Source organism: Molothrus ater, chromosome Z, assembly GCF_012460135.2.
Source record: "Molothrus ater isolate BHLD 08-10-18 breed brown headed cowbird chromosome Z, BPBGC_Mater_1.1, whole genome shotgun sequence".
NCBI lineage: Eukaryota > Metazoa > Chordata > Aves > Passeriformes > Icteridae > Molothrus > Molothrus ater.
In genome coordinates this window covers 59803107-59947285 of record NC_050511.2, presented here as the reverse complement: position 1 = coordinate 59947285, position 144179 = coordinate 59803107, and the positions used below count along the sequence as shown (strand labels likewise).

The window sequence follows — 144179 nt, the reverse complement described above, 5'->3', positions numbered from 1 at the left end:
GTTTTGGTTGTTATTTCAAGGAAAAAAAGCTATTTTGTCATTGTGTTTTATTGACTGACAAGATAAAAATCATTGTGGCATTATTCTGATTATTCTGTAAACTTTAGCATAATGAAAGAAGAAAAAAAATCTGAAATACAACTTGAATCTCCATATACAAAACTTTTAAACTATGACTATATAAAATTAAAATAATTCAGTTTTCTTAGATCTGCTTAGATTTTCTCCAAAACATTCCAGTTAATTTAAAATCTGAGCTAGAACAAAACTCAGGTGATGCCTCAGGTTTTAGCTTTTATATTTTTCAAATTCTGCTTTAGTTTGTAGTTCTGAGCGTCATATTAGGGGATAGTAAGCTCTCTTCACAGAGTTGCTAGACAAAACAATTCCTTTCCCAGCTTGGGACCAAGAACAAATATCCAAATTTCAGGCCCAAGAGCATAAACCAGGTGTACTGAAGAAAGAAAAACAAGAAGGATGGGACTTCATAACCTAAAGCTGCAACTGGACAATTAATTCCAATATGCTAATGGACCAGAACTTTTAAAAGTGAGAGACATCATTACCAGTCATCCATTTTGGGACCATTTTGGGTTCATCTGGGGTGCCCTAGGTGTATCTCTTGTACTGCCCAAGGTGTATCCATTGAGGCCTTCCAATAAATACCTACTTGATTCTTTAACTCCATCTAGTCTCTGTTCTAGGTCAGCCTTCACAAGGCATCACAGGAAGGCATCTAATTACCTCTCTGTTTTTCATGGTTTGAAGCATGCATGCTATGTGCTTATTTAAATAGTAATAATTGCCTAATCAGCCAACTATGTTTTACCAAATGAGGCAGATTGTCAAACATCCAGCCAATATTCCTTTACATTTCAGCCAAATATAATACCATAGCAACCAGAATGATAGTGTATCCTGTGAGCATCATGTCCACTGAAATTTATATAAGCAGTGGTCTTTTTAAAACATTACAAAACTGAATTTCAGGGAACTACTACACTAAAACCATAATTCTTAGGTTTTTACAGTTTCATACTCTATTGTTCCTATTTTCTGGTACTCCTTTGGGAATTCTTGCTTTATAAAATGCTATCGTGAAGGGTTGAAGGATTTTTTTTCCTTCCACTTGTATACTGTCAAGGGATGCTTTTTGAAGACCTCACTTTCACCATCAAGAGCTAGGGAGGCAGACCTGATGGCCTTTTGGGATTTAATTAGAGTTCACCAAGTTAGAATCTCCAAGCTCTCAAAGTCCTAATTTAAATATAAGTTCACTCTGTGTTCAACTGTTCCTTAGGTCCTTATTAAAATTTCAAGTTATTAAAGAGAATATTCGAAGGGGCTTTTTTTTGCTTTTTTTTTTTTTTACAACAGATATAAACTAAACTAGAAATGTGCCACACTCAAAACCTTCCTATTTTAAAACCCCTGCCAATTGCTTGTGATAAAACAACCAAAAAAGAACCAAAAAGAATCAATGTGAACACATTTAGACTATTAGGTGTCCAACCAGAAGAAGGAGACATACCTTTGTTACAAAAGTGAAGGTGGTGCTGAATCACAGACGCATTTCAAAGGCACCATTTTTAGGTAGCTGACCCCATGCAGTCTTGTGATAATAAGTAGTATTGATACTTTTTTGGTGTGATAGTATTTCCTTTGTTAAGAAGTCATTCAAAATCTTTGTTTTACACTGATAACACATCAGATTATTTTACAGTAAACTTTCTTGTCAATCAAAGCTTTACAATATGAGGCTGTAGGGAAAAAACCCTCCATATATATTACATATAATACTGTATATATACAGATAAATGTATGTATGCATGTATGTATGTATGTATGTATAATAGGTTTTATGAGTGACACTATAGCTACACAGCAATTTAAAAAAAATACAAAACATGCTTCACTTTTTTTACACTGAAATGCTGGCAGCAGCATTCACACCCCTACATTATGCAGGGAAGTTATGTTAAAAAATATCAGGAAACAAAGGGAGGAGAGAGCTGCAGACATGCTCATAGTATGGAAATTGAACAGAAACGAGAAGACACAGTACAAATAAACAAATACACATTCAATGGGTGCAGAAATCATTCAGAGGGAGACTGCTGAAACAGGAATTGTCAGCATTATCTCAATTTTATTTGCTTACTCCTGCCTGTAATTGAAATAGATGTAACGATTTTTAGAATGATACTTAAGGTCACACACTTTCCTACTCTGTTTTATGGTTTCCACGCACTTCATTTTAGGTTTGTATGTCTTACAGTAACGTCAGAGAGATATAATAGGTGGAGAAGCTTCTTCTTGATCAGGCCCAATGTCCATTTCCTTTGAGTTTATACTTATATGAAGTAGGAAATATTTTTCCACTCTTGAGAAAACTTGTGACTTTTCAAAAACATGCCCTGATAGATTGATAGCTTTTCTTTCCCCTGCTAGTTTTTTCTCCTTACTGTTTAGGAGTTCTTTTATAACAAACATGAATCTGAAGAGGACAGTAAATGGAATATTTAAAAGAAACTCCTAGAAATTAATTTCCAAATAACTTTGAGAAGTTCAGTGATATTCAAATTTTTTCCTATTAAATGTTTTATTTTTATAGATCCTGATGTAAACCTACCTTGCTGGAATTTTTCCAAGTGGCTGTCATTGAGGAAGGATATTGCAGATAATGTCTACAATGGAGTGATAATTGTAAAAAATGTGAAAAGAGCAACCCTACCAGAGCAGCATACATACAAGAAGATTAGGAACGGTGGGAGTGAGCACTGGCAGTTTACCATATAGTGGTCCTGCTTTGTTTTCCATGTCAGAGACAATGCTGTATCTTATGAGGACCAGGGCTCCAGTTCCATGAGAACAGTCATTCTGGATCAGATCAAGAATTGAGCAAAGAAAACATTTTCTGTCTGGCAGTTCCCAAATAACTTCCCTAAAGAGTAGACTAAAAATACAGCAAACATCCTCAAACACTGCCCTGGTCTTCAATGGTTTCTGAATCAGAAACATCAGAAGTCAGTGCCAGTACTTTTTCAGAATTTTTTTCCTTTTATATAAATTTAAAAATATAAGATATTTGTCTGACATAGCTTTGCAAATACTGCAATTGTGTCATGGGGTTTCTACCATTGCACTGCTGTTCCATCCACCATAGTTTTCAACACTTACACAAAAAAAAAAAAAAACAAAAGTGAAAAAAGATGAGTTATCTACTTGTACTTAGAAGGATTTGTACTTCCCAATAGTCCGGGAAGTGTTTGGTAAAGCCTCCCTGACTGGATGGTCATTGACACTCTCATGGTAACAGTAGTCTAGTTATTTTACAAAATCAATCCTATTTCATTCTGTGATAATGCATTATTTCCAGAAGAATTTTCAAAAATATATTTGTATGTAGCAACTGGCAAAATATTATTATGTATTTACAGATTGATCGTAGGTATATGTAAGTGGGAGACCATCCACATTTTTAAAGGAAATTCCACCATTTCTCTGCTTGCCAAGAGCAGAAGGACGTTTTTTAATGATTTGTCATGTAACATTTGTATTGCTTTTAGTAGTATTTTTTCTTTACACATACGAGTTATCTTCTTTCTGACAGACCAATGGTTGGCATTAGTGAAAGGGATATTGCTAAGGTATACAGTGAAGCATAAAAAAATTGAAACATTTTTCTGGTCCCAGAAGTTGTCACTGTCCAGAGCTTTTCTCCTGATTATCTATGCTAAACCCTTATGAATAACATTAAATTTCTCCTTCTCAATCCCTTCTGTATAGTCTATTAAATAGTCTCTATTTTTAGAGAATATTCCCTTCAAATATTCACAGTTTTTATGAACCCTGCTTTTGTCTTTAGCTATGCTCTAAATATATATTCAGAACTTTATTCTTTTTAATATTTTAATTACTCCAATTTCTTAATCAGAGTTAGAGTTCTTCTCTGAACTACTAATTTCCCATTCTCTTTGGTGATGAAGTATTTATAAACTTAGAATAATATCTATGTGAGTTATTATCACAGTTATATTGAGGGGAAATATAACTACTCTGCCCTATTTTGTTACTCCTCCAAATATACCACTAAGGATCAGATTAGTTATTCAGTCTTGCTGCTGTAAACACCTATCAAATCTGCTGCTTGTGGAGTGCAGGTGTTGACAGAAACAGTCTTTTTCTGTTATGATCTACTTATTATTCTTTATATGATTGATTTTCCAAATTAATCCCGACCTATGGTGTAGTCTTTCAAGTGGGTGAGCCTAAAGCTTCACCCTTCATGTCCGCTTGTAGTCATTACTCTTGTGCCATGTGAGCATCACATAGGACCATGCACTTCTGGACATTTCAAGGTATCTCCATTTTCATTTCTGATAAATAGTGACTGTTCAAAATATAGTCCCTCAATGTCTGAGCATTTGTTTCAATTCCTTATTACATTGCAGTAGGTGTTAATATGGTTTGGATAGTAACTAAGTAATAATGCATTAAAAATTGAAAACAGCATTCCAAATTCAGCTAGTTAAAAGGAAAGTGGTGTTTGGATTAACATTTCCCTGCTTATTATTTTTAAAAGATCTGTTGCTCTCTAGTTTTGCTTTTTGTTTTATTTTCTTTTGTTAGGTAACATTATTTCATGATGAAATTATGTCTTTCCCTACTGAAAAAGGAAAGAAGACCCAATGAGTTAATTTAATAAAGTGTCTATAGGGAAAAATATTTACCTCTCTAATTCAAACTCTGCTAAAACATTTATGGGAGGATATGAACTCAAAATAAAAATATATCTGAGAACATGGCACATGCTTGCACTGCAGTAACACAAGTGATATAACGGTATAGCTAGCAACCTGGATTCTCCTTAAAAGAGAAAGCTGGTATAGTTAGGTACCCAAACCAGCATACTTGTTCTGTCTTAGTGGACCCTAATTTCAATCTGCTGAGGAGGGTGCATTCCCTCTGAGTACACCACGGATATTACTCTAACAGGGGTAAAATCCTTTGAAAATTATTTGTTGCATGATTTTCAACCATCAGTGTTGAACGAGAAAATTTTTAGTATGTACTATTTGTGTCAAAGTGGAACAACACTTGGAGTTGACCAACTTTTTGATCTTCCAGGGATTTTTTTTCCTAAATGTTGTCTATGGTGGTTAAGATACAATTGTCAGGTCTCTGCCCATCACTGTCTCAGAAGAGAGAATAATTCCAAAGTTGCACGTCCCTCTTTCAATGCAGCCAAGCAAAGGATATTTCAGGTCAGTAAAGTTCATAGTTTTTCTTCTGTCTGTTTTTTTGTATTTCTTTCTCTCCAAGTCTAGAAATCTAAATTTAATTACCATGAAATAAAAAAAGGCATATTTTGCCGGTAGCAATATTTTCATACACGCTAATGGATTTTTTTTTCTCTGCTTCGTAGGGTACTTTTTTCTTCATATGCAGCAATACAGTACATGGAAAGTTATAGTCGATGAATTGAGACTAGATGCCTATTTTACACTTCTGCAGTTCACCCTTTGAAATCCACAATCTTTGTTCTTTACATAATATTCCTGTGCTGCTGACCTTCCAAATGTTTCTTTCTTTCTGTTCCTTGCTGCACTGCAAGAGTTTTATGAGAGTGAACATAGAATTAGTAGTCTATTTCCATCAGTAATAAATCTGCTTTTGCCCTTGCAGGGGAACCTTTGCTTCAGTGTCTGTACTTTTGCAAAAATAATGAATTCATGCAAGAGGTTACCCAGATAAGAGCAAACCAGGGTTTAAAGTCTAACCTGGCACATTACTGCCTCAGGGCTAAATTCTGAGCCCATTTAAGCAGGAGATATGGGCCAAAAAAATGAAAACACTTCCAGCACCTCCCAAGGCTGCTCCAATCACCAAATCACATGCAGAGGCTCATGATTCTTTAATTTAACCATGCTGTGAGTGTTCTGTTTTTTTGAAAGAACAAAACGACCCTTTAATAGAGATCTGTATTATCTTTAAAGATCTGTATTTTCTCTCTTTTCTAATTTCATACATTTAACTAAGTTATGTCTAAGCTTCATCAGTTCTGAGAAATTAGTGCATTCATGATCATCTTCAGAAACAGATTACATTGTTATATTTATTTGTTTATGATTTTGATTTGTTCTTTTAAATTATTAATATATTTTATTTATTATATTTATATATAATTAATATGTTTTTCCTATCAATTAGCTGTTGATTTCTGCCCTAATTTCAACTGAGTCTGAGAAAATTCTACAGCTATTGTAAAGTTCATATTCAGATTACAGTGTCAATATTAAATTAATTTCTCCTTTTTTTAATGAAAACAAAATGAAACTATTTTCTTGAGATTCCAAAATTACATGTGAAACTTTCTTTAAATTTTGTGAAACATTCTTCAGAGGAGACAGAAAATACCAGACAAAGCTTGAATATAGATTTAGCACACCTAGAAGTATAATATCGCTGTATGTAACGTATACATATATTTGATAATATCTTTGAAATTTGGACACATTTTTAACTGATGTGACAAGCTCCAAAAATGATCCTTGAATTGAAAAAAAGAAAACCAGAAAAATGCTTTTGTGTAAGAATGTCTATATTTTATAAGAAGTTATAGGAAAAATATATCCTACAACTAAAGTGGAACATTTTGTTCTATATTTAAATATATGTCTAAAAACTAATTGGTTACCCCTTCATTAAAAAGAAAGCTGCTTTAATGTGTTGTTCTAATCTTAAATGCCAGTCTGCAGAGTAAATGTAGAAAAGGAAGGATAGCGGATAATTTGCTTCACTGAGCAGCTCACAAGAGTGATGGAATAGCATTAGAACCACTTTCCTAAGCAAAAGTCATTGTCACTTATTAGTCACTTCCCACTTCAGTATAGCAATAAATGGTGTGATCTGTTTTGAGGAGCAACTGCTTTGAATAGATTAACTTTTCATCTGAATTTGGCTGCTTAACAGTTAATATGAAGAAGCTTTCAATGCTGATCTGCTTATGAGTGAAACAATGAGGATTACAGGGTGTTAGGGAGGTTGGACATAGCCTAAGGATATAATCTCTGGTAAGGTCAAGGCTGGATGGCTTGGGAAAAAGAGAGATGTAAGCACTGTAAAGATCTATTTTTCCAGCTCAATAAAACAGGCCAGAATGTGGGTTTTTTTGGTTCACTCTTTAAGGTGAAGTGGATGGGGAAAAAAAGGGTTATACTTTCTCCCCCTAAAATGCAAAATAAATAGAAAGACAACTCTTGTTCTTTTTGTATTTAGTCAGACCTGTAAACTGTTAAGCATGAGCAATGTAAATGACATAATGAAATTTTTATCAATGTATCTCCATGTATGTTCTTGTCCAACTCTCCAAGCTGCTGTCATCTGGATATTTCAGAGAAGAATTTAGGGAAACACAGGGAAAAGAAGATTTTGAATGTATAACTGTAGTAAAAATTACCATATCACTTTTCCACATATAAAAAAATATTACCCTGCCACTCTGGTTTGCTAAATAAGCCTTCCAGACTTTCCTCTCTTCTGGTAGGACAGGAAGGAGACAGCATCACAGAACCAGCGTTTCAGCACTGTCCAACAGTAAGAGATGTCTCCCTTACAGAATGGTCATGGATGGTTTGAGTGGTTATTTCTATGCCCACTGAAATCTGAATTTCTTAAGATTCAATAGCAGATATATATACTGTAGTTTAGCAGTTTTGTATGAATGGGAATATTACAGTTACACAACCTAGATATCTAAAACTCATAATATTGGGGTTTTTTCCCTTCATAAAAGGCAGCTTTCTGAATAACAAGGAACAACCGAGGGTTGAAGAATACCTTTTGCAGCAAAAGGAGACAATAGTTTTCAACTTATGAACATGTCCCGTTTTCCACATCTCATGTCAGAGTGGTACTCACTTGAATGTGACTCCTCTAAGTCACAAAAGGATAATAAGATGAGAAACATTTGAACTAGATTCAATTTGATGTTTAATATTTTGATATTTTTATATTTAATATGATGTTTAGCATTTTGAACTTTTGAGACTCTTGACATAAAAAAACCACTTGCACTTTAATATTGGACTCCTTTTAAAAGAAATGTCCTTCTTGTAATAACTAATCCAATAATTGCCCTGGTAATATTATTCTCCTAATATCTGGAACCAGCAGCAGGCAGAGGAGGTGTACCTTTGGTGCAAGCTCCAGTTGTAATTCTTTCTTTTGTAAATGTTTTTATCATATAATCTGTGTGATTTTGCAAATTGAGATCCACACTAAGTGGGAAGTTGATGTCATTTGCTGTTCATACTAATGACTTGCAATATCTGTTTATTGAGCGGTAAGATATATTCTGAATATCTAGATATGTATCAGTGTAGAGCCTCTTTGTGGGATAAATTGAAAATGCCATACTCCACACTTTTAAGAAAGCCTATAAGTAGTACATAAATCCTTTCGAAATAGCCCAACTATATTTGTCCACTAATAATGAGATTAAGTTTTCTAGAAATTTTTCCCTACACAGAACTGTAATAGAAACTGTAAATACAGCTGCATTTCCTAAGATGAAATCTCCATGCGTTATAAATCAATGTCTTTTTTGAGAAAGAAAATGCCAGAGTAATGGGGAGCCAGGTGAACTTTTTCACTTCACTGCAGCTTTCTGACCTCAATCAGCAAGGCCAGTTGATAATAATCCATTGTGTTGCTCATGTGCTTAAATTAAATGTGTATTTAGATATTTTACTGAAGGAGTCTTATGCCAATATATGATGTAAATAAGGGAGTGGAAGCAAATCTTTAGGGCCTCCATCAAAATTAATAAGTCTTGCCATTATTTCTGTAGTCTTTGATCAGGATCTTAGGTTTTAGCAAGTGGATCCTTGGGACCTGAAGGGAGAAAATGTATGTAACACAACTCACTGGAGAGGTTTCTCTTCTTCTCTTTCTCTTCTTCTCCTATCCAAGATAAGGATATGTGTCAGTTAGCGCTTTCGCAATCAACTCTGTCAAATTCAAGTCATATGCATTTGAGTGTTCTCTTCTAACATTTCTCCTGCTTGGCCCCTATGGGTTAAAGTGACGACTATCCTATAAATAAAGTCAGTGATGATAGTTAAGCCTAGTCATTAATTGAGCATCTTCAAATGCACTGTAGTATAACATGCCTTAGTAAAATCATAACATTTTCCTTCTCAGTAGTGCAGCTCTTGATTAAGAAGATTGATATTTGCATTATTTTTAAAAAACAAGCATGGTGTCAGACAGTTTAATTTTTCTGTCACCTCTGGAAAGAGAGTGCTCTGTCACACTTGAGGGTGACTCTTCAGTAAGAAAGTGCATTAGCCTAATGACCACTTATTGAAGTTAAATCATCCCAAACAACCAAACAAATATTTCTATTTAGTCTACTGAAAATGCTGGAGTAGACTGAATATTTTCTGAAGCAAGCCTTTTAACACTGCCACAGATAAGGATGGACAAAATAAATAATTGTAACTTTTCCAAGTTATATTTCCCTATAAGCACTATTATCTCATTTCCAGAAATGGCACACTTTTATTCAAAAATAAGAATAAAAATTATGATCTTGTATTAAAGGATAATGTAATTTATTGTTAGTGGTTTCAATCATTCCAGGGGTCAAAGGCATCTTTTACATCAATTTGTAAAAGCAATTTAATGTTTTGAAGGAGATGTAAAAGTCAAGTTGCTTGGGAGTACATTAAATTATATGCTAGTTAATGGTGTTAGAGAGATAGCTTAAAAATAAATGGACCATAATACATTTTAATAAAGGAGCTACAAGCATTTTTGTTCTCTGCTAAAAGCAGATGCCGGTTTGGCACTGTTTTGAATCCCATTTGCCACATATATTATGAGTAATACTATGCTGAGTAATATGTACTATATGGTTCAGTAAAATAATGAGTCTTCAAGAATAAAAAATACATTAGCTATGAAGTTGTATATTTGAGGTGCTCTGAACATATTCAAATTAAACAAAACAAAAAAAAAATGAAGCATTCACCCAGTAAATTTGCTCAGAAGGGAAACTTGAGTATCTTGATTTGTAGTTCCATTTCCACCTCAGTGCTGAAAACCAGACACGGCATCAGTTCTTGCAGATGTTTTCTATAAATACCTTTTATTTGAATCTGCCACCACAAGACCTTGTAAAAGTCCCACTCTTGAGGGTATTTATGACAACTGGGATACAGCAAATAGTATGATTTAACTCACTAAGTAGTGTCTTCAGTAAAAGGTCCAGCACTCATATTTTATGAAATATGTAACATGATTTACCCAAGGTTGTCAAAAGAGATGAATATCAGCCAAATGTAAGGTAATAAATAGTAATATGTGCTGCATGTAGTTGACTTATAACCCTTGGCATTTTGAAAGAAAATTCTTTTGGAGAATTCATTTTATACGTCATAAACTTTCGTATTGTTTTTCCATTTTTGACTGTCTTTGTCACCAGATTTCTTGTGGAAACTTATGTCTGGAAACTGTAAATAAGGCAATATTTTGAAGAATACTTATATAAGTCCCTATTTCCATGACGGTCTAAGAATAAGAAAGTTAGTCGTGTAGAAAAATGGTCTGTTTAATTAAATCAGAACCTATGGAGGAAAAGAGGCAATAAGGTAATGTATATGTGAGCTTTTTTATTATTATTTATTCAGCTTTAAAAAGACCTTTTCCAAGACTGAAAGTTATTTGTGTTCATGACATATGTTGTTTTGAGGAACAGTTTAGGTGTTATGTTTTATTACTACTACTACTACTACCACTACTACAACTATTTGTAAGTCATTATTATATGTCATTATTATGGGTTTTTCAATTGTTATTATTATTACCATTATTAATAATCAATTTTGTGGTACAATGTAATGCACATATACTCAATCATTTATCCTTAGTTTAAGGTAAGTATCATTGAAAACATGTTTCATGTGATCATGTATCCACTTTACATATGCCAGCTTAAAACATAGTATGCAGCTATGAATCATCAAACTGGAGTGAAATCTATGTCCTTTACTGCCACCCTGTACATGCTAGTTTAGCCTTCTATGGCACTCCCTATCATCTGTTACACTGACAACCAGGAAGGCTGACAGGTTCTTTGCTGATTGTGGTGAATGTGCTAAATTTTGGTGAATCTTAAAATGGATTTGTGGACATCCAGACAGCATGATCGTGTTTTAGCACATATTCCAATTTTTCAAAAGTTCTCCAGAACCTTTCTCAATGTAGTTGGCTGAAACACCACACTGACAACAGTGGTAGCCAGCAGTGGATCTTACAAAGATTCTCAGGCGTCGTTTGCCCAAAACACTGCTCCAGCCTTTACAGACTGTCTTAATGAGTCCATTCAGTACGACTGCTATCTGAGATTAATGCTACATGTCTATGCCCTCACACATATGTAAACATAAAACCAAGACCTCTAATGTCACTGAGCCCAACCATTACCACTAAACCGTGACCCCAAGACCTGTACACATCTTTTAAGTACCTCCAGGGATGGTGACTCTGCTACTTGCCCAGGCAGCAAGTTCCAATGATTGACAATCTTTTTGGTGGAAGAAATATTTCCTAATATCTGCCTAAACTTGCCCTGGCAAATTGTGGGGCAATCTCCTCTTGTCTGTTGCTTCTTACTTGGATCAAGAGATTGACCTTCATGTTGCTACAGCCACCTTTCAGATATTTGTAGAAAGCAATATGGGCCCCCTTCAGCCTCCTTTTCTCCAGCTCTGAAAACTCCCAACTGCCTCAGCTGCTCCTCATCAGCCTTGTGCTCCAGACCCTTCCCCACCCCCATTGCCCATCTCTGAACATGCTCCAGCACCATAAAGTCTTTCTTTAGTGAGGGGACCAAAACTGAACACAGGATTTGTGGACTCATCAAGGGGGATTATCACTGCCCTTGTTCTGCTGGCCCCACAATTGCTGATACAAAATATATTCAGTATAACGTATATAAGGTATATATGGTATGTAGGTGTATATATGTACATCTTCAGATGAATATACATCAATGTCCTTGGATATAGAAAGGATGTATGGATATACAAGAGCAGGATCTATAAAGAAAAATTTCAGTGAACAATTTTGGGTTTTATCTGTTCAGTTAATGTGCAGTCAGAAAGCTGGTGACAATGCAATGATCCACTGTTCTAGGCAGATACATCCCCAGGTCTTTCTGTGAAGGTCTCACAAGGTTGTCTTCTCTCCTAATGTCCAGGCAGGAACTTAAAATCAGAAGCATTCAGGAAGGTAATCCATTCTCTTAAATTTTAGCATTCAGTTAAAGTGGGTTCAAATATTGTTGAATATAATCCATAATGATGAGTATTTAGATAGAGTGGCATCTCAGTAAAGTTTGCAAACATTACTCAAATAATACCTCGACAGATTCATCCTGGTCTTGTCATACTAAGCTCCAATTGCAGTCAAGAAATCAGTAAGCACTTTCAGGGAGGAAGTCTTGTGAATTATTTCAATATCTATCTTGGCATTACAATAATAAAACCTTGACAATGCTTCCATGAACATAAACTAAGTATAGAAGACTGAAGTTCAGATGCACAAGTTTCCATTTCTGCCCTAATGACAACACAAGAAAAAAAATATTGATCTACCTAAAACCCTTTTTTTTCTTTGTTCTAACATAACAAACTATAATAAGCTATCGTAAAGAAGTCAAATGATGTAAGCACAGACTTAAAAAGCAGAGAAAACACTGGTATTGAAAAAATGGGTGATGAAAGGATTTGGAAAGATCTACAGGTATTCCTGTAGTTAAGCAAAGAGATGCAGCTGAATCAGTCTACAGTCATGCTGGTAATCCTAAACTTTGAAGCTCTCAGTGGCTCCCATTTTTTCACTTACATGCACACCATAGTATAAAAAGCAAAAACAACATGCTAGAGAGCTATTCTGTTCCTACTTTTAGGAAATTATGCATTGTCATAAAGGTAAATTGGAGGAAATTGAACATTAGAAAAACAGGACAAGATGCAGACACAGGATACACAACAATTTTCTTAAAATATTAGAGGCATTAAACAGCCAAAGTCCAACTCACAATATTTGTATGTAAGGAAACAGACATTACATGCAAATGTGGACATTCTTATTTAACCTGTTACTCTGGCACTGTAGAGGATTTAACTTCATCTGAGAGCTACCAGAAAAGGGCTGTAACTTTTTAGTCAGATTGGATGAGGTGGTGAGAACAACAGAAAATATAAGAGACTTATAAAAAAACATTGTTAGCTGGTTAAATCATTCATGAGAAATTCAATTTCTCTGAAGTATTTTCCAGAAGACTTCAGAGAAAGGATGTAAATGCTCCTCAGGTGTGGAGAGTATCCCACATTTTGATAGAGGTACTGAAAACAAGGAACTGGGATTTGTGGTGGGATAGACACTGAGATTTAAATAATTAAATTTAAATTAATTTTTACCTAATTAAAAAAAAAAATCTGTTTTATTTAATTGCAAATAATTAATATGAGGGAATGATTCCTTTAAATATAGCAAGAAGAATTTAGAGATAAAAGTCCTGGGATTATTTTAGCTGCTGCACAACCTGTAAAAGGACAATGAATTCCTTGATTGATGCTTGGTTTCTAAATTGGGATGCATTTGACATCTCTCTCTCTCGTGTCCTGAGGGCCCCCACAGCTCTCAACTGACCCTCTGAGGTACCAAAGTCAGAGCTGGGAAGATGTCTGAAGCACAGAGGACTGTGCACAACTGTTTCTTCTATAGAAAGGGAAAATGTGGCCAGAATGTGGTGGGCCCCAGAAACCACCTGAGCTTACCAAGTTTAGTTGCTACTGCAAAGCCCCTGCATGGAGATATTTCAGAGCTGATTCACACCATAAGTATAGCCATATTATTTTGTCCTCAAGTGATAGGATGTGACTTTAAAAAAACTGTTACTGATTTTATAAATTCTTGTTTTCTATAACAGGGAATTTGAAAAGATTTGCACCTAATTTTATTTCCATATGATTTATTTTTCCTCATTGAAAGTATCTAAATATGCAACACTGTTCCTTCTAGGAATTCTAATATTTAAATTATGTTAGCAAATTTAGCAGTATATAAGATAATGTTGAAATGGAAAATTTCACAGCATAATTAGGAAAGTTCTTAAAAAATCATTAAAGGTAATATAAAACGCATTTTCTTTTTAATGTGTCAACCACAAACTCTTTTGTGGCCCCACTGATCTATAGGAAAACTGTAGAAAAATTAACTTCAGAACTCCGGATTATGTCAGATGTGTAACCTCCAGTAGAAGAATACACACAATACTTATTTAGTGGCATAAAAATGCATATATTAGATATATAATGAATACGTAAAAACACAATAGGGATTTGAAACTCTAGATATCTTCCATGTATATTATGAACATGTGTTATATACATCCACAAAGGTATTTAAATTTATAAATGTGTGTCCATACCAACAAACATGCAAATTTAGGCAGCTTGAATCCTGTATAAAGAATATTAACCATTAATATGTGTAACCATTAACCTGAACTTAGAGAGGTGATATTAGGGAGATATTTTAACATTTAAGTTTTATTAAAAGGTCTTCTGTATGCACATAGTCTGATATAAAAAAGAAGACTTTAAATTACGAGAAACAAATTTACAGATGAAAAAGAACCTGTACTCAAAAACCAAATATGTGTGAAAAATCAAGTTATGTAGCTTTTTATTAAAAAATTGAAGCATTCTAGGGATACTTTTTTTTAAAACAAAAACTTCACTGGTGACTCCACTTACCTAAATTTAGTACCACTTTCATTTTGTGAAACTCTTAGAACAGGAGATTTACAAGGACAAGATGAGAGGACTGGCAGATGTTCTTTGACTCATTCATCTGAAGGGAAGGGCAGTCAGAAATGGCATTGGCACAGAATGACATTTGAAATGATGGCCTGTGATTCTGTTGGCACTTTTAGTGTTAAGCAAGTGATCTGCAAGGTAAAGTGGATTCACAGTTAGAGTCAGCACCAGTGCACAGGTCGCCTGTAAAAATAGAAGATTCCATTATTCTTCAGGCTCCCCAGAGGGAGCAAGGTCTCCAGCATCATTACCAGGACTAAATCTGACTTTTCTACCTCCCCTAATTTCCTCCTAGTAATTATAGGTCAAGCACTCCTTTGTAGAATATAAAACCTTTGTTCTTATCAAAAATGAATAGCTGAGAAAAAAAAAAAATAGAGAGTCCTAGGAAAAAAATTTCAATTAGAAAACCAAGCTAATTTGGTATGACCAAAGACTGTCAGGCATACTGACAGTGTTCTATTATGCAGTCATTTGGGCTCTTTCAAATTAGTTATGTTAATGTCCTGTGAGTGAATGTAACACTTGGATGGGACAAGATTTCTGCAATTAATTTCTGCAGTCAGTGGAGAGACAAGCAAATTTATTTTCCCCCTCTCTGGGAATTCATAGTGGAGGGTGTAAGGTAGAGAAAGTGCATTTAGGAACAGAGTACAAGCTAAACACAAGCCCTAAATAAAGCAGAAACAATGGGAGCCAATGCCTCCTCATTCATTCAATTGACAATGTTTTGCAGCTTAAACCTGTTTTATTAATTATGTTTGACATTTCCTTAATTAGTTTCATTTACACCAAATCAATCCCTACTGCTGTATGGCATCGTTTATCATTTTGAAAAATTTGCATACTGAGTGCTGACTTTTTCTACTTAATTATACATTAAAAGTGTCAAATGTGCTTGCTGCCTGGCATTATCTGTGCCAGAAAGGTTTGTGGCTGGGCTGCAATGGTATTAATCATTAAGAGCTCCCAAGTGCTCCTGGGTAATATCTGGGGAATAGAGTGGCTCTCATTTTAACGCTAGGGAGCAAGAAGTGTTTCTGTAAAATGACCCAAAGCAAAAACAAAATAAATGACCTAAAACATCCAGTCTACTGTAATGCTTTGCTCTTTCAGTGGAAATACACTCTGGGAGAAAAAATACAAAAAATAAATTACTGTTAACTATTAGCCCCCTGCACGTTGAAAATGAGGAGACAGGTCCTCATGATGGTGATGTTTTGTCTGAACACAAAATAAGATATTTCAATTAAATGTATATTGATGTCATAGCAGCAGACCAACCAAAGCATGTGTGTATCACCTTCTATTGATTTATACTATTTGAGTTTTCTATTTTCTTTTTCCCTTTGGAAAGCACTTAAGTTAAACCACAACGAAGAATTAACATCTCTCTCCATAAAATCAATAATTTACATGAAAAAGCTTAAGAAATAATCAACTATTTCTTAAAAAAGAGGTCTCTGACATAGTTAGGAAATGATGTGGCTCTCGGCATGAGTCATTTCCCAACAGAAAAAAAAAAGTTGGAGTGCATGTAGCATCACACTGCTAGTCTCTTGATAAGGATCTATAACCCAGTGCATGTATTTCAGCAGCAAATTAGCTGAGTCTGACAGTTCCTAGGTGCACTTCCACATTCAGATAAACAGCTGCTTTCAAGCAGCATCAACTACTTGTCAGCAGTAGCTTTCAGAAATACTCTTTCTCTCTTAATGGTTGTGGTCATCAATTGAATCTTTCTGAGACCTTGTGAAGATCCTTAGCCAGCTAACCACTGATTTCAGAAAAAATTGAATCCATAATGTTTGTCACTTATTCTCTCTTATTCCATATGTGTACTTAGGACCTGGGCCAAAACTGACATTTCTGACCAGCCTAAGTTTTTCAACTGTCACTTTAGTTCCCGCATTTGACAACCATTGCAAGAATGGTTTGTTGGTGACCCATCAAAGCAAATGCAAAGACTCGAGAGCTGTAGTAAATGTTAGTCAGTGTTTCGCGAGCCATGTTAGATATCTTGTTTTACAAAATTCGTAGTTGTGTTAGAAATTTTAGTGGCAGTACATAAACCAGCATGATTTACAATATGAACTAAGCACCCCCTCCTGGGGACAAAAATAGAATTTTCAATGAGAAACCTTAGAAATATATAAGCATATCTTCTATCAGCTAGTAAACACAAGTTCAAACTCACCTTATTGCTGTCTGTTGAGGATTAATTTCCCCTTTCTGCTCTACTTTCTTATCATGCCTTAAGAGAATCAACCTAAACTGGAAAGTCAGGTCATAGCTTGGAGGGAGTGAGAGGAGAAAAGGGCATGAGACATCTCAGCCAGTGTGATACATCAACCCTGAGTGAGCCTGCTGTGGCCATTTGATCATTCTCGGTTTTCCATTCCTGTAGTTAAACAAGATCTTTTCAGAGGCTGTAATACTGATGAAGAGTATTAGAGAGAAACTGTCATTACTCTGTCCAGCTGCAAACCATGCACAGTTCATGTCAATTACTCACCCAAATAAGCAGACTTTTATTCCTGTCTTATCTCTGACTTTTGTTTTTTCTCTCTAGCACATACATATGCACACATGTCAGTAGCAGCGTTTTTAGACATTCACAGACACATCTGCTTTCCCCATGGCTGCCATTCCTGGATGCCAAGGGTATGAAAGATCATGAAAAAGACATCTAATTTTAAAAAGAATACATCTGTTTCATGGGAGAAAAAATAGCGATAAGGGAAAGGCTCATTCATGACCTGACATTATAAGGAAAATCAGCAACTTTCTGCAAAGAGCCACAAAAGTTACCAGTCTCTCATAGCTCAGTTCCTGCTCAGTGAATCAGGGGAAGGAGCAGAGACAGAGCACTTTAGAGGTCCAGAAGAGTAAGTACTCAGCTATATTGGACTGACACAGGCTCAAGATTAATTCCTGTGTTTGCCTCACATGCAATCCAGTTCCATTTCTTGTAGGGCTGGAGAAGCTTTGTGACTTTCTGTATGTTCTCTGTGACCACATCAAAAGCATCATGTTAGAATAATACAGCCCCTGCCACTTCTGTGTTCTGTACACTATGGTGTCTAAAGAAAAAAAGAATGGACATACCCGGTGGTGTTCACAGCCATTAATGATACAGTAATTTCATTTGCAAGGAGTCTCTGTAGGCCATCTGGTCTAATCCCCTGTTCAAACCAGGCCCAATTCTGAAGATTCATGAGGTTTCTCAGGACCCCACCCAGTGCAGTTGGGGTCTGCCTTGAAGGATGTGCAGTTATAGTGCCCTCTCTGTGCAATGTGCAGGGTGACTTGTCAGGCCTTAATGATTTTTTCATGCAATTCTCATTCTTTTTGGCAGAAGCTAAGTAAAATAACTAAACATGTATCCACCACTATTACACAGTTCAGAAGCTGCATAAAAACTGGCTAAAGGCTGATATATCTGACATGCTGATGATGAGAGTATGTAATGTGCTTGTTAGTCTTTCACCCCTCAGTCATGATTATATCTGTGTCTTCACCACAAACCTAGCAATCACCAGTGAGTGCTGTGTGACTCATGTGGCCACTTTACAGGGAATGGTGCTCACCATCCTTGCATGCTTCCCAGAGGATGCCCATGGCTGCTTCAAAGGCAGAAGGAACTCATCTCCCAGGATTATTAACGGTAAAATCTGCTGCTCTTGGGCTTATTTTAGGTAACAGAGCACAACACAATTGAATTAGTGGAGGAACACTAAGGTTTTGAATTTGATTTGACAGGGATTAGGCCTTAATAGCCATAAAAAAATTGCTATTGGTATATCACTTATAATTATGGGTGTTTTGATAAACAATACACAATTATTACTCCGTCGGAGTATGGGTTAAAAAAGTATCTACTTTGCATACTATACACCAATCATGCCTGCATTCATGTCAGAACCCAAACTTACTGTGTTTAATATTCAAGTTCATTTTCAAATTTTTGCCCATTAACATAACATATGCCATTTGCAAGCCTGGTCAGAGAAATCTGTAACTAAATAATTTTCAAGTTTCCTTCATATCCAATGCAGTGTGAAATTATTTCCCCACTCTGTTCTTCATAGAAGAGCAATGCACAATTTACATTATTTTGTTGTAAAATGTATTTCTGACTTCAAAAGTTCCTATGTATGTATGCACAACCATAATAAACAATCCTAAATGACCATTTAATTGTCTAATATAAATTATACTTGATAGGCTATTACTAGTTAAGCATTCAAACTTGCAGGACAAGAAATGTATGAATGCTAAAATGAGTTTTTGTAAAACCTTCTCTTTCTTCTGCTCCTGCAGTATAATGCTTCTCTTCCTAAATCCTCTTTTGAGTGTACCCATTGTATGTCAAAATTGTGAGAAGCATAATTGTAAAGAAGCTAAGAACTTAGACCATGCCTAATTCATAAGTATTTTTTGTTTACACAACAATTTCTAATGAAAATTCAATGTGAAAATCAACAATGGAGAGCCTGAGAAATTCATGCAGCAAAGCTGGGAGTCACCCAATCTCATACATAGTGGAATAGAAACCCTAAACTCAGATGGATTAACCTAACTGTTCACTGGGTTCGCAGAACCTTTTCCAGCATGCACAGCCACTGCTACAAGCAAACCTGCCTATGTATGGAAACTGAGCAGAAAATCTTCTATTTTTACTGAATTAATTTTCAGATCTCAGGAATTTCTAAATTAAAGAGGTAGACTACTGATGATGCTATGTATGCAAGTGTATAAAATAAACTAATATCATACTCTAAATAGAAGTCTCTAAACTATAAAGTTATACCTATTTATACCAATGCTGATTTTGAAATTCTGTTTAACTTCTGAGATAGGAAAAATAATCTCACACTTAAAAAAATCCAAATTCCACTACAAAAAATACCATCTTAAAGTATTAACTACTAAAGCCACTAAAAATTTGCAATCAAGTGAACAGAGATTAAGATTTTAAATTTCTGAGCATTCTATTTTCAAAAATGATTAAGTATTTTTAAAATATATATTTATATCAGTTCATATTTCTTTTATTTTAAACAACAAGATTCAAATCAATTCCAGTTATGATTGCAAGCTTAAAATAAATATGAAGGCAGGTATTTTTTGATCACACTGGTGTAAGGATAACCACATCAGATGTTAACATTCAATATATGCTATTTCAGGTATGCACTTTACTGAGCTCAGATACAGTGTACAGCAAAATATAAAATATAATGAAATTCTATCATATTAATATGTGCACACAGTGATTTTCAAATTAAAATATATTCCCAGGTTCAGATCCTGCTCCATGGTTAAGAGCTAGATTAATTAAAGAACTTCAGTAATTCAACCATACTGTTACATAGGCCTTTAAACCAATAAGCATGTTGTATGAGTTACTCCAGTAGAACTACTCACAATAGTAAGTTTTCACAAGATCAGTCTCTAAAATTCTTTAAATACACTAAACCATTTGTCCCCACTGAGCATTAAATCTCTTGTCAGTTGAGTACTTTGAGTTTTGTCTTAATTTGAATGACTCAATTAACAGAAAGTCACCTCCCCCACTTTTATATACCAGTATGCATCAAAGATACCCAGAGAAATAATCTTAACAGTTGTTTCTAAAAAGTCCTCCAGAATAAGCCCTGGAATAAGCACAAGAGTTTTGAGAGAAATTTATTTTCTTCTGAAATATGTGAGTGCACTTTCTTATTTTCCACAAACAGCCATCTCAAAAAAAATTTAGTCCTTATCGTCAATTAGTCACACAGTATCGTCTTTTCTTTTCGAAAACCATTTGTCTCTAAAAATCAAAAAACCATCTGAAATAAAAATCAGTTCATGAATATTTTGAAACATGTTTAGCAAACATGTCTCTCCATTGTCCTCTCCATGTTCCTATACTATTAAAGTAACCAAATTGTTTCCAGTTTCTCCTAAAGATTAAATAACAAGAAATACAATCTGATACTTTTTGACATCTATTTGAAATGTTCAGTGCTCAAATTTTATCCTTTTAGTAGTTTTCTTACAATTTTATACAGAAGTAAATTGCTTCATAAATTCCTTCTGTTTTATTTTTTATTGTCTTTTTCCTTTTTGAAGCCCTACTTTCTCAAATGTAAGTGCTAATAGATATTTCTCACCTTGTGCAATCAAACAATACGTGGAACCAACTTCCGAGTCCTTATAGCACCTCTTAAGTCATACCATGGTAAATATCACTCTGCATTTTATTAGCAGAACTTCGTGTATTTCCACTTGTCTTAAATTATGTCCATCAACAAAAGTGAAAAACTCATAAATACCCTATATAAAAGTATTATGTTAAAATGTTGAAAGGATAGTTGTGACAAAGACAGGAATTCTTCTGAAAAACAGGTTCAGGCACATATGTTTCGTTCCAAGGTTAAAAATTTCCTGCAAGATCCCTCTATAGTCCTTGGCAAAGCACCTTTGAAGGAGTCAAATGTCCTTCGTGACTTGTGAATATTCACATTGGTGGGATATCACAAGGGGTGGGAGATGGTGGCAATGGCAATAACCATTTCAGGACATATCTTTGCAGATGTAAGCATGTAAGCAAGATAAGCCCAAGACTGCCAAGGGTGTCTGTTAAGCACCAGGACTAAGTATCATACCTTTTAGACACAGCAAGGTAAAATACAGTTCCAGTCAAAAAAAAAACAAACCAAAAACCAAATATGAAGGATGAAGCTACCTCAATACTGTAGTTGCTTGCAGAGTTAAAGGACAACGTTGAATTCCCAGGTCTGTGAGACATCTACAGTGGTGTTTTCTAAAACTATATATGTCCAAAGACAAGACTGACCTGAGGATGGCTGCTGTATTTTATACTGCTTTAGGAGGATGGTCTTTCATCTGGCTTTCATGCAACAGTACTGCCAAAAAAAATAGCAATATGAAATGGAGAAAAAAAAACAATTTTACCAAAGTTATTTTTTTGCCTAACTTGTTGGTTTAAAACAATAGATAAATAAAGACAATACAATCAATATAAATAGTACACTGAATAAGGTTTTTCGCCATTGCAGATAGGGGAGATAGGAAGGATTTTTAAATACTCTCTAAGAAAAAAAACTTCACAAAAAGAACCAAACCCTGTTTCCTTTGCTAAAATGAGTTATACCCCTGACCATGGATTAATTTATGAATAAAAATTTTACAGTGAAAAGAAATGGGATAAATTTTAACCATCAAATATGTTCCTCTTTAATCCTCAAAACAATGGCAAATGGACCTCCATGCAAGGGTAGAATCTAGCAAAATCCCTCATAACTTCTGTGGATTAAAATCCATGAAGAAAGGGGTCAAAACTGGAGTATGCAAGGAAAAAGGGAACAGAGAAACCCACAAAAAAATCCAGAAAATCACTTTGAATTAGGAATTTTTAATAAAGCATAATTATATTTTAATAGGCCACAAGATCACTGTCTCATCTTTGAACTGCATAGTTAAAAGAAGGCTAATAAAACTCTGTCTTTTTAGGCAACCAGGCTAGTTTTGTAAGGTGTTTCCACTATTTTTCATTCAGCAGTAGGCTCAACTCAGCCTGAGTAATTACATGGTCCAAAGACCCAGGAGATATTTTGCTTTTGTTTAAAATGTTTTGTGTTTTTCTGACTGTACATCAGGGGAAATAATATTCTTTTAAACTCTCAATGTGTACAAAGATCTCACCCTTAACAAAGTTTCAGTTCTACTAGCAAAAGAAAATTCAACAAAAAATCCCACAAAACCCAAAACAGCAAATAAAAATCCAAATCAACCAATCAATAAACAAAACAAAAGAAAAAAGACAAAAAAATCAAAACCCAAATCAACAAAATTGTCACACATTGTTTTTTAATTCAAATAATTTCAAAATCATAATCTATAATCTTCAAAAATTTCATAATTTTTGGAGAATTCATGCCATAACAATGAGACACTTCAAGCTTTCTTCCATGGTGATCTTTCATGTCAATTTTCACTGGAACACTGTTTAGGGACACTTCTTTTGAACACCTTTGTTTATAATCCTGTATTTCAAGATTCAAGTCTTCAAAACTGAATGTTAAAAACAGAAAGAGCTCTCCCCCATGAAACTGGCCCTCTACAGCCTCAGCTATCCTTTGACATACTCAAAAACATTGTTTGCTTTTGACTAGTGATTTCTGCTTGAGGCCACCTGGCTCTGAAGTTTTATTCCCAATGAATGTCACATCAGATCAGTCTTCACCTAGCTGTTAAAGGACATTTTGATACTACAATCCATTAATATGATTCTTGTACCTGAGGTTTTTTTCCAGAGTTGTCTTTTCCTTACCAACATTACAATCTTTTTAATCTCCTGGGGAAGAGCAAGGTTACTACGGCACAGTTCATTACAAGTAGCATCTACTTCAAATGTTTTTACGTACAAGGTAAATTCATTGGTTCTCTGTCAGTACTGAACTGAAGTAATAATAATATTGAGAATGTTCATTTTTAGCAATGTTCACTTATGGAAGAATATATGAGGGAAGTCCTAAGGAATTAAAAGGAACTAAACCAAAAGCATTCCAGTAGTAAAGTAGGTGTAAAATCTCCCCTCCGCTTTCTTTTTCTTCTTTTTCATTTAATTCAATTTAATTTGATTTATCGAGCTCTGCATCAGTCTTAGACGTTTTTACATTTAAATTTTTCTGCTATTTCCACAAGCATATATACATTAATGTATGAATATGGTACATAAAGAACATATATATACTGTAATTGAATATAATACGGAGAGAACTGAACTTGTACTTTACCAATGCAACAAAAGAAGGCTCAGTACAGCAGACACATTTATACCAGCTGAATATAGGTAGTAAACAGCAGTGATGTTGAGGATTTCAGAATGGATCAGCAATGCTAGAATACATCTGAAGTGTACAGAAGTCTCATACAGACCATGGTAAAATATGTGCAGCCACATTTTCCCATGGTATTAATTAAAATTAACAGACAAATTATGTGTCTACTTGCAATGAATCCTGCTTTTATTTGATTTTATGGGTACACAGGTGGAGACAACAGAAGCAGTAGGAGCAGCTGGTGTTATCATGGAAGACTAATGGAGTTTACTATATTTTCCATCTTCTATTAAAAATAACAAAAACTCTGGAATAGGAAGAAATACATTTTGCAATCTTTTAAATAAAATATTGAACTTAATTTAATTTCTTTGATCATGGACTTCCAAAATGTTACTCACTTTCTCCAAAGGTATTTTAAGCCCTACTGTCAGCCAAAACCCAGCTTAGTCAAACAGACAGTTTCATTTTATTTATTTGTGGCATATTTTCATGCAATATCAACATTTAATATGCCTCAGCATTTTCTTTTCTGAGATACTTGACATGCTCAGATTCCAAAGTGAAGTTAGGGTCTGCAAGCACATTTTAGCTGAGGTCAAAAAATTTTTCTCAGGAATCCCTGTTAACTAAAACAGCTATGTTTCAGAGACATCTGAAATTAGCACAATTCATGTTCAGACAGCCTTTCCAAATGTCTTCTCCAGATAATTCAGCTGAACTGTCATATTTTTAAAAAGTATTTCAGAGTTGGTACAGAATGAGATCATTGTTAGAAACCTCTCTAATATACATGTGCATTCATATGCATTTTTCCCCAAGGTGGTTCACACAGCTAGCTGTGGAATACATTTAGTAGACTATTATACATAGGGCTGTCTTTCTGTCATAATTTTTCCTTACATAGGACAATTTGTGGGACTCCATGATATGCAGCTAGCAGTGCCTCTTCTCAAATGAAGTAATACTGAATTTCTATTATGCATGTGCCTTGGAAACCTAGCAGCTCGCCATAAAGATTTTATTCACACAGCAGATTTGTTGTTACTTAGATAGTTTCAGACAATTTTAGATTTGAATGGACATGGCAGGATCTGACAGCATAAAAAGAAACACCAAGAGAAAGAAGCATGTAGAACCAAATGATCTGTGATACAATGTAGAGAGCAATAAAGAAAGCTGGATGTTAAGGTACTCTTGTAAACAACTATCTTTCAAGGAATTCAGGTTTCCTTTCCATAACACTTTTAAAATATTCAGTATGCATTACATAGGGAATAGATAGATGCATAGATAGATACATACACATACACACTCTTGTACACAGATGCTGCGCTTGTCAAAATCCTTTCTTGTCTCGTAATCTTTCTAGGATCACTTTTAAAAAATTCTGTCTAAGCTGCAAACACAGGATATGCAAATCCACGTATCAACCAAAAGCACACACACATTTTGCACTTGTCCCAAAGTTTCCTTTCCTGCAACTAGATGTACAGCTTTGTACATGCATTGAAGAGGAAGTAGTATACTATTTTTTTAAGACTATTTCTCACCATATTTAATATTTCATTCTCCAGTATCAAGGGAGTAAATATATATATATATATATGATGAAGCTGAAATCCTGTCATTGAAAATGGTAAGAAAGGGAGGAGAGTCTGTCAGAGAAGCCTTTTCCTTATCAGTAAAATGGCAGAACAGTGGTGGCTGACAATTTGCTGCATATGAGAAGGGAAAAAAAAAGAAAAAAGATAGTCTTTTTTTAGGGGAAGTTGTACTTTGTGGATGGAAGCATCAGTGTCAGAATTACCCCATACAACCAGTCTTTCATCCTGGATAAAAGAAGAAAAAGGACAGGATGTAATATATGTAGCTTGAGCAAACTACATTTTTATTAATTGAAATAGTCTGGAAATGAACCATCAGCTACACAACTCTTTTGTAGTTATACCTATGTAAATATTCTGCCTCAGATTCCTCACCTCCTCATAGCTCACCCCTTCTATAGTGATTAAGCACTTGTGTCCTTGCATCAGGTAGTGGGACCTCCAGCTCCTTCTCTTATTCTCCTTTGATAACATAACTTCTTGACTCTTTTTTAAACTCTGCTTTAGCAAGAAACTGAAAAAATTATACAATAAGTATACTAATGATCTTTGGCAATCAGTACTTCAATTATTTTATATCCTCCCTAACTCCCCATTTTCACCAGCTAGAAAAGCCAGCAAGAGGCAACACAGCAACACAGCAAAAGGCAACAAACAATTTTTTCTCTCAGAAGCACTTTCTTTTTTGTGTAGGGAGAGAAGAACAGGAATCTCAGACACTACAGAAAAGTAAACCATTGTGTGCAACATGATTTAGATGTTACTTAGATCAAACATTAGTGTATTTTATGAGAAAAAATAACTATTATAAGGAACCAAATCCTTCTGCAAAAATAGAAGACCAGGAGAAAATAAAAGAAAATGCCACAGAAGAAAAATAAACAGATTTTTTAATTTTTTCCCCCAGATTTTTTCTGGAAAGTCTTAACTGGTCTCCACAAGCTCATAGCTCTTTGTAAGGGAACATATCATCACTAGCAACTGGAAAATTTCCTACATCTTCTTGTAAATCTGAACAAGTGCATCATTTCCTGCAGATCTTTCTCCCAAATATTTTAGAAGAGTAGGGGTGTCATGGTTTGATATTGGCCAAATGCCAGGTACCCATGAAAATCATTCACTTACCTTCTTTTGCTACTGCTGAGCAGAGGAGGGAGGAAAAAAAATTAACAAGGGACTCATGAGTTCAGGTGAGGACTGGGAAAAAAGAATTATTAGGGCAAAACTAAGGTTCAAATTTAAAGGTAAAAAGTAAATTAATTAATAACAGAGTCAGAGGGATATAATGAGAAGTAAAATAAGCCTTTAAAACACCTTTTCCCCCCACAGCCCCTCACTCTTTCCCACAAAGAGTGCAGGGAGACAGGGTGTGGGGGTTTTGGTGTCATCACTTGAGATCTTCAGCTCACTCACTTCAGCAGAGGAGTCTTTCCTCTGCTATGCCATGGGGTCCCACCCATGGTCAAACAGTCTTCCCAAAACATGGCTCACTCATCCACGGAGTGCAGACTTTTAAGGATAGACTGCTTTAGATTGGAAGTAAGGGCCTTTTCTCTCTATTTCTAGAAGCAGGTGCTCTCTCTCTCTTGATTTGGGTCTCCCACTGGATTGCAGATTTCTTCGGTATCTACCCACTCCAGCCTGAGCAGTTTTCCTGTGTGCTGTGGCTGGAGTTCTGCATCCCTTGTGGACTTTATGCATCAGAGTGGGACAGTTTGTTTCACTATAACCCTCACCACAGCTGGCAGAGGAATCTTGGCTCCAACACTTGGAGTGACCATAGTGCCGCCATGTTGTTCTCCCTCACACATCCTCACTTCCTCCTCTTCTCTGACTAGAAGAAAAACTGCGGCATGTAGGTACCATTGACAACAAGTTTCAGTAATTCAAATTTTCCTGCAGGATCCTGCAGCGCTGAGAGGTTGATTTAATCCAGGTTCTGTACTGGGGAGTTGTCTACCACGGTTTCATGATGGGCCAGGAGGCCCCACCAACCACCACACAGGCAGCGGCAGCCGCTGTGGTGCTGGCGCTATTTAATGTCTCTCTTAATGTGGGGTGCTGGGAAGGAGAAGCTGCTGCTGCCCCTGCCCTTCTGTCCGTGGTTAGGGGCGGCCAGGCAGGCAAGGCTGTGCCAGCATGGTGGCAGCTGCAGCAGTATATGGCCACAGTTCCTCTCCATCCCTGGAGAAATAAATGTGCCTGCACTGTTTTGATTTCCTTCTTAAATATGTCATCACAGAAGCGTTACCCACCTCTCTAATTGGGCAAGCAGCATGCCCATCTTCAGAGCCATCAGAGACTGGCTCTGTAAGACATGGTGGGACCTTAGCATCTTCTCACAGAAGCTACCCATGTGTCCCCAGACACTCCCCCTCACAGCTACCAAAAAACGTCAGGGTGTGCCAAATCAACACAGAAGGTCACATTATAGTACACAAAATTGTATTGAGACATATAAGAGTTTGATTAAATGGCTAGTCTCATGGTGTGGTAACCTGCAATACAAGGGTAATGGAAATGATGACCTAAAATGACCTTTCAGTGCCTTCTTCATTGTTTGGGTGAAGTTTGATGATTAAACACAGTGGAGACATGTTTTCATATATCTGTTTGCTTGCTTACATGCAGAAATATGTTATAAAATTTGTGGACATCTATGAACAAAAGGACATGGATGCATCTTGAAACATTGCCTTAAAATAAAGGTACTTAGCCTTCATTTGTTTTAGTCATGGACATTACTATGAGTTAATTTTTGAGTAAGTAATCTCAGGTATCTTTTTCAGGTTATGCTGAAGAATGCTTAACTATATCTATAAAAGCCTTGTATAATCTTTCTGATTTACACACAGGACCTACAAGGGTGCAGAGCAGGGCTTTTGGTAGTACTTGCTAAGATATCTATACTTACAAAATCTGCATTCTTCCTCTTCTGCCTTCACTCTCCAGGTTTGTAATATATCTCTGAAATGAGAAAAAATATTCTATGATACTTTATTGTCTGGAAAAATGTATGGACTTGATAACAGGAGTACTCCTTCACTGAAAAAATCTGGGGAATACTTTGACAGCAGGTAATCTAAATCATTCTCCAGTTGTGTCATCCTGATTATTAAAGGGAATCCAACCTCCGAAGTCAGACCTCCAAGCCCTTGCCCCTCTAGTTTATCTGAGAAGAAATTATGGTAATCTTAAAATCCTATTGATGCTGAAAGGCATTTCATCAACTACAAAATTAAGAGTGAGATGCAGAGGATGTTTTTCTATTTAGAGGAACTGCTGCTTATATGAATAGACTTCATGTGGTGACTCTTTTGAAGCTGAGGACTTCAAAGCAGATCACTGACTTCCAGTGGGATAATCACTTAATGCAAGAGTGGGTAGATGGAATTATTACCATGCAGTCAAGGTAGATTTATCCCTTCTCCCCTCCTTAAAAAAAAAAAAAAAAAAAAAAAAGATGGAAAAAAGAAACAAGCGAAGCTTTTGGATTCTTTGTCCCCATAGTTTAAAGTTGATGATATTGGGTACTAATACCACATGAGCCATCAACTGAAAAGTAAAATAGGTAAAAAACCCCAAAAAATCTAAGACACGTAAGAAAAGTCACTAGCTTCCATTGGTTTACTAGAATAACAGTTTTTGATTTTCACCACAGAAAGCTTTTTATTGGAAATACTGCTAGCCATCTTTGTAAAAAAAAAGTCAGATCAGAGTGCTAATATACTTTCCTAATCAACAAATAAAATGTATTTTGTAAAGTTTTTTTAATGGATATTTATGCATGTAGGCAGCATCATGGCCAAAAAAAAGAAAGTTGCTGTATAGGAAACAATCTTCCATAGCTCTCAGAAGGTTTAAGTAACTCATTAGCAAATCTAATTTTCATGCAATATTTGGGCATAATTTCTAGCAATTTTAGCCCTGCTGGCTTGAGTTGGAACCAGAAGTGTCTTTGTCTCTTGGCTCTTAGGAGAAAAGTACACAAATTAATTGGGAGGATTTTAAATCCTCAGTTAATGTGTCAGGTTATTCCTTTTAGAGGGGACCAGGTTGTTGCCAAGCTTGTTAACATGCAGTACCTCTATTTGTGAAAAAATATTTATAATGATGAGGGAAAAAAGGCAAATTTTCTTTTTTTCCCCCTATTCTTCCTTTTTAAAAGGTGTGAGGAAGCATAAAAGCCCAGTAATCTGATCTCACCTCATTATGAGATTTCATTCTCTGAAATGAGATTAACCAAGAATCTGATGTCACATATACCATTGCTAAAACTGTAGCATGTGCTTGGCAATTCTTGGTTGAGATGCATCAAGAGTACAAAAAACGTGAGTACATGTGTATACGTGTGCGTGGCTGGAATGAAAACAGGATTCCAAAACTCACACATATAAATTTATATACACACTTCTCTAAAACTAAGCACGTCAAAGGGAAGATTTTCAGGAACAAACATTGTTTATAGGCTAAATGTATGTATTATGAGTCTAGATAAAATTCTATGGCCATCCCACTCAAGCAATGGCTCACAAAGCTTTTATTTTAACACAGAGAGTCAAATTTTTTGAAATTGCTGAGAATAAAGGAGGAAAATCAGCGACTTCACTGTTTTCAGATAGTTATATGCCACTATTATTCATCTTACATGCATATACTATGCTAATAAAACACCCCAACCTGGGAGTTAATGCAGGCCCAGTGTTTCAGAATCTTAGCCACATGCTAGTTGCCAGTACCTTCTAAAGACTTAAGAAACACAACTCTTTTGAAAATCTGAGATCAAGAGCCCAGAACCTGCAGACATTTCTTTCTTAATGTTCTCCATACTGTCAAATAGGAATAAAAATATAATTAATGTATTAATAAATAATTATTTAACTCCTTCTTCTCAAGTTTTTCAACCAACTGTACAACATTCAAAAGTTTTTAGAACGTTATTTCACAAATTATGTCGCCTTTCCTACAAACTGACATTCCCAAACTGCAATGTCCATTTTCTCCTACACCACAAATGTTATATGTTGCACATGGTTTCAACCCCTTTTGTGGTGACTCTGTCCCAGATGCAGGAAAATCCTTTCCCCCTAATTATTCCTTTGCTGTAGTTTAAAGCCAGCTGGAAATTAGGACCCATGCAGCTGCTCCCTTTCCACCCACTCCCTCTGGTGAGAGGGAAAGAAAAGCAGAGATTCTTAGTTAAGAACAATTTACTGGAAAACAGCAATGAGAAAAGAAAACTATCAGTAACAGCAGCAATACTAAGAACAACAGTATATAAAAGAAGGTGATCACATACAACATATGTGTATGTTCCACATCTATGGAACCACCCCACAGCTCTGTTTACCACCTGCTCCCCCAGAGAAAGGGGGAAATGGCCACCACTTCTCCATGTGAGGCCTTCTTCTTCCACTGGAAGCCATGTTTCAGAAGTGAGAATCCCTTACTTCAGCCCCTAGCAATGACACGCATCGTACAGAATAAAAACCTGGGGTGCCCATGAGTCCAGACTCCAACATCCTCACAACAACTGCAAGAAAATTAACTCTGTCCTTGGCCAAACCTAGGACACCCTCATATTCTTCTCCTAGGTGCTTACACTCCCTTGATAAATCCTACGAAGTATTTTTGATCCTTTAACTAGCTGTATTCCAAAGTGTACAGACCTGTGGCTACATGTTTTCAAATTTAAAACTGTTAATATTTTCTCTACTGACTACTGAGGATTGGGTTTACTTAGCTTTTATATTTCTGTGTATATTAAGATAACTCCTGTTGATTTAGCATCCTGCATGCTATAAAGGAACAAAATTAAAAAGTGTTTTCACTAAGCAGCATTGTGAGTAAAAATAATTGCATAGCAGAAAATACTGAAGAATACATATAGTAGTATCATTCATGGCTAATGAGTTAAAAGATATCACAGTGCATTTATAAATCACTATACTGTGTTGCAAAGTTTATTTAAATTCATTGTGTCTCATTATAATTGAGCTATGCACCTTTAGGTCTGAGTTGATTAGGAATGCTATAGCTCAGAATAGCTTTTAATTCAGCGAAACATGATTTGACCTTTACCATAATCCTGTGTGAAACACACTATAGTTTAGACATTAATAATGATACTACCTCTTTCTTGTACTGGTAAGATGCCACTTTAAAAAATTGTATTATTAGTTAACAGGCTCAGGACAATTTATCAAAACCAAATTATCCTTCTGTGTATAACTGCAGTACTTAATTCCAAGTTCTTCATCTCTTATAACTATTACCTACCCTTTAAAAATGCTAAAAACTGAAACATAATAGTGTCATGTCAGAGTAATAAGTCACATACACATACTTACAGACTCCCCATGGACTTATGCCAATTCCAGCTTAGGGATCAGAGCAACATGATGTACATTATACAGAATATGCTATCTCTTTTGTTTGACCTTTTTCTTCATATTTAAGTGTAACATTTCCTTAAACTCCTTTCTGGTAACTATGCAGTTTCTGTTAACAACAATTCTCTGCTCTTTTGTCATTATTGCTCAGTTTTAGGCTAATATTCCAAAGATGACCAAAAAAAGACCTGTACAGCCTGAACCCAGAAATTGCTCCCATTGGAGCTGGACAACCACGTTAGGCTGAGAGAATTCACACACTAAGGCTGCTTTGCCATTCATGGCCCCAGGGATCAAAGTGGCTTCTTGGTCCCCCCTGTCCTCCTCTATTAATAAGTGCATTTATTGGACAAAGCTGTTCTTTAGGTTACATTTGGATTCTTACAGTTTCCAGCCTTCAAAGCCTTAGCTCAAGCTTTCATGACTTTTCTTCTCAAAACGAGTGTTTTATTTCCAGTATTGTTACTCTGTTCAGTTTTGGGCACCTCATAACATGGTGAGCACCTCACTCCACATGTGTCCAGAGAAGAGCAACAGAGCTGGGGGTCTGGAGGACACATTTGATGAGAAGCTGAGCATTTAACCTGGAAAAAAGATCTTATTGCTCTCTACAGCTACAGGAAAGGAGGTTACAGCTGGGTGGGGGTCAGGCTTTTCTCTCAAGTAACGAGGTATAGGACAAGAGGAAAGGATACCAAGGGAGGTTTTGATTGGGTATTAAGGAAATATTTCTTCCTAGACAGGGTGATCAGGCACTGGAACAGGCTACCTGGGGCAGTGGTTGAGTCACTATCCCTGGAGGGACTGACAAGACCTGTAGATGTGACACTTGGAGTACAGTTCAGTAAGGAATTTGGGGTGCTGGGTTTATGGTTCGATTTGATATTTTAGATGTCTTTTCCAGCTTAAATGATTCTACAGTTCTATGACCTATGATTATAGGATTCTATTTTTAATGGCTGTCCAGGCTGCAGTAACATTCTGATTACTGCTACATAAGATTCATAACATCTACATAACTTACTTCAACTTACTTATGAAGTAAAAGGCCTTGAATAAATTTATTTATTCACACTTTATCTGCATAAGAGGAAATCAAGTTCATATTGACCTTAGTTAACATGTTAAGTAAGCTAATCCTTTCCCTCAGCTGAAGCTATAGGTTAATGTCCTAGTTTAGCAGACTGAGATCAACACAACTGGGTCAATTTCAATTCTTTAAGCTAACCTGTGGGAAACACAGCTTGTGTCAAAACAAAAAAAATATGTTTTTTTAAGTTGAGATTCAGTAATTGCTGACCTAGTCTCAGTGTTCCTGCTTATAAAGTTTCTCTTCCCAAGGGACTGGTTCTTCCTGAATACTTAACAGAAAACAAGTGAAAATACTTCTTAGTTTCCAAAACTAAAAAAGAAACTTTCCATTGTTTTTCATGGCTTGTGCTGTGTGCTGCTCAATAGTGATGAAGAGGAATGCATTAGTGGTGGTGTGAACCAGGAAAATAATAACAGTTTAGTATGCTGTTTAGTTCTGAAAAGTGTATGCAAGAATAAAGTGCATTTCCAACCTAAGTAACTGACTACAGACCCTTCCATCTTCCAGCATGATCTGTCTTATCATTCAGAGCATCCAAGGAAGGAAAAGTAAGCATGATGCAGGCTCTGAAGCATAGACAGAACAAAGAGAAGAAAATTACAAAGTTTGACCCGATAATTATCCATACAGATTCAAATGAAACAAAACATCTATTAAAACAGTTTCTGAAGACCTGGAGCTTTCAGAAGAAAATATAAAGGCATTTCTCCCTTTCTCCCTGGAAAAAATTATCTTTCATCTTTGAATTCTTTAGAAAACCACTTCTTTTCAAGTTTTCTGGCTAAGATGTTACTGTGTGATGTATCATGTGTTATATCTAAATGCATCTGTCATGAAGCTTTGAGTTGACACATGTTCCTATTTATACTTGTTCACTCAAGCAGTGTTCACTTCCACACAAGATGGTTAATACAGTATCAAATTCTAGTGCAGATACTCTACATGTGAATTTTCATTATTATACCCATAGACAAGATAAAGCTTGCCAGGTGAACACAGGGCATAAAAATAGGTCAGATTGTGCCAAACTGTGTATTGCAAATAATGCATGCTATATATACTGAAAATATGCAAGTCAAAATTAATTATTAATTTCCAGCCGAACATTTTTAGCGCCGTGCAAAATTAAATCTGCAGAAAAAGATGAGTGAAGATGTCTTTTTGTCTCTCTGAACATTTCTAGGTAATAAATAAAGATTTGATAAATAACCTTTCTCACATATCACTTATAGTAACATTTAGCCTTACATAAAAACTCTATGAAATATCATCTAGGTACTGATGGAAGCAAACAGCATTTTTTATTCTTGTTAGTGGTAATGCTGGTCTGCTTTTGTTTGGTAAAATGTCAGAAGACAGAGAGAAGTGTCTACAGAAAGGAGCAACTTAAGTGCCTCAGGGTGCTGTCCAGACATCCATCTGTGATTGCTGGGGATTTAGATTCCTCTGAACTAATGCATGGCTCAGATGGACTTGGAGGAACACTGACAGACTCTGCAACATGAGACCAGTCACGTATACCAAGAGATGACAGCATAGATTTGAAGTACAAGTACAAGTCTTCACAGATAATCCCTTTTAAAATGTACATTGTCTTCCATGTTGCTTTTTTTCTCTTCTGTGCTATATGACCTTACATAACAATAGGTTATCAAAAGTAATTTTATTACATTCTGCCCAAGTGAAAACTAAACAGGAGAGCTCTGGCTGATAAAAGAAAAAAATAGAGCAACTCAGGACACCAGTGTGGGATCCAATGGGTGAGGAAAACCCCCCACATAATAATACAACCCATTGTTACCAAACCAGGATATCCCCTTATATCCCCTTATTTGGCCATTAAAAGCCAAATGAACTTTGGCTTTTAATGGCCAAATGGTTAATGTATTTTCCATGCCTAATTCAAATCAAGAAATAGGGAAAACATCAGCAATGTAATATACTAAAAACATTTTAAGTAACCTAATTAAATCAAACTGGTCCCATACCACCAAAACTCAAAAGCCAACAGAAAAAAATTACAGAAATAAAGGCTGAATTTGATAAATCAATTGTCGTTTCTATGAAAGCAGCTGCAGCTAAACCCCAAGCACTAGAGTTTTACAACAGAATTCTATTTAATGCAGAAATTTAGATGAAATAAATAAATTCTGATGTACAAATTCAAAGACTAATGTCTTTAAACAGACTTCAATTTTATTTAACACTTTACACTAAAAGTCATGGGAGGATATTTCCAGAACAAAGAAAATCCATTAATACATATATGTTTCCCTCTTTTCTCTCTTTTCTGTGAAATTTATAATGCTAGAACTTTTATAAATTTCCAATAGCTGTATTTGGAAGGGTTTTTTTTTTGCTTTTGAATATATTTTGCTCCTAGGAAGCATTGAGATTTGGCACTTATAAAGACCACATAATCCTGATGTTTACCCTAACAAATAGAGAAAGTCATTAGTGCTTCTCTTTTTTGCACATGGATTTGAAGACATATCCTGCAGGAAAATAGTACTATCTTCTACGGCAATATAAGATTTTTCTGAAATCTGTGCAAAAGCTGCAAATAAAAAGAAAAACCAAAACCCAGTACTTATTGTAACTCTTGGTATTGTGAAATAAACCAATTGCCTCAATTAAGGAGTCAAAGCACCACACCATTTCACATGACTTAAGAAACAGCTCTGATTCTGTACATATTTTTAAATAGTAATGTACAGCATGGTGGAATTAATGAGAGGTGAAAAATTTGTCACTATGCTACTTCTCAAAGTTCTCTATAGGAGTTATACATATTTAAACATAAAAGGTTCCTGAAATAAATATTTTACCAAACCTGTTGGGAAGTTGATTTATTTTTCTCAGTTTTTATGCCTAGCAAAATTAGTAGGAATCAGCCATACTCTTACAAGCCTAGTGTTTAACATTAGTTTTATCTCATGCTAGTATAAACAATGTGAAAAACATTTCTTTACTGTCAGTATTTTGAGTCAATTTTGGAAATGCACAATATTGAAATATCTCTGTCCTACTGAAACCAATACAAACCATCAAGAGAAGGAGAAAGGAGGTCTCAGTGGGATAGTTTTCAGTTGCTGTGGGCAAAAAGTAGGTCTGATGGGAAGAACTCAGAGAATGAGAGGATTTCAGCACAAAGCATGTAGCAGGGGAAGAAGGGGCTGCCTGCAATCCTAGTGCAGTGGTGTCCGCCCTGCAGCTACCCTGATAGACATCCTGTCCAAGACAATTAAAAGAATGTTAGAAGCAACCAGTACACTGTCACTGTAAAAATTTAGCTTCACTCCACAAAGAAATTCTTTCCTGAGCAGACAGGGATTGCAATAGCTGTGTGTTGAGGAAAATTTTGTAACATATTCTTGAATAGGCAAGGCAGGGCCATGCATATCTTCAATACTAAGGGCCAGATAATACATTTCAGTTAAATAAAAATGGTGTTTATGAAAATCAGTACACCACTTTGTCAATTATTCTTATGCATTCCCTTCAACTAATAAGGCAAAAAGGAAAATCTGCACATATCTCTTTTTGGTTTAAAAACCCTAAAAAGTAACAGAAAAAAGAAGTGAAAGAGTTGATAGGACATTTTAAAGTTAAAATATAGGAAGATGGCATGAAATTATAGAGAGTAAACTGCAATAGAGTATCAAAATTGTCTGGAAAGTCACAGGCAATTACATTCTTGAAAGGCTGCGGTGGTCTACTGTTCCAGAGTAATTCTATATTTAATGAACATGCTGATAGTTTTTTGCTGATGGTTCTTATTCATTGGGGTTCTAATCCACGGAAATATTTTTCTCCTTCTTGAAAAATGTTTAAATTATATTTGGAGCCCATTTCTGAAACAGGTCCTGTCCCCAAGTTGTTGTGTTATAGAACAAAAGATTCTGATTTTTTAAAATCATAGACCTTTCTATCTATGCATATTAATTTTTCCTCAGATATTACATTTTTTATAGGTTGAATTGACTTTTTTTTGGTGGTACATGATTAAGAGCAGAATTGGTCTATATATACATATATTATACATATGTAGCATTACAGATCTAATAGGAGATTGGTGAGTTTATTGACTAAAATATAAAAATAATTTTTCTTACCAGATGTTTTTGTTTATTTATTGCTAAAAGCATTGAACATAGAGTTCACTGAAGTAAAATTAAATATATTCCAGTTTCCTTCTAAGGCAGTGACATCCTCTCCAGGCTTTGCTAGCAAAGTGTAATATTGTTCTTATTCACATTATTACTATTCATCCCAAGCTTTCATTTATTTAATTTCCAAATTGTACAGTGAAGGTTAGAGGTCTCCAAAAATAAGACCAAAATGTAATTTCTTGGTAGGTGAACTTCAAGAGTTAGATAGGATAACAAGGAAGACTCTGCTCTTAGAAAAGAACTGTTGTCTCAGAACAATACAAACATGCTTGAACGCAACTGAGTCTTGTGGTTACAAAGAAAAGTTAATCAATATGAGGGTACTAAGAAGGGAAATTGAAATAACTAAAAGAATCATAGTGAACATGGTAGTGCTTGTCTTCTACCCAATACTGGGATGCACAACTGGTATTCATTTCTGGGCTCCTCAGTACAGGAGGGACATAGGTAGGTTAGGGAGAGTCCAACAAAAGCCTCAAAGACTATGCAGGTGGAGCATCTGACATACCAGGAGAGCCTAAGAGTGCTGGGACTGTTCAGCTTGGAGAAGGGGAGGTTTGGAGGGATGTTTATGTGTATAAATACCTGTATAAATACAGACCAAAGTTCTTCCCAGTTGTTCCTGGAAAAAGGGTACAATATAGATAACTACACTAAAACAAAAGAAAAAATTAGCAAATCAAACATTGGAACAGGTTGCTTGGAGAAGTCCTCCATCTTTGGGGCTATTCAACACCCATATGTGCCCAACTATATAAAGTAACAGACATCTTAGACTGGATATATTTTTAACAGAAAAAGGACATTAAGAGAAAGGGTCTCATTATATAGGAAAAACACTTAACTCTGACTAAAAGTGCAGAATTCTTATGTGAAAGGTATTCATACATTTGCTATATTTGGTATGTCAGCCTAGTTTTCACAGGTTTACAAAAATAAGCATTCACATTTATTTCAACCTGTACTCTTCTAAGTTAAACTGGAGATTGTTTTCTGGCTTCTGTTCAACACTCAAGGTAATTCACAAGTAAATACATTAAGTTTTGAGTAGCATGACAAACACAAAGGTTTAGATGAGATTCTTCTGTGTAAAAAAAAGAATTTTTTTCAAAAATTTTTGAACCCCATGGAAAGGACCAGCTTCTATCCCAGAGCAAAACAATCAGTAATTTAAATTTTATTACTGCAAGAGAAAAATGCCAATCCCAATGGCGAAGAGAAAAAAAACCAAAGGTAAGGGGAATTTAAAACTAAGTATACATATGGATTTCAGTAAATTGTAGCCATACTTAACATTTGTCTTAGCACATAGAGATAAAGCACGACATTTTTTGGGGTTAATAATTTATGCCAAGATTATGTCTAAGTGCTTATCTTAGCCCCTTGGACTGGTAACGACACCGGGAGTGTAGGTACATGGCTACACCAAAAGCTGTGAGATGCAGATATTTATAATGAGGGGAAATGGAAGACATTAAAGATGCTAATGTTAGGTACAATGAGAGTACACATTCAACCAGATATCCACAGAAAGGAAGGTATAGAGTGCTATCTTCTCACAATTATATGAATCTGTTAGTCACCAAATGCAATAAAAGTTAGTTGTTAACACATTTAAAATAAAATAGGCTGAAGCTAGAGCATAAAGGTGTAACATGAGACCTGCCATTATTTTTGGCATGCCTATGTGAGATTAAAATTAACACAGGTTATGGGTTGTGATTGCTGAAAGAACTTTAACAAAGACACTTCACACAGGGAAAGGAAGGAGTTTGTATCATCTTTAAATCTTTCAGCTGGAAATAGGATACAAGTCTGAGAGACATATGATATTTCTAAATACACTCCAGAATATTTACCAAAAGCGTGGTTAATATCCAGATAATCTGTTTAACAGCTGTACATATTAAAATAGCTTTTTAAAAAATTGATCGGTTTCAGGAAAATAATGTGAACTGTGACTACCAAACACACTGCTAGTGATGAAACCTTGTAGAAAATAATTAAATGTATCACAAAGACAGTGTTCTGCTTGTTTGGGATTTCACTGTATTATACAGGGGTGTTTTTTTTAAAGCAAATAAAAGCTTTTTGCTAAGGAATGAAGGACAAAGGTCATCTTTTAAGTGTTAAAGAACACTTAAAAAACTTTTAAAAAGATATACAAATGATACATATTTTAAAGGTGTAAAGGTCTGAGGCAGGAATGTGATCATGCTAGATACATGCACTCAAACATTGACTAAAGACAGAAAAGAGACTGTCTTTGAAATCTGTGAAGAATTAACTTGTCATGAAGTAGACAACAAATGGTATTTTATCAGAGATTGATCTCAGAAGGAAATAAACTTTTAAAAATGTATAGATTCAAACACCACAGAGTGAATATCAAGCTAAATCAAGAAGTGTGTGTGAAGAGTTATTGGTAGTTAACTGTCAAGAAGGAAGCTCTTTACAGATGTATTATGTAATACTGGGAATAACTGTGCAATGAAATCAAAGGTATATGCAATACATCTGCAGATTGCACTAGGGTGGGAAGGATTACTAACATATTTAAAGATGATTTTAAATTTTAAAAATATCTTGAAAAACTGAAGGCATAGTCTGAAAAATATGTCCATTTTCCAAAAAAAGCAAATGCAAGGTGTTATAGACAGGAGGAAAAAATAGAAAAGAAAAAACCAGCTATAAACCTGGGAAAAAAAGGGCAGACAAAATATCCAGCAGGAAAAATTAGAGCTTTTTGTAAATAATAATCATTCATAAAAAAGCAATCTTTTCCATTTGCAAAAAAGGGTGATGAGTAATTGAGCTTTATAAATAGTAGGAAAACATCTAGATTATGCGAAATTTTTTTTCTGTTCTGCTATATTAATTTTTGGTTGATTAAACTGTATTTCCAGAAAAATTTAACTGCTTATATAAAGTTCAGAAAATATGAATTAAAAATAGCAGATATGTAGAAAATATAGTCTATAAGCAAATATATCATCAATGGAAACTAGCACATTTAAAGAGGAGAAAATCAAAGGGCCACACAAAAAATGTTTTTGAAATCATTAACAATCTCTATGGAGGGAAAAGAAACACTGTTCTCCAAGTATATAGGATAAAAGGTCACAAGCTTGTACTACAGGCAGGGTATATTTACCATGGTAAACACCATGATAAATTAGAAGGTTACAAAGACCATACAGAAAGCTTAGACAAGACTGTGCCAGAAATTACAAGGACAGCTGCCTCTCTTGAGACCTGAGCTGCCTGGATGATTTCACAAGGTATCCCCAGCCCCATGGCAAGTCATGGAAAGAAAGGAAAAACGTTAGTAATTGATTATTACTTTAACTTTCATGCATCATCTTCACTAGATATAATTTATGATGACAGCAAACTTTTCTTAATCTTGATTTATTTAATAGCAGTTTTCATTAAACGGTCTTCAGTGACATGCTAGTTAAGTCATGTTACTTTCCACAATCCCATGGAAACCATAAACAAATGATTCAGTTGAAAATGGCCTATATAAGGATACAAACTCAGATTTCAGCCTATAATTAGTATAATGAAAATCTAGGAACACATCAATGAAACATGGGTCACCCTCTGCTGAGATTTTGGTGCAAAAGGGAAGAGAGGAAACTGTATTCTTGTCTAATTAGAAAGTGATGTCAGTCACCAATACTTGCAGATAAATACCACAGTAATAAAAGCCATTTTATGGTGAGTTCACAAAAATTGATATTCACATTTGTATTGATAAACAAGGCTTTTAAGCATACTGTGCTGTCATAAAAATATTTCTATAATAATGGGAGGACAATATTTCAGTTTTATTCAAATCTTAAACCCTTTTTCATTGTTTCATATTGGACAATGTCATTGTTTGTCCAATGGCAGTTGATGGAGATGTCATTAAAAGAGAAGAATTCTGACATAAATACTTGAAAATTAAAATATAATTGCAAAAGTATATGGAACAAACACCTTATAGCCTCTGATTCATAAGTACACCCATCTCTTTATTCCTGAAGTACACTAAAAATAAAATATTTTATGAAAATTGAATCCTTCCCCAACAACCATAAGTCTCCAGAACCCTTTTTCCCCATAATCTTCCAAGTATGTCAAAAGTGATAGGTAAAAAGCAGCATGAAGCCTTATCTCCATGGCCTGAGTCTTCCTGTGTTAACAAATACATTAACCTGTTCAGATGAAGTACAGCTGTGGTTAAATCACAGAAGATCTCCAGGTGGACACCACCTCAGCACATTGACACTTCCTCATCCCCAGTCTTGGGATGAGAATCTTGGGAAAGATTTCCCAAGCTGACTGTACTCACTCAGTGAGTACTTTTCTCTAGAAAACTCCAAGTTCTTTCTTGTTGTTAAGAAACTTCCGTGTCTGACCATCCAGGAGCCACTCTGGCAGTCACACTCACACTACTTGGGCTGGGACCAAAGACCTTCTGCAGCTCCAACCCCCACATTCATATAGTCAGACCAGACTTCCTTACTGGCTCAACTCTAAGTTTCCCATCTTAGGGTGCAGAGACATCTCATTCCATGAAATAATTTAATCTTGGTGCAATAGCAGAATAAACAGCTCAAGCTGGTGTCTTCCAGAAGGGACGTTGAACAAAGGAATCCCTGGGGGTTTATATCTCTGCAGTCCAAGCACAAAAGAGTCTGGGGGTCATCAGCTACTCCCATGTCTCTGAATGTGTCACCTGGCTGTTGCCACAGGTCCCTCAGCCTTTTGATGTGCAAAGATATGAGGCCTCTTGCCTCGGGCTCCCACCATTTCCACATCCAGAGCTCAATATGCTGATGCACACAGAGCTACTTGCACTAAATGTATTCCTCAGCATTGTGAACAAGCTCCCACAACATTGCCCTACAGCATAGGAGGATATAGTTGTCCTACAGCATTGGCTGGATATGAAGTTGACTTTGATTAAACCGAAGTAAATGAAAACGCTTTGGGTTACAAACAATTCTTTTATGTGTTTAGATTTTTAGGCAGGTTTATAATGCCTAATGAAATGTCATCCAAATCTATGCTCTTTTGCATTAAATAAAACTATTAAATTCTACCTTTACATGTCGGAAGACTTCACCAGAGTGTATTAAAGCAGAAGATTGATTCATAATATTTCTGCAGACATTCAGCACTGAAGTTACTAGAATTTCAGTCACTATTCAGTCAAAACAGATTTACAATAATTGTTGAGGAAGAGTGTTTATTTTTATAGACTGTCAATTGCAAGAAATAAATTCCAGGTCAGATAGATCAGATATTAAATGAACTGTGCATATACACATATAGATTTTTAATTGCTGCATTGTTCTAGAAGTATTATTTTTTACCAAAATAAATTTATGCACCAATAATTAGAAACGTAGCATGGAAATTTACACATTATTTGACAATAGACTGATAGCACACCACTCAAAATTGGCAAAATACAGTGAGCTATATATTCTCAATTTTAAAACATTGTTAAAAAACCCAAAAATCATGATTATACTACTGCATTTGTACCACAGGAGCATTTTTGTAAACAGTACTATGATTCTCAGTCAAATTTTATGCTCAAAACAAAGAATAAAGAAAATTATGGAGAAAAAAGGGGCAAATTGGAAATAGAAGCAGATGCTCTGTTTTACAGGAGGTTGATGATCACTTTTCTATTTTATGTGTCAGGTTTAAATTTCCCTGTGGCAGCAATTTAAATTTTTTCTTCTTTCCTGAGGCTGCTTAAAAATTTAATTTAGCTCAGGCATGGTGTCTACATTTTATAATAGGAATATAGAAAACTCTTGTAATTTGGGGGATGACCCTTTTAACAGATTAGAGAAATTTAAACATAATTAATCAGCTTTATTCATAGAGTTACATGGGCTTTCCACAATTTACTCATGTAAATTTCTTTGCTTGAGTTACAGTAGACTACATTATAGAAGGGTATTTGAAGGCAGATATTCACAAGTCAGACATTCATGTAGTACATATACAGTGAAGGAGTCATTTGCATGCACATCCACACACACACAGATACACATCCATAAATCAAATAAATCTACATCTCTTCAGAAGTTTCACCAGTTATTCTCAACTCATATTAACTCCTTCACACTCAAATTCTTGTATTATTTTTTCAGTATTTTTAGTTAAGGTCAGAAATTTCCACAAGGTATAATCCTTTCATCCTTCTCTCCAAGGTTAGAATATGAGTTCTCAATATGAAATGGTTCTAAGATCAGATATAAGGACCACAGTTGCTTGTTACTATTGCGGAATGTTAAAATAAAGTACCAAATTTTAAAATAGCAAAATCACCAGAAAATCCATAATTATAGTATTTGTTCTTTTTTTGTAGGTTATAGATGAAAAAGAAAATCTAAATCGCTTTAAAAGTTTTTGTAAATGATAGAGCTCAACACAGCAGAATTAAAGACTGCATTTCTCACAACTCATATCTTATCAGCTGATGAATTTTGGAAAGGATAAAAGATGCCTCTTGATCCATTTCTGGCATATCTGCAAATCTCTGGATGGTTTTTGAATGTCCTTGGGAATTTGAGGCATCCCCAGTTCATTGGAAGCTGGCTAACATTGTTTTAATATTCAAAATGAGCAAGAAGGAAGACCCTGAAAACTTTAAGACTGTCAGTCTCACTTCAGTGACTGCTAAGATATGGAGAAGATCACTCAGGGAGGTGTTGAGAAGCACCTGGAAGACAACTTCATGAGAGATTAACAATAGGAAAGTCCTGCTTATCAAACCAGATTTCCTTTTATGGAAAGTAACCCACCTAGCTGATCAAACGAAGTCAATTGGTGTAAAGGTTTTGGATTTCCGTAAAGCTTTCAATGCTCTCTCTCATAGCATCCTGATGGATAAAATGCCCACACACAGTTGGATAAACACATTAAGGGATGGGTGAGCAACTGGCTCATGGGAAAGGCAGGAAGACTAAAATAAATGGGGTTACATCAGACTCGTAACCTGCCTGGGCTCTGTCCTCAGCCCTGTGATTTTCAATATCTTCATAATGACATGGATACAGAACTGGAAGGGATACTAAGCAAATCTGCATAATTGTGAGGAACTTTGACTCCCTTGAAGGCAGGGAAGCCCGGCCGATCAGAACACTGGACAATCAGCAACCAAGCTGAAACAACCACCACCAAGTAAAAAGTGTCAGAATCTCCACCTGGGATGGGGCAGCCCTGGAGATATGGTCAGACTGGGGAATGAGATGCTGGAAAGCAGCACCATGGAAAGGGACCTGGGTGTCCTGGTCAGTGACAAGTTGAACATGAGCCAGCAGTGCCCTGGCAGCCAAGAGGGCCAAGCATGTCCTGGGGTGCATCAGGCCCAGCATTGCCAACCAGGCAAGGGAGGGGATTGTCCTGCTGTGCTCTGCTCTACCCTGGGGCAGCCTCACCTCGAGTGCTGGGGGCAGTTCTGGGCACTGCAATTTAAAAAAAAAGATATAAAGCTATTAGTGTCCAATGAAAGACCATGAGGGTGGTGAAGGGTCTTGAGGGGAAAGTATGTGAGGAGTGGCTGAGGTAACTTGGTCTGTTTCAGCCTGGAGCAAACTGGGGGGAGACCTCATTGCAGTCTGGAACTTCCTTGAGACAGGAAGAGGAGGGGCAGACACTGATCTCTCCTTTGTGCTGACCAGATCCTGAGGAAATGGCTTGAAGCTGTGTTCAGGTGGGAAGTTGTGGGCAGGTTTAGGTTGGATATTAGGAAAAGATTTTTTGCTCAGATAGTGTCTGGGCACTGGAACAGGGTGCCCAAGGAAATGGTCACAGCACCAAGCCTGACGATTCAATAAGTATTTAGACAACACTCTTGGGCATATGGTGTGATTATTGGGGCTGTCCTTTGCAGAGGAGTTGGACTCCGTGATCCTTTTGGTCCCTTCCAATTCAAAATATTCTGTGATTCTGGAATGTAATGTAGATAGATTATTGTTAATCCCTTCTTTTTGAGATTATGAGATTCTAAAATATTCAGGAGAAATTATCTCATCCTGGAAAGACAATATTTGTAGGATATGCTTTTTAGAAATTCTATTATTCTACTGTTTATTTACAGTGTTACGCAATGATTTCAAGACTTTGAAACAAAAGAAAATCTGTCCATGATATTTATGACTGGAGTTCATCTCAATATTCATTTACATTTTTCTTTTTAGTATTTGAGTTAGACCAATTTTTGCAAAACCAAGCAGCTACTGGTTGTCTTTAATTAAAGATTTAAGAGTTCTAGACATTTCAGAGTTCATAGGTTTCAGAGTCTTGTAATATAGTTTCTTTGATTGAATGTTCATCATATTAAAAGTCAAGACTAGTGTCTGAACACTTCAGGTTATGACCAAGAAGAGATTTATAATGGTAGTGAATACTATCATAATGCCCAAATTTTGATAGATGCAGTGAAGATAAAAAGCTTGAAGGGCAAAAAAAAAACCTCACAGAAACCTAGGAAAAAATCAAAATCAGATTGCAATTTACAAATCCTCATTACTGATAAAATTATTAAGTGCAATCATTTTAGTAGAAAATGTAAACTAGGTAAATGTCTTAATATTTTAGAAATTGAAGAATGGCTCTTATTTACACCCAGGTGAATTCCTGATGTTTTAGCAATACAAAGTGACCTTTCAAGGTGAAAACAGATACATCTACACAGGTCTCTTGTGAAGATAACTAATAATTACTAAAGTGTTGAATTTTATTGGTATATTCAAAGATGAAGCCTGAAGTTTACACTACCTGAGGCTAAAAGAAATATTTTCAATGATGCCATGTTTTTCATCAGGATATCTATGAGACCCTAGTTAAAAAATGAAAACCTAATTGCTAAAAGATGAAAACATGCTGTAAAGAGTTCTTGGAACTGCAGAACAAATTGAGGTACTGAAAACATTTCAAGTGGACAAGTTTCTTCTTGTTACAGAAAGTAATATATTCTACACCATAACCTCAATGCAGCCACACTGACAATTTGATGGTATACTGCACAGATATCCACAAGATGTGCAAGTCTAACAGCATTTAATTCAACCATGCCAGGGAAGTTCCTGCCTCTGAAAGAACAGACTTTGTGAAGCACATTGCCAAATCAGGCTCTGTATTGTTCACACTTTGCAGTGTCTGAGAATCTTACAAGATCTTTTGCCAGCAGCTCTCCATGGACATTGAGTTTCCTTGAAATCTCTTTTGGCACCTAAGTCACATCTTCTTCAGTCGTGTTTTGTCCCCCCGTTAGCTGTATTGGTCATTGATTTTTTCTGTAATAAACTGTAGCCCAGTTTGGGGATCATTGTGGGGTAATTCAGCTCAAAAAATGAACAGATTGAAGACAAAATCCCACACATATGCTGCATAGCACAGTCTTCTGACTCAGCACAGCAGGAGTTAACTGATAAAATATAGAAATGACAATTTTCTTACATTGTCTAGATAGCCAAGACAGGATAAAATGAAGCCATCATTCTATAATCATCCAAATTTTCTATGCAATAAATTCCTACCTATGTCCTGATATGCAGCTGAAGTTTGAGAGCCGTTCTTTTCCCAAAACTGGTGCAGTTTCTAGGAATTTAGTGAAAGCAGCCTAAAAGCCTTTTTCCAGAAGTGGACTTTCTCAAATTGTTTTCAAACACCCCAGGCATCTTCATATTTTGGAATTTCTCTAAGTACTTTAAACATGACTTTAAAAAGTAAATTTTGTTCCAAAAATTTACAAATGCACTCACATAACAGGCATTAAAAATAACAATCTGACTAAATATAGTCATACCATAAGTATTATCAGATTTTTAGTGCCAGACATTAAATGTGCTGTTTTTTCTTCTGTTCACATTTTCCTGTCTTGTACAGATTCACCATCCCCTCCCATGACTGGAGGGCAACTGACCTGGTTCTGAGAGGAAAGCCAACCTTTACAGAGTCTATCTAGACACATCTGCATTGTAATGGTTAATCCATTAGTTTCTTAGGATGTAATATAAGAAGTATTGCATAACAAAATAATTTTAAATTTGGTATTATTCAGAGAAGCAAGCATTTTTAAACTCAGATTAAGTTTAAAAATGAAATAGAATTCATTCATAATTGTGGACTTTTAGTGCACAGTTTTAGTGCACTGATAATTTTCTACAACATAATAATTTTGTGATTTACTTTCAAATCAGGACTAAGAAATCCATATTGCCTAACCATCAAAAGAATTTCTAAACTCTGATCTCTGTTGAAATTCATTGTGCAATTCATTTTGAAAAGGTGAGTGAAAACAAGAAAATAAAAGGCAATGCAAAAAAGAAGATGAAATTATGCTAGAACATAGTTTTAAAGTCTGTTTAGACTCCAGGGAATTCATGCTGTATAGATATCTAAATGAACTTATCCAGCAAATCTGATGATAAAATGAAACACAGCTGATGACTGCCACCACCATGCTTTCAGCAACACAATTTCCTGTAAGACCTTCAAGTGAGAAGGTTTTGATATAGCAGCAATGCAATGAAACATGCTTAGGAACAAAATTATTGACAATAGATTTTTTTCTTGGACAAATTCTAACCTTTTACACTAGAATAATGATCAGTAAAGTTAAAGTGAATGTATAAATCTTTTCCACCAAAGGGACATTTTTCAAACCCATTTCTACAAACATCCTGCTGAAACCTGGGCATTATTTATGACTGAAAAGTAAATACTTGCCACATTTTAGATGAACACATGTCAGTGAAAAAGCAATTTTGCCTTCATATTGATGATGAAACTAGGTAATACAAACGTGGTGTCAGTCAAACTTCTGCTTTTCTGTGCTGTACCATCACTAGTTATACATTCTCATATTTTTAAGATAAATTCTGAGCCAATTTGGACGTAGAAATAGCTGAACAAGTACTAGGTTCATGTACTAAACATTTCATATTACAACTTAGTTGTTGTTAGATCATTGCTGGTGATTGGAACATGATCATTATTAGCTTTATTCTTGGCAATATTAAAATGTGCAAAAAGAAATTGAACCTCACCTTTCCCTCTCTACTCTGCACTGCTGTGGCCACACCTTGAGCATTGTGTGCAGCTCTGGGCCACACAATACAAGAAAGATACAAAGCTATTAGAGAGTGTCCAAAGAAGGGCAATATGGTGAAAGCTCTTGAGGAGAATCTGTACAAGGAACCCCTGCTTTCCCTGGTAATTCAGATCTGTTTGCCCTTGTTAGGCCTCTGTGATGCTCAGTTGACATTAAAGAAATGTCCTTAATTAAGGACATTAAGGAAATGCAGTTAGCAAGTTATTTCGCAGGAATAACTTGAAGAGCTAGAGAGAAATTGGATTTTATTATTATTTATTCAGGAAGAAGTTGAGGTTTTATTGAAGAAATGTATGCTTTGTGCTGTGAATATGAAAGCATTCAAAGTTACCTTTCACTGGTTTTGCTAATAGACAAAGACGCATCTATGCTTAGCATTTAAATGTGCAAATTATGTTATGTGCATTTTCCTAACAGGTGAAAAACCACCACAAGTTACTGTCTGGGGAACTTTCTTTTAAAGCTTAGACATATCTTAATAGAATACTAATGTGCTATTAATACATATTAATATTTCTATTAATATATTTTAAAGTATATATTAATATGCTCTATTAATGAAAGTATACCTCCTCCATGGAAGTATTTCTTTTATCTCATAGTGATTTCATTATTTTTGGAATCAACAACCATATTAAAAAAAAGGCAAAATAAAATAAAATTGAAAATCATTGAAGGCATAAATGAATCTTGGTCTATTGAAACTTCATGTCATACTCATGAATATGACAAAACACTTAGCAATAATACTGAGACAGAATATAATGTTCTAAACTTTGGTTTTGTTGTGTTATGAAAAATAGTCCAGTGACATCCTGTCTTCTTTTTCGGACTTCCATGAAACCCTACACAAACATGGTAATAATAAATCAGAGTACAGATGATGTCATATTCAAAAACATTCCATTAGGTGACATTGGCCCTTCTATAGACAAGACAAAGCTGTTTCCCAGCAAGAAAATTTTTCTCTAGACCATTTTTCAAAGACTCAAACTATGGGGCTTCCATCACTTCTCTCCAGAGACTAGTCCACAATTCTAATACATTTCACTATTAGATACATTTTCCTGGTAATAAGACTAAATTTTCCTTTGCTCAATTTCATCCCTGAAAAATGCATCCCTTGGTTGCAGTATGAAACACTTGCTGGTTCAAAGCTAACCATGTATCTTTTTGCTTCCACATAACAGAATAACCTAGAGAACTCAGGTTTGATTCACTTTATTTTTAAAGGTTTTATATGCTGTAAAATTCACCATTTTAGTACAGAAAACACATTTCTTCCTATTCTTATTTTTTTACATGAGGGAATTCCACTTCTCCATTTTCCAGACTCCAGAAAACTGCACTTTATGCATTGTTAATGGCATGGGTTCTGTCTGCCTGGATTTTCAAAAGCAGTTCACCATATACAGAATTTAAAAAACTTTCATTCTCTGTGAGTGAGTGGTTTGACGTCTTTAAACACATAATTTGGTGGCCTACTTTCTTATACCAAATGGACTCAGACATATCTAGTACATACAGGTGCATTCAAGAGGAGCTTCTTCATTTAAATTTTAAATATTTAAATACTACATTTACTCTGTGTAAATTCATTTCCTTGATTAAAAAAAATGGAAACACAGGAAAAAAAAGAAAAATTACAGATATTATTTCTTAATGTTGAGCAATATGCTATAACTCAGTTTTTTTTAATTTTCATTTTATTACTGCATTATTGCATGATTACCCCTGTAGTGCCACACATACCATGATTCTGCTCCTGAGAATATCAGCAGTGTTGCACAAAATCAACCCAATGGTCATCAGGCAATCACAGAAAATAGAAAGAATTTTTTCTGTTTTAAGGGCTTTTCTGAACAACAGAGTATTCACAACTGGTGTTTCATTGGGCATTTGCTACAGTCCATGCCTATACATGTATAAATCATATCCATTTCTAAACACTAATATAGATGCTCCTTGCCTCATTGTTTAATATTATTCAAGGTGTAGCATCTTTGGACCCTCAAATATCTAGAAGCAGGGAAAGATTTGTGGGAGGTAGGTTCCATTAAAAGTTACAGGACATGGCTTTGGCTCAGTAGAAAGTCAAATCTCAAGTTCACTGCTAAGAAATTCAACATGAAAGAGTGCAAAATGAAATGTCATATGGGTGCCAAACCTCAGAAGCTGTTAAAAAGGTACATGTATCAGCAAGGCACAGGTATTGGAGCAGCATTTGCCTAAGAGAACAGTTTCCTGCTTTGACTCAAGTTTTCTTTCAAATCAGGGTCAAGTGAACTTGTCTTACTAAAACGAGAACTGACCTGAACCTTCACCAGACATGAACTACTTTGTAAATATTTCAGAGGAGCATGAAAAATGTAAAATTCTGCAGAAATGTTTAAGCGTGTATTGCTTGATTCTGCCATCATTGCTCACATCAAATAGTCTCTTATTCTTTGAGTAGACCCACAAAACATATGTATTTACCCAGGGAATAAGATAGCTGCACAATATAATGGTACAGAACAGAACTATTTTTGCCTACTCCTTTCTTTAGCTGTTAGTGAGGAAGATGTCTCACATACCAGACCTGACAGTAATGCACAATAAAATGCCAAGACAGAGGTAGATACCACTATGTTTAAAGCAATTTCTGAACTAGACCCTTTTCTAATCTCTACTTTAAGTACAGTACTTAGTAACAATCTGAATACATTTTTTCTATGTTAAAATCTTCTTTTGACACTGCATCTGTCATAGAGCCAACATGTCTGACCCAGATGTACAGAGTGAGCCCAGCAGATTATTTGTCAAACAAATTCTGGAACCTAATATTTGGGTCTTTTAATTTAATTGGTATGCAAATCAAAAAACAGACAGCATTTGTGTTTGATACAGTTGTCACTTCTAATTCTGGTAACATTCATTATCATGCTTACAGATTTTTTTTCTTACACTGAACATCTGCCAATACTACCTAAACCACAGGAAGTTGACAAACCTGTGCAAACTTCTTCTCAGTCTCCCTCTTGCTTTTTGTTATCTGTTCCATGCACACTAATTTTGTGCATCTGAGGCCTCTGCTCGCCAGAATTATGCCTGCTTCCTAACACCTCTGCCTCCAGAGCTTTGGATTTGAAATTGAATAGACACAGAGCCAATTTATCATAGGATGACATGTGTCATGTTCATGGTATAACCAGAGGGACCTACTGTATGCACTGTATTTATCCTTTTGTTGTCAACATGGACAAAGAAAACACCAGCCATAGAAAGATATTAAATTTTTAAAATATGATACATATATTTAACTGTTGTTGTGATAGAACTGTAATTTTTAAATGTAGTACTAGTTCATTTTGTTTAACACCAGATTTCCTTTGTCAGATAATCATCTGTCATTCAGGCATGCAGCACAATAAAATATGTGAGTACCAAATAGCAATGTATTAGCAGCAAGTCTTCAAAAAAGAATTACATGCATACAAACCGTTCCATTCATACACTTTCTGAAAGTAAGAAATCATAATCAGATTTAATGAGAGTTAACACATATTTATACATGTGTATATATTATTACATACTAATGTTGTTTTTAGCTACATATACCTAAGGATGCATAGTGTGCATGCAAAATAGATGCATAAATGTTTGTATGTATATCTGTATATATGTGTATGTTTCTGTGTGTTTGCATACAAAAATATATATATATATAACATATAGTTTGTTACAGATTAAGATGCAGACAAAATTAGTAGCCTAAGTAGCAATGATCAAAATAAAAAAAATCTCAACATATTAACAGGAGATTGCTACCAGGAAAGTGTATACTGAGATTTTATTCCCAGACAGTAAAAATGGAAAGGTTGATAAAATTTCCTTTTCATTTCCTGACTCTGAACAACTCCAGGGACAAAAATATCCCAAGAACATTTCAGCTGATTTCAGGTATGTTCTCTGATACCTTATTCACCTGCTGTTTTTTTTGCTGAGGAAAGTCAAAAAGCTAGGATGAGTGTACTCTCTAATTTCAGGGAGAATCTTGAACATATCTTTATTTTAAATAGCATTATTCATACAAAATCCTCTTAGTTAAATCTTCTGGTTGATTTACAATAGCAAGTTGAGTTTGTTGAACTTGAAACAGAGAGCTATTAAAGGGACAGAAGTTCAGGGCTTTCCTTCAGGAACAGGTAGGGATCAAGTAGAGACTAAGACTGAACAACCTGAAAAAAGGGGATAAGATCCATTTCTATTGATATATTTCTCATTCAGGAAAACGAAACTATTAAAAAAAAAATTCAAACATATTTTATATGATAGCATGCATATGAGCTAGTTATTCTGACTTCATAGATGATCACAAATCATCAAGGTTATAATTATTACTTCTTATTGGATGCATGAGTCTGTTTAAACAGGGGAATTGCACCTAGTACGTAGTGAATAATGGCCAGAAAAGCCATATTTGACCCTACATAAATTTTGGTATACAACTATTTGAAAATCTCAAGAAAATTGGTTTTTAACATTTTTGTAGACTGCAAATGATTGCATAATAAGAAAATATCTGCATTTTTGTTTGCATATATGATATGATTTGCACTATTACAGTCTTAATACAAATTAAAGAGAAATGAAAAAGGAGAGAATCTTACTCCATACACATGCACTATTGAGAAATAATCTAGTAACACTATTTTACAATTCAGCAGACTGTGGGTTTCCCTTTTTTTTTTTTTAATTTGCCAGTATGAGAAGCATCCAGTTTTACTCTTGAGGGACAGTAAAGAGTTAGTTGAAGTACTCAAAAATTTAAGGTATATTCAGATTGTCATTTAGACAAAGGATGAAGGGCTTTGATCTTTTTTGATAGATTCAGTTTATCAGCTCCTAGTAATTAATATAAAACCATATTAGAAAAAATATAAGGTGGAGGGGTGAGGAAAAGAATGAAAGAAATAATTCTTGAAAACAGAAAAATATTATCATGAAATAAACCAAGTAATCTCCGTTCTTTGTGAAAGTCTGTCTTCTGTAGAAGTAAAAAGAAAAAGTTCAGCATTACATTATTGCAATAAGTTAGCATAAAAGATAACCAGAACTAGGCATACTATGCATTTTGTTTTGTTTTATTTTTAAACAATTGGAGGGAGAAAAAGCTTGGATTTAGCAAAGAATTTGCAACTGAACATTTTCTGACAGTACTGCCTCTGCCCATCTGTGCAAAGATTTTTAGTAATGCAAACATAGCAGTGATGAAGAGCATAACATGAAATACCATATATTTGGCTCATTTCAAGATACCAGCCAGGAAGCATGGCTCAAAAAGCATAGAATGACTGTGCAAGTTCTTCAGCATAAATATTCCAGTGGATAGTTACTAACTGTCAAAATAATCAAAGATCAATTCTCACAGCCACATACTTTAAATTTTAAAGAAAAGTTCCATTTTTATTATAGGATAGGAACAAGGAATAACAGAAAATGAGGCTGGGGAAGCTTTTCCTATTCACCCCATACAATCATTCTCTTTAATCTTTTCCCAACTCCATAAGTCTACTTGTCATATATAAGAAATATTGTGGAATAGCTTTCTATTGTTTATATTTTATTCACAAGAAGATACTGATTTTATAGGATTAGTCGCAAGAGCAATGAGACTGAAATAGAAAAGGACAACGTTATCAGGAAGAAGTAGGCCAAAATGTCTACAAAGTAGAATGTCTTTATCTGTCTTGTAAAAGCAATATAATTTGGTTTTATTTCACAGTGAATACAGAAAAACAGAAAAACATGGTGGGGGTGAATTTTATGTGAATGATTCAAAACTCCTTGTGCCTGCTATAGCTATCTCTTAGGATGTTGATCAAAGGTATATCCTAACCAGAGTCTTGTAAGTTACTAAGGTAAAAGTTTTTGCTGGTTTTGGTGTTCTCACCTATAAATTTGAAAAAAAGAAAAAAAAGTAAAGTACATAATACTTCTACTTCGTAGCAAACACCTATAGACAACAGCACATTTGTTTCACTGCTCATGGATAACAAGAAGTGTATTTCCCATTACAGAACTTATACAGTATTAAACCGTAGATTTTTCTTTTCAAACAGAAATAACAGATCAGATGTAAAGGCATGTGAAGACCAAATGTGATTTAAATTTTTGAGCTATTCCAATGCTGCTGATAGGATCAACAAGGAAAGAAATTAGTGTCTGCATAGTCCTCCAGCCTGGGCAGCAGTTATATCAGTGGGGACTAAATAGGAATGGCATTAAAGTGTAAGTTAAGCACAGCAGAATACAAATGTAAAAAGTGGAAGAAAATATACGTACTTCTATGTGCGGAAACTACTTCTCACTAGAATGGCTCTTGAAGTTTTTCTCAAAAATGAGAAATTCTAATATTTTCTGCTATCTCAGATAATTTATGTGCTCTCTACAGATTTGAAAATGTCATGTTTGTTAAAGAAAGAAAAAAAGAAAGAAAATGAGTGACAAAAGCAGGGAAAAACACAGGTAGAATCATTAAGGGAGAATGGGTCTAGCTTGCCCCTAAGTATAACCAAATTGCTGCTGAATCACAGAATTAGATCACAGTTCTCACTGTACAGGAAAGCTGTATGGTCATTCATTCAGACTGATGAGAAAATACTGCTTACAGATTGTTTAGGGGTTTTGTCTTAGATTATTTTCTTTAATAGGCAAATCAGGCTAAAATTATTTTATTGGGGTACAAAAGAATGAGATACATCAGATTGATTTAAGTTACATACCTCACTATTAACACTAGAAAGAATTCTCAACCCCACACCTCCAGCTCTGCACAGTAGAGAGGGCTGAGAGCAATTCATAGTAACCTTACTTGGAATTTTCTTATGATTAATTTTTTAAATCCATACACTTCATCATACAATGAGTGAAGAAACCCATCAGGCACAACCTTAATCCATAAGGACGTTGATACTTCCACCTCCCATAAAAGTCCTGGATCCCATTATTTGCAGAATGTTGGCCTACATCCAGCCACTGCAAAACAGTTGAAAATTCAACAATTAAATAAAAAATTCCTCCCTCTTTGCTATTCAATCTAACTTTGACTTCAAAACACCAAGAGAAATTTGAAACCTCTTATTGAATATTTCCTCGAAGTATAGAAAGCAAGTGGGGAGGAGAAGTTCTGGAAATGCTTATGTGCAGCTTAAATAGACCAGCTTTTCCCTCCCTATCAGTCTGTTCAGTCCAGCTGCAAGTTCAAAACTGTGGAGAAAATGAAAGAGGCCTCTTACCAGCTCTTGAATACCAGCTCTTGCTCTCTGTCCACATTTGGTGGTAAGCAGGATGAGTGTAATACCTGCATTTTTAATGACTAATCCTGAGGACATTTATTACGATGTCCTGCTGCAGCTTAACTTCTGCCCGCGCTCTCAAAGTGTCGCTGTTTTGAAGGAGAAGGAAAGAGGAAAGACTGACAATTAGGACAGACACTAGTGAGTGCTCACAGTATTGTACATTGCATACGAGAGCAAAAACAGGTAGTGATGGCTGGAGATATGGAAAAGAAAATACACAATTCTTTAATACTTTCTACCTCAGCTGGCAAGGCATACAAAGGACATACCAAATAAAGATTGGTACAGATGTCAGGTGGTCTTTTTTTCCCTGGATTTTTACATCTCTCTGCCTTAAGAGGCTGTTGATGTCTTCAGATTTAACATGTATCTATGATACCAGTCTTCCTCAGTGAAGGGCTTAGCCCTAACAAGGGAAGGGAGTTCACAGGCTTCCTGGGGCAGAGGAGGTCTGTGACATGTGTTTCTAGAAGGTCATACCTTCACAGTAGTGTCATTATAAAAAATCACTCCATGATCATTACAGAACATTGAAGAAGACTAAAGGTCCTCACGCTATTCTGAGGCTGAAGCAGTATAGGGATGGTGTCAGTCAGTGCAACTGCATGCAGCAAAAAGATCATCCCCAGCATGTTCTAAATGCTTTGACTTCTCTTCCCCACAGAGATGGTGCAAAGGCCTCTCCACTGCAATTGCTCCAATTCATGTTACGGAAGGTGAGTACCAGGACACGCTTTGCAGTCTCCGACACAGGTTCTTGTCAGGACCATGACAGTTGAGCCCTGCTGCCTGTTTTGTTCACTAAAATTTATATTTTCAGGGCTTTCTGTACAATGAAAGGAAGTAAAAAACAAATTTTAAAAAATGTTAACTGTAGCATTGTGTCATTTATATGGGTTTATTGTAAAGTTGGTTATTTTTTATAAGTTAAGATTTGGTTTGACCCTTGGTTCCCCCCATGTTCTCCCTCATAATGGTTTGTTCCTCCCACCAGTGACCTGTCCATCATTGTAACCAACCCCTTTCATTTCAAGAAATTTCTATGTCACTCTTCCCTTACCTGACATATGATTTGTCCTCTGAGCCTTTTCCCTCCCCTGGGCCATTCTTATTGGTTCAGTTGTGTCCCTCGCTCCTCCCCTGGGCTTCGTTCATTGGTTCCCTCGTGTCTCCTCCCATCACACCCTTCCCCTTTATCAGTGCCTCCCCAACGTTTTTTCCCTGACACCGTCACTGGCCCTGCCTGGCTTGGTGAGGCGCCTTGGCATCCGCACGTGTGTCCACTCCTTCCTTCCTTCGCCTCAGTGCTTCGCAGTCCTGCTCTTGCCTGCGTCACCACACTGCAGACGGAGCCACTACTCAGGGTTCTCACAGAGCACCTGGGAGTGGCGGGATTCATGGTCTCCACCGGTCACTCTGGGAGCGGCTAGCCAGCACCCGTCAGCTCCAGTAGCCGCGGATGAGACTGCAGTTAACCTCGCTTTGTTTAAAACAGAAGGAAAATAAAGGAACAAACAATAAAACAGTTGAAAGCTGTTCTGTTTCTAGAGGGTTAAAGGTTTAGCTTTGTTAACAATGATCTTGTCAGTGACCCTTCAAGCCCTCTCCTCTTCATCAGTCTTAGAGGAAATAGAGATGGAACCTGTGATGAAGATGGCTAATAAGTAAATATTAATTTGTTAATGTTTGATTGAGCTATTTACAAATGTGTCTGGTAGTACCCATCAGCTACATCTATTTTGTATTGCAATAAGGTTTTCACATTATTACTTCGGCTAAGAAAAAGCTCTATGAATTATTTATCTGTTTGTGTAGCTGGTCATTTTTGATAAACTGAGTAATTATGGGAATCCTCATATATCTCTTGCCATACAGCTCACATAAAATCTGATAATTTATGACAACTGCCTATTCATTGAAAAAGGACAAAAAGTAGGTGTAATAAAAGAACAAGGAGGATAAAAAGGCTGTTGAAGAATTTCATAAGAATTTAGGTAAGAAAACCTCCAACTCTTGAGATTAAGCATTACCAATTTCAAGAAAAGATTGGCATTCTAGTAATGAAGGTAAGAAGATGGAGTTAAAAACAATTGTGTTTGTAGTTAACTTGCACATATTATTAATAGGTTAAAATTGAAACTAATGAGAATCTTTTCTGTCTGTGAATTACACATAGCCTGATGCTGTTACTCATACGCAAACTGGATTCATCTTTGTTTTCCCAAGTCACTGATTGAACATATTTTCCTGTTTCTTTGTTCAGTATAAATCATAAAGCAGCTTGGATGCCGTGAAGGGTAACAGGTCTTGACCAGATTTTTTGGTTTAAGCAGGGTTGTTTGTGCTCACCAGGGTGCTGAGAAGTTGCCCTGCACATTGTAGTGTGAGGAAAGGTTAACAAAGAAGCATACATGCTACACACCAGATAATGAGCAAAATACTACATTTTTTATTTTGATGTATGCATTTGTTACTTGACAATGTAATTTCTCCAGCCACTGGCAAAGTTACTTTGTTTTTCTTTATAGTGACAGTTTCACACCATTTATCTCTCCCAGTCTACACAGTTTTTTGTTGTTGTTGTTGTTGGGGTTTTTTCTTTTTTTTTTTTTTTTTTTTTTTTAAGAAAAGGCAAAAGAAACTTGATGTTCTTAATTGGGATGGGATGAGTGACAGTATCCACAATGTGTGGATTGGATCCCTGCTGTGTCAGAGAAATACCAGTCAGTATATCAGAGACAGTCAAGTTACCATTGACTTGTCAAGTTTTAACTTTATTTTCTAAGACAGGTTCCAGCTTATTTCAGCTGGAAATGCAGTGAAAAAATATAGAATTGTTCTATGTGCTGCCACAGATCAGGAATGGGAACTTTTATACTGTTCCTGAATCAGATACTTTTCCCAGCTTGTTGGTATAGCCAATTGCTTATTTAGGCTTTTATGTAGACTTATATGGCAGTATTTAGGCATATATATATGCTTTAGGTATATATGTATATTTAAGCCCAGTCACATCCATCCAGTCTCATCCATGGACGAATTTTAAGCTGTTATTGAGAAGTGGAAAGCAGACACTCAGAGAGTTCAGACTGAGATGTGAATTAGCTAATGACTCCAGAAAATGTTCCTGCTTTGAAAACCTATATTACATGTGCAGTTGTAGCTGAGATTACTCTATGTCTCTGAATAAAATTAATAAGGAAACATGTATAAAGAAGACATTCTCCCCATCCTCAGGTAAAATACCACTAGTGTTTTTACATCTACTAGCCTTTGTGATGTGATTTTGTTGTATATTTTGAACTGTCTGTTTTTCTCTTTCTACAAGCTTTGAAGTTAAAGCCAAGACAGTCTTTTGGAGTTCTTAAAGACTATCTTCTGCTTTAATTTCACATAAGGGAACTCAGGTTTATTTCAAAGGCTAGTTACATCTGAACATTTATTTTTAATTTGTTTTTTTTTGCGCTACTGCAATTAAAATCTTTCTGCAGCAACCAGAAGTTAAGACCAGTGTCCCCTTCCACTCTACTTGCTGTTCCTGTATGCCTCCTCTTGTCTCCTTGACTTCTGCTCCTGAAATTTGATAATCTATAACCTTTCAAGTAAAGAACTGTTCAAACATTATATTTTTCTCTGCTCTCCTGGACATTACCAGATATGTAGCTTAATAGACATAGTTAAGTTCTCATTAATTCTTTGCCCTAATAACACTCTTAATGATAAATTTATCACTTTATGCTCCAAAACACCGTCTTTATTCTTTCTATCACAAAATATTTTCATATTCATCTTTAAAGTGTTTAACATTAATATTATTTGGTTTTAGCTGTGCAGAAAATAGTAGGTTTTTGTGATAGTTTGGGTTACAGAGATCATGTTACCAAATTTTTGTGACAAATATATATTTATGCAGCTAAAGGAAAAAAGAACAAGTAATCCCTTAGTGCTTTGAAAATTACTTCACTTCTTTACTTATATACTAAGTAGGTTGAGCAGCATACAATACCCGAATACCTGAATTCAGATAATCTATTTGTGTTGCTTACTAGAAATGAAATGCCAACATGCATATGCACAGCTGGTGTTGAGCCACTACCGCAGAAACAGCTTCCCAGTAGTAGTTAGACCAACTATTAAGAGGCAGCAACTATAAAGGAAAGGAGGTAAAATGCAGTACATAGAGTAGTGAAACAATATTGAAATATATTAGGAATAAAATACTGTGCTGTCAGACAATACCCAGGTCACCAGTTCCAAATGAAGTCAGTTTCCTTTGATGAATAAAGTATTCATGCTGTGCTATGTATTTCTCTTCCTTTCCACCCAGATGTGTTTCACTAAGTCTGCATATGAACCTTTTCTTCTCCTAAGCTACTCTGGAAAGAGGAGGGGTTCAACTCTTTTCATATTAATACAAACTAGTCATTAGACATGAAAGCACAGAGTGGATAAGACTGTAGAGCTAATCAAGGGGTAAATAACATTGAAATGCCTCCTTGCAGTATTTTCCCAAAGAAAATCATCATTCAAATAGCTGAAATTTGTTTCTTCCTGCTCAACTGAGGAAATACAAATTAAATCATCAGTACTCTTATCATCTCTCATGGCCTACTCTCATTTCCTTATGATACTCACACTTTATGCATAATAGGGTGCTGGAAGTCAAACTTTTCTCCTTCCCATGCCTTATCTAGTCATCATCTTGTCCTTGTTACAACCTTTCCCATTTGACCCTGAACTACAATAAACAGGCTGAATGAACTGCTCCAACCAGAGCTGCTTCCTTGTATTTTTGCCTTTTACAAGGGCCTCCTTTTATTTCATTTGGTGAGTTTTCAGCTAATTATATGGTGGGATAGACATGGCAGAGCACTGAAGTGAAGAGAAATGGGATGTGGCCCAGTACAATTTCTCTGAAGGTGCAGCTTGACACCACTCAGTTTTGAGACACTTTGTCTGTAAAAGCATCAGATTTATTGCATCTGCAGGAGACTGCATGTAAACTTTTAATCCAGCCACATGTCATGAGCAATTCCACAGTACGGGATCCAATTAGAGCACCAAAGTATACCACCATTTTAAGCTTTCCTAGATACAATAGTAGTGCAATCCATCCTGTTCTATAGAACTAAAAAATTATACACACATTCTAAATAAAAATCAAACCACCAATATTTAGTAAGAAAGTAAAAAAAATTATAAAATGGAAAAGTAATCTCCACCTATCCACAAACATCAAAAAGTCATGAGTGGAATAGGCACAAGGAAAAAGAAAAACAAATATAGATTTGCCAAAACATAAAAATGTTCTCATTTGGGACTAATTAACTGCTATTAGAGCTAAGGAGACAGGAAACTAAAAAGAGGAGCCTGAAATAACTGAAATAATAGTTATCACATGGGAACTACCATATCATCTCTTTTCCTCTAACAGTGAGGTCTTGAAAACTTACCTATGATGATTCAGAAAGCAGACTGCAGATAACCCATTGGCTCCACAGGCCATGACTATGTCCTGAAGTTCATTTAAACAGCTAGAATTGTGTTTGTGCTGTCATACTATCTGTCATTTTGCCTTTCCCATATTACTTTACTTTCTTGCTTTGTAATTAAAATCCACTTCAGCTGTTCTTCTGCAACACTTACAGTGATCCTGAAACTGAAAAGGTAGTTAAACGCCTCTAGCTGATCCAAATTGCCACATCTCTTGAAGGTATAATAAAAATTTATATACTTTCATTGCCTTTCCAAAGGAAAATGGTTGGAGGAAAAAACAACATGTAAAATCAAAACTGTATCTTTTCTTCTTGCAGTCCTTTTCATTTTTCACATGCATTTGTTTTTGTCTCAAGGTAATACTCAGAGATCAATAACAATATAAGCAACCTCAGCCCTTCTGAACAATGTTTTACTTATTAAGGAGACCTATTCCCACCTCTAAAAGACTAAGTTGGAGGTTCAAAAAGAAACGTCTGAAAAAAAAACCTGTGGCTAGAAAAGTAATAAGGTTTTTTACCTTCAAACTTTTATCTATAATTAAGTGGAGTAATATGAATTAATTTTCTTTTTGCATCATAGTAAAATTTATGATCTGTGTTTATTTAAGATTTCATGCATGCCAAGCCATGCGTATTGATTGTAATCATGTCAAGATTTTTGACTAGGAGGGCCACTTACTCACAATGAAATAATACCATTTAACTCCTATTTCATCATCTACCAGCACCTTTCTCCCATTTCCGCAACCTATGAATACTCTTCTTCCTTTTCATTGTATGCTGATCAAAACCAGTAAATCCTCTACTAGTGCTTTCTGACTCTTAGTGTTTCTTCACCTTATCACATTTACATCTTCTCTTGTCCTGGAGATCTTAAGCCCTGAAGCTGTTTCTGGGTGCTGACAGAGAAAAAGCAACCAAAGTAGTAGCAAAATGTAATTAATAAAGAAAGCAATTTCATAACACTTCAATTTGACTTTGCTTATATTTTATTGGATTTTCAAAACAGATCTGAAGATTCATTTGGGTCTTGCAAGAAAGAGAAAGTGCTTTTGTCAAAGCAACCAGGAATAAACTTTGTTTAATGAAATGTAAGGAAGGATTCTGGCAAACATTGGTTAGCGCTAATATTCTTGAAATGTAGCTAGCTCAAAGCTTTCAGTCCATTTCTCTTGAGCAACTCTGTATTCTACCTCTGAACTAGGTACCAGTGACAGGTGTTCAAAAAAAAAGAAAAGGACCCCAAGCCTTGAGCATAGAAATAGGAATACAAGAATACTGTAAATACTGAAATAGGAATACTGTAATATAAAAACAATATATCACAAAGTCAAAATCAGTATCAACAGTATTCTTGTGAAAAGTGCCAACAATAGCATATAAGCAGACAACTGAAGAAAGAGTTCATATTAAGGATAGAGTCTTCACAAAAGCAACAAACCCTTTAAAAACAAAATATTTGCTTAAGGAATACATTCAATTAATTTTTATGATGTTTAACTGCATTTAAATCAGCTCTTTTCTGAAACTAGAGAAAAAGTTTAAAATCATATTTCTTTGTGCATGTAATCTGTTTAAAAATATTTCTTTTCTTTGGTTTCTTGGTTGCTTGGTTGTTTGGGGTTTTTTTTCTCCTTAACAGGAAATTATCATCAGCGTCAAGTTCCACCCAGTCTTCTGATTCCACTTTTCTGTTGAACAGACATGTAAGCTTCCTCAGGCCATTGAACTTTGGGAGTAGGAAAGTGATCAGAACCAGAAAAAATAAAACTTGCAGGTTTTCAGAAGTGCAATACTGTTCATGGCAGTGAAGTGTTTCATGACTAGATGAATTCTCCAAGAGGAAAATATTTAGAGTAAGCACAAGAACTGTAGAGATGAAAACATCATCAAGGAACAACAATGGACTTGTTATGAGCTGTCTATGTGACCTTGGATAAAAAGTTTGAACTACTCTGTACCTTTATTTTACTCTGTTAAGCAAGAAAATAGATTTTTATAATACATGAAAATAACAAACCATTTTGTGATTAATGAACACCACTGCACGAAAGGAGAGAATAGTATTTTTTGTCTTTACAGCTGAGACTGCTAACAGTACTGACAGATCATAGTCTCTTACATATTTAGCATAAAACTGAAGGATGACTAGGGAAGGAAAACTGTATTTTTCCTTCCCTAAGATGATCTCAATATGAACATTTGGATTTTCTCCATACTGGTTGATCACTACAAACACAAAAATTTGAAGAGCATTTTAGTTCTGGTTCAATCTGTAGAAAATTTAAGGATACTAGACCACTTCATGTTATGTGGCCCTTACTCTATACACTGAAATTATCTTCTTGCTCCAATTCTATATTTGAATTAATTAAACTTACTTATCTTCTTAAGTTGTCTGCTTATTTACCCTGAGAAAAGAAGCAGGAAGATACAACTACAAATCTTTTTCTCATCTTGTAAGTGCTCCCCTGAAGCAGGTAGATCATTTTGTCAGAAGTCCATTAAAGTGTAAGTACATTGGAGCTTTGAGATTGGTAAGCTACAAATGATCTCTTAGTTCTGCCCGTTCAAGTGCACATAAGGTATTACAGAATCACAGAATTGGTCAAGGTAGAAAGGACCGCAGTGGGTCATCTGGTCCTTTCTACCCTGCTCAAGTAGGGTCATTCTAGAGCACATGGCACAGAAGTATGTCCAGATGGTTCTTGAGTATCTCCAGTAAGGGAGACTCACACCCTCTCTGAGCAATCTCTTCCAGTGCATGGTCACCTGCATATGAAGTTCTTCATATTCAGGTGGAACTTCTATGCACCAGGTTCTGCCCATTACGTCCTGTCCTAGTAGTATGCACCACTGAGAAGAGCCTTGTTCCATCTTCTTGGCACCACCCCTTTAGATTTTTCTCAGTCATCTCAAGTCTAAACAGGCCCATCTCCCTCCAAGAGAGATGTTTCTGTCTCCCAGTCATGCTCACAGCCCTCTGCTGGACCTGCCCCAGCAGTTCCATGTCTCTCTTGTACTCAGGGGCCCAGAACTGCTCACAGTACTCCAAATGGGGTGGTACCAGGGCTAAACAGAGAGGCAGGATCATCCCCCTGGACCTGCTGGCAGTGCTCCTCCTAATACATTCCAGCATTCCTTTGGCCTTCTTGGCCACAAGGGCACACTACTGGTTCATGTACAGCTAGCTGTCCAACAGGATCCCTGGGTTCTTCTCCTCAGAGCTGCTTCCCAGCAGGTCAGCCTGTGCTGGTGCCTGGGGTTATCCCTCCTCAGATGCAGGACCTTGCATTTACCCTTTTTGAATTTCAGAAGGTTCTTCTCTGCCCACCTGCCCAGTCTGTGAAAGTCCTTCTGAAGGGCTGCACAACTGTCTGAGGCATCGGCGACTTCCCCCAGCTTTGTATCATCTGCAGACCAGCTGAGGAGGCATTTCCCCTTCATCCAAGTCGTTGACAAGTTAAACAGCACTGAACCCAGTACAGAACCCCGGGGTACACCTGAAGTGACAGGCCTCCAACTAAACTCTGTACCACCAATCACAATCTTCTGGGATTGGCCACTAAGCCAGTTCTCAATCCATTCATCCAACCCACTCTTCTTGAATTTGCCACATTTCAGTGTGGGATAACTCCAGAAATCTCTGTGCTGTATTTTTAAATTTACACCACTGAAAATATGATTCATATCTAGTTTTCAATTTCATCAAAATCCTGTGTACCATGCAACAATTTCATCCTAAATTCTGGAATGAAGACTGAAGTGAAGACCTTTGTGTCCTGGAGTTATCTGTTTCTGGGTTTTGCAGGAAATGCAGATGCCATAATGATGCCGCAGGTTTTAGCTTTTATACTTTTCAGATTCTGTGCTGCTTTAGTGTGTAGTTCTAAGCTTCATATTAGGGGATGGTGAGCTCTCTTCACAGAGTAGCTAGACAAAATCATTCCTTCTCTAGCTGGGGACCAACGACAACCAATCCAAATCTCAGGCCCAAGAGCATTAACAACAGTAGACTGGAGAGAAAAACAAGCAGGATGGCACTTCATAAGCTAAACCTGTAACTGGACAATTAACTCCAATATGCTAATGGACCAGAAGTTATAAAAGTGAAAGACATCATTATCAGTTGTCCCTCTTGAGACCATTTTGGGTTCATCTGAGGTGTAGTCCTGGCTGGGCTCTTGTACTGCCCAAGGTGTATCCATTGAGGCCTTCCAATAAATACCTACTTTATTCTTTAACTCCATCTAGTCTCTGTTCTAGGTCAGCCTTCACAAAGCATCAATAATAACAATCAATAAAATAAAATTATGGCTGTCACTATATTAGATTTGAAATTCACTAATATAATAAATAAATGTACCAAATTTCATATATTGTGACTGCTTACATAGTATTTTAATTTTTAATTTTAAATTTAAGACAAATGTCATTTTGAACACCTGAATAATACCCTCTTTAGTATACCAAAGGTTTTTATGAATAGAAGGAATTAGAATGTCTTAGAAGGAATTCTTTTCTTGTGAATAGAAGGAATTAGAGATATATATTGATATATGCACATATAAGTGTGATTTCCAGGTTTTGTCCTGGGTGGGAAAGGAATTCTTTTTAAAATCTTCTTTATGAAGAAATGACGGAGAAAGAATTTGAGGAAAGGTAATTTTTAAATCTATATAGAACTGGAGAAATCAACTGAAGGGAGAAGGAGGAGGAGAAGGAAAGACGGCAGACATGCCTCTGCACCTCTGAACAATCTCTGCTTCTTTTATACAAAAAGTATAATTTTAGGCATGACTGTTTCATTTCAGCAGGAGATATACAAAATAGTAGGCAGTGAACTTTTTATTGTTTTATACAACTAAGTACTTTCGAATTTATGCATTAATATATACAAATGAGTTTGTTCAGATATCATTAAACAGAGTAAAATTAATTAATAACAAATGTAAAAACTCAACAACCCATCATGAAAAATATCTGTTTGACTACATCAGTGATACTTTAGATAAGAACCAAAAGTGTGTTTTTCTATTTTTGAAGGTCAAGTTGCATTCATTAAGAAGTCAATTTCAATATGGTCCTCGTATTTACCACTGTACCAAGTAATGAATATATCAGCTGAAATGGCTGAAAACAAAAACCGGTTATGAATGGTGACATATGAAATGATACCAAATAAGACTCAAAATTATTAACTACTGAAATGAGACAGTTTTAAGGCTTTCAGTCTGGTTCTCGATTATAATGTAAAACTTCAAATTCAGGTATTGCTGGCAGTAAAAGCAAAAAGACTCAGTACAGGCAGTACCAGGGATGACTAGATAATTCATGAGGTGGTAATCTATATATCTATTTATTCAGCTTCCAAAAATCTTTCCAAAGTCTATACCGAGTTTCATGTTTCTACAGTATTATAACTATCAATATATTATAACTAAGGAGGATAAAATACAGACAATTCACTGACTGAAGATAATGCAATGTAGGTGCTTCCTGTCTATACCTAGGCTGGAGGAAAAACTCCTCTGGTAGCTTGACTTGTTTCCTCTTTTTGAAAACTGCTTGTTTGATATGTAGGTTTTTGTCATTACATGAAGAAAAAAAGAAAAAAAGAAAAAGGAAAAAAAAAGAAAAAAGAGAAAAAAAGGAAAAAAGAGGATATACACTAAAGAATGGCAGGATAGACAGATCTTCAGATAGGTTCTCTCATTAGAAAACAATGAGCTTTCAGTTATTCTAGCAGTAACTTTCACTGATAATTATCTGGAAAGGACTACTGGTGTTAGGAAAATTGAAATGAAAGTACCTAAGATTCAAGGGTATGAGGTCAGGTATGTGCTTGCTTGGATTTAATAGCTGATCTGGAACGACTAGAGTTTCCTGATGAAAAAGTGCACTTTTGTTTGACAAATGCCTGGTTAAATGCACACATAAAGATCTTATCTGTATTCATTAACATATACCTTGGAGTTGCATTTAAAGCAGGAGGAGCCTTTCTTTTCACTGACATTTTAGGATTTAATTGCATTTTGAAAAGAAGGGGCTGATAACTTGCAAATAATTTTAATGAAAAATGTTTTAGCCTTAAACAAAGTCTGAAATTTAGGAAAAGTTCATATTGCCCCTATTTTAATGTCATCATCCACTGCATTTTTTTGTCGAGCTTGACTCAGTTTATTGAGTGCCAAATTCAGCTTCTCATGGACCTATATTTCTAAATATGAAAATAACAGTGGAAAATTCAAAAGAGCATCAAATTATCTGTGGGTAGGTACTGTTTAGCAAATGCTTCCATCTATATGTCCAATAGTACATATTTTATTACAAAACAATATCACAACCTCCAAATCAAAAATTGACCTGTTTTTCCTGCTGTTATGGGTCAATATTTTTTGGCAGCTTTATGTATTTTTCCAGTTTTTATCCTGTTAGCAAAAAGGAAATGAGGACAAAGAATAGATACTATATTATTGGTCATTGCTTTTTCTTGAACACAGAGCTCATGCACCAAAGTTGATTCCATGAAATGTTAAAGCCATCACATATTGAGGTTATAGGCCAAAGCAATAGTAAGAAATCTGTTAAAACAATATCAAATAAGCCAATGAGAAAAAGTAAGTAAGCATCATGGTTACAACTATTTTTCCTCCATTTAATCTGATATGAAACAAGACAAATGTATACCACTGTGTAACACATTTTCTTTGTTGTAATAAGATACTTTAAATCTCAAAACACATATATGTCATATAACAGTAGGATCCTATTTTCTGACATTTTCACAAATATATTAATTGACATTACCAAGATGCTTTACAATTCAAGTTCAGTTTAAGATTCGTAATTATCAGAATTACATATTAAATAATCAGCATTAGTTCATCCTTACAAAAAAAAGTGAACTGCAAGAATTATGTACCAATAATAATATTTAAAGAAAATGAAAGTCAACAGATAGTATTTACATATAATCTATTAATTATTTTAAATTTTTGAATTATCATTATATATTTAGAATCTTAATTTGCACACAAATGCCCTCAATATTAAATGGGGATATTATATTATCACTATTATTAAATGTGGCACAACAAAAGCAGTCACACTGTCTCTTTATAATGGATCACTAGTGCCCCCTTCTGATACAAAGTAAGAGGAAATATCAAAGTTTTGCAGAATACACTTGTGCTAATACCTAGAGATTTCTTCCAGTAATGTGTTATTTTAATACAGGAAATCTACTAGGACACTAGTTATAAACTGACCAGCCTTGCATTCACAATGCTAAGCACTTTCACATTATGAGACTGTATTGTAAAAACGGGGAAAAAAGATAAATATGAAAAATTAGGTAATGCACTAACAAAAATATATTAATTTCCTTGCATTTTTGAGTCTGTCATCTTGTAGTATAAGTTTTGGAATTAGTCTCAATTTATATGGGGTTTGGTTTTTTTTTTTAAATAATGGGAATACGTTATGCATGTACATGGGAAAAAATAAACTGGAGCAACAATCCAGAATTAATCATGTTGAATGTCATACTGCCAGGTTTGTACAGAACTGGTGCCGAGGAGAATAAAGACATGCTCATTCATTATATCCCCTTCTCTTTGACTTAGTATAAAGGGCAAAAGGCAGGATGACAGATTTAAAAGATATTGTCTGCAGCATTGATTACACTACATTGATGCTTTTTTGGTAACTGCATCTCAATGCTGTTTTGTGTGCAAGCTGTACATTCATTCCTTGCATTATTTCATATTATTTACTTCTTCTTTTGGATTATGATTATTTCCTAGTAATTACCAAACTGAGTAATGAATTTGTGTATTACAATAGTAAGGAAATTTTGTCCTTTTATGAAAATGATGAAAAAAATTTTCTTCCTAATTTGAGAAAACATTTATTTTCTCATGAAGACATTAAAAAAGCATTTTCAAAATTTTTCAGTATCTTGATCTGTCTCCTTTTCTTGTTTTTTTTTTTTTTAATATTTATACTTATACACTATATTATAGTTCTAGGACCTTCTATAAAAATACCACGAACAAATCAACAGCAGATTTCAGGGATACAAAGAGGATCGTGGTACATGTTTGGTAGCTTTTTGTGCAAAGCTGGTCCACAGTCCTTGAGATTACACCAGGAACAAATTACTGCTATAATCAGAAGTGTCGAGTTAAAACAGGATCTTAATAAGCTTGAAAGCTAGTATTTATTGAGGCTAAGCATATGTTTTGGCTGTGAAGTGCCTCTCTCAAATATTTTCATAGTAATTCTTTGGAGAGATAATGCTCTCTTTTAATTTGATGTTTCCTCTTTCTGCATCTGGGTCTGAACATATTCCCTCTCACCATAATCACTTCACACACAAATATCAAGAGATTCAGTTTTCTGACATAGCACACTAGCTTCTGCTAACTCTTGTACTAAATATATTTGGATCTGTGCTTCGTGTCACAAATTCTAAGAGGCTGATTTCATGAAATATGGCAAAAGCAGAAGCTATAGATTTCACCAACAACTGCAGATAAAAGTTTGCAATTTTTTTGACAGAAATCAGAAAAATGTTATTTATCAAAATCTTGCCTTCTTCAATCAGAAATTTTACCATACCTATACTCTAAAGCATATAAGTTCTCTGACAAATCACATTTATTCAGGTAAATCAAAAATATGAAATATATATGTTGTACATGCATTCCTCAAATCACCATTTTTATTTATTGGCTGTATCTCCTTACTTGTCTTTATACTGCAATTACAAAAAATGCAAAAGCTTAAAAAAAGTGGTATTTTAAATAAAAAAATTCCAGTCTAGAAATTTTCTCTGCAAAAACAATTGTTTTCAGAAACTGCCTTGCTTCATCCTCTTCATGAGCATTCCCACTTAGATTTCTAAATCAACTCCAACATTTTTAAGACTGCATGACTGACACATTTTGGAGCTTGGATATTTTTGTACTTAGCTAAGTACATCACTTCCATTACTCCAGAAAAGAGGATGCTGGTGGGGAGATACCATTTTAAGACAGAAAATATCATATTAAGAGGCAACAGGTGACCAAGCTGTCTGAGTTTGTCAGCTGAGCCTGACCTTTGAATTGTCATGAAGTATGAACACTAAAGGGAATCACTTTTTTAAGTCAAAAAATGCAGAGGGAGCAATGCAGAGAGGAGTGTAACAATATATTGTGAGTTTTCTGTTTCAGTGACATACTGTCCTTCCAGTCTTGCATGAGGCACAAGGCTGTAAATCAGATGTGTGTCTACCATGCACCTAAAATACTGTTATACTGGAAAAATGATGTGGCTTAGGAAAATAAATATTTTTTAGAAAAATTAAATAGCCTAGGATGAATTCAGGAAAACAGTTTAGATGAAATTGTGCCAAAGAGGTTCTTCCAAAGCAGGTTTTTAGTAGCTGTATACAATTACAGAGGACTACTCTAAATGTTGCATATTTCTTAAAAATATTGCTTTATGTTCTCTCTCTTGGTTGAACCTCCTAGTATGTAGCACTGTAATTTTTAAGGCTAATTTTAAAGCTGATTGAAAAAAACCTCTAACAGTGATTGTAGCAATTTGCCAAGAGTAAATGAAAATACAGTTGCAGTGAATAAAACTAGGTGATAACACATTATTGCAAGGATCAGTGATCAACATAGAGTCTTTGAGAGACCATATGATAACCAATTAATCTTTTTTTCTCATTAAAACAATTGCATGGCAAACTTACATACCCCAAATGTCTCTATTTATAACTATTATTTAATTTTGTTTCCTCTGGAAAAAAAAAGAAGATTCCAAGCAATAACATCTTCAGGAAAAAATAAAGAATCATAAACCAAACAGAAAAATCACTCAGAAATAGCTCTTCACAAACTCATCAAAAGGGCTTTGAGGTACGAGACAGCAAATGACTTTTTATATAGGAATAAGACTGCAGCAGGGAAAAAAAAAAGACAATACAAAGTAGAGTGCCATATCACCATATGGGCCACACACTGGGACCACAACACATCTGATGGAGCTCAGCACTCACACACAATGTAAATTTCAGCTTTGTAATTCATAGCTACTTGACCACTGGGAAGCTGGGAGTCCATGAATGACATGGGTGTTCAGCATATGGCAGGCTCATTTCTGGTTTTACATGGTCACCATCACTGCTTTGGCTTCCCACTGTCCATGCTGCAAGGAGAGATTAAGATCACAATCACCACATGCTTAAAATTTGATTTGTACCTTATGTTCAGCAAGAACATTTTTGGTGAATCTTGCCTGATCTACTTTCTATAGAAAATGCTTACATGTAAAGGTTCATGCAATCGTTTGTGTGTGGTTCACCTTGGTAAACCCCAAAGGTAGAAAGAAAGAAAGGCAGATTTCTCGTAGCATCTCATAAAACCAACAAGTAGCAGGACCTTCTCTACCATGTAAACTTTATCCAGGCCCTTCCATTCTAATTCATCCTTTCCATATATCATGTTGGTGCAGTAGCTCACCTGAGGCAACAGAGCTTTTATCCACCAGTATTTATCCAGCTGGAAGAAGTTGGTCCCAAACTAAGAGAAAGCTAAGGCCAAAAATTCCCAGAATTTATAGGTCAGGGAAACTAATGCAAATGAATCCGATTTATATTATTCTGTCCTTATTGTGTTGTCCCTGGTCTACAGAGTTTATGCTATGGCAATTAGTCTGTGTGCAATGCCCCCAAGTGGGAGTAAAGATTTGCTTTGGTTTACATCAATGGAGTGTTCAGAAGAGTCAGAATTTAGATAATTCTGCTTATCAGCCAATGTCTGACAACATGGCTGTTGTGGCTCCATCCTCTTCCACCATCTTTGTACAAAGTTGAATCTTTGGGATTTTTTCACACAATGGCCTCAGCTTTCTTGAACCTTCCTGTGCAAAGAGTTTTATGCCTGAAAAGAAACTGGGAAAGGATGAAAAGGCTGGGTTAGCAAGCTAGGAAATAAATCAGTAACATAAGGAGAAAAAAGGAGCAAGTAATTTGTTAGGGGGGAAAGACCCCCTTGCGTTGCCTTGAGCAAGCTTCAAGCTCAAATTCTTCTAGCTCTGAACCATATACTTTCTGCAAATAGATCTCTTTCACATAAGATCCCAGATGCCTGGGGACAACTACACACATACCAGTGCTGAGAAACTTCTGTAAATTATAATTGTAGTAGTTCACATGATAATGGTACTCACTAGAGTGGTTTTGGTAGCTGTAATTCCAGATATGCGCTCTCATGGTCAGAGGTTGTACACAGGAAGATGCTGTAACTGGCTATGACTTTTCAGGTGGAGTTTAAGATTATATAGGGAAAACTAAGATGCAGATTCCTATATGGCCCTTTACAAGTTCACTGTGCATTACTAGAGCTTGTGCCCCTTCTTCCAGTCTTCAAACTTCCTTACCTTTATTGACAGACCACAAGGTTACAGCAGAAGCAAAAGCTCAGTGTAGCTTTTGAAGTTCGCACTCTCTGCTTAGTGAACAGGAAAAATGAACACACTCAAGCTGCTGCACTGAAGACAATAACTCTTCATTATCCCAAACAAATTTTAGCAACACTGTCCCCAAAACAAAATAGAGGACTGCCTGTAAAGATATTGGGAACTCAAAATCTTTAGCTTGAAGAATCGTTGCAATCTGTGTATTGTTTTGCAGTTGGAAATGTACAACTGACAGTAGGAATTTGTATGTGTCTGTGTATGTCTGCTGTGTGTGAAGTCTAGAGGGATTATTCCATGTTAATGAGAGCCAAGGAATTCCTCTAGCAGCATCTTGTCTAAGCACATAATTTAAAGCTGGCCAGTGGCAGTTTTAACTTACAAGCCATTTTCAAAATTGTCTCTTTTTTTCTACATTTTTGAAGAAAGAAAAGCTAAAACTATAGTTTTCCTAGCCCTTCTATTTTGCATGTCCACTAACCATTCTACAAAACAGAGTTGCACCCTTAAATCCTGTACGTGGAGTGTGTGCTATTTCCTTCATGAACAAATACTGATTTTGCAGAATGAAACTGGTAATACTACACAATGCTTCCCCCAAGTCTATTAAATGAAGATCCTGGCAATACGGTCTGTAAATCACAGCAGATTATGCTCCTGAATTCTGTATTCTTCCTGTTCTCTAACTCCCTTCTGGTTTTTTTTCTGTAAAGCAGTGTGGAAAGGGACATCTTTCAATAAAGAGCAGTTGTTCTTTGCATTAATTAATTTGTTTTAGTGTCCCTAGCCATTGCAGAATGTGATAAGTTTCCCAGTTTAGTTTTTAAAATCTGTAAATAAATATAGATCAAACTATAGGGCCTTTCTGTCTGCAACCACTCAAATCTGTCAGAATTTCTTTCTCTCATCATGCATTAAATCAAAGTCTGTAATTCATAGCACTTGATAGTAGCTTAATTCACAATTTCTGCCATTTTACAAAGCAATTACTTAACAGTATTACTTGAATGTCCAAAACTGAAGCTGCAGAGGAGCTAGCTCTAATTCTTTGAGTAACTCTGGACAATGCTCTTGTCTTAGGTGATTTTTTTCAGCTTGAGCATTGCTTCAGAAATCCCCATCTAAGCTAGGCATGGATATAACACAAGGCTGCGATCTTTACACAGTAAAATGTGTCACTGAGAACATCTGTATAAAAAAAATAAACTGCAAGACAACACTCAAGATCTTTTTTACTACAGTTTTAATTGGATTTAAAATATTTTTCACTACACCAGTACAAATTAATCCACCCTATAGTATTCCTGTTAGGAGGGGAAATGTGGTATTAATGATACAGACTGACTATTCACAACCTTTCCATCTCTAAACTCCTTGCCATCCCAAACACTGAAAAGAAAAGGTATAGAAAACTGCCTCAGTGTCACTGGTCAGCAGGTAATTAACAGGAAGATGGAGCCACTGCAGAATTCCAGGAAAACTACCCAATAAGAAAAAGTAAGATTCTATGCATATAAAGGCTTCTTTCTTTATTTGACCCTTGATGAGGACCTGTGCAAAATCCATAATTGTTGTAGCTTACTAAAGAACTGAGGAAAGGCAAAAAATATTTCCTGCAAAGATTTTAAGGTAGCATCAGGCAAGACTCTTTTTAAAATAGTATCATTAAAGGTTGGCTGGAGATTACAGTAGCAGAGATGCAAAAAAGCCCATCCAAGATAGTATTTTGTTTAAAATTATAAAATCTCTATAGAATGATTCAAAAGTAGTGGGTTTTTTTTTAGTTCCTCTACAATAATTTAAATATGAAGAAAACCTCAACATATCATACTAACTACCATTTCTTTTATTCTCAAAGTAATCTTAGTAGGTGGAGGGAGGGAGAGAGAAGCAAACCTTTTAAGCATTTTCTAGCTTGATGTGGGGGTGGAAAACGAAGCTTGTAGAATCTGATAGTGACTGCCCCTTGAAAACAATAATTAGCTTGAGAAAAGCACAGCAGTTTCAGCTGTCAAAAGGCACGAAATCCCAATGTCACCAGTTTGATCAGCTCATTGATAAGATATGCAAAGACCTGTTCAGAAATGAAGGAGCAGCACTGATAGGGATCAGCATGTTTGTGCTATTGTCAGTTTAAAGCAGTGAAAAAATATGACGATTGTCAAATTTGAAAAAGTAAAAATATGTCCCAGAACTTTAACTGAGAGGGCTATAGTTCTAAGGATGATGCCTTAGCTCAGCCTTGCCTTTCACTTTTTTCACTTTCTTTTCTGAAAGAATAAGCAAAATGCAGGCTAAAAAAATTCATGAGCAAAAGAAAAGGAGAAAAAAGCAGGACAAAAATCTTTGTAAACTGATCTCACTTGCCCCTTGGACATTAAAAAATTAGTAACTATGCAAAATAAATTTTCCTTTAAGTTACTAATGAGGAAGGGAAAAAAAAGAATATTCCAGCACCTCTTTATATTATTTTTATTTACTGGCAGACTTTTCTGGTGCTTTACAAATCAAGAAAGTCACAGTTTCTGCTACTGAAAGTTTGTCACCTTTGCTAAAAATACCCTGTAGAGAGACTGCATATTCACTCAGGTTGAAGGTCAAGACTTCATTTTTTGTTTGTGTCATTTGAAGAAAAGCACATTTTTCCTAGTCAGCCAGTTTCCATTGGAAGCTGTGCATTTGTAAAATGGTTGGCTAAAGACTAGAAGCTTTTTGTGCAGGGTTCATAGTTTGCTGTATTTTTATAGCATGCTCAGCACACCAGAGACCTGGCCTCCTGGGTTAGAGCTAACCGCGGCCAGTGCAATACAAGAAATATTTGGAAAATAAACCAGGGTGGGAACATGCTAAGGGGATTGCAGAAAATAACTCTCCTCCTATCTTCCTACAGCCTCTGTGCATCCTCAAACACACAGACATCCACAGAAAAAAAATCTGATCTATAAATCAGTGTATCCCCAGCTGCTGGAAAACAGTCATCAATATTTTTATTTTGAGAAATGAACCCTCCAAGAGCAACCTGTACCAGCAGTGCCTACCAGCCTGTAATTTCTGCTTTTTAGGGGGAAGAAAAAAACTTTGCTGTATTATTAGAGGAAGAAAAGGTGGTTCTTGGCTTTCTTTGCAGGGGTATGAATGATCAGGAGCAATCACAATAGCAATAACCCTCCACCGGCAGCTGACTGTCTTACTCTAATCTGCTTTATGTGCAGCACTTACAGCGATGTACGGAATTTAAAAGGCCACAGGCCCAGCTATGCATAGAAACCCATGCACACAGCGTGTTGCTTTGATTATATCCAATTGGCACTTTAGGAATGCTTAAAAACTTTGTTTCTACAGAGCTGAAACAAGAGATATCTTTTCTAAGAATCAGAAGCATTTGCCATTTCTGTTTCCACATGAAAAAGAAATACAATGCAACGCAGATAATAATAGCTGATCAAATGGTACTCTTTGATCAAGGAGGAGCATGAATTAATTCAAGAACCATGCCATTTTGGAGACTTGATGCCTTCTGCATTGCATCAGGTCAAGCGGTTGAGCTACTACTTTCCTGATGCAAAAAAAATTTAAAATGTTAAGAAAGCACACTGGATATTTTCTAGTGATTTTCCATGTGTCTCTGGGAAACAGAACACACATAGAATTTTCTTGCTACAATTTAAAAATAGGCTTAAAACTTTGCTTCCAAATATAAATATTGCAGACAGAGACTGACATTAGGAAAAAAATGGTCATTCATAGAAAACTAAATATATATATTTTTTAAATAGCCGCAATCCTGACCTTTTCCCAGTCAGTTGGATTTTTGCCAAAATACAAGTAGATTAAAATACAAGACTAAAAGATATTCCAAGATATTTCTACAATAAGTCTCCTACACGTGAATTTTCCTTTCTACATCTAGTACCAAAAGCTCTACCTATAAACAGATAAATAGGTAAACAAGCCTTTAACTTTTTTTTTTCCTTAAAAGAAAAACAAAAAATGGTATTATTATTACTGATTTAGACTACTTCAATTGCACAACTATTTGCACTCCAAGTCCGGTGCATTAAGTGAAATGTTATTCAGTTAAATTACAGAATCTCTGGAAAGGCACTAAAGCATTCCAATGGAAATCTTAGTTATTAAGAAAACCCAGATCATAATTATTTTTAGCTAATTGGATAAGAAAATTTTTTTAAACCTCCATATTTGAGAAGGTGCATCTATAATATTCCTGCAATGTCTCTTGGTTTTGAAATGTGGCATATTATTCAGCTGTAGTTCTTTGATGTGTGTTTTTCCCTCAATCCATGCTCCAACAATTCTGTCATACAGAGAACTGAAAATTAAGTTATTCTCACCAGCAATACTCCCCCACAAAGAATCTATCAAACCACAGATATAAACCTCAGAACAATCCCTGCCAGGTTTCTCATGCAAATGACGCAGAGAAACTTACAAGGGCACTTTAAGATATTGAGAACCCTTCAATACAACCCAGTATAATAACTTTTACTTGCTAATTTCTATGGGTCAGTTGCAAAGGAATAGACCTGTCAATCTTTTTCAGATGTAGCAGAATTTGTCTGTCTGCAAACAGGGATGCTTTGTTGTTGCCATAGATACTAATCCTCCACTTTCCTTCTGTTGACACAGCTAGTCACACTCTAAACTACCTGATCACACTTTTAATAGGCAGCTGACTCCAGTACCATAAAATGCTCAAATCAAGTTCACAACACTTGATGCATCCACTGTTGCATTAAAAAAAAAGAACAAAAAAACAACAAAAATTATAATAAAGCATTGTTTAAGGATAATTTTACTTCTCTTATCAAAAAAAAAGTAGACTGTATAGAAATAGTGCCTTTCTAACAATGTCTTTGCTCGAGTTTAAACTTAATTATAATTTTCTCAGTGAATAACTTGTTATAATAGAGAAAACATTATTTTGAAAGCTCTTTTTCTTTATATCTCATGTTTCCTTTAAACACTAATTGATTAAACATGCAAAATAGTATAGCAGTTACACAGGAAGTAATCATTGCTTCTTTTCACAGAATTCAGTACATTATATAAATTTCAAAGTTTAAAACCTGACAAGAAAACAAATGTGGAAGTGACTCACACCCTGCAATACAGCCATGTTCTGAAAAAGACAATTTGCATTTCGATTACTTCCAAATTTGTGACGTTTTAATAAATATTCAAAAATTAAATTTGCTTCAAATTCTATTCATAACTCTTTGGCTTGCAAAACAAATAATCAGAAGGAAGCCATTTCCTCTTGAAAAAAGAAAAGAAAAATATTCAATACATTTTCTTTTATCTGGGTTCAAATAATTTTACAAGTTTTTCTTCCATTATTCATTGCTTAAATAAAAGGCAAAAGGGACAAAAACAACAAAATGAAAGTGCACGAAAATGACCTATTTAAGTTAAATGATCATAAGTACTGCATAACCCAAAACACAAGCTTTTCCTGAAAACTGCAAAATAGATAGGCTTAGAAATCTCATGAATTTTAACAAAAGTTGCTATTCTTGTAATACAAGTGTAGGTATTTTGCAGAGTGTTGCTACATACACAAATACACAGATGTGCACAAATATGAGCTAATTGCGTTTCACAAATAGTTACAGGAAGTGGCAGAAGGAAGTGGCAGAAGGCAGTGGCGGAAGGAAGTGGCGGAAGGAAGTGGCGGAAGGAAGGAAGGAAGGAAGTGGCGGAAGGAAGGAAGTGGCGGAAGGAAGGAAGGAAGGAAGGAAGGAAGTGGCGGAAGGAAGGAAGTGGCGGAAGGAAGGAAGTGGCGGAAGGAAGTGGCGGAAGGAAGGAAGGAAGGAAGGAAGTGGCGGAAGGAAGGAAGTGGCGGAAGGAAGGAAGTGGCGGAAGGAAGGAAGGAAGTGGCGGAAGGAAGTGGCGGAAGGAAGTGGCGGAAGGAAGGAAGGAAGTGGCGGAAGGAAGTGGCGGAAGGAAGGAAGTGGCGGAAGGAAGGAAGTGGCGGAAGGAAGGAAGTGGCGGAAGGAAGGAAGGAAGGAAGGAAGGAAGGAAGGAAGGAAGGAAGGAAGGAAGGAAGGAAGGAAGGAAGGAAGGAAGGAAGGAAGGAAGGAAGGAAGGAAGGAAGGAAGGAAGGAAGGAAGGAAGGAAGGAAGGAAGGAAGGAAGGAAGGAAGGAAGGAAGGAAGGAAGGAAGGAAGGAAGGAAGGAAGGAAGGAAGGAAGGAAGGAAGGAAGGAAGGAAGGAAGGAAGGAAGGAAGGAAGGAAGGAAGGAAGGAAGTGGCGGAAGGAAGGAAGGAAGGAAGGAAGGAAGGAAGGAAGTGGCGGAAGGAAGGAAGGAAGGAAGGAAGGAAGGAAGGAAGGAAGGAAGGAAGGAAGGAAGGAAGGAAGGAAGTGGCGGAAGGAAGTGGCGGAAGGAAGTGGCGGAAGGAAGTGGCGGAAGGAAGTGGCGGAAGGAAGTGGCGGAAGGAAGTGGCGGAAGGAAGTGGCGGAAGGAAGTGGCGGAAGTGGCGGAAGTGGCGGAAGTGGCGGAAGTGGCGGAAGGAAGGAAGGAAGGAAGGAAGGAAGGAAGGAAGGAAGGAAGGAAGGAAGGAAGGAAGGAAGGAAGGAAGGAAGGAAGGAAGGAAGGAAGGAAGGAAGGAAGGAAGGAAGGAAGGAAGGAAGGAAGGAAGGAAGGAAGGAAGGAAGGAAGGAAGGAAGGAAGGAAGGAAGGAAGGAAGGAAGTGGCGGAAGGAAGTGGCGGAAGGAAGTGGCGGAAGGAAGTGGCGGAAGGAAGTGGCGGAAGGAAGGAAGTGGCGGAAGGAAGGAAGGAAGTGGCGGAAGGAAGTGGCGGAAGGAAGGAAGTGGCGGAAGGAAGTGGCGGAAGGAAGTGGCGGAAGGAAGTGGCGGAAGGAAGTGGCGGAAGGAAGTGGCGGAAGGAAGGAAGGAAGTGGCGGAAGGAAGGAAGGAAGTGGCGGAAGGAAGTGGCGGAAGGAAGTGGCGGAAGGAAGGAAGGAAGTGGCGGAAGGAAGGAAGGAAGGAAGGAAGGAAGTGGCGGAAGGAAGGAAGGAAGTGGCGGAAGGAAGGAAGGAAGTGGCGGAAGGAAGGAAGGAAGTGGCGGAAGGAAGGAAGGAAGGAAGGAAGTGGCGGAAGGAAGGAAGGAAGGAAGGAAGGAAGGAAGGAAGGAAGTGGCGGAAGGAAGGAAGGAAGTGGCGGAAGGAAGGAAGGAAGGAAGTGGCGGAAGGAAGGAAGTGGCGGAAGGAAGGAAGGAAGGAAGGAAGTGGCGGAAGGAAGGAAGGAAGGAAGGAAGTGGCGGAAGGAAGGAAGTGGCGGAAGGAAGGAAGGAAGGAAGGAAGGAAGGAAGGAAGGAAGGAAGGAAGGAAGGAAGGAAGGAAGGAAGGAAGGAAGGAAGGAAGGAAGGAAGGAAGGAAGGAAGGAAGGAAGGAAGGAAGGAAGGAAGGAAGGAAGGAAGGAAGGAAGGAAGGAAGGAAGGAAGGAAGGAAGGAAGGAAGGAAGGAAGGAAGGAAGGAAGGAAGGAAGGAAGGAAGGAAGGAAGGAAGGAAGGAAGGAAGGAAGGAAGGAAGGAAGTGGCGGAAGGAAGTGGCGGAAGGAAGGAAGTGGCGGAAGGAAGGAAGTGGCGGAAGGAAGGAAGTGGCGGAAGGAAGTGGCGGAAGGAAGTGGCGGAAGGAAGTGGCGGAAGGAAGGAAGGAAGTGGCGGAAGGAAGTGGCGGAAGGAAGTGGCGGAAGGAAGTGGCGGAAGGAAGTGGCGGAAGGAAGGAAGGAAGTGGCGGAAGGAAGTGGCGGAAGGAAGTGGCGGAAGGAAGGAAGGAAGTGGCGGAAGGAAGTGGCGGAAGGAAGTGGCGGAAGGAAGTGGCGGAAGGAAGTGGCGGAAGGAAGGAAGGAAGGAAGGAAGGAAGGAAGGAAGGAAGGAAGGAAGGAAGGAAGGAAGGAAGGAAGGAAGGAAGGAAGGAAGGAAGGAAGGAAGGAAGGAAGGAAGGAAGGAAGGAAGGAAGGAAGGAAGGAAGGAAGGAAGGAAGGAAGGAAGGAAGGAAGGAAGGAAGGAAGGAAGTGGGGGAAGGAAGTGGCGGAAGGAAGGAAGGAAGTGGCGGAAGGAAGGAAGGAAGTGGCGGAAGGAAGTGGCGGAAGGAAGGAAGGAAGTGGCGGAAGGAAGGAAGGAAGGAAGGAAGTGGCGGAAGGAAGTGGCGGAAGGAAGTGGCGGAAGGAAGTGGCGGAAGGAAGGAAGTGGCGGAAGGAAGGAAGTGGCGGAAGGAAGGAAGTGGCGGAAGGAAGGAAGGAAGGAAGTGGCGGAAGGAAGGAAGTGGCGGAAGGAAGGAAGTGGCGGAAGGAAGTGGCGGAAGGAAGTGGCGGAAGGAAGGAAGTGGCGGAAGGAAGGAAGTGGCGGAAGGAAGGAAGTGGCGGAAGGAAGGAAGGAAGGAAGGAAGGAAGGAAGGAAGGAAGGAAGGAAGGAAGGAAGGAAGTGGCGGAAGGAAGGAAGGAAGTGGCGGAAGGAAGGAAGGAAGTGGCGGAAGGAAGGAAGTGGCGGAAGGAAGGAAGTGGCGGAAGGAAGGAAGTGGCGGAAGGAAGGAAGTGGCGGAAGGAAGGAAGGAAGGAAGGAAGGAAGGAAGGAAGGAAGGAAGGAAGGAAGGAAGGAAGGAAGGAAGGAAGGAAGGAAGGAAGGAAGGAAGGAAGGAAGGAAGGAAGGAAGGAAGGAAGGAAGGAAGGAAGGAAGGAAGGAAGGAAGGAAGGAAGGAAGGAAGGAAGGAAGGAAGGAAGGAAGGAAGGAAGGAAGGAAGTGGCGGAAGGAAGTGGCGGAAGGAAGTGGCGGAAGGAAGGAAGGAAGTGGCGGAAGGAAGGAAGTGGCGGAAGGAAGGAAGTGGCGGAAGGAAGGAAGTGGCGGAAGGAAGGAAGGAAGTGGCGGAAGGAAGGAAGTGGCGGAAGGAAGGAAGTGGCGGAAGGAAGGAAGGAAGGAAGGAAGGAAGGAAGGAAGGAAGGAAGGAAGGAATAACTTTGGAAGTTATTTTACAGGATAAGAAATTTCCAGAAATGAGGACATAAAATCTATACCAGCACTCTTCATATGTATATTCACAAGTAAAACTACAGATGCCAATTCTGTAGGTACCCATACCTACTTACATGTCTCTAGCAGCTCACACAGTTCTACCTTCCTTTCTTAGCTGCAGTCAGAGGCTTAGGACAGAGCCACCAATACCTACATTATAAAATTTCTAAAGTTCAGAATTAAAACACAGCTTTTCCAGTTAATTAAATAGATATATAGTATAAAAATTTCCAAATAATTTACAAAATTCTGAGGTATTCACAGTTTTCATGTGCACTGAGTAACACTTAACCCTTTCCCAATTTTCTTCCATCTGCAGGGTATACACAGGGAATCCTGGAGTGAACATGTGCATGAAGACATAACACAACTCAGCATCCAGCCATGGAACTGGGAAAAGCTCTAATAGGGTACCAGCAGTTGTACTTTGTAGAGGAGATGAACACACTACAGAATCAAAACTTGTGCTTTTCATTTATATACTTTGAGGGCATGTAGGCTTTCAGACTGCAGAATTGATATACAGCTGTGAAGAAGCAATACCTGTTTTAAATCACTACATAGAACACCATGCAAAGGAGTCTGCAGAGAGAGTGAGTTCTGGCACTTTAAGCTATTCTTATCTTACAAGCACAAGAATTTTACAATCTTTTTCTTTAGGTAGGCCAGCTAGTGAAAGAAGGCCACATCAGTTATCATTCCCCATCTTTTACCTGCACAATTAAAGCCAGTGCTTTTAAAGTCCTTATTTGTTCTAAAATTCAGTTGTGCAACATCACAATCAGAATGTCAGCAGCCTCTTAAATTTTATTCAGAAAAATGTTTCTACTTCAGTTACCAACAACAGACCTAAGAATAAGATAAGAAAGTGAGCCATTTTCTAAAGAATCCTTACAAAATCCAAGATTTTCTGTTTAAGTGTCACACCATTGAAAACACTCATCATTTAATCTTGTCAGCATCAACAACATTATGATTTTTTGTATAGTATTGAACTTATCATTGTACGCTGAGTCACAAAACTTCTACCTTCTGATGAAAACACATTTATCATTAGCTTTTCCAAAGATACAGGGAGTCATAGCATTTCCCTTGACCTTAAAAAAAGCGCTGCATTTACATTACTACTCTTCTTTTTCTAGAAAGTGAGCTGGTTTTACTACCCATGTGATAAGTGGTACACACTAAACTAAATCATAAACAGGCCAATTAGGATCAGTCTTGAATTTTGGGTGTCAGTTACAGATTATCATTTTTTACATTCAGCTGTACCTGGACTACTCCATTCCTTGAATAATTCTAAAAGAAAATGAATAGGCTTACCCACTGAATAAATTATATGCTAAACACAAAGTTAAACAGGAGGAAATTTTCTTCATATTTCAGTGGAAATTATGTCTCCATTATGTTTTTTCTATATAACCTTGTTGGTTGTGGTATTCACTTTCCTTCGCTGAAGCAGCACAGGAAAATGAAGATGTGAAATTGTCTGAAATTGTCTGTGAAATTGTCATGTGCAACTCCAAATAGTCTAACAGGCCCCCAGAAGTCTAGTATGTGAACAAGTCTTAGGATATTAATTCCAAAACTCACACTAGGAGACTAGTTAACCTTAGCCACTTCAAGAAGATGACTTCATCCTACTTGGATGTTCTAGTGGACTGCTATTCTAGGAATTACCATTTCTAAGGCAGTGCAGGCAACACTAAACATACATGTAAAAACTGTTATTTTACTCAATCCTTTGCACAAATTGAAAAAATAGTGTATTTTTTCTGTTATAGAGGATTTATAGGAAATTCAGTCAATTGACAAGGTCTAGTTAAAAATAATTAAAAAAATATAAATGAGAAGAAAACCCCTTTAAATTATCTTTTTTTTTTTTTACAATGCCCATTGGAACCATTTTCCCAAACATAATACATTACTGGAATTCTTTTCTTTTCCTTCACTTCTGTTTCACTGGTAAAGATGCCTTATCACAGATCAATTTCTCACTGTTTCCAACCATTTTTCTTCCAGGCTGCACATTGCAACTTCCCACTTTCAACAAAAGAAAGGATTTAGAGATCAAGAAATACTGATTTTATTTTCAAGTCAAAGCCATATATCCTAAGTGTGCATCAAACAACAGAACTTAATTTACCATCATGCACATGAGACAATTAAGGACAAACCTTTCTGTCAGAACTGCTGTTCAGAAATAGAAAATAGGCCAAATAGGCCAAAACCAACTTAACAAGACTGCCAGATTAACTATTAATAAAAATGGAAAAGCTGATCAAAAATTAATATAAATACAAAAGTCACATTCATTCACTTTATTTCAATTCAGTGCTTCCTCTATCAGTTTTTCTCAAAGGCATCTCACTCCAGCACATAACCTATTTTCCTAAATTCTTCATGCTTTTCTTGGTTGTAAAATACCTATCATGAACAATTCTAATTGTCATAGAGACTCAAAAGTCTTTATAGGTCTTTATTAATCTAATTAAATTCTAAAAGTATTTCTGAGGTAACCTTCAAAATACAAACAAAATTAATTGCACTCCATGTTTCTTCAATGCTACTTTGTGTATTACAGTAGCTCTCGATCATGGTATAGATTGTCAATCATATATTGCAGATTTATTTGTATTTATTTATTTTCTGATGCGACAATTCTAAAAGAATTTTTTAAAATATGTTGCTTGTGTAAAAATGCAGTACTACTAGTAGTAGTATTAATAGTAGTAGTAGTAGTAGTAATAGTAGTAGTAGTAGTAGTAGAAGCAGTAGTCGTAGACAGTATTTTTTTTTGCACAAAAATGGAGATACCCCACTAAATTAAACTCCTCGCTCCTGAGCAGAGAAAGAGAGAATGAAGGTGGAAAGAGTGCGTGAAGAGGTTTTCATTGTTCTTTTGGTTTTTTGTACTTTCAAAAAATATAGACTTTGTTGCCAAAAAGAATACAGAACTATATCCTGCTGCTAATAAATAATAGGATGCATTTTTTCTGTTGTCCAAAAACCCTGCTTTTTTCACTCTTAGTCATGAACAATATTTTATTTCAAAATTAGAGCAGTATTTTTGCTGTATCAATAAATGGCACATCAGAATTGGTGTCAATTTATTAGCTGCATTTAGAAGTCGGTTCTTCTAAAATGTAATTTTAAATGTGGAATTTTTCAGCTTTTGTCACAATCCTCTCCCATTGAAAAATAATTCAAAATTTTTAATATATAAAAGTTCAAGATAGGTGAGATTTCAAAGACTAATCCCTGGGAAAAATAAAACAGAGTATCAAAAAACCATTTACCTAATTCTACTAGGTTTTGGGGTGGGAAGAGTAATACAAAGGATGAGTGTGATGGTGAAGTCTGTAAAGTTACTTAAACGCTTTTCAAACCTACTTTAGACCTGGCTATGAATATGCTATGAATCCTTTGTTCAAGAAAGATATTCTTCCTGACAAAATAAATGAAATCTGTCTTGATTGACAGCTATGACAAAAAGTTCTCCTTGGCATCTGTGGGACCAGGATTTTTCTATAGGGATCTGCCCTGCTTCTTATTTCCTATCAGTTCAAGAAAGAATTGGCCTTATAGCTAGTTGCTTTGGCATGAAATGAAATGGTATTTACCCCCAGAAAGGATCTGCATTAATCATATTTGGCTGGATGTGAAGACATTCACCTACACTATGAACACTTTTATGTGAGATAATGAAAGACTTTTGAACCCCCAGATGACTATATCTTCCTGATCATGAGACAACTTGCCAAAACAATTTTGATGAAATAACATGAGCATGAATTAATGACTTTTCATTAATGTCATAAAATGCAGGGTTTTCCTGTTATATGGGCAATACTGAGACAGAAGTTTAAGCTAGTAAACTAACTGAATATGAAGATCAGAGGAGAATAAAATTGATGAATTTTAGATTTTAGATGTAATGGGTGGTTTTTCACACTGTAAAACACTTTGCACTGATTATAACACAAAATTGTTACACCTACAGAGATGCATCTTACTGAAGTTGCTTACATGAGTGGCATATTTCACATTTGCAGCACACCTGTTAAGGTGACCTAATAAGGTGGACATTTGGAGAAGTGTGTCCTTTCTGTGCCTGCCTAAGGACATCTGGTCACAACAGTAGTGTCTGACTACTAATAATGAACATATTCATTTACAGCACAGAACATTTGAAAAGGTAGATGCCTATATGGATGTATTTGTAGGAAAGCTACTCCCTCTGTTTGCATCTATTCATTGGGGTTGGCTCATAGCCTCAAAATTTGATATTTTATCATCATTTTCATCATTCATCATATTCATCATTTTAATATTTTATCATGACCCCTCCTGCTGACAAAAATAATGTCTGAAAATCAAGGATAGTTTTATTTTCCAGGAAAAAAGACTGATTCATTACTTTTAAAAGGTTATTTTTGCATCTGGTGAATTAATAAATTCTTTTACTGCTGTATTTGTAGATTTATAATAATTTGGATATAAAAAGTAGAGCTCTGATTGGCATGCAGACAATCTTTAGCTGTATTTCTCCTGACTGTAGAAAACTTCCAGATTACTTTATCTGCCTTTAATACTTGTTACTCTGTAGAAATATGCATGTATGTACAAATATTAACAGCTTTACAGTGAAGCAAGGATTAAAGAGTCTTTATCCTTTTATCTTTTTCATCATTATCAGCCACATGGTATGAGCTCCTGTATTACATGAAAAAGAGCATCCCCTGCATTTAGATTATGGTAGTGTACTCTTGTTATGTGTGCCTAGAGATATATTAAATAAACATAGCACTTCTGTTTATTAGTTCTTTATGTATGATGTAACTGGGAAAAAAAAAAAAGCTGTTTTAGAAAATTTGGCTGACAGCATATCCATATAGTTACATGAAAAATATTTGCTGCATAGCTGGAGATCACCTCAGATGAGGAATAGCCTTTTGACATAAGTTTAAAAAAAAAGGCAGGTCAAGAAAGGTATGAAGACAATGTCCACACTGTGAAACTTCCTTTGGGTACATAAAAAAGAGCACTGTATAGTCTGGGTTCAGACTTAGGTTAAATTAGTTGAAGGCCACTAAATAGCTTTGGGTGTATTTATTGCATTTTTTTTCACCACTTGCATGAAGGTAAAATGGTCTTAGAACAAGGACTAAGTTGGACTCAGGCCTTTTTTGGTTTTCAAATGCGGTTTGGGCCAACAAGAAAAGAAACCTACAAGACTAACAACAACAGAGACCCAAAGAAAAATGAAAAGTTTGTGCTGCAATTCCACAGATGAGCTGAAGTCTTTCCTGCGGGTGGCAAAAACCAGTTGCACAGTGGCACAATGAATCTACATTTTACACGATCTCTATAAAGTCCTAAGTAGCACACTGCTGGGTTAGAATTGGTGGCTATTCTTCTCCAGAAATTTTCTATCCTTTCTGCTCCTAAAACTTCTTTTAAGTTTCCATAACAAATTTTATTGCTGTTATTGTTGTTACTGTTATTTCTACTAGTATTATTATTACTACATTTCAATATCTCTGTTTTATGAGAAATAAATTGATATTTTTGTATGGGTTAAACCAGACAGTGGATTTTCCTTTTTGACCTTTTTTTTTTCAGTTTTGAGGAGATTTTGTAGATGAAAATTTAGTTATTTACATGACACTATGGACTATTTTCTTCAGACTTTCAATATAATTTTTAAAAAATCTTATTCATATGCATGGAGTCTTACATACATAAAGTATACTCCACAGAGAGAATGCTGATATCCAGCTGAAAGGGTACATGGGTTACAGTCACAACTTACACTGTTGGGAATCTGCAGGCAGAACAAGGCAGAACACAAACTCATCAAGATGAAAACAATTATGGGAAGTGATGCAATTCCCCTGGCTTTTAGTACTACAAAACCTTTTGAAATGGAAAAAGTCAGAATCCTAAACTAGCTCTGTAAACCCTTATTTGTGGTGAGATTTCCCAAACAGGAAAAAGCAGGATTTCATAGATCCTGCTTGACAAATCTGTAATTATGGAGCTAAAGTCAGAACTTGTTTGGTTTCAAAAAGGAATTAAATTCAGGCAACTTTTTGGAATGCAGTTTCTAGCAGGAATGGTCACCTGCTTGTAGATGGACAGTGATGCTGCTGCAGCTGCTTCTATTCATTATACTGTATTTTGTGTTTTCATCACTCTCAACCTTTTATACGTTGAATCAATCGTGTTAGGGAAGGACTTGTGCACTACAGAAGCCCCATTCTGAGCTTCTCTGGGCTTACAGCTATGCACATGAAGGCAGAATCTCTCCTCATGAAACACAGGAGAATTTACTGAAAGAATTCTTCTGTTTGTCCTTCTCCTGATTTCATTTCTTCTTTTCCTCACTTATCAAATGAAGCAATATCTTTCTTCCATAACTTCGGTAGGGAGTTAATTCCCAAGATTCCCACTTTGATACTTCCAAGTTCCTGGGAACTCACATTCCTGCCAAGAGCAAAACCATTTAGTAAATCTCTAAGAGCTTTTGTAAATAGGATGCCACACAGCAGATTAATCAGACATTCAAAGCAAATAGCTGAGAGGTTTGGTAAACAAGATTTATAATAATGCAGACTGTTGAGATATAGATACATACACACACACACACACACACACACACACACATATATATATATATATTTATATATATATGCACTTGCATTACAGGCAGGAAACTATTCATGCCTGGGACGACTGCATTATTAGTCACAGCACTGTGACCTCTCACCCCAAGTGATAAAGTACACAGGTCAGAATTGACAATACATACTCATGGCTGATCATGGCTGCCAGTTATTGATCCAAAGAGGGGAAAAAAAGAAAACTTTGCAGGAAAAAACATTGCTCTGAATTACAAACATGCATTCTCCTGAGACTCAGCAACTCTCTGGGTTTTTCCCACTGGAGCTGGAAAGCAAAAAGTGAGTTCAGCCAGTATTTAATATCAAGTGAATGTGGTGTTTAATCAATACTATTCTGCTTTTGTTCCACGATGTGGAAAGCAGTGTCTATTCATTCAGTAAAGGTTAATGCCAAGGGTCAAGTGATTTCACACTCTCTGTAGGATCCACAACATTTCAGTAGTTCAGATGCCTTGGACAATGATGACTCAGTTGGACTGATTTATTGCCACTCTAAGGTCCTGCTTAATACAGAAGGGCTATCTTATGATAATACCTCAGAAAATAGCACTGATAGAAAAAGAGGCTATAATTACCTACATTTTGAAGTAATGTCTTCATCTCTAACATCCGATAAAGATGTAAGGTCCATTTAAAATGATATGCTCCTTGTATTAGCAAGTCAGTTAAATCAGCTATTATCAGTGTGCTCTGGTTTATGAAATGCTATCTATGCAAAAGAAATCTGGCTGATGTATTGAGAAAAATGCAAATTGCAAGCAAATCTAATACTGCCCAAATAAAAAAACACTCTTCTTAGTAGACTGATTAACAATACAAAAAGGGGGGAAAATTAAAGACAATGTGGAATAAAAATATAACAAACACAGATATTCTAATTGGGCTTTTGTATGTGAGACCACATAAGCAATAGTATGCAAAATCCCTTGTATTTTTCTTCCTCTAAAATTTCTAACTTAAGGGTTGATAGGCAAAAAGGGGAAGACTAAAAACTCCCCCTCAATAGGATACACTGAAAGTGACATTAGGTGAGGTCATTGTCTAAATGAGAATGCATTTGACTTTGTCAGGGGTTCTAATTTTGAACATGTTAGGATCCCTGCTTATTATTCAGCAATGTCTTATTCAAGATGTGTTTTATATAATGAAAGAAGTTCAGATGTCACTAGAAAAATAGTGTGAGAAGAATTAATTGGAAGGCTTATCAGACAAAAGTAATTTAGAATCCAAATCTATCTAATATATCATTGAATGATGAATATACCAATCAATTAGCAAAATAAGATAAATTCTGCAAATTTCACTGAAGACATCCTATTATTATAAGTGGGAGGATATTTGGAACAGTTAATTACTCCTTATTTTAGGTTCTAAGTATGCAAAAATCCTTTATGTGAATTTTCAACATCCTTCTCTCCCCCAAATTACAGATATTTAGAAATTTTTTTCAGACTTGTTTTAAATAATAGTGTCATGTTTTCAATAACACTGTGGCAGATATAGAAGAAAGACATTTTAATGTGAATTAAAAAGAAAAATCCTTCATTCTTACATCTGTGGGATACTGTGTTGTTTTACAAAAAAGAATAATCAGTGCAAAAAAAAAGACAAAATGTTCATTGCTATATTTATTGAAAATGGGCTAGTTTCTACAAAAAATATACATTACATGGCAACCAGTTCCCTCTCTTTGATGGAATAAATTGTTACTGATAGTATTAAATGTTTAGTTAGTAAATTTCTTTCCACCCTTTGATTTCTCTGAGTAGAAGATATCAAAAATATCATAGAGGGCTAAGAATGACACTGAAATAATACACTTAAAGACCCAAACAGTCCCTCTCCCACAAAGACCCTGTGCTTTATTTTATAGATTTGAAAAGCTCTAAATAGTTCACAGTTCAAATCAAGAGATTTAAAATATCTGACATCTGTTGAGTTTTTCCTTTCCCAACAAGGTTTCCAAGTCACAATCTGAAGTATAAACCCCTACCACCCTTCTAGTTAAAATTTCATACAGAAGTTGCAATGGCAGTAGCTATCATACTTCAGAGATATAAAAAAAAATCCAAAGATATCTAGAAGAGAAAAATAAAAGTTTACCTACTTGAAAATAACAGAAATTTAAAAATAAGATTATTTGTGTTAGAAAGGAAAGTGTCTTTTTACTTGTACAAGAAGCTTTCTTTAATTTATTTAAAATAAGAATGCCTTGGATTATCTCAGTTTGTGATAACAAAGACTTTGTCACACTAAATCAGACCACTACACCGTTAAGTTCAGAATCTTGCCCGCAGGCTCAGTGGGTGCCCAGTCTGTCAGACAACAGGACCATCTATTCTTGCTGACCCTGTTGAATGAGAGTCTCCACTTTGAAGAAGGAACTTAATGAATTTTTTTTTACACAATTTAATATTTGATATTTTTTTTTGCTGCTAGAGCTTTACAAGTTAGCATTCATCAATTTTATATACAGAAGTGTACAAAATGCTACCTGTCTTAATCCTAAATAGTATTATCATGACTACGTACAGGCCCATCTCATACACGATATAGAGCTTTGCTCTGAACAGGAATAGCTATATATTTCTGCAATATCCCAAAATCATAACAAAGAACCAGATTTTTTGCACCACTTAATGAAATAAGCAGTCTGGGAAATATGAAGATGAAAAATTGAGCCAAAAAATGTTGCTAGAAAATTTTTGCATAACTGTATGATCTAATGATTCAAATATTTCAGCTTTGATCCAGCAACAGGACTGCATATTCTCTCTCTTTTGGACATGGCAGTGGAATTCTAGTACAGCAGGCTTTTTGTTAATTTAAGTTTTTAAAAATAATAAGTTTTAGAGAGAAGAGAATGGCCATTCTGACCAAGATCCCTGTAATATCTAGAATTAAAAAAAAAGGAAGAAAAAAAGACTTGCCTAAAATTAGACTTCTGAATCCATATTTAGGCAATCAAAAAAAAGGCCTAATTATGAAGACTGCTAAGCAGCCAGGAGCACCTATTTTACTTGGTGTTATCCTATTGCAGTGAGGGCAGTGAATTAGCTGTCTCCTGAAAAATGTAGCTGAGTTTCCATGCTAATTATGCAAAATACTTGCTTTGTTACAGAGTGCAACATCAGTGAGATTTATACAAGCAGATTTAGCTGCCTTTTATATACTGAGTGGTACAGAATGATTTTGGCTCTCCACGTGCAAGTTATATATGATATGAATGAACACATTAATCAATCATGGATAAAGTGTTTATTACAACTCCATTACTAGTTTTGATTTATGCTCTTCTATTCTGTTTTCTTCCATTTTCATAACTTTTTTTTTCTGTTTAATCTTCATCTGTGCATGACTTTGGGGTTTGGCAGGGACTTGAAGTTTAGTCATGAAACATTATCAGAGCACAAGTAATTAAAATATTACAAATACATTTTTTCCAAATATTAAAAAATATTAAAATGATTATATAAGAAAACACAAGTACTTATTTCATATTACCATGCCACTTGAAAAGGACAGTCAAAAGAATGGAAAAGTAAATCTTATTTATTTTTATGAAAAGTGGCACATTATTATAGATGGTTCTGTTTAAGAAACTGTACTAAATACATGCATAAATAAAAAACAAAACAAAAAAAAAACCCCAAAAAACCAAACACAAACCTAAGAACACTCCAAACCAAAGTCACCTGAATTCTGTTCGAATAGCTGTCAAGTACAAGACAGTAAAAGAAACCTGTCAAGGCTCAGAGTTCTTATGGGACAGGTTTCACTGCAGGACTGAAACATTGATTTCTGGGAAACTTAAAAAAAAAATCTTTTCTAAATGAGGCTATCACCAAACCTTGACGTGAAATATTTTCTTCTAGAATCGTTGTTGCACTTTCACTGAAGTGTGCAATGGATTTCATGCACTCAGGTGCAACCTGTTGAGAACACATATGTGCATTTCTAATCTCTTAAAATTATCGATTTGAAGTCTAACTGCTTAAGGTTGACTTCTAGTAACCTAAGATTCAATTCAGCATATTGAGCAAGACTGGAATCCTCGCTGAACTCATTGAGTGACTTTGGAAAGACAAGACAGTTTACGCTCCCAGCTGCATAAAAAACAGTAGAGTAAATGTGGCTTTTCATAACACTATGAGTTGCAATGGACACCACAGCAGGCTGAAAGGGATAAACAAGCTCTCAGAAATTACTCAGGTGATATCATGCTGTAACTCATTCAGTTAGAAGAACTGAAACCAAGAGAGATTTACAAACCTAAGCAAAAAATCAGACTTGTAAAGAGTATATATTGCTTACTCTCTTATTTTCTTTCTTTCAGTAATTTCTGCAAGCGTTTATTTATTTGGGAAGTGCAGATCACCATGAAGGAGACTGTAGAAAAGAAGAATTTCCTGTTATTTTCAGTTCTAATGAAAATTCTCATCTAGTTTAAAACTCTCAGCCCATTTTTAAAGTGCTATTATTCTCTCCATCGTGTTCACTGTCCACAATGTCTGAAACAGGAATTTACAGACCTGTAAGCCAAATCCCCTCTTTTACTCATAGTTGTAATATCATATCTCTCTAGAATGTACCCAGGACTTGCTACACTGTATACCTCCAGTCTTTGCTCAGTTCCCTATAATTTCAGTTGCTGTCCTCCTTCCATCCTGCTGGCCTTGACAAAGCATCCCTCGAAGCATGGTACCTGTGGCTGTCCCTCTCTGTTATACATGACAGGGCTCACCAGAGAGTGCAGCATCCTGAATCCAGACCTCAAGAACATTCAACATCCTTGCAAATTTTCCTCACCTGTGAAGTAGAGGGGGGAAAATACATCACATGCAGTTGTTTTACCATGCAGCCTTGGTCTGGTTTTAATATCTGCAGTTTTTGAATTGAAATGGTGTACAAAGATGTCATTCTTTATGACAAAAGCCAAATAAGTGCAAATACTGTCATTAAACAGAAAGTTGAGTCTGGGGTGTAATGGGGAGGTCAAATTAGAGATGCAGTAGCCTTTGCTCAAGGACAGCTAATGTAAGCACTCTGTCTTTAAAAGTCATGCCACTGCAGCACACCGTTTGGGTTACACTGATCTGGGTGCTACATAGCATAAATACTCCAAACCAGGTCCCCAGCAACTATCACTAAGCACAAGAAAAGTGATTAATCCCCAGACAGAAACAATACACTGGCTAGCTGCTGTGATAAATTTCTTATTTCTGCTGGAGCCTGGACTTGCCTGACCACATTCTGCAAAAAAGCCCCCAACTGCCCCTCAGAGTGAGACATGTGCACACAGTCTTTTTGATGCAAAATGCATAGTTATAAAATACAATTTTTACCTGTGATATAGATACATGTCCTATGAGTGAGGCCTCACAACTTCGTTTCTTGACTGTGATTATCAAATAACACATACTTAAACTAGATGACAAGAGGAACCAGAACTCTCTGTGAGTCAATCAAAGACAGCGTGGTTCGTCTAGCTTGGATAAAAAAGCCTTTCATCTTAACATGCACATTATTTGTTCTGCCATTGCACAATGCCCACCATGGTGAAACCCTCATCCAGAGCTAGAGCAAATAGACAGTATAAAATGGAGAAGCTCTTACCTCCTTTCATAACTGATGATTTATCATCTTCTCAGGCATCTAAATACTGTGCTTGTTCATAATGCTGACTGAAGATCAAACGGACACATAGACAGCCTACCTCCACAACCTCCCATCCCTCTCCCCACACAGCTGTTCACGTCATATTTGAGGTCAGTCCAGTCAAAGTTACCTCAGCTTTCCTACAATTTCTGACAATCCTGTAGGTTTTGTCTGCCAGTGCAAACAACCTGCCATCACATCCCCAGGATCAGGGAAGATTTTAAATTTCAGTCAGCTTGGTCTTATTTGTTTACCTTAGCTAAAGATGAGGAGTTGTCAAACTACAAAATTTACATAGCTGTCAAGGATGTTTTTGAACATGCAAATCTGCAGTACCTTTTATCGCAAACATTGCAAAAAGCTTTAAAACCAGGACATATGAAATATGTATACTTTTTTTTTGTTTAAAAAAATCTATGTCAGCATATAGGCCTTCACCCTGCACATCAATGTATTGCTGTCTCTTTTGTTTTGTAGCCAAATGGAAACAATAAAGCATCAACAGCATTGTCAGCTCCTTCAATATATCTTGTTTCAGCCTTTTATTATATACAGGCATGAAGAATGTTATTCTTACTCAGTTCTTATTTTGCTTGGAAGCCTTGAAATTTTCTGACGATGTGATCTAATCTCATATACCAGGCCTAATTTACCCTATCAAGGAGGTATCCAAGAAAGGAGGGTGTACAAGACAGCTGCTTGTCTAACATCCTGAGGGATGATGAGCAGTCTGGAAGGTACTGGGTTCATTTATCAGTTGTCAGATAAACACTAGTCTTCCTCACTTGTGATCACACTGTCAACCCACAATCCAGAAAACACCTGGCTATGGCGTGTGCAGGACCTTAAAAGTGAGTAAAAGATGTCACCATCTCAGCACTTAATGCATGAGAAACTGTTTCAAATAACTAGATCATTATAGCAAACTCTTTCCAACAGCTATCACCACTAATTAAAGTAAGTTCATTTGGGCAAACAAGCACATTTAATATTAATGAACTTATAATAAAATGTTTTTAGGAAATGTGTGTGCAAGTGCCAAATTAATTTCATCTTTGGTGTTGTGAAACAAAGATGTATAAATGCATACAAAGTTTAAACTGATTTGGTTTACTTTAGGCTCACAGGCATCTTTAGCTTTTTTACTCAATGCTGTGCCCTCCTGTTTCTACACAGACCTCAGTGGCTTCTGATGCACACAGGGGCAGATGTGGTGCTGATTCTGTCAAGTCTGATGCTGAACTTTGAATTCTTCCAGCTGTGTTATAAACCACACATAAAATGGGTTTTGCACTCACAACAAAATTGTGCCTTTTTAATGAGAAAACACTCTTTGAGTTTTACCTGCCTAGGAGTTTTCTTGGTTAGAATTGGAGGTTTCATGGTAAATGGCCTACAAGAACAAGGGAAGATTTGAAATGGTAATGAAAGATCCAGACAAAAGAGGCTGAAGAATCTGTTGGAGAAACTGTGAATCAACCAAGATGCAGAGAAAGACAGTGAAAAGAGTACAAAATTTATCTCTACTGTGGTGTATTGCCTTCATCAGGCAGAAATGTTGAAGACTATTCCCTGCTTTCGAGCCTTTAGTTTAAGTTCATTTTAAGACATTTATTTTGAATAAGTGAGATCACTGTTCTAGTTCCAGGACCCCTATACAAAATACCATGCTTCACCACTTCCCACATGAAATAAACATACAGGAGCAAAACAGACAAGATTTCTTATTATATTTGGCAGTTAGTCTTATGACTCATTGCCAATATACATTTTTTCTAGAAACACATTGGTTATAGTATATATAGAATGTTAAAACTTTTAAATCCTAGAATATTGTAAGACTAAGATGAGCACAGCTATTTCCAGTACAGAAATACAGTTGTCAAAAAATAAGAGTGCCCTTTTACTTTTTTTTTAAGGACAAGAATCCTCTGTGCTCCGTCAGACATCTTCAAGTGGTTGTTGAAATGTATTATTCTGCATGTTTAATACCACATAGGACTCTGAAGAGATGAAGTTATACAATGCCTTAGGCAATTATGAACAAGGATTTTAGGGAAAAAGAAGGCTGCAATGTAGAGAATAAGCAGCATGATATAAGCAGAATATTCGATATTTAGGACAACAAAATGAATACCATGCTGTCTTGACTAGCACAATACAAGACATCATATCTTTTCTATGCATCTCAGATCTATTTATCTGAACCAGAAATGTTCAAATTCACTTATGAAGCTATTATTGATTTGTAGAATGTGACTTAAAATCTCAACAAACACTGAACAATCTGTGAGAAGCTCTTAAATACTGAACGTATGTAACTAGACATCTCAATTTAACAACCAGACATACATTTAACAGCATTAATAGCTAGGCACTTAATGGATCAATTCCCACTGTTTGTGTAATGTGAAAATAAAAAAGGCTTATTAAATGACAAGCTTTCCCTGGTTTGTGCTAATTAATTATATACTGCATCTGACTGGTAATTTAGTGGGAAAATGCAGCCCAAAACTATGGTTTCTGCTTGAACTTTGCCTCAGCACCACCTAATTCTGCTCAGAGTGCAGCTGCGACCTGCCTCTGAACGACAGCAGTATTAAATTAGAGCACAAGGCCATCAATTTAATAAGTACTGTAGCAGGTAATTTGAATAAGGACAGTATTAGTATTCTGACAGTGCACAACTAAAAGCAGCTGACCTTTCAGACCAGAGAAGATCCTTGAACACATCTAGCTGAATCGGTGAACACAATAATAATCTGACCATGTTAAGAGTGCCAAGAGAGACTTTTACAGCTCTGCACCCATTACTATATATCAGCTATTCTACAGTATATAAGAACACTTTATGTACAGAAAAACAAGGTTATAAATAGAACAAAGGCAATGTGAGAGATATATTTCAAGTGGCACATTTGAAAATTTTCCTTATTACCTTGATTTATGGTGTAAAGAATGTAAAATTAATCAATGCACATAAAAATGCACTATGAACACCCACATAACAACCCAGTGACTTTTTACCACAAATTTAGTACCAGGAAGAACACAGGTATGTGTTGTACAGTACAAGTAAAAGCACAAAAAATTATTTTGTCATTATATCTGTTCTAAAAACAGAAATATAAGAAGAATATAGCATTTTGTCAGGAGAAAGTGAATGTTTTTCAGCTAATTGACAAGGTTTTTTTGCGATTTATAACTACAGTAAAAAGTCCCTAACAACAGACTGTTGGTCAGTTGTCACAGTTCTAAGTGAAATTCCCTTAAATTCAGTGAATCCACTCTGAAAGGAATAAGGAGGCTTTTTTGCAAGGGTCTGCTTATAAAAATTAAAGATCACACATTGATAGCAACAGAAGAAACATCATGATCATACCCATATGACTGAGGGAAGAACAATCTATATGAAAAACAGAATAATGGTTTTTCTGGTTTGTTTATTTTGTGAGGAATTGGTGGCAGAGGGAGTTATTTTCTTTAACCATGTGAAGGGAAGGTTTTTAAAGAGTAGATAATACCAATCAATCAGAGATGTCTTCTAGAAGATCTTTTTAAATAGGGGTAGGGTTTTCCATACGGTCCTAACACCTATTAGTCAAAATGTCCCTTTAAGTAATTCTCAGAATTATATAGTGGAAAAGCACAGTATGGTACTAAAATGTCTCCAGAAGCTGGGACACACAGTAAAATCTGTCTTTTATTTCCTTCCTGAATTATACAGTTTAGGCCCTCAGGTCTGCCATATCCACCACTTATTTCAGAAATGGTCATGCACTCATGTACTGTCAGTGATCATACAAAAAACTGTTTACCAATGCATGACTGAAATGTTTAGCAATACTTGATGCTCCTCAAACTGGCAGGCCATTTATTTTAAATGACATAAACCTGTTTAACATGATTTTCCTAGATCTTAACATAGAACTGCACAAAAAAAAAGATTGAAGTTTAAAGGCAACTGTTCTGTGGACATATGAATTGCTAAATAGGTATGAAAGAATTGATATTTCTTTTGTGTCACAGTGCCCATTGGTTTTTGTAGCATTGCTTGCAAATATTTGACACAGTCTGAGCTTTTAAACCTGTCATCACAGCAAACAGATGTAAGTTCATTTTGGACGTTTACCTTTTATCCTCCCAAGCTGGAGCTAATGAGAGCCACCCATTCAGGTTGGAAGTAAGACTCAGTAGAAGAGTTATGCATATTTATGCAGACTCCTGGAAACTGACAGAGTTTTTCACATCTCCTCAGAAACCAGTTCAGAGTTTCAGACCATTTTTACTTTCCTTAGTACTGCAGGAAAATGGACCGAATTTGGAGGGACAATTGATATTTCAGTACTACTACAATACTGAACACTTTTTTCATGGCAGTAACCAGGCATACATCATATTGACAGACAATTTACAAAATGGTATTGTTCAGTTAAAATATGCATAAAGCATTGTGGGCTATATGAAATATTTATGTACAGATGCAAATAGCAGGTTAGAGGACCCCTCTGGGGCAGAGGGAGTCCGGTCTGGAAGGAACACAAAAACAACATGGAGGATAAAAAAGCTGATATGAAACCGGGGAGGTGACTTGCTGACTATAAAATAATGCAATCCTCACCTGTGGTTTCACAAAGTCCCACAGTATTCCCACCATGAAATTTTTTCATCTATACATATTTCAGATTAAAACAAGGATATTGTCCCAGATTGCAAGTTTAACAAGTATGAAAGTGAACTCTTTGGTGGGAGGAAAAAAGGCTCAATATTAGAACAAAATATTTAAAAAGAGACCAAGACTGAATGACAAGCAGGACCATGTGACTCCAGGTTTGTTTGCTTGTCCATCCTAAATTCTAGTCTAATTCATGCCTTTACTTAGTAAGAGGTTAAATGCAATGGATATATCTGTACCCAGCCTATCTGTAATGAAAAGATCCATGAAAATAAGGATTGATAATATTAGAATAAAGGAGGAAGATGAGAAAGAATGAGATATGTAGGGGATTGAGATATCTAAGGAAAAAAATATTCCTTTCGTCGCCCATCTCTTTCAGCCTGTGCAGATTCTGCAGTTGCCCAACATCAGACAAGATTTCTCTCAGTTTCCAGGGCTAAATTAATGCTGGAAACTTAAAATCATGAAGTAGACTTGTAAATCAGCATTTTTCAGAAAAAAAAAAGTTTTACAAACTCATTTGAGTTTCCTCTCTAATATACTCATCCTTCATACCTCTTTACTTTTGTCTTTTCTTATTTCCTACAGTTTAAAAAAAAGGTATTATTACATGCTTAAGCCACAGAGGACTGAGTGCAATTTAAAATGTTACACAAAAGACACACCGCAAGGTATTTCCAATAAACTTACACTATATAAAAATGGAGGGTAAATGGGACATGATTCATTCACAAATAGAGCCTTTAGTCTGATTTGTGGTGGTAAGCATGCTGTCATACGCTAAGAATACATTAAATTACCTTTTCTGCAATTATTAAAATTCCTTCTCCACCTTACAAGTGAAATTAATTTCAAGTGCAAATAAACTCCCCAGTGAGCTTTCCCATCAAATATTTCATAACTAAAAAGTTTAAATACATCTGCTAAAAGGGGACAAGTAATAGTATAATCCATTTTATTTTAAAAAGGCATGCGATTTCAGAAAGTACTAATACTAATAATATAACCACCTTGTTTAAGTGTGATGCTGTAAAATACCTTATCTGCCAGTTTACATATCTAACGTCTACAGTAGCTGTACATACAGATGGTATTGCTTAACAGAAACTGCTTAATTTTAGAACTGTAGTGTTTGAGATCAGTTTTAAAACATCCAAGCAGAAAATGATAATTACTGCAATAAATACTGATTTTCTTCAGGGCATCCATGTCATGTTAGAAAAACATTCAGTGTCTTAGCTGTGCTTAATTAGGCAACTCATGTTTTCACTAACTGAAATGGGGAAAAAGTAGTCTATAAATTTGTTAATTAACTAAATGTATTCTGGCATTTCTGATATAGCTACAGTTCTGGAGAGAAGGAACCTAAAGGGTGAAATCCCACTATATAGTATAGTAGAAATATAATGATGAACCTATCTTTCCAGACAAATATATTATTTTTCATTGCTAAACCTGAAGCTCTCACAAAATATACAATGACAACCAGATCTTCTTCTCCACTAGCAATATATCTTTTAGAAATATTTTTAAGGATGAGATTACTGGCTGCAAGGGTAAAAGGTGTTGAAGTAGGAACAGTTTCAGAATGTTTCAGTATAAAGCAAGTTTTGCATCCATTCCTGAATATAGCAGAAATAGTAATTTTGGTGGCTGGCTTTTTGGCTGGCTGGCTCTTTTGGTCTCACTCCCTTGTCATTGAATTCCAGACACTTTGGATGTGAGTGCTTTGAAGATTTCAGCTCTGGCACTACTGCTGTATTGACAGGACTTTTTATTGCTTCAGCTGACTACTGCAAAGGAAGGCTGTGACTGGAAAAACTTCCTGTTGGTGTAAGGACTAGTCCCGCACCAGGACTTGTAGGTCACAAGTTTGAATGGATCTGTGTTCAGTGGAAAGCCAGTACTATATCACAGTATGGTATTTTTATAAGGACAGTAAAACAATTTAATTGTTTTTGTTTCTGCACTTAAGCAAATAAGAGAATCCCATTCCCTTTACTTCTTACAGTAAATGACCTCTCATTCCTGCTTCTGTGCTAAGGAAATTTAATGAGGTTTTTACATTCATTGTATAATAGAATTAATCTTATCTGAATCCAGCCTTGATAGTCCCAGTCATGCTTGCACCTTAGTAGGAGCTCTGCTAGTCTTTAATTATCTTTTCCTCTTCATCCATATTCCTTTTCACACAATAAATATCTTTAATGCCATCAATGACAGACTCTCTTTGGCCCTCTTATTTCTGTGACTCACCACAGGAGGAAAAAGCTAATCCTCATATACATCCCTATTCCTTGGCTCTACATTAGTGCTTCTTGGGAAAGAGCTCTCTAAAAATGCTGAAAGGCATTAAAAGTGTTAAAAATTAAGACTAGACTGAGAATCAAGTAGAAAATGGCTAACATAACAGAAAACTATTAATGAAATCCTGAAAAAACTCACATCTTGAATATGACTTAAAATCTAGTCACCATGACTCAGAAAACCATCAAAAAGCAAGGTAGGACTATGGACAAAGAAAAGATCCAATGCAGGGAAAATTTTCAGTGGGGAAACGCATAGTAGGTTAGGAATGTATCAGGAAAAAAGAACCTAAAAGTAACAAGATGGGGGATCATACAACAAAAATCACTGAAGTCAATAAGAGTACACTGAGATGTTTAGAGAATAATTAATAGCTATTTCATCCTGAGAACTACTAGGCATTTAGAGAACCAGTATTAGCACAAATGGAAGTAACCAAGTGCATTATGCAAACAAACAGAACCAATCTTTGGCTCAGGATACAGTCAAGTACAAAGAGATTCCAAAAGGTTTCCCAGGGCATAAGACCGGGTTTGCATCCTTCTGGATGTCCACTTCTCAACATAACATTACCATGGTCAAATAAAACTGCGAGGAAAATCTGTCCACATGGCTGTGCCATAATTTACCAATACATGGTCAAACACAATAAATGATTGGAATTTTCTCTAGAAATTAAAATGTCAGGTTTTAATGACTATTGTTTATGTTTTATTGCAAAGTATGAATTAATGGAATTATCTTTCTTCAAATACTTGAAGTTTTCTTTTCTCAAATACTTGAAGTTTATAATCATGATCCAGGTCTCAAACTCATTTTATTAATTCACAATAAAACAAAACAACAAGCCACAAACATTATATGTGCTTGAATTCAGACCTTGGATTTATCATTCAGTGACTGTTGAAATCATCCTATTATATGTGCTTGAATTCAGACCTTGGATTTATCACTCAGTCACTGTTGAAATCATCCCAGTCCTGCCATCATACTAATAACTCTGGCATCATTTTTCATTAGGTCCTCTTCCTATGGCTTCAATTCTAAACTTTAACTAAGTGTGCTGATTTTTCCTGCCTAGGGAAAAATCTCCAATATACTGTCTAATCTATTCATCCTCATAAACCATCTCACATCCTGATTACTGGGACATCTTCTTCCATCACACTGTTAAATAAAACCTTGTCCCCTTCATATCCTCCAGGATGCCACTGGAAAGATACAATGTATTACTTTTTACATGTGATCTTTGTCTTTTTATAATACAAACAACCCATAGTATTATTGCTAATAAAAAATAATAATAATATCATGGTAAATATAAGAATAATACTCAAAAATAATTACACAGAACACACTACAACGCACAAATCTCAAACAAATATCTACTCTCCTTTCAGTTTTATTAAGGTAGACCCAAAAAATTACTTGAATATCTTTCCCGCTGACAATGGTTCTCACAAGAGGAGAAGCCCCTATCTTCCAATCTTGACTGGCCCAAAGACCCTATAACAGGCAATTAAAAAGTGTGTAAGGATTTTCCTAAGGATTGCCTTATGCTGTTCTAGTTCTTGGGTTTAACTGAAGCCCTCAGACCAATAAAAGACAAATATTCATTGAAAAGGGAATACTTTTTATTTTGGTATTTCTTCTTGCTTTTAAGAATGGTTTTAGAACTAAAGAGTCAAAGAACATTTTGGATTGTAAGGGATGTTTAAAGGTCCTTTAATGCAACTCCACTGCCATGGGCAGGAACACGTTCCACCAGATCGGGTTGCTCAAAACCCCATCCTGCCTGGGCTTGAACACTTCCAGCCAGGGCAGCCACAGCTTCTCTGGGTAACTTGTTTTACTGCCTCACCACCCACACAAAGAATTTCATACTACACTTTAATATAAACCCTCCCTCTTTCAGTTTAAAGCCATTGCCCCTTATCCTATCACTCCATGCACTTCACAATAGTCCCTTTTCTGGTCTCCTGTAGTGTCTCTAGGCACTGGAAAGGGCTAAGGTGACACCAGAGCCTTCCCTTCTCCACCTGAACCCCAATTCTCTCAGCTTGTCTTCATATCAGTGGTGCTCCAGTCTTCTGATCACCTTTGTGTCCTACTCTGGACTAATTCCAACAGACCCTTATGCTGCAGAGGTGGATGTAGTATTCCAGATGGGGTCTCAGAGTAGAGGAGCAGAGTAAAGAATCACCTGTCTGGCCCCACTGTCCATGCTTCTTTTGATGCACACATTTGGCTTTTTGGGCTGCAGGTGCACCTTGATACCTCATGTCCTGTCTCTCGTCCACCAGTAGCCTCAACTCCTTCATCTCAGGGCTGCTCTTGATTTGTACATCCCCTGGCTGTTACTGGAAATCTCCCTGACCCATGTGCAGGACCTTGCATTTGGTCTTGTTGAGCTTCATGAGGCTCACATAGATCCACTTCTCCATCTTGTTAAGGTCTTTCTGAAGTCCTTCCACCACAGCAGCAGCACCCTTCATCTTAGTGCTGTCTGCTGAAGCTTTCTTAGAGTGTGCTCAATCCCACTTTGTATGCAATTGATGAAGATATTAGAAAGTATTGGTCCCAGTACAGAATCTTGAAGGCCTATTTGTTCTTGAAAGACTATTTGTTCCTGATTTCTACGTGAACACTGAGCCATTGACTGCAACATATTAGAAAAGGCCATCCAACCAGTATCTTATTATTCTAGCAGTCCATCCATTAAACCCATATTTCTCCTATTTATAGGTATGCATGGTCCATGGGAGCATACCAAAGCTTTACAGAAGTCTAGGTAAATGACATCCACAGCTGTCTCCTTGTCCACTGATGCAGTCATTTCATTGTAGAAGACCTGTAGATTAATAAGGCACAACTTGACCTTGGTGAAACCATGTTGGCTGTCTCTAATCAGCTACTTTTCTTTCAGCATATCTACCATGAGGATCTGTTGCATGATCCTACTGGGCATGGAGGTAAAAATGACTAGTCACTTTTAATATTTCTAAGGGTTCTCCTTTTTTAACTCTTTTTAAAATGAACATGATTTTCCCCTGTTTTCAGTCATGAGTGACTTCACCTGATTGCCACAAGTTTTCTAATATGATAAGGAACTTGGCAACTACATCATCAGGACCCTAGGATGCACCTCATCGGGTGCCGTGGACTTCTGTATTCCTCAGGTGGTCTTGAATCTCATTCCACTTACAGTGGGAAGGAATTAATCCCCCAAATCCCTGCCTTGACATTCAAGGGTTTGAGGGCTGTGGGAAGAGAGATTATCACTGAAGACTGAGGTAAAATATTTTTGAGTACCTTGTCCTTCTTTTTGTCAGGTCTTACTAGTTCTTCTGTCTTACTTAGCAGTGGGATATATTTACTTAAGCTGCATAAACCAGTAATGGAGGGAAAGATCTTAAATCAAGTGCACTAAGAAAGAGAACACAATAAATGATAGTGAACACAATTTACAACTTTTCAATTAGTAAATTGCATTTCTTAAACTAGACAATACACACATCTTTGTCTCTAAGCATATAACTAAATGAAGAGTAAAATTATATGTAATGAATTGATAACATTGTAAGTCACTGAAAATTAGAGGTTTAAAGTGTAGCTGGTTGAACAACTCTGAGATCTTATCACTTTGTAATTTTAAAAATCGAAGTAATAAAGCTTCTTAGGCTACCTGAAAAAAATAGTTCTGGGGAAATTTAATGCACTGGTGTGAGACAGCAACAATTATGAAAAAAAGAAGTATGAAAAAAAGAAGTGTAAAATTAGCTTAGGTAAACCTGTGGGCAAGATGCTTTCCATGGAACAAAAATGCCTTTAACAAAGCCATTTTTAAAACTATTCATATATGGCTATTTCTGTTCAGAATTAGATAAAAGCAAAAAATGAGGTGCTAAATAGGAATAATATAAAAAAAATCATAATATATTAAAACCAGAATTTTCATAATAACCTTTTCTAGTATTGTATTCCAGGTGTTGGGATGCAGGTCATATAGCACCAAGAGACATAACTGGTAAACCAACAAGTCAACAGAAAGGTTACAAAATTATCTTAGATCCTTATGATACCTAAACCAAGAATAGAAACAGGAAATGATCCTATAAAAATTTTGTTTATTTCATTATTGAGATAAATTTTTGATGTCTCTAAATTAACTCTTTCCATTCTAAATGTCTTAGACAGATCAGTCATTTCCTAGGAACTATCAGAAGCTTTACTTCATACAATTTTTCACAACAGCTGTGATTAAAAAAATAAACCTCAGAAGACATGAAAAGAAAAAAATCACCATAACAGGTCAGACCAAAGTTGTCTCTATCACAAAAACATGTCCCTAGTACCACCTCTAGCGGAGGAAGGGTACATGAGGAAGTGTACGTGAAACAGGAGATTAATGGAGAAACCCTGGTATGCCATTGCATCTTTCAGCAGTTGCATCTTCTTAACTGAGAGTTACATTCCAATCATATTTACTAGCCATGAGGATTCGTAAACTTAACCAAATCTAACCTATCACTACCTTTGTCTCCATGATAGCCCATGGCAATGAGTTGCACTACACATTTCAGAGATACATGAAAATTACTTCCTTTGTTAATTTTCAACCTGCTACCTGAATACTTCTTTCAATAAAAGAAGCAGAAAAACACAATTAAACTGAAAATAATTTTTTTGTGTACCCTACTAGTCTTCTGCAGCAGTAATAACCTTCAGCTGCTAGAACAACAGCAGATGTACAGTAGATGTGTTTTATCATGTTGTAGTTACCTGGGGACTATCACCTTCCAGATTAGTAACAATACACCACATCACAAGATGGAGACTTTAGAAACAAATGATAAAACCAAAACCAACTAAAACAACTCTCTACTATAAAGACTTCAAGACACAATAAGTTGTTTCAGCGCTTTCCTAATTCCAATAGGAGGACTGCTTTCCAGCTACAGAGAGAATTTTGAGTTCATAAGCATGAAAAAGGATAGTGAAGTGAAGTGTCCCCACCAGCCTCAAATCCTGCACTTAATTCCAGACCAGCACAGCACCTCTGTTATCCCAACCCCTGCACCATGACAGAGAGAGGATGGACAGCTGTGTGAGGCAGTGCAGTGGTTTTCATTTTGTGAACAAATGGGGCAAGAGGGAGAGCAAAACTATTTCTAATTGACACCTGTATGTGGAATTGGGGCTTAGAGGTGAAAGGCTAGTGTGGTAATTCTCTATTGCAGTCCGGCTCCAGCTACTCTTATTTCTGGATCTAGATGGATAATGACAGGGCTATGGGAAGGAAAAAATGATGAGGTCTGAGCTATACTATTAAACATGGGAAAATAATCCCTTTTAGCTAGTGAAAAAGTACAAGGAGAAAAACAGGGCAAGAAAAAAATAATTATTTTATCCAGTAATCACATGATGGCATGCATTGCTCCAGGTCCAAACTACTTCATCAGAGTACAAAAATAACCTTTTCAAAATCAGAAGGACTAAAGAAGCAAAAACATCACCCATTCAAATATACTAAAAGGCAAGAAGACTTATTTGAAATAGACACCATAAAAAAAAATAAAATATATATATATATATACCCTCTTGAGTGAGAAACAAAACCCAAACTGAGTTGCCCTGACTCTGCACATCAGAGTGGTTACTGTTTCTACATCACATATTTCTTTACCAGATAAGATTAAGATTATATTCCACATAAGCTTATGTTAGGTTGTCAAGTGGCATTCCTCATGATGATAGTACGTAATGGAGTAGAAAACTAGTGTATAAAAATTGACAGCATCTTAAAAAAGTCACAGAAAGCAAGCTACCTTGTAACAGACAGAAAATTTTCTTGTCTCAGATGAAGAATTCTGAAAAGAGAGTCTGATACATGGAACAGACTGTCCCTGGAAGTGGTGGAATTACCACCCCTAGAAGTGTTCCAAAGGCTTGTGGATGTGTCACATGGAGACATAGTTTATTTGGTGAACATGGACGAGCTGGGTTAACAGACTTAATTTTATATGGGGCAGATAAAGAAAATAAATTAATAAAGTGTTTATTTATTAATAAATTAATAATTATTTCTTTATTAATAAATTAATTTATATGAACCAAACTTCAGAACTTCATTTACTACAGTTACAACAGAGTGATTTTGTATGCTACTGCAGCAGCTGTCTAAGTTTACTTATGATATTCTAAACACTAACCATGGTTTTTTTTCAGTTTGTTATCCATGTCCAAACAAAATTTTGTCAAAACACAGCATACCATCTACTAGCAGAGAGGCAAAAATTTTTCAGGAAAGGAGGGATTGTTAGGATTTGGAAGGAAATCTGTGAGCTGGCAAAAATTATGTTGTACTTTATTGCCTCACTGGAGTAATGCATTTCTCAGGTGTTTAGAACAGAAACAAGTTTTACAACTCTGTGGCCTGAAGAGTTTCTAAAGGCAAAGTATATGTAGATCTAACCACAGGCTACCAACAGCTATCAACAGGAGTCAAATTACAATCCCCTCGGAAAGGTAGCTATAAAATCTATCATTTTACAAGGGAATTCAGTATAGGAAGAGAGGAAAAGAGACCAGGAAGCTGCATCATCCCATAGCTGCTGTACAGCACCTGGCCTGTAACAGCAGGTCCTGCTTTCCACGCTGTTTATAGCTGAGCAGCTAAACCATTAATTAAATTTATACAGTGTAATGGAGGAAAAAAAATGGTCAACAGCAAATTCATTCAGAGTAGGGTTTCTTATGAGGACCAGATTCTAAGGGAAAGAGGCTGAAGAGACGTACTGTAGTATTGTACTTCCCTGGCACTGCCAGCTACCACAGGTACTCAGGAAGTGTTTATATACATGCCTTCATGTACATTTTAAAGCCTTAAATACACTAAAAAGCCATTTATCATTTCTCCACTGCATGAGAATTTGAGCTGTAAACTTAATCATGTCAGAAAAAGTGAGGGGTTTTGTCTGTTTTGACCCTGGTGCCTCTGAATGCCAACAAGAATAGCTATCCTCTCTTAGTCAGTTTAGCTCCTCTGGGATTAGCCTTCACATGCCACAAAATCCCATGCAGCCTACCACACTCATTGTGCACTCTGCTGAGTACCACAGGGAAGAAGTTCTGCTTGTTCACCCATTTGTTATCAAATACTGACCAGGGTAAGATTTCTTACGTATCCCATATCCCATATCTTTTGGTTTTTTGTGGTTTATTTTCTATGGGTGTTTTTTAAATTTTTGTGGCATGTTTTTTTTTGTATTTTGGTTTGTTTGTTTTGTTGGTTTTTTTTGTGGCTGGTTGGTTGGGTTGTTTGTTTGTTTTGTGGCAGGGGAGGGGAGGATGTTGGTTGGTTGGTTTTGGTTTTGATTTTGATTTTTTGATTTGTGATTTTGGGGCCTTTGGGAGGTTTTTTAGGGTTTTTTGGTTTTTTTTAGTTTTTAGGGTTTTTTGGTGCTTTATCTTGGGATTTTTTGGCAGTGATGGAGGGCCAGGCGGTGTTGAGCAAACCTACAAATGCTAGAAAATTTTCTCCTTGGTATAGATGAAAAGCTTGTATTTCATTCCAAATGTACAGTAGACATTGATGTAAACATCTCTTGGTGAAATCACAATGTGATCTAGCTAGGATTAGCTATCATTCCATATACATGTCTTTGTTGCTATACATTTCTGTCCAGAAAAGAAAGATTAAGTTTGAGAGAGTCCTGGATCACCTCAACGTTCTTTCCATCTCTCTCTTGTGGCCACAAGAATGCAATTTCCCTATCTATCTATCGTATTAAGATCTAGTTTTAGTATTTAGAGTGTATGCATAAATACTTAATAAATAGTTCTAAATCTTTTTTATTATAAACCAGGTAAATACATTTTTTTGGCATAGAAATTCTTCAGAAATGGTTGATCTTGCATTGCTAACAAAATATAATAACATATTTACCAAACACTAAGATATATCTTAACTTACTAAATTTCTCTAAGTTATTTCTATCTGCTCTCAAGCATGAATAAGTTTGTACACATCCTTAGCTGGTCCTATTTGCATACACTGTTTCTGGGGAAGGGTTAATTACTGCTCATTGTGAATCAGAATGGAATATCCTTACCATTATATTGAATGTCAAAAGTAATTTAAGAAAGTGAACTGGGAAGAAAAATTTGTCTTCTAGATGAAATATATAATCTATTTATGAATGAAAATCTGAAAAATATGAGTTAAATTCTAAATACAATATACCTAGAATCAGCTATCCTCCTTCACAGTTTAACCAAATGAAATCATAAAAACACCTATATTCTTATGCAATATTTGCAAGACTATGAGAGTAGTGTATGCCTTATACTAATGCTAAAGAGAATATCTCTAAATTGGTTCACTTGGTTTCTGCATTAAAAAAAAAAGAAAAAATAAATCAGCATGTTTGTGTGCAGAAATTAGACTTGTACAAAGAAATCAGATTCTTAGCTAGTCCTACACCTGTTGGCATTCATTTATTTGAATACATGAATTTTGTTATTTGGTGCAGATATGCTCACAATATACCACTCCCAGTGATATTCTCATCTCTCATTAAACAACAAAAGAAACAGTGTTCAGATTTAACTCATTATTTCTTATTATTGTAAGAAATAGTACTATTGTACTATTTCTGTACTATTGTAATATGACTTATTTCACAAATACTAACTTATTAATTATTAAGGAGTTATACTACTGTTTTTGTTTTGAAACATCTCAGGTACACAGGTATGAGTCAAGAAATCCACAATGTTTTCCAGAGTATTAGAAGTTTTTTCCTAATCTCTTTATAAAACATTTTTTGTGTATCACCTTTTCTGAAAACATTGTGGTATCAAATATTTCCAGTAAAGCTTCTTCTCAGAGTGACTTTTGCCCAGAGAATTAAAAGATGATGTGAAGAAAATGGCACAATAAACAATAGAGATAGAGCATTTGGTCACATGAGGAGACTGAGCCGATAAATAGAAATTCACTACAATTCACTAGGTTACTAATAAATATGCAGGCACTAATATTTACTGGGCAATGCTAAATATGTAAGTTTCATAACATTGACCAACAGAAAAAGATTTAAGTTGAAAACAGAGTTTTTAGGCAATAAACAAGAAGAAGCAGTTTTTTAATGCCACAATGTATAAACAATCAAAATCTTACTACAAATGAGTGAGAGGTTAATCTCACTCTTAAAGGTTGCACATTGTCTATGGTCCTTGGAATCTACTACCGTATATGTATTTGACAAAGTGAATTCCCCAAAGAAAGTATTTTTACGAGTTAGGAAGATTTCAACAAAAGGGTCTCAGTGCAAAGATGGGAAGTTTGTAGTTAAACTACTGGGAGCACAGCTCTGGTCCATCCTGAAAGGGCTGCAGCACCCAGGAGGCCCCTGCAGAGGGGACACAGTGTATGTCTAATCCAGAGGTTGTGGCACATCCAGAGGTCACAGAGTAGCAGACACAGGTCAGTAGGAGGCTGTTCTCTAAGCACATTGCCACAGGCCATTTTAACCATCATTTTCCTTTCTACCTGTTTGTATCTATGCACAGGCCAAATATATCTTATGAGTCATGAAGTGCACATATTTTTAAGCATGTACCTTGGGGTGCAAAGGAGAGCTGAGGGAACAGCAATAACAGTAAAACCTGCAGCAACAAGTATGTGTTAGTCTGACACTAATGGGTACAGTATGGATTTTGTGTCATTTTGCCAGAATGGAGTAGGAGTGTCAAGGTAAAATTCAATTTACTGCTATACTCTTGCAAGAATATCTGCATAACAAAAAGGTCAAGTGGCCCAAAAGAATATCTTTTAAAGTATTAGAGCTGAATGGCTGTGCACAATCTACCTAGCAAAACTCACTATATCCCATCCAGTCTACCCCCGCATTAAATAAAATGGACTATATTCTGCTTCTCTGATCTTTTAAGTTACTCTTTCTTTTATTAGAAAATTAGAAGTGAAAATGGATCTAGAAGAGATGATTTGTGACAGCCGTGGCAGATTGTGCATCTGACAAGTGTAAGCTCTAAGAATAAAAGAGCTTTTGATAATTTTATTCTAAGTGACATTCAATGGGATTTAGGTTTCTACATTACTCAGACACTTTTGAAATTTTTCTCCATAAAAGGAAAAATTCCTTTTATGAAGAAGAGAATATTTAAATCCTAGCTCCAAGCTGCAACAGTTGTCTCAGGGAGGCTTCAAGATGTAACAGTGGCTCATACCAGAAATGACACAGCAAAAAAGCCTGCCAAGCCAAGGCAAAACCTTCCCTACTTCTGCCGCTCAGATAAAGACACTCATTCAGACTATGAGATGTTTGGGATCCTCAGTTTTGATGGCTGATTCACCCTCCTACTGAATGTTAATGAAGCATAGATCAGAACTATACTGTCTCCTTTTAGACCTGGAAGTTGGAATGAAACTAATAAATGTGGAGGAAGAAACAATAAAATCATGAAGACATGAAAATTACTGAAAAAAAATCAGTATGCTGACATTAGTGCATAAGTGGATGATATGTTGTTACGTTGTTAGTTTATTTTTAAAATACCTAAATAAATTGCAATCCACTCTGACCTTTCTTCAAGGATTAAAAACATGCTTATTTCCTGCTGGCAACTTCCAGAATAAAAGTGCTGTAGAAAAAAGTCAGGTGGTGCAATCACATTTAGATAAGATGCATAAACAAAAACATTTATGCTACCCATAAAAATCTTAATCTTCTCAGGTCCCTTTGGAACTGTTTCTTGTTGCTCTTTGCCCTGTAAAGCTACTTACGCAAGTATAGAGATGTTGTAAGGTTTGGACAAAGTCTCTTTAACCAAAGATGAAAGTCTGTGCAGGTGGAAACATGGTAGATATTTTCAAACTAAAGTGTTTAGCCACACAGTTCCCATTGAAATTAATTAGAAGTGAGCAGATTATTCTCTCACCTTGCTTAAAGAAGCCTCAAGCACATAGCATTAATGAGTAAAGGGATAGGAGGAGAAGAAGAAAGTGAAAGCCCCATAAACTTTTTAAAAAGAAATAGTGTAAGCTGAATGTGTGTTGTAAGAGCCAAAAGATTTGTATGTTTTCTGTAATTTAATGTATACCAATACACAAAGCTTATTAAGGGTACTCAAGCCTCTTGGGTTACTTTAGAAGCATGAATTATTTCATAAACATACCCTGTAGCTCAAGGTGTATGAAGGCACACAAGAGGGAAAATAAAGGAAGGCAATAAACAGCAAAAAACTTGCAAATTGAAATTTAAGGCTGTAATATCTCCTAATTTTTCTCTCAGAGACTGGTATAAAGCCAAGTATTAAATATCAGCTTTATTACTTGCAGTATAAGTTAAATACAGATATACAATGGTATTCCCTTTCTTGGAAATTCAATGCCAGTCATATTGAATATATTTGCAGTTCAAAGCTATGAAGATCAGGTTCCCGAAAAATGCCTTACCCGTTAATTGGCCAGTCAAAAGGCTGCCTTTTGGTAATTTCCTATTTCCATTGGGATATACTGGTATATTTTCATATTTAAAAGATTTAGTTATAAATCAAAGGATCATCATCCTCATCTTTAAAAATAACCTACTTCCCAAAAGGAGTATCATTGCCACTGGATTATCTCTGGAAGCATTGCCTTACACATGGCTTTCTATGGAAACTCATGATCTCTTTCCAGCAGCCACCTCAGGTAAGGAGAAAACTGATGGATATTGCACTCATATTCCCTGTTACTTTGAAACTCATGCAGAAACTTTAAGTCCCAAGCCTTTCAATTACCCCAGTTTGCTTTGAAATAAATAATGTTGAATGGTCAATCAGAAGTCAAGTAAGATATTAATTTCTGTTTTGTGTAAAGAAAAAAGCAACAACCTCTGGTACTAGAATATTTTTTACTAAACATATATTTTTTACTAAACATATATTTTTTACCTAATTTTTCACAGCAATAAAAATGAATGTGTTTTTCCTCTTAAAATTTATAAGTGCATCTAACCAAAAGAGGGGAGACCTTATCAAGCAGTAGAGAATGTAACAGTGTATTCATTTAAGGTATTTTTAAGGTTTTTTCTATTAAAAAAGGATTCTTCCAAAATAAGGCAGGGCCTCAAATTTTCTTCTTCCTTTCTTGTTTTCCTTCTTTTCTGGAAAGTTGACTTTATTTTTGGAAATCCAGCGCTCACAAAAAAAAAAACCAAAAAACCTGAAATAAGTCTTATGGCTTTCTATGTCAAGTTCTATGATGATATGTATTATTTTCATTGGTAGAAGCAGGAGGCACTTCAGACCCTCCTTCAGAAACATGACACTGTCTTGATCTCTGTGTCCATGCTATTGTTTTTATTCACCTTTTGCCTGATAATTACAGCATCACAAAGGATGGCTATCTAACTAAAAGATAAACAAATTTACTTTAAGGAGCCAGACATTCAGTCTACCATGGCAGGTTCTGATGATGCAAATACAGAATGGCTTTTTGCAGGCTTTTAAGTTAATACAGAGCTCCTTATAACCATCAGTCTATGGGGCCACACTTTCACGGATCAGACCTATATTCTTGGTTATGCTTTGTGCGCTACCGTAGTTGGTTATGCTAATGAATTCCAAAATAATGTACAAGGAAAATGAGCAGAAATATGTAAGAAAAAGGAGGTAGTCCTTTCCAATTTGTTGTTCTAAATTCCCCTAGTTTCTTGGCTCAGGGTGACCGCCTGTCCTAACCTGCATATGTAGAGAGGGGAAAAGTTCAAATATACCCGGGACAAGATTAAGACACAAAAGAGGCCAAATGTTGGTAAGCAAAATGATAATTCACTTTTATTTACTCTTAAGAAAGAGAGCAAGGAGTAAAGATAAGAAAGTAGAGAAAATCAAAAGATTACAGAAAGCAAATGACCATTGCCAGCCCTGGTCAGAGTCCTCCCACGCACCTGTTCTCCCCACTCTATGGGTGAGGAGAGCTCAGTCAGACTTGCTGTGCACCCAATTACACAATGTCTAAGTGCTGCTTTGTGGCAGAAATTATCATGTCCCACTATCTTCAACTGCAGATCTTACTGACAGTAGGGCAGTCCTGAAACAAGTTGCTCTTTAACACTTCTCTACACAGCCTTCTTTAGAATAAAGGGCATGGATCGAGGGAACGTGAACGGGTGAAAAGTCATTTTCATTTTTTAGCATTTCAGTTTCTTTTTGCTATAAACAAAATTTGTTACACGTGTTTTGTATTGTAAGAACAAACTACTAAGGTCTATCTACTACAGAAAAGATTTCTGTAAAGTCCAAAACCAATGGCAATTGCTACAACACAATGACATTTATAGATAGGTCTAAAGGTAAGGAAAGCAAAGTTAATAGATGGAATTTCACTGCCAGTTGAAAACTGGAAGCTAAAATACAATTTGATGTTATTCATTATTCTTTTCAAAGTTTATTTAAAAGAAAAAAGAAATTTTATATGTTTAATGGTATGGTTCTTTACATGCTGTGCTAGGTGCATTAAAGCACAAATAAAAGATACCCCCTCTGCCGAGAAGAATTTGTAATCCAATTTTATGTCTCCCAGATGAAAAAAAGGTGGAACTGGGCAAGAAGAAAAGACTTTACAACTCCAAACTTATGCAATATATTGGAACCATTCATGTTTCCTGTTATCTCACCTACATATTGTTTGGTTCTCTTGCCTGGATACCTTTCTCATTTAGTGTTTGATGCAGTCGTGTGGCAAAGAAAAATTGACTGATAAAACTTGTATTAAAAGGGGTTTGTGTTTTCTGAAAAAGGGAGGCTTTGTTTTACAGAACCATGGAATACTTTGGGGGGTGGGGGAGAGGGTGAGTGGGAGAGACACAAGACCCAAAGAAACTTCAAAGGACCCAAAGAATAACTGAAAACATTAAGGGAGACTAGAAATAGAAGGTAAGCAAGGACATCTGATAGGTAGGTCTGAGAAATACTGTGCAGAAACTTTTAAAAAATACATTTAATAGCCGGAAGAATAACTGGAGGATTTCATTACATGAAAAGGTCAGTAAAAGGATAGACTTGATGAAGTGGAAGAAAGTGTGAACAGAAATGAGGGGGGTGAGTATCCTGTGGTGAAAATTACTGTACCCAAATAATGATCACATTATTTTGATAATTTATTTGATCAAAATGGCAGCGGTAGGTGGATTTACAAATGGAATCACCAAGGAAAAATCAGAACTCCTCCAAGACTGACAAAAATCTATAGCAAATTGTCACTGATGTCATCCTTAGGAATAAAAAGGCCTTCGTATTTTTATCTATTTAGATAAAATTTTTAACATTAACACATTAAATTTGATCTTGAGCCTGGTTGTGAATAAAAAAAAAAAAGAATGAAAGCAGGAAAAAGCATGGCACTCTAGGTAGCTGTTACACAGAGAGGCTGTATGAATTTGCCACTTTCTGGAATGTTTATATATTCTGAACATGCAGAGCAGACTGCTCCAGTTTCCACACTACACAAGCTTGCTTTTTGACCTCCATATGACCTTGCTTAAGTACTTTTTTCTTAAAGAAAGACATCTGGATGCTTACTTCGAGTATGTTTAGTGGAAAAGAATTATGTAACTTCTTGGCTCATCAGAATTCAGAGCTGTATGGTTATTTGCAACTCTTTGTCATAGGCTTACTGTTTTACCTTTGGGCAACATGGAGTTTCCCTTTGTCTCTGAAACCCAGTTTTTAAAAGGGAACAGATCCTCTAGTGAAGTTGTTGGTGAAACAAAAACCACTAGATACCTTGAAATACCTTTTTAAATGCTTCAGAAGTGCCTAACTGTGGTAAAAATATACATTTTACTTGACAACAAAGGGATAAGGATGGGTAGAGGAGTAGAGATTAAAAGAGTGTGCTCAGCCAAAGACAAAAAGAAAAATTTGCTAATTCATGTATACATTTTGCAATTTGCATTGACATTTATATTTTCTCAGCCTCTCATGTATTTGAAATCTCTTGCTCATCCAATAATCAAAGCATTCCTTTGTCTCTCTATAGGTTGTCTTGACCTTTCTTCTGCTTCTCACTTGTATGTCAAGTGCTAGGAAAAACATCACAGCCTCTGGAAGACTTCTGGACTCTTTTCCCATCTCATGGTACGATTTGCTGAAAAATAACAGAAAATAGTTTAAAAACAGCAGAAACAACATAAACTACAAAGGAAGGGTAGTGAAAGTAGGTACAGAGAGACATTAAGAGTACACTGGTGGCTGGACAAGAGTGCTGGGTCCACCTCTGGGGTTCCCAGTATGGTAAAGAAATGGTAGTTTTCAAAAAAGTCGAACAAATATCCACTGAGATGAGTAAGGAGATGGAGCATTTCTCCTGTGAGGAAAAGTTGAGAAAACTGTGACTGTTATAAGGTTCAGGGGAATTTTAATCATGAGTACTAATACCTGAAGAGAGGGTGTGACACAGAAATAGCCAGGCTCTGCTAAGTGGTACTCAGAGGAAGGCCCAGAGGCAAACACTGAAGCTCCAGATGGTTGTCACTACACACTTTCTTATTCTTAGTTACTAAATGCTGTCACAGGTTGCTTGGAGAGCTTATGAAGTGTCTACTCTTGGAACGATTCAAAAGCCACCTGAACACAGTCCTGAGCAATAGTCTCAAAATGGCTTCCTTGAGTAGGGGACTTTGACCACATGACCTCAAGTGGTCCCTTCTAATCTCAGCCACTCTAGAATTCTGGGACTAAGGAAATTAGGAGGAAGTCTGGATGTCAAATGAAATTTAAAAAACTCTAGCAGAACTCCTGCACAGAAGATGTACAATTTGTGAAGTCCATAGATTTTGTACAGAGACAAAGCAAATGTTTGGACTAAGATTAAGGGACCTCAAAGAGGTCAGATATTGAAATTTTATATGATCCCATCAGTGCTTCAATCAAAAAACCCAAAACCACCAAAAACAAAAAACCAAGACCCAAAAATATAAAACAAACAAAAACCCAAACAAACAAAAAACCCCCACCCAAACCCAAAAACAAACATACAAAGAAAAAACACAAAAAACCACAAAAACTAAACAAGAAAACCAACAAAAAAAAAAAAAAACCCACAACCTATGCAAACCTATAAACAAAAAAAACAAACAAAAAAAACGACACAACCCCCCCCCCCCCCCCGCAAAAACTAAACAACCAACCAACCAACGAAAAAAAATTAAAATAACTACAAAGAAGATATAAAGTGTAGCTGTCAGACTCACAAATAGTCTCATGCAGTTAAAATTAGTAGGGTATCAAATGAAGTGGAAAATGACTGTTGCTAAGTGTTATTACTGCTCATAGCAAATAGGATTTTAAATTAATAAACATTAACATATTACTCCACTGTACATTGTGAAATAATGAGGAATGCTGATATTACACATGCATCAAATGTCAGATCATGGTGTGACAGAACAATTCCTAGCAAAGCAGAGCAATATGCAGAAGCCCAGAAGACCTCCACTGAAGAAGTCGTCCAATGTGAAATCCAAATGATCCCATCTAAACTGTTTTTTCTAAAAGGTATTGTAAAATCTGAACTTGCAAAAATAAAAAAGACTGTAACTACAAAATAGAACTTAATCTTCCTCATCTCCTCCTCTTATAGAAAGACAAGTGCTTTGTGACTCTCAGAGAACTGCTTCCCTGTGTTTTCAGTATGAAGATACCAAATCTTGTCCATTCACTGCTCTTCCAGGGTAGTAAGGAAGCTTATTAGAGTGAGTCACATCCACAGTACCAAGAAGAGAAATACTGTCTATTTTTAACAGGTGAAGGAAAACCTCCAGTACCACATAGCATGTAAGTTCTTAATCTATTTTCCTTATCTGGAGCCATCATTTGGCCCCAGTCATGCAAGCAGCAGGAAGTTTGATGATTTTAATTAGACCTTAGCACAATATTAGCCTCAATTTTTATGAATCTGAAAACAAGAGAAGCACCCATTTTGGAGCTTTGAACTCATTCATACAATTTAGTCCCTTCCAAAATTTCATTTTCAAAAAGTGCAAAAAATTAACACTTAAAATAGTATGTAGGGATGTTTCAGTTTTTAATCTATCTAGAGAAGTCTAATCTAATATCCAACATCACTAGACTGAAGCTTCTATGTGATGTGCTGTAACTAAATACATGTACTAGTTTGCATCAATTTGTGTTGCAAGCCAATTGAATTTGGAAATTATTTGCATCTACATACTAACATAATTTGACAACTTTGCCTGTTCTCAACTAGCTTATTTTTTAACTGGGTTCAGCGATTAAGAAATGGTAAATAATTACTGCTTACACTGCATTAGTGTGCAGGGTCTACTGCATTCAACTTTGCACATGAGACTGAGTCACCATTGGAGACTCCATACTGTGAGTTCTTTGCTCCAAAGAAGTTTAAACATGAAAGGATGAACAGAAATGACAGCACTTGCAGTAACTTGCCTCATTCATCATATTCATGTCCTCTCTGTTAGGCTCATAATGCCTCTCAAGTGTTGAACATTTTTTCCCCTTAACTTTTGCATTTAACTTTCCTCAGCTCATTTTGTGAAATTTCTTTTTAACTTTTAAAATATCATTTGACAAATTTTGAGGATCTAAACGTTTTTCCAACAGACACGTTTGTTAAATTAATTTCTAATTCAAAATGTCATGCTTTTGCACTTCATGCATTCAAAATGTCATATACAAGTGCCGTGGCAGCAGACTATGGAAATCTTGGCTTGTGGAGGGAGGATGGGAAGGAATATAGTAACAGATGCTCACACATATTTATAGATTATTGTACATAGAGACAGACACACAGCAGGTAAGGCTAGGACAGAAAGGGATGCAGTTCTTCTCTAGAGCCCCTGCATGATCATTTAGAACTGCTGAAATACTGCTGGTTACAATATGACTTTAAGCTTATTTTCCAGTATGGCTGGAAGTTTCCAGTTCTAGTCAGACATTCAACTTTCTGCACCTTTCTAATACTAGGTCTGCTGTCTCCTAATGGTGCAGCCAACCCTGCTGCAAAGTATCCTACAGTGCTGTGCTGTTACCAGCAGAGCTGCTGATCTGCAGCCAGCTGAGCAGAGGAGGCCAGGGAAACAGCATGAAACAGCATCTATTACTTATGGAGCTCAAGGCCATTTATTTGGCTTTCTCCAGCTTCTTCACATAGCTCAGTGGTCCAAAATAGCCATAAAAATGCTCTCATACTTATGCGTTTGGCAATCCTGGAGGTATTTTCATTTTTCATCTCTTCCTCCACTCCATGCTCCTCCTTACTTCTCCAGACTGGAAAGCGAAACTTCTCAATAACAACAGGAATAGTCTTTGGTTGTTGCTGGCAGGTGGCAAATACCATGAAGTATCTCTAAGACTGATCTGCAGTCTGCTGGTCTTTACCTGCTTCAGTTGCCAGCTTCTTCAGGTAAGCTTCTAGAGTCTTCAGAGAGTATTTTAACATTATGCTAATGCTGCTTTTTAATTTAACTAGTCACAGGTGCCACAAGGAACTGCATTAAGTTTTTATTCCTGGGATTGTGTGAAACAAATATTTTCAGGTTACACAAAAAAGACCACAACCCATGGCTGAAGAGCAAAGAGTAGATTTATTCCATCTCACTGGCTGGAGGATTCCAAAAAAACAAGTGGAGACACATGCACTGCTAAATTCATTTTAGCCAGGGGCAAAAAGGACAAGGCCAGAGCCCTGTGTATCCAAGAGCCTGGAGCATGCAAAAATCTTCACCAGGCTGCCTTCTACAATCTCAGGACACTCTTATCTCCCTTCCCCACCTACAATGAGGCCCCAGTCTGTAGGAAAGGCATTTAAGTCTTTAACAACATCATCTTATCTACTCTGAGAAAATTCCTTTTCTTTTTCAGCAGACAGAAAACAAACCAAAGCAAACACAAGTACTCAGTTTTCTCACTGAGTATTTTCTAACATCTCCCAGGTGCAGAGTTGGTCTTTAAAAGAAAACAATTCTAAAAACAATCCATTTTTCTCTCTCCTTACCAACCTTCAGTTTTTCAACCCTGTCCTCCCCCCGGGGATAATTTTTAACAAAAAGAGTGTATGTATTAAAATGCTAGGAAGCTATTGTCTACGTGGTTTCAGTAACCTTCATGAGGAGGTTTCGTTTTCAATACTCTCAGTCTGAAAGAGAATCCTAATATGTTTACTACTCACAATCTAACTGAGGATTTCCGAAAACCTATTATAGAAACAAAGATACCTGTACACTTTTTTTAGTTGTATAGCAGTATTGCAATTTTTTTCTCTAGAAACTGGAGTTTTTAAACCAACAAAGAGGCAAAAATCCAGAAACTGAGGTATTCCATTTCATCACAGCCTTGAGTGAAAATAGAATTTAGCACCCTTCCCCTTAAATACAACTTCATGGTGACAGAGAACAATAATGCGGACAGACAAAAAGTGACAACCTTTCCCACCTTGGGGCATTGCAAGACTGTATTTCACAAGATACAAAAAGATGAGAGAAAAGGTCATTTTTTGCTGCCCTTTTTTTCCCCCCTTTTTTAAATGTTTCTAGTCCTGAAATTCATCTAAAAAGCAAGAGAGTTGTACAAAAAAAGAGGTCAAACACAAGAAAGAAAAGGAGAACCTTGCTTTACACACTACTCCCATAATTTTCATTATATTAGAGTTTAGATGCTAGCAAAACCACTATTTTGCAAAACAAATTGATACTGAATCACTCAATATTACCACTATAATGGCCCCTAGTAAATAGTAGGGCCATCATAGCTGTGATTTCTCCATGAATGCTTATAGTAATTCAAGGTATAGCTGGTGAAAGCAGTTTATGGAACAAACGCAACAACAACAACAAGCAGGAAAAACAAACCACAATGATCACAATTCCTTCTGAAATATTTAAGATAGTTGTCTAGTATGTATCTTTTTATTATACATATATGCACTATAATTCCATATTTTTGTAACATCACAAGTCAAGACTGTATTATGACAGGCACATAAAAAGAAATTCATATATCTTTCCTGGACTCCAGACCTCATCTGGCTCTCACATACTCCCCATCAGTTATATGCCAGAACTTGTCCCAGCCACAAAAGAAGGGACCTGTCTAAATTAAAATTGAAGAACTATATTGAAAAAAAAGCTCAAGAGTAATATCTAAAAGCAAATGGTTATGTAATTCCATCTGTAATTAAGGTGATTTATAATAAATACACATTCTGTATACATGTACACACATACTTGCACCTTTGCACCCTTGCACATATGCGCACACACATATTTCTGTATGTTGACATCTACATGCATTTAGCTGAAAATCTCCCTGGCCAATAGAAAGTAAAGAATAAACTAAGCTAAAACTCAAGAGGAAGAACTGAATCTCTTGTGGTATTGTAGTGTTAAGGCTAAATAAAACTCTTAGGCACAAACTGATATTCCAGCTATACTTTTGTAAGACACACACACAAGACATTTTTCCTCTCAGTTCACGAAGAGTATAAACCTGAAAATCCTTAGGATACTACAAAGGTTCTCTTAGTCTTGGCCTGGAGTATTGTTTTTGAAGCTACTTCTGTTGATTATAGAAGCCAAATAGAGATGTAAGATGCCAGCCCAAATGGAGAATACAAATCACTGCTGCCATCACAGACACAGAAATAAATGTTTAGGGTTTGAATGTGTCCCAGTCTCTAATGTAAAGGAACTGAGAATTCTGTGGGGTACCTGCCTTTACCATCAGATTTGTTACCACTTAATTAAATTACTTTGTGATTCTCTTGATGTTTTGATATAAATAAGAATCCATACATGGAAAACAAAACAAAAGATGGACGAAAAAAGTCTCTTGTCTTTTTATACCAAATGCTTCAAGACAAAAGGTATAGGCATAAATGTTTAAGAAAGAAAGGGGAGGGGGAGAAAACACAAAATGGAAAATGAACCATACCTTTGCAGTGAGAGGTTTTTGAAGCTTATAGCTAAATCTGCTTCTTGTGGTTTACTGAACTCTGATAATTTTTCTTGAAGGATTAGTGGCAATTATCATTAAGGCTCAAGCATTTAACTCTGACTGCTGCAATAAATCTTATTAAAATAACTGAAACATACTTTTTTTGCATGTGGCAACCTGTCTCTGAATTACAACCATCTGTACAGAGTTATTGCCTGGTGCACACAGATGGCAGCAAAACAACTATAAAGCTATACCATTCTTTAATCATAACTTCTAACACAACTAAACAAAGTGAAATTTGAATCAGACCATTAGCATTTGAAAGACTATATGATGACTGTAATTAACAGGTACACTTTAGAATCCCTTTATAAAATGTTTTATTGGTTTCTGATTGAAAAATAGTTAACAACATGTACACTGGGCAAATGTTTCCATCTTTGACAGCTGACTTAGAGAAATCATATGTTAACAATAGAATCTCAGTCTTAAAGTTTTTATACTGTACAGCTCCCTTACAGATTTAAAATGACAGTGAAAGGCAGTAGAATAATTTATTCCTTCTTGCTTAAGGCACAGAATCATGAATGCTTCAGGTCAGTAACTGCAGGGCTACACTAAACCCCTGTCACTCCAAATCAGTTACAAAGTGAGCATCTGTACTCTCCGTAGCCCTCAAGGAGGAAAAAATACCCAAAAACAAAACCAAAAAACCTACCCCTCAAACAAAAATCAAAAAACAAACTCGCCCCACCAAAAATACAAAAAAAAACCCCACAAACCCACAAACCGTCCTCCCAAAAAATTCCACAAAAAACAACAAAAAAAACCCCACAAAACAAAGCAAAAAACCAAAATAAAACAAAGCAAAAAAACCCAAAACCAAACAACAATACCACAAAAACCCCTGCACAATACCTACAAATTCTGGGGCTCTGAATGTGAACAGCTCCTAAAGGAAGCCAACAGACAGCTTCACAAATTTCTCTCTTCTGCATAATACTGTAATACCTGCTACATTCAGTATTATCTATTAGATAGAAGGCACCTGAACATTTCTACTTTAGATACCTGAATTCATACTGTAATTTTGGTTGGAGGTGATATGGGAATTTATACTAGTGGCTGTTCACCCATTCAAGATCTTAAAAACACAATCACTGGACAGGTTTTGAGACCTATAACACTATTACCAAAATATGGTCTCCCACAGAGACATATTAATATTTCCACCATAACATATCTTTGCTTTACCTAATAAAGCTTACTTTTTAAAATATTAAATCCTTCATCTCCTGTTCACTTCCAAAGAATCTATGGGCACCAAACTTCCTTCAATTTTATTGCCCCACTTTCATCTAAAATAACATGGAGAAGAACAGGGAATCACAAACAAATGTTTCCATGGCTTAAAAATTTATTCATTATCTGACCTGCATCAACTAATAACCAAATGCTTTGACTCATTACAGAAGCAAAACTAAAGGCAAATCTTCTATTTAAAATGAACTAGAAGCCTGCACATGGTTAGTTGCTAGTTCATGTGAAGAAAGGGGGCTTGTCAAGCCATGGTGACTTGCTGCAAAACCATTAATATTTCAGAAAGCATTTTACAGCATCCTCTGGTTGGTTCATTGTGAAGAGAGCTCTCAGAAAAGTCAAAAAAGAAATGAAGAAGGCAGCAGGTCCCCAGATAAAGGCTGCTTGTGCTATGTTATGAGATTGTCAGAGCAGCAGATGAAAATGAACAAATTTAGATTTAAAGTATTTGAATAAGCTAGCTTGATATTTGAATAGATAACTTGGTCTAGTAAAGTATGGATTAGCTACAAAAACATTTCACAGAATATACAAAAGATGTTTCATTAGGAAGTTATTCACCAAAATATCTACAGTGTTTTTCTCTTACAAATATCTTGCTCTTCTACAGTATTAAACAGGCACATGTTTATCTCAGTCCTTTGTCAGTTCTGAGTACAAATAAAGGAGACAGATGTGGTGAATGTATATGTATCTTGTGAAGCATAATAGCAATTCCTTGATGGGCTTTGGGTAAGCACTTGCCCTCCCTGGGGCATGTTTGAACTGTTTGCAATTCTTTGCTGCCAGCTACACAGCTTGCTACCTGTCAGGAACTGGAATTGGCAGAAAACAGCTGGTAGAAATCAATGGATATGCCAGTTCTGGTTCATCCAGCAGAGATACTATGGAACAGTGCCGCAATTCTGATTGGAATTAGGCAGCAGAGACAGGCTTTATTTGCTCATAGCTTCAGTGCCTTCTCAGTCAGGGAATATTCAGGTTCAGATGATGTTAAGTGATTATCAAATTTTAAAACCTGAAATTCACGTAACAAATAATATAAGAAATCAGCTGTAAACTAGGAAAAAGCCAGTTGCTGTATAAGTTACACCACAAATCCCATTGTGAGTGTCAGAAATGTCAGCATTCCTATTGGATGTGTCGGTCCTGGGAACATGAAAGAGCAGCTCAGGGAAACTGTAGAGCTTTAAGGATGGCAGCCTTCAAATGCAAGAAAAATCTAACCTAATACTCTGTGAAAAGGTAGGAAAATAAGGAGACCAGTCTGCCTTGGCAGATAACTCATGATAGAGCAAGGGTGGTAGAATGATGCAGGGACAGCCTATAGCAAAAAATTGGACAGCCTATAGCAAAAATTTGCCTGAGCATGGCATTAGGATGCTAGCTTAATTGGACATTTCAAAAGTAAAATGAGCTTTTGTTTTTCATCAACCATAAAGGTCTGAACAAAGAAAAAATAGAGACATTGTTGAAGAATGTGGGTGATTTCCAAGAGCAGACACGGATGAGGATGAGTTACTCCATACCTTCTTTGCCACAGATATCCCCATCAACTTCTCCCAAGTCTCCATGCTTAGGGGCAAGATTCATGGGGAAAGACTAAGACCAGGGGACAAGCATCAAGCCAGTGATTGCCAAAGGCAACTTTATCCATAAAAGTCCACGAGTCTAGACAAACAGCATTCAAGAAAAAGCAGAAAGGGGCTGATTTTCTTGCAGGGTCATCCTCCACCATCTCTGAAAGACGATGGTGATCATGGAAGATCCCTGACAATGGGAAATGGGGAAACATCACAGCCATCTTCAGAAAAGGCCCAAGGGGGAGCTTTTTTAAACATGAGGTTGAACTAATAACACCTTAAGATCCTTTCCAACCTGAATAATCCCAAGTAACTCATGGTGATGAATGTAAAAAAAAAAAAAAGAAAAAGGACTGAAACACCTTTAAAACATATCTAGATAGATAGATAGATAGATAGATAGATACCAACTGTCTGTTTAGATAAAATACACATGTACATATAACATATAACCCTCTCTGTCAGATTTTATAGTTACAAGTTGGTTTAGCATCACAGAGTTATCTTTTAAAAGCGAGGGAAGAATATCTGGAGAGAGGGGGTAAATAAATGTTAAAATTCTTCTATTACATCATCCCCTTTTAGATGTCCACACTGCATAAGCCCCCTACTTAAGTACTCTAGAGCTTAAAATGCCATTTTCACACAGGATAAAATAAGAAAAACAATATCTGCACATTGAAGGAGGAAAACAAAAAAACTACATGAAATTGGAAATTGGAAAAGTCGATTGGATCAGATTGGAATTAAATGTATTTTAATCTTTTTATCACAGAAGTTATAAGTTTAAATAAACTTGCCCAGGCCAAGCAAAAACTAGAAAGGAGAAATTAGGAACAAAAAGAGGACCTAGAGATAGCACAGCTCAGTTTGGAAGCAGAAGGCCATGTTAAAAATTTCTAAGTGTGAAATGAAGTGGCTGCCTTTCAGAGACAAACAGGGTGAAATGACCTGATGCTAGTGTGATGGGTTGACGCTGGGCAGACTCCAGGTGTCCATCATTTCCCTTCTCAATAGGACAGCAAAGAGAAAGTATAACAAAAGACTCAAAGGTCAGGACAAAGGCAAGGAGGAATCACTCACTAGTTACCATCATGGGTAAAGCAGATTGACTTTGAGAAATTAATTTAATGTATTACTGATCAAGTAGAACAGGATAATGAGAAATAAACACAAATCTTAAAACACCTTCCCCCACCCCTCCCTTCCTCCTGGGCTCAACTTCACTCCTCAGTCTGTCCCTTCTCATCCTTGAGGGGCATAGTGGAATGGAGAATGGGTGTTGTGGTCTGTCCATCACAAGTTTTTTCTTTTGTTCCCTCCTCCTCATGGGGATGATTTCTCACTCTTTTGCCCTGCTTTAGGATGGAGTCACTCCCATAGGAGAGCAGGGTACAATCCTCCACAAACTGTTCCAATATGAATCTCTCCCACAGACTGCAGTGGTGGGAGAGCTGATGCAGACTAGTTTTCCCTCCCACACGGTACAGTCCTGAAGGAACAGATTGCTCTAGTACAGACCTCTTCAATGGGGTGCAGTCTGTCAAGAACTTGTTTCTCCAGCATGGTTCCCCCCAGAGTCACAAATACTGCCAGCAGGCCTGCTCCAGTTGTGGCATTTTTTTTCCTGCTTCTGATATATAATATCTCAGAGATTATACCACCATCATTGATGGATTTGGGCTTGGCCTTGGCCAGGTCTGTCTTGGAGTTTGCTGGCCTTGTCTCTGTTAGATGTAAAGGATGCTTCCAATACCTTCTCATGGAAGCCATCCTGGTAACCCCACAGCTACAAAACCTTGCCCTGCAAACCCAGCACAACTAGTGGGTTGAATGTACAACTTTTGTTGAATGGCACCAATTCTCCATGCATGCACATGTGCACAAACACATGTACATGCCCAAGGAAAATAAAATTATGAAAGATACAGGCTTTTGTAAGTGGAACATGGAAATGTGAAAACAGCAATTTATACTCTTACAGAACCTCCTTGTTTCATTGTCAGCACTATGGTTCTAAGGTGTTAACTCTGAGGGATTCTTCTGTTGCCGATGCTAAACATACAGTACCTATGCATTTCATTTCATCTATGAAGAATGCAGGTCAGATGCAGTCTAACTCACACACACACAAATTCACATTAAGTATTGCAAATGCCCACAGGGGATTCAGAATCAGCCTAGGTTAGACTACTGGTTTTGTAGTGACTTTTACTTTTAACAATACTTAGCAGACATCTGGCAGCTAGAGCATGTACTCGCTTAAAATGGAGCCTTAAGCTTGACTTGGGTATAATTAATGACTTGGCATTCATTAATTACTAATTCATTATTTTTATTTATATTTTTAAAAATTTCTATACTTTTTATATAAATTTGTACTTAATAATGAATTACATTATTGAAATAAAATAATTTGTTGAAGAGAACATATCGCAAGTGTTGTCTCCCAACCATATGATCAGTAATTTTGTAAAGACCATTGAAAACTGATACCAGGTGAAAGAGAGATGTGGTCAATTTGCCAATATCTATTTTATGGTTATTGACAGACAAACAAATCTCTATTCTTTCATGTATGTCTTTAATAAAACAAAGCTTTCAATGCCAACCAAGCTGTAAAGAGCTATTTTCAAGATACAATTAAGAAACAACAAAAACTTTGTATAGGCAAAAGCAGGTTTTTTATATAACTGTTCCCTGGTGAGAGACTTGAGATGAAATCAAGGTGGTACTATTTCCCAATTATCCCAGGCCTAAGGAAAAGGATGTGGGAGAGACTGGGATGACTGGACCAATTAGGGGGCAGGATGCCCTCATGCACATTAACCCAGGTGCAGAGGGAGAGAACATGCACCAGCTCAGGGGACAAACTGGGTGTTGAGTAAGATAAGAAAAGAGGCAAACTCTGTGAGGCAGAATACTGTCTCCTTGTCTTTACTCAGTGAACTCAGCTGTGATAACTCCCCTATTATGGCCCCATAATAGGCTATAATTGACTCAACTGCACTGATGTAGTAGTCAGCTGTAATGTATCAGAAGGTGTCAGACTCCTGAAATTTCTCATCATCCAGTATTATATCATTCAGTGTAAAACTTTTCACTCCAGGTGTGGTACCCGGGTGTTTTCATCTAGTCTAAGCATAAAAAACCTCAATGGACTCTGTGGTTTTTGTCACTGTGTGACTTCCTCCACCACCCCCAATGAATCAAGAGCACCACTACAGCCAATGCACAACTAAATGGCAACAATAAACTCTTGTTGCAAGTTCTGTGGGTGATATGTTTTTACTCCTTCCTTTGTTTCTTTGTTCCTTCCTTCCTGTAATATTTTTGTGCTTTCATACTGCTATAATACTATAGATAATAGTAAAAAAATGGCTACATACTTACTTCCCATTGCAGCCGTATTGTTCTAAAATAAACCCTATATAAATATATTTACAAACACCCATCCATTTTGTTTTGCTCTAAAATACCCCAAGGGATCTGTTAACAAGAACCTGGGTTACCCTTGCCTTCTGGGGTAGGTCATAACACCTGGTCTTCAGAGATCTCTGAAATACTTTCCCAGTTGGAGGACAAACCACAGAATCTTCTAACTTGTCACAATGTGGACAACATAATAACAAAATCAAAACTATGATGGTTCAATAGAAAACGGGACTCTCCTTTTTAAAAGACTGTAAGGGACACCAGTAAGAATAACCTGATGAAAATCAATGTTCTGTGACATACAAGATGTAACAGAACTTAACTACAAGCCTCAAAACCTATGAAGATATAAAAACTTTTCCCTACTTGAAACAAAATATTGATTCAGTACAGCAAAAGACCAAGGTTTTCATTTAGGTTTTGGTAATATGAATTACTGAAAATCCAGCAGTATTTATGATCAGGGTCTATTCCATGTTTCTATCTGAAACGTGTTATATTTAATACTAAAGTGCCTACCAGTCTCCATGCCAACGCTTCTCTGCTTTTATATCCTTTGATACTTGTTATTCTACCATGACCTCCACAGTCAGTCCAGCCTAATTATGCTTCTGCCCTCCTATGCCTTCTCTTATCAAGATACTTATCTCCTTCTGAAACTATGTATCACATCTTTTTCCCTTCCTCCATTAACACAACATTTTTCTACAAATAATAACACCAATTAAAGTGAAAATTCATACTTACTCAAAAAAAATATGGGTGTGCAGATGTGTTTGCTAGTTCCTAAGGTAACCATGCAAACTTAGAGGCCTTTCCTTTGTCTCTTTATCAACACATTACTCTCTGCAGCTACTGTTTTATATCAGGATGGTAGAACGATTCGCAACAAAACCAGTTTCTTGTGTACTAGTGGTGTTATTTGAAACCATGTGAAGTCACAAGAGCTATGCTCATTATTCTAACTGGTGGACTGGCCCTAAAATGCAGAGTGGATTTTTTGCTTTTTCAGACAGAGATGTATGACAAATCAAATCATATACTCCAGTATTTACTTCATTCAGTGCAATGAAGAATATCTTTGCAGAGGTTGTATCTTCTAATGTAAGGAATAATTAATTCACTAAAGAATGGGAAAGAAAAATACACACCAGTTCTTCGCATTTTACGAGTTTTAGAATGAATTGATGGCAAGAACTAGAATACAAAGCTCAGTAATCATGCAAGCTGAAGTTACTAGACTTTGGTTGGGGGAAAAAATAATTATGTGAGGCACTTAAGCTTATAGAGAGTATCTCTTGACTGGTTTATATATGGGACTGTATACATCATTGTTTAGTAAATCTAACCACTGCAGGCTAGGTATGCAGAAATAGTTTTCTTTCTATTAGTTCATGAAGTCAACAATGTGTGTCTGTAAAGTGAACTGCTAGGCAGCTCATCTATGAATTCTCTACTAATAAATATATAATACAAGCTTTTCATGAACGTTCTTATCTTGGAAACAAAAAGACAGGGTTTACCATTTTAAATTTCATGCTTTTCTGGATAAATCTTTCTTATGTTAAAAAGAATTTCAGATACTTTTTCTGATGCTGAAATGCCATAATTCAAATATTCCAGGAATCATGTAATCTATTCTCTGCAAGAAACAAGTTCCTCTATGAAAGCAAACCTTTTCCTTCAGACATCCACTGCCCAATCAGAGTGTGGTCAAAAAGTTTGAATGACAGAAATTTGAAGTTCTTGAAAAGTTTTTCCTCTTCCACATTTTTTTTAAATTCCTACTAAGTTTGCTTCCTACTATGCATATTCTGTGAATTTATGTGAAGTTCTTATTTCTAAATCTGACCCTTTCTAGGCTGGCTAGAGATATATTCAAAGGCTTGCAGCCTCTGCATCACTAGTGATGTCACTGCACTAAAGATATTCACATTAACTCTTGCCATAGTAATAATCATGGCAAAAATGGCAGCTCTAGTTTTCATTACTGTCAAAGTGAACAGTTCTTTTGTTGTTTTTTGCCAAGAAGAAAAATTTTTGTAACAGCTACTGCATATTAGCAGCTGCAACATATGCAAGCTGTTCCAGATTACTCTCCCTGGTCACTTCAATTGAAGCCAGTCAGTTCTCAAATAAGAAAGTTCTTTACCAGAAGGTCAGACTAACTTCAAATATCTTTGGTAATATCTTCTTTATATTCTTATTTCTTCGAAAAGAGTAAAATAAAACTATTATTTTCAGGGAACACTTGGAGGAAAATAAATTTGAGGCTAATATCCTCTATATTTTTAACTCCTAATCCCTCTAAGGTGTTCTTACAAGTCAAAGGGGTTCTGTTACACATCTACCCATTCTTTCATTCTTTGTTCTTGTTGTTGTTTTGGTTTTTTCGGTTTGCTTGTTTGTTTTTTTTTTGTTGTTGGGTTTTTTGTCAAGGTACCATAATGGATGCCAAGAGTATCTGGTTTTGGGTAGTCATCTGACCACACTGCACACACCTCCATGATTCACTATCTATTGTATCACAAATTCAAAGCCATTAACCAGAAATTGCAGAATTTACCCTACTTAAATTTTGAAATTATTAACATATTCTGTACTACCTTTACATTATAACAATTGCAGGGAGAAATTGCAGCCTTCCATTCTCCCTTCTTCCACAAACACTGTCATGAAATCGGAGACTAAATGAGCTAATGAAATTACTAAGTTTTAAAGGCATTAAATTTTTTTTTTTGAATGCTGTGAAACATAGCAATGTTCCTTAACTAAAGGTTGATGAAGGATTTACTGAATTTCTAAGTGGAAAGCAGACTACAGCTTCCAGCTTTCGGGACTCTTGGGGCAGATAGTCAGCTCAAAGCCAGCCAGTTCTGAAAGTACCCTCCAAGCAGACTGGGTACACAAATCTGTGCTTCTCCTGCTCTCAGTGGAATGGGATCAGCTGTTTCAATTCCTGGTCAGAAAGTCACCCACCATGCAGGAATAGCAGAAGTAATTATATATCTGAATAACATACACTTCTTCCTTCAAAACTCTCCTAGTCACCAGCTGTAATTTCCCTTGTACTTCTAAATAGCTTTAGCATGTCTCATAGAGCAAATGTGCTCCACCAGAACTACCCAACAGGTCTGTGTAGCTGAAGGAAGTTGAACTTCCTTCAGGAGCTGAGGGTTCTTTGGATCCAACTCACTGAAGTCAGCAGTGCTATCAAAGCAGCCTGCACAGAAGTCTTTAAGCTAACTAAGGCAAATTCTCACCATTTCCCTGGGAAGCACAAGGGAATGCATGCATGCAGTTCCACAAGTCATTTCTCATACTGAAAACTGTTTTCTTTTCTTGTTTCACCTTATTCTATTTGAATAGCCAGACCAAAGACATGATGAAGTACCATTTGTACATGAACACCTTACTTCAGAAATACCTTAAACTAATCAATGATGCTCCTCTGAAAAAGGCAACAGGTTTTCTCACCTCTTTGCTTGAGTAATTTTTCATTCCAAAAAAGCTGGGTGCATTTTTAGGGGGGCTAGCAGGAAAAAATTTGATGTATTACATCTCCAGAAGCACTCCTACATTTCTCTGACGTAGAAGTAAGGTACAAATAAAGTAGAAAGTAATGTACAAATACATGCAAAATAATTTTGGTTTTTGGTAATGAGCTGAGGTCCCCTGGGATTTATTTATTTATTTCATTGTGAGAATATAAAAGACCATTACAAATAACTACTTTGACATAATTGAAGGTGATGAAAGTTGGCGTCTTTTTCCACTCCTAATATTTTAGTTATCTCTATCTTACTTTTATTCCATTATTTATTTTCAATTCTTGGTCTTCAATTAATTTAAGCAAGGATGATTGTTTATGATCAGAAAGCAATTTTTTTTTTATTACATAACTTTTTGCAATTCCTTAAAATTTCTGTCCTTCTTTGATCCATAATCTCCTGAAGTTTATTCTTGGAAAACAGCAAATTATCAATCTGCAAAATTACTGTAGATCTCCATTGAGTTACATGTCTTTAGAAGCAAAAGAAATACCTAAATGAGATAATTTTGGTCATTTCATTAACCTTGCCCAGTAGAGATTATGAGATTCTAAACAAGACTAATTAAGCTAAACCACTGACCATATTCTCTGCATCAATAAATCTAATTTTTATAGTATGTGTTGTATATGTTAACAAAGAATTTTGAAACTGTTAAATAAGACAATGAAAATAGACAGTATTAGACTACATATTGTTTAGCAAAATAATTCAGAAGACATATATTAGTATTTATTTCACCCGCACAAATTTTGCAGGTTGGAGAATGGACATAAGCATCCATTTTTTTCACAAAGATATCTGGTTCTCCAGGTAGAGCTTAACTGTTGTATAATACTTTGAATCAGGTACACTAAAATCAGTCTTGTGGACTGCTAAAGGGCTGAACCAAGAACAGCATTTATTTCCATACATTTCACCTTCACTCATGGGCTAAAATGTAACTTGAAAATGTTCTTGAAAATGTTAGGCATATTTCTGCATTAGGAAGAATAATTATTCTTGGGATCAAGAATTCTTGGTGTCAAGTATGTCCTATATATTCATGTTTCCTTACCTGGCAGGAAGGAAGGGTAAGAACACAACATAAAAAATGTAGGCATGAAGTTCCCTGATGAGGGCTGAATATGGATATTCTGCTAGTCTTCCCCACCTCAACTTACAAAAAGGCAGGAGAAGGCTCCAGAAAAGGAAAGGCAGAGTTATTCTGCCTTATATCACTGCTGAATCCTACTGTATATCAGCATTATGGATTTGACATCAGAGGAGATGGAAAGGATGGAGCACCTTCCCACACTGGAGCATGGAACTCTGACATTGATTCTGAGTGTTGGTTGTACAGATCCAGTATAGATGATTGTAGTACAGTAGTTGCAGTGTTTGTACCCTTATAACTTCCATTTTATGCATGGGAAAAAGGTTTAGTTGCTCTGGCTGAGGAAGGATTTCTGTGATCAAAGGGTGCAACTGGATTTTCATTGACAACTCTGTCTCCCATTCATATAATGCATTAATCAGAGTTTTCACAAAATTATTCTATTTCATCAGACAATCTTATTCCTATCCAGATGGCAGAACTAATTCAAACTGCACAGCTTCAAAGAAAGCAGATGGACAGAGAGGCTCTTAAACCTCTGGAATTACCCCACATATACTGACACACCTGGCCAAAAATGAAAAAGAAAAACAAAACAAACAATGAAACAAAAACCCCAAAAAGTCAACCAGCCAACCAATCAACCAACCAACTAACCAAAACCCCTAAAATGTTATCTGACATAACTACAGATGACCCAAGAGAACTGAATTCAGCCACAGAATGTAAAGTCATCCCAAAGCTTAAAATAAAATAATTAAAATATAAAGCCCATACTTCCCTGTGCTGATAAAGCAGTCATGTTTTTGATAAGTTTGCAATGTTGAGGAAATGAGAAAGAATAAGATACTTAAGGTGGTTTAGAGGATAGTTACCTCACAGAGTACAAAGCACCTTGCAAACATAAGCAGTTAGTTCTAGGTTTTTGGTCTGATTTTCTAAACTCTTAATTTACTAGAATGTTGGGTGAGAACATTTTGATTATTGTTAAATCTTAATAAAAGTCAGAATGCTCTGCCTGGCACTCTGCCACCCCATTTGTCTGGTCTAGTGGCCACCCATTAGGCAGGCTGTTGCAGAAACCATGACCTCAAGCTGTTTGCCCCCCAGCACTCCAGGAACATTGCATGAAAAAGGACCCCCAAATGCTCGGGTTTCTACCTGGCAGACGATTAGAGATGACCCAAGAAGCCCCAGAAACGCTCTCAGTATTTCACAATGAAATGTCACTCTGACCTTCTCTAAGCAAAATGTCAGAATTTTCATTACATGGAAAATTTCAAAATGTCATTTTTGTTGCAGTTCTGAATGGTACTATTTTTAATTTCCACAGGACAGGAATTATGGTGTCTGTTTAACTCTTGTCAGTACACATTCACCTTTCTACAGCATTCTAGGCTTGATAACTTTTCATCTAAATTTTTTTAAACCAAGAGAGTGAATCAGAAGTCAGGCATACAATTCCTATTTTTATGCTTAAAATGTAGTTCCACCCCTAACACTTTATTTGTGTCCAGAATAATTTTCCAAAACTTTCCTAACATTGCCTGAGACCACAATAGCTTTGTTAGCACAACTGTGTGAGTTCCTGAGGAAGCAAATTCTAGTAGCAGTTCAAAATTATTCCAGCAAAAATTTCAGGATACTAAAAAAGTAAAACAGCACCCATTTTCTCTACTCATGATTAGAAAATACATTGCATCCATGTCTTCATTCTAGAGTGTAACCAAAACACTGTGCTCAAACTGTGTTAAAAATTGCCTGTTTAACTGAGTAAATTAACATAAAAATGGTAATTTCTGAGATGCAAAGTTAGTTAATTGGCAGATTCAAGGGCTGAAAGCAAGCTGATGAGAAGGCATAGAAAGTGATTATTTGACCTCTCTGGCCACACACACACTATCTGCTTGATGCAGTCTTGTCTTGGGAGATACAGCATCTTAGACACCAGACCTGATATAAAAGACAAGGACAGCTTAGTGCCTGAAGAATATTAATTCTTGGAAAGACTGCCACATTATCATTTGTTGGCATATCTCCAGCAGAACTCAGCTATTTTAGCATTCACAGCTCTTCCAGTTAATATTCTTTGACATCTATACTGAACAGATGTTATTACCGAGGTTATCTGTACTTCTGTCTTCTCTGCTGATGGACTGGGATGGTTTGGAAGGATGAGTCTTTTTAGGCAAGAGGAACTCTTATTTTAGTTTATTCAGGCCTTAATCAGTTTTATTCCTCATCATCTCCTTCCTGCATTACCTTTCTAGCTGCTGCTAGCTTATATTTCTCTTTAAAAATATAAAAGGTTCGTTATGACCATCACTTGGCCTATTTTTTTCCATCTAAACTTCCAGTCTTAAAAAATGCTATGGTGCCTTTGCTATCCTTCTCTGTTTAAGCTACTCCTACTCAACCCCTCCAGTTTCATCAGTGGTGTAGAGATAATAGGCAAGGGAGGGACCACATACTGTTCAAAAGAGCTCTGTATGAGGTTACATTCATGCAATAGAAGCAATAGAAAAAGACGAGTTGACAAGGAAAAGATGTGGAAGATTGCTGGGGATAGAAGAAAAACCACTAGAATGAGCCTAAGAGTGTAAGGAAGTATTTTGTCACTGCTCTGATATAAACCTTCTAAAGCAGAATAAAAAACCTGTATTTATGAGCTGTAACTAACAATAACATCGATCAATAACTTCTAAACCACAGAAGAGGGAGAGACAGAAGACAGCTTTGCAAAAATGTAATTGTACAGTTATAAGTTTGCACCTATCAATCATACAAAGGCATAAGTAAATAGCCAAGTAACTAAAAAGGCTTCTGAATGAAAATCATTTTCACATTCACCTGCAGCAGATATTTGACCCACGGCAAATGTAATGCCTGACTTTTTACAGATTTGTTTCATGCTTTCCTTTAAAATAAAGATGTAAGAAATGTGTGTGTTCACAGAAATCTAGGTTCAGCACCAACACTACAACTTGAATGGATAAAGCATCAATTTTTACTGTAACCTGTCAAATATGTACTCCTGAGGTATATATATTTCTCTTCCTTTCTTTCTGTGCTAACAATTCAATCAACAGTGAGAAAAACTAGCAGGCTGTTTTCTGCCTAATCCCCCTTTTTCTGTCTCCAAATACAGTCTCATAGAAAGCACCAGAATTTACTATCATTTCTAGCCTTAATCGTACCAAAATATACTAAAAAAAAGACTCTTCCCCTGTTAATTTTTGATGAGATTTCTAAGACTTAAAAATCCCCAGTAACCTTGTTTTGGCATGTATGCATTGCAGGTTTCCAGTAACCAAATGCTTTCTGACTGAGATTTCCTAGTACAGAGGATACTCATTCTGTACAGCAAATTTCCGTATTTTGTTTATCCACCCCTAAAAGAAAATTATATTTTGATTGCATAGCATTTGAGCCAATGTCTGCTGGGTTCAGAGGGCACTGACAGCCTTATCTCTCAGAATTTGCTTTTTTCTCAAAGGGTCTAGGTCAGCATTGGACTTTTGCTGCTAAATTTAACTTATATCTTACATGTATTTTGAAGACAGGGAAGGATTACATAGGTTCATATAAAAGGCAATTACACCTTTAATTTCTCATGTGCAGATCATATGTACAGCTGGGACACTTAAGTGATAAATTAAAGCGTCTTCAATAAATGAACATGAAGTTAGGAAAAAAAGATAAATGTAAATTTTTTAAATGTGTGGCTGTGTCTGAGCTATATTCCAATTTCCATTCCTGAAAGAGAAATTTTAATTTATATGACAATCTAAAACACACCCAGTAGAAGATTTTCAGGGATCTTATTCATTAATTCTAATTATTTATTGCATCCCTAGCTGCCAAGATATGCATGTATACACTGAACACTACATAAATGTTACACTGGCTCTGATGCATTCCAAATTAATAAATAACCAATGAGAAGTAATTTGCATTAATTATGTATTATGAAATAAACAGATCTTTAAAAATTTAGACAGAGCCAGTAAATAAAGCTGCTATTATAAAACCATAAATATGCTTGGCCTATGATTAACCTTGCAACCAAGTGCAAAAATTGACCACTCAACATGCATCTTAAAATGAACCACAAAAAGAAAGAAAGAAAAATTCTGTGTTTTGGGTAGCCTTTTCCCCACTCTGTGCTAGAAATACTACAAATACAAAGTGGATTTTTCCTTTGGTATTTGATGTCTAAACTGCATTTTACTTTTCTTTCTCTCTTTCTCATTCTCTGTATAAGACATATCTAAAAAAAAAATTCTATGAGAAAATATACATTTTCTTAAACTGAGAAGTGACATTGCAATCCTGCCTTTTCAAATCCAGATGTTGCCTTAGATGTAATACTCTCTGCTGTTCTAGAAACCCAGCAGACACCAGTGTAGAAGTTCAATTATACTAACATTTTGTATTTTTAATAATTTTCTCCTATTTTCACTTTTACTTTATGAGCTGCAGAATTGCTTTTGTGACTCACCTGTATTGCACAGACAACAGCATTCACCAGCTCTTTAACACCTGCAGCTTTACCAAGCTGAATTAAGAGATATCAGGCAATGTCTGTGATGTGATGTCTAGTCCATTAATACACATGCTTCTACAAGCCCTAATTACTTTTGATCGGAAACATATTATTTTTTATTGCCCACACTGCCAGCGGTGCAACACTGTGGGAGAGGGTGCCTGCAGCAGCTCAGCTCCCTGCAGTGTGAGAGGGGGGGAAGCTCTACCTGTCCCCAGCTTTACCCTGCATATCAAGGGTTCACAGTAAAACAGTCCTGACACTGACCTCTCAGAGACCCAGCAGCTGAAACAGCCTTAACAATGCATTAACACAGCTATGTGCCCCGTAAACTATTACCAGCTGCAGGCTGGGGTGGGGACCTGGAGCAAGAATGAGAGAGGAAGGGAGAAGAAAAAGGAGAGAATGGATAAGAGGAGGAATTATTTGAAAATGGGATGATTATCAGCTAGGGTGGTATTGGCATATTCTTTTAACCTCGTTTCTGAATTTACATTGTAGTTGCACAGCAATATGTCCTGAGCTAAGGGTCAGCTTATATCTTGCCATGCCTGAACTGGTTTCTCTGTTGAGTCCCACCAAACCACACCATATTGCTTTAGCAACAACAAACATAATCAAAACCACTTCAGGGAAAGTAGAGTTTATTCGCCTCAATTTATGTGGCTAGCAGCTTACTGAGCAAAGAGAGAGAGCAGCAACTGGAAATACACCATCCCCTGTAGAGTCTCATAGCATTTTATGATCTAGTACATCAAATACTATGCTTCCAGTGCAATCCAAATTTACAGGTGGTCTACCTGCAATATATTAATTAAGATAGACTTACTTCATTGGTGATTTTTTGGGACTTTGGGCAACAACACTGCACTAATAGGAAGCAGCTTAAAATATGGAACCTCAATGTAATTTTTAATCCAGCTGAGCACATGTACTATTTGCCATGGTTGTTGCTACAGTGCCCAAAACCAGAGTTCAGTGGCAGACTGCCTGTCACAGCTGTACCACTGAACTCCAAGAATAACCCACCCAGAAGCTCCAGCTGCTTGAATAGTGACACAAGATGTTACCAGAATTCAAAAAGTTATTATTTCAGTGGTTTATAAAAGTTGACATTTAAATGGTTTATAAAAATATCAAGAGCTACTGCAATAAACATCAAGGGAAAGAGTGTTGGATGGAGAAAAGACCTTGGGTTTCAGGTCAGAAGTTTGACACTATTTTGGCCTGAGAGGGCATTTTATTTGCTACTGCAGTTTGTACCCTGATACAGCTGATTCTAGTTTCTGGCTGGTCCAGTATCTCCACTATAACAAAGGCTCTTCTGACCCACTCTGGCAATGCCAAAAACACTCCTCCTTTGAAATAAAAACATTTACATGAATAACAAGTAGCTGAATAGCTGCAGTGCTTTTTATCAAGAGGTATGGCACCCATTAAGTCTTCAAACAGGACGAGAATGGAGATCTATCATTATGTGTTGCAACTCACTCATTCACTCTAAGAGCACAGCTGAATTATTTGTATACATTATCTTTCATTGTCTGATCATTTGTCTGGAGGTTAGGCAAAACCCATGCCTTGTGCTAGAGGCTAATCAGCAATCCCAATTAATAAAGGAAAAGATAGCTAAAATTAAAATTTCATTTAAGAGTCCATAGTCATAAAATATGAATAATATTTAATATAAAGAAATATAAATTATTATGATCAAATATTATGCAAAGTTATAAATAAGCAAATATTAGTGATATTGTAGCAATTATACCCTGAACAGAAGATAGCATAGGTAGTAGGGGAATTTGGCCAAATTATTTGCTGCACTTAGAAACAATGTGCAATTATTAAGGCTTGAATCAGATGTGATAAGAAACAGTAAAATCTCTATCAGTTGTGAAAAGAATCAGTAATATCCTTGCTGGATAGATGTTAAAAATAATTTTATTAATTTAGACTAGTGTTTATAACAATGGTTAATCAGCTTGAAAGAAAATTATTTAGTCCTCCCACCACAAAAAGATGTTAGCAAGGGAAAAGTTCTTTGTATATGTAAGAGTCTGTAAAGTCAAGGTTTTATTTACTCACATAGTTAATTTCCATTTGAGTTTGACATTTCATGCTTCAAAGCTTAGGTCTTTTGAAGATATTTTACATGTCTTAAATAAAGCTCAGAATTCAGCAGTCAGTTCTGGATGAGTGGTATGAAACATTTTAAATAAGTATTTTTCCACTTATAACCAGGTGTGTCTGTGCTTATCACCTATCTGTGTTTCATATGTTCTCTCTAATGTCTACAGATTTTTCAGTTTCAACCACTTAAAGTGGATTAAATATTTGTGCATATATGATGTCTGTTCCTATACAGAGTCCATGGTTATCAATTAAGAATAATTACGTTTTTGAGAGAAAAATGGAATTGACCTATAAAGCAAGTTAATAAGCCAGGAAGACTGAATTCACAATATTGTAAGTTGTACGACATTATTTTACTAGAAACCAAAACTCTGCAGACAAAGTCAAATCTGACTGCAGTGGCAGAAATGTTGGCCAGGAAGTGGTCTGTCATTGTTTGTCCTTTACCCCTAGTCCCTGAACTGACAAGAAAAATTAAAGAGTCAAAATTTCTGTTTTTTCAGAAATATATAGTAAGAATGGAGAGAATTCAGCTGACTGGGATAGAAGAAGAAAATAACAAAACAGATAAGGAAAAAATAATGAGAAAAGATGACATTCAAAGGGAACATATAACAGGAACACCACAGGAAAGGAAAAGCAAAGTGGGAGGAAGAGAAAGGGCGATAGCAGTTGGAAGAACTATGTAGAAAAGGTGGGCAGAGGAAAATGTTTAACATAACGGAGTGAAGAGGAGCATGACATAAAGAGAATATGACTGAAAGAAACCAAAGTGTAAAGGTCGTGTGTAGAAACAAAACATAGAGGGGGAAAAAAAGCAGAGGTGGGAAGAAAGTGAAGAGGATTTTTTACAAAAACACTGAAAATTTGCATAAAAAATGAATGAAAGTGAGTTTTGATGGGATGTATATCGAGGAAAGGTATGCGAAGGCATAGGAAGTGAAAGGAAGAGAATATACATAAAAATATGAAACAAGTAAATAGCCTGATATCAGCTTGTTTTACTTTTTGGGGGAAAAAAAGTATATTAAATTTAAAAATTAGCAAAGCCCCAGGTCTTCTATTTGACTGTATTAAACACAATAGTAAATAATCACATGAGCATCCCATAATCTGTAGTTTTGACTTTACCTGAACAAGCTCTGTAAAAGGCTTCAGGACCTAAAAACCCAGTATCTTACAATTGTAATCGCAAAGATTCTTTCTACAGCGAGGTTGGTTTTGTTGCATGTTCCACGTCCTGGAATTCATCAGTTCCAAGAGAGAAAGACACATTGCACCTCCCCGTTACTTGCAGGCAGCGCCAGCATCTCAGACCCCGTTCCGGCTGCGTCTCGCTGCGGAGGCGGGGGAACCCTGGGGACGATGCTCCGTGCTGGCTCCGCTCCGCCGCGTCCCCGGTCCTGCAGTGACATCCAGCGTCCAGGCTCGGCACAGCCTCACCGAGAGCAGCCCTTGCCCTTCCTCGCTGCCGCCCTTACAAAACCTCATCGCCTGATACAGCCAAACTCATTTTTCTCCTTGAATAAGGTACAACAGGGTACAGCCAGAGACCCTCGGGATAAAACTTTGTAAAATATGAGAGAACTAAAAACTGGCTTAGGGGATGCACCAGAGGTAAAAAGCAATTTATATAATATCATCAGAAGAAAAAAGAGAAATACCTTTGAGTAACTAAAAAAGGGCAAAATTTATGGACTGTAAATTCATGAGCAAAAGACCTAACTTCTTCCCTTTTAAATTTTTTCTTTTAAAGCTATGGAATAAGTGGAACTGATTGTAGTGAAAATTCTGGAATTTCCTTTCCTTTCTTTTCCTTTCTTTTCCTTTCTTTTCCTTTCTTTTCCTTTCCTTTCCTTTCCTTTCCTTTCCTTTCCTTTCCTTTCCTTTCCTTTCCTTTCCTTTCCTTTCCTTTCCTTTCCTTTCCTTTCCTTTCCTTTCCTTTCCTTTCCTTTCCTTTCCTTTCCTTTCCTTTCCTTTCCTTTCCTTTCCTTTCCTTTCCTTTCCTTTCCTTTCCTTTCCTTTCCTTTCCTTTCCTTTCCTTTCCTTTCCTTTCCTTTCCTTTCCTTTCCTTTCCTTCCCTTCCCTTCCCTTCCCTTCCCTTCCCTTCCCTTCCCTTCCCTTCCCGAACCTTTCCTTTTCGAACCTTTCCTTTCCGAACCTTTCCTTTCCTTTCCGAACCTTTCTGAACCTTTCCTTTTCTTTCCGAACCTTTCCTTTTCCTTCCCAGAACCTTCCCAGAACCTTCCCTTTCCTCTCCCTTTTGTGATTCTGAATAAAATCATGGAATCATACACTCATACATTCATGTTGGAAGGGACCTTAAAAAGCATCACACCGTAGGCAAGGAATAAAATTATAAAATCACCAGGAGAGAGAGAGTTGAAGAAATAGCCTCATAGCAGTCCCTTACAAAAAGATATTGGGTTTTTTTCCTCCTTCTTTTTTTTTTTTAATTTAAAAATTATCTTTTTTGCAGTGCTCGTGGGGTGAATGCACTGTATAAATACAAAATGCTCTAGTCGCAATAGACAAAGTATACGCAGATCACCAGAATGCTCAAACCCCCTTTATTCTTGCTACAGGATCACAAAGACCTCTATCGCAGCCTTCCAAAAATAGGCCTGTAACAACCTAGAAGAAAGATTGTGAAAAACAAGCTTTTAGAATAATCAGATTGTATAGGAGGAGAAGAAAACTTCTATGAAACAAGACAGCTTTCCAGCCTCCCACTCTTCTACTCTTCCTACAAAAAATGCTAGCCCTCTAAAGCTGCTTGCAAAAATAAAAATTTCTGGAGGTGTGGTTGTAATTTTAAAATTTTATGGCCCCTATGAGAAATTTGAATATTTTTTTGGTACTCTGTACTGCATAGCCCAGTGATTTTGATTATAAGGTGCTCTACTTTTTTTTCCCTTTTTATGCAGTGTTGTATCTGTGTACATCTACCAGAAATGTGAGAAATGAAAGAAGACTGTAAGAGAGAAGCTACCTTTCAGCCAGAATTTCCATGGATTTAGGCTGATGAGGTACCTTAAAGAAGGCCTAAATAATCTGCCACAATTCACAAACTCTTAGTTTTTTAAGATGACGGCTACCCTGCTCTTCTGTGATTAGCAGACACGATTTGCAAGGGCTCTATTCATTCAAAACAATCTGCAACCTTTGATGTCAAAGAAGCTGTGGAGTGCCTGACTGCAAGCTGCAGAGGGTCACAGATCTCTGCTCTGCACACGGCCTTATCTATTCATCAGAAATTCATCCCGGCCATGGAAACTTTTTCATTTTCACTGCACAGGCCTCAGAAAGCCAAATGGCATGGGAAATTTAATGTAAGTCAGTCTCACATTCCCTGACCATGAATGTGAAAAAATTAATCCTCTGCAGCTAAATACTTTTGTAGTCATTTGGTATAAAAGGCAATGGTCTGTCACTTATATCCTACACTAAACCAGTAATGAAATCTTGAAAGAGAAGGCGGGGGGTGGAGGAGGCAGTAGTTTCACTGCCACAGTGAAGCCAAAATTAAGCCATTGCCTTACTACTCTGAAGCAATTTGGGAGGTTGCATAATTGAATGCACAGTGTTATTCCCAGTAGCACAGGATGCAAGCAGACCTTCAGAAGTCAGGTGTGATGGCAGATGTTTTCAGTGACATCTGCAGAGCTTTTGCCCTTGCTTCTTTTTAAGCATTTCCACCACTGACTGGAGTTCTGCAGCAATATTTAACATTTGTGTTCTTTTCCTTTGGTCTCACACCCCAAATAATAACATTAAAAGGAAGTGAAACCTCAGGGGTCTCCATCAGACACACAAAACCAACACTTGATTATGATGTCTCTTCTTGCTTTACAAGCTCCTTGGGGAACACAGTTCAGGAGAAGGTCAAATTATAGAACCACAGAATGGTTTGAGTTGGAAGGGATCTTAAAGATCACCTGGTCCAACCTGCCTGCCAAGAGCTGGTACATTTTCATTAAGTTGCTCAAAGTCTGTCCAACATGGCCTTGAACACTTCCAGGGATGGAGCACCCACAGCTTCTCTGGGCAACCTGTGCCACCCTCACAGTGAAGAACTTCTTCCTAATATCTGACTTAAACTTGCTGTCAATCGGTTTGAAACAATCACCCTTGTCCTGTCATCACATGCCCTTTTCAAAATTCCCTCTCCAGGTCTCTTAGAATCCCTTTAGCTACTGGAAGGGGCTCTAAGATCCCCTTGGAGTTATCTTTTCTCCAGGCTTAACAGCTCCCTCAGGCTGACTCCATGACAAAGGTATTCCAGCCCCCTAAGAATCTTCATGGCATCCTCTGACCTCCCTCCAGACAAAAGAAACAGGTGACAAATGCAGGTGTTACAGAGATCTTCCAGTTGCAAATATACACAGTAAATACAATAAAGATATGAGAAAAAGTTTAATACATCAGTGGTAGGAAATTGGAGCATATGAGCAGTGATGTTTCTGTGACTGCTGCTTCATAAAACATACTAATGATGACTGTCCTTAGCATTCATGACACAAATTATGTCTATAAATGGTCATGAACATCAGAAGGAATGGGATCTTGTAAATACTATGCACTTCGTAACAAAAAAAATAAATATGCTGAGAATATACTTTATGAAAAATAATAAATAATTTTTGTCCTTTTAATTTAAAAAAGAGAAATATTTTGCTGCTCTTATGAAATAGGGGAGGTTAGCTTC

The 144179-nt window shown here is 36.3% G+C and overlaps 2 long non-coding RNA genes across 2 annotated transcripts; both read right to left on the bottom strand.

Annotated features, from left to right (window-relative positions):
- Window positions 1–83560: 83560 nt before the first annotated feature.
- Window positions 83561–93867, bottom strand: LOC118698966 (uncharacterized). The gene is made up of 4 exons (XR_004982005.1): window positions 93793–93867; window positions 92921–92985; window positions 92491–92565; window positions 83561–87979 (listed from the first exon to the last, which is right to left on the bottom strand). It is a non-coding gene; the product is annotated as an uncharacterized LOC118698966 (long non-coding RNA).
- A 19776-nt stretch (window positions 93868–113643) lies between these two features.
- On the bottom strand, window positions 113644–140837 carry LOC118699372 (uncharacterized). Its single transcript, XR_004982062.1, has 2 exons — window positions 140603–140837; window positions 113644–115979 (listed from the first exon to the last, which is right to left on the bottom strand). It is a non-coding gene; the product is annotated as an uncharacterized LOC118699372 (long non-coding RNA).
- Between the last annotated feature and the right edge of the window lie 3342 nt (window positions 140838–144179).